The sequence below is a fragment of the Anguilla rostrata genome, chromosome 1, assembly GCF_018555375.3.
Source record: "Anguilla rostrata isolate EN2019 chromosome 1, ASM1855537v3, whole genome shotgun sequence".
In the NCBI taxonomy this organism is placed as follows: domain Eukaryota; kingdom Metazoa; phylum Chordata; class Actinopteri; order Anguilliformes; family Anguillidae; genus Anguilla; species Anguilla rostrata.
In genome coordinates, this window is record NC_057933.1 from 28241382 (window position 1) to 28385560 (window position 144179).

The 144179-nt window shown below is 38.7% G+C and overlaps 1 protein-coding gene across 2 annotated transcripts; it reads right to left on the reverse strand.

The window, feature by feature from the left end:
- Positions 1–12461: 12461 nt before the first annotated feature.
- LOC135253698 (ephrin type-A receptor 7-like) lies at positions 12462–92748 on the reverse strand. 2 transcript variants are annotated; one of them, XM_064333312.1, is made up of 17 exons: positions 92571–92748; positions 90766–90830; positions 88958–89627; positions 62651–62806; positions 54060–54395; positions 32012–32136; positions 28892–28967; positions 27477–27585; positions 25543–25598; positions 22716–22841; positions 21186–21371; positions 20589–20650; positions 19601–19810; positions 19160–19375; positions 15637–15830; positions 13978–14133; positions 12462–13070 (listed from the first exon to the last, which is right to left on the reverse strand). In XM_064333312.1, the coding sequence occupies exons 1-17, from the start codon at positions 92662–92664 to the stop codon at positions 12956–12958; spliced, it is 2952 nt and encodes a 983-aa protein (XP_064189382.1). In that variant the 5' UTR covers positions 92665–92748; the 3' UTR covers positions 12462–12955. The 2 variants fall into 2 exon arrangements, with proteins under 2 accessions (XP_064189382.1, XP_064189372.1); XM_064333302.1 differs by having other exon boundaries at positions 28892–29060.
- Positions 92749–144179: the final 51431 nt, after the last annotated feature.

Here is a 144179-nt window from a genome sequence, read left to right on the forward strand (position 1 = left end):
TGACAAGAATTTTGTCCTAAACTTGATTGCTAGCCAGTGTATTGAGGCTAAGATAGGTGTGATGTGGGACCATCTGTGAATTACAATAGTCCAGAGGAGATTAAATGAATGAGTGAATGATTAATTCCATTTCAGGTTTAGAAAGGACTAGCCTTAGTCTGGCAATATTCCTCTACTGGAAAAATAAAAAACATAAATGGGTCAACATCTTGACATGCCGATCAAAATTCGTTGACTGCTTAAAAATGACACCTAGAGAGTTTATGAGACTGGACCTAACCTTTGGAGAGGGAAGTAATACAATCTTGAACCTTAAAAACCAAACTATCTGGGGCAATAATTATAAATTTTGGTTTTTTTTCTGAGTTGAGCTGCAAGAAATAGTTTGCCATCCAAAATAAAAATACAACTGAATGTCATATGTTTACCAATGACATGAAATACCTTTAAGTTGACTGGAAAAAATAGTTTGAGCCAGGGGGACGGTAGATTAAAATGCAAATGAATGGATTTGACCATCAGCCTTTATCATTTGCAGTTCAAAAGCGGAGAATGACCCAGTACTTACCATGCAACAGTCAAAACAAATTTTCCTTGAGATGTTTTCATCATCCTTGAGATGAAAAGATAATTAAGTACAAAGGACTTATTTGCAATAGAACGGATATTAATCAACGGCATCCTAAGAAGCGTAAGCTTACCAATGTTAGAGGCTCAAGCCAAGGGGGCACAAGTTCACTCTAAAGTTCACTCTATGCTCAAACACCTGTCGAACCAGAGTGAAGACAACTGGCTCACAGGCTATGTCAGGGAGGACAGGTCGAAGGCCGGAGTATCTGACGTTTCCGTCCATGGAACCCGGAGAGACGGGCAGAGACCATTGATTGCAGGGACAGAATAAACAAAAGCAAGCTCCCAGGAGCCGGCCTAAAGTTTTTCAACAATGCCTTGCTTCCAAAGCTGCCTCGTCTTCACCTGCGTCCCAGCTCTTTACCCCCACCTCCTCCAGCGTATGCAGGAGCTTTGATGGTGCAGGACTCCAGGAATATGACAGGCGTCTGTAGCAATCGGCCAAAACAGCGGTGCGTATTCTTTCTATACAACATCCTGAGAATCCCTCCCTTCCTCACCACTTACTCAATCCAACTTTTAGTCCAGGCACTGGTCACCTCTTCTCTAGACTACTGTTAACGCCATCCATGCTGGCCTCCCTGCTTCCTTTGTCAGCACACGTCATCCAGAATGCTGGTACTCATCTGATCTATAAGCTCCCCAGACTCAGCTATGCCCATTTCACTCGTCTTCTCATCTCCATCCACTGGGTACACATATCAGCTTGTATCTAATTCAAATGCTAGCCTATCAGGCTGCTAAACAAACAGCTCCATTAAGTCTTTAAAAGACCATCAGACCCTACACACATACAAAACCTCTCCTCTCTGCTACCTTTCGGGCCCTGATATCACATTTTTGTATTCCTGAGTCCCACACTGATGTTCTCCACTTCTGTGCATCACTCTAGGTAAGAGTGCCTGCAAAATGATTGTGCTGTAATGTAAACGCATTACAGTGACTTCAAAGCAGAGATGTAATACATGTCGCAAACCTGTGCAACAGCAGAATTGAAAACATTCTGAGGTACAAGATTCTGACCATTCACTGATACTAGTTTGCAGAGTGGGGGAAATAAATACTGGGAAAGATCAATTTGAAAATGTTCTTCAGAGAGAGCGGTGGGCACAGAGTCTCGGGACTGGGTGTGTGAAATTAAAAACTGCCCCAACCAACCAAATCCATAATCAGAAATCTGTTAACATCAGTGCAGGAAGCCTTTGCTAGATAAGTTAACTGCATATTACAGATGCTTTATCAGAGATAGAGTATGTGGAATTGAGACTAGTATCTTTTGGAATTGAGACCATGCGTCTTGTGTGTTTGGTAAGGATCAATATTAATTGAATCCAGGATTTTGTCTTGACTAACTACTTTTCTCTGCTTCCTTGGACTTCGAGGCCTTTGCTTTTACTGCAGAAAAGATGTATATATTGTGTTTGTTGGTTTGGTTCTGTACTCAAGCACATTTGAAATAAAACTATTCCTACACAGATTACCCAACATGGATGTAAATGCCTTAAAATTTAAGCTTCTGCTCTTCCATCCATCCATCCATTATCTATATTATGGTCAGGAATATCTACTTATTGCTGGTAAGATTAGGGTTAGGAGGAAAAAATGCATTAGGCCTACTGTCCAAATACTTTTAACTTTTACATTTTTGCACCTCAATTACAGGGCACCACAGTGTCTGGGACTTATTAATGTTATGTAAATGAAAGAAGACATGCTTCATACTTTGCCGCATATCCTTTGCAATGAGTGCTGGAAGTCTGTGACTCACAGACATCCCCAGGTGCTGAGACATCTTTTCTTGTGATGCTCTGCCAGGTCTGTACTGCAGCAATCTTCAGTCTTCTCTTCAGGATATGAAACTCATGTTCAATTGGATTCAGATCAGCTGAATGACTTGGCCAGTCAAGTATTTTCTAGTTTTTGGCTTTGAAAAATGCCTTTATCAGTATGTTTTGGGGTCATCGTCTTGCTGTAGGATGAAGCATCATTCAAGCCGTTTGAGTTTGGAGGCATCCGCTTACAGATTAGATGCTTTTGTACACTTATGAATTCATTAATTCAGTTACCTTATCACTGAAGACAAGTGAGCCAATACCTGTAGCAGCCATACATACCCGTACCATAACACATCCACCACCATGTTTCACAGATGAGGTGGGTGCTTTGGATCTTGGGGAATTCCTTTTGCCCTCCACACTTGCTATCACTCTGATGCAAGTGAATCTTGGTCTCATATGTCCAACAGACCTTTTTTCCAGGACTGTGCAGGCTCTTTTACATATGTACTTCTTAGAAAACTCTAACCCAGTCATCCTGTTTTTGCAGTTAACTAGTGGTTTGCATTTTGCAGTGTAGCGTCTTCAGTTCAGTTCGTAAAGCCTTCTGTGGATAGTAGTCACGGACACATCCACGGTGGATGTGCGTTTCTCATCTGTCAGACAGGTGTTTTGGGGGTTTCTTCATAGTGAGAATTCTTCAGTCATCAACTGTAGAGGTCTAGTGATTACTGAGCGCCCCAGTGCGCTCTTCCTTCTTGATGATGTTCCAAACAGTTGATTTGGTATGCCTAAGCTTTAGCCTATGTCTCTTTTTTCTTATTTCTCAGCCTCATAATAGCTTCCTTGACTTTCATTGGCACAACTCTGGTCCTCACGTTAACAAACACCAATAACAGGTTTAAAAGCCAATCAAAAATCTAGAATCAAGACTAGATACTGAAAACTGTCTTATTGAACAGACCTAACTAATAAGAAACTGTGAAGCTATTTGTCCCAAATATCATGGTGCCCTGAAATGGGGGGACTATATAAAAAGTGCTGTAATTTCTACATGGTGAAACCAAAATGTATAAAAGTACACTTTAGAAAAAAGCTGAAAACCTGTACATTTACCACATGTAAATGGTTTGATTGCAAATCTGAAATTGTGGAATACAAAGCCAAATCAATAAAAAAAAATATGCTTCAAAACCCCAAATGTGTGGCCCAGTGTGCAAACAAAAACATGCCATGCAATGTCACCACCCATGAATCTCCTGTTTATCAACCGTGTTGTTTTAACTCAAAACAACATGGTTGCTTATCAAACATTATGCTCTTTAAAGCTCATACCAACCATAAATACCTGTTTGGACAAACTGCATTGCAGTATTCATGAATCCAGCCCAAAAAGAGAATGAATACTATTCAATCAAAAAGGAATTTCCAAATAAATTCTCCTTGAGTGCATATTGTGATAATGCATCTCAAAAGCAATGTTTATAAAGAGTAACATTAGATATCTTCAGAAAAGCAAATGTTTACATTTAATTAAAAAGAGATTTAAAAATAATAAATGAAGATGGGTGGCCCTCTGCAAAGGACCGTCGTTAGATTTGCATCACAGATGCAGGTGTCTATTATCAAAGGATCAGCCTTGCGCAAACAGCAGTAATCTGAGGAAAATGGGCAGAATGTTTTTTCTTTCAAAGGGAAACTGAAAGCTTTGGTATTTTGAAGCAGAGAGAGATAGAGATAGAGAGAGAGAGAGAGAGAGAGAGAGAGAGAGAGAGAGAGAGAGAGAGAGAGAGACCACAACAGAAAGTCATACATTATTAATGTTATTGATGTTGTTATTATTTTTGTTATTGCAAAATGAACAATAATGGTTGCTGTCAGAAATAATAGTATCCAATTTAGCCGTCCTAGTGAGAGAGGAAGTGAGGGAAAAGTTTAAATCATTGGTCACGTTTGAGCCAATGGAAAGCAGTGTAAGTGACATTTAACCAATAATGATAAGGAATTTTGTCATGCCAGCAGTTACCTCCCTTTGCAGACCTCTAGCTCTTTGCTATCAATCTGGTAGAGGACTATATCCCCAGTGGGTTAGAATTACCCATATTCCAGGAGGGAAATTGCTGATGCAAGAAATTGTAAATGAATCTCATAAGAGAATGTGTGTTTCAAATCAGAAAATAAACTTTATGTTCTTGTAAACCAGGGGTGTCCAATCTTATCTGAATAGGGTCGGTGTGGGTAAGGTTTTGGTTTTAGCCCAGCATTACAACACCTGAGTCAGCTCATTACCTTATCATGGTCTTTAATCAAGACCTTGATAAGTAGAATCCAGGTGTCTTACTGCTGGGATAAAACAAAAACCTGTATCCACACCTGCCCTTTTTGGAAAAAATTGCCCACCTCTGCCTTAAACCATCAATACACTTTTCATAGCCAATTAGTAGAAAACGAATGTCTTGACTTTAAATTTGTCTTTTCAAACTCATTCATTGAATTGATTTCATTGATGAAATGGAATGAATATAATAATAATAATAATAATAATAATAATAATAATATATTATTATATAACATATAATAATGAATAAAACAAATAAATAATAATTGTTTTATTCCTGCTGTTGATTTCCTTGTTTTGCCCATTCAGCCTGCATCGGCCAATCTGTCCAATCAGATTTCAGAGAAAAGCTAAGAAGCTACGTTATTCCACAGAAGCTAAGTTGCATGGATTCCAGACTATAACTGAGACTGTGACTGGAACATCTATTCTATTTGACACAATCAAAAAACGGCCTTCAGAAAGAGGAGAAATGAGAATTAGATAGAGAAAGACAATCTCAGAGGTATTTAGTTAGTATTTAGTTACACTCACCTCAGGTATGCATGACAGGTACTGAAACTCCTCCCTTTTACAGTTTGTTCTGTACAGTTCCAAGAAGGGAAAGAGCAGCATATAAGGATTGTCAGGCAGAAGGCAGATACAGAATAGACTATAAACTCCAGTCATGCTGTCAACAAACAATGCCCCTCCCATACGCATACACAGACATATTCTTTTCCCTTGTACATTCATTAGAGTTCAGTATACATTGTTCATTTAAAGCTAGACCCTGTGGAAGTCTAAATTTGCAAATATTCAAATGCAATTGATAACTGGAAAATGAAAATTCAATAATGTATTTGGTATTTAATTTTAGAATTATGTGTGCATTAATATGTGACAAAAAAGAAAATGCCACAACCCATTTTCATTTTTTTCATTTGGACCATATGATATTGGCGTATGCGTGATTAATGCTAATATAAAAATTTAATTGAAAAGTCCAACTGACATTTACTTTCTGTGTCTGGCCATGCAAATGCAAATGCAAATGCAAATACCCTTTCCAAAATTGAAACGAGTAAGCAATACTGTTCTGATTTTTCTTTTTCACTTTGGCTATACACCACATGTCAATCATTTCCTATGGGTGAGGCTTTCAGACATAGAGGCAAAAATTCTGAAAAAAGACTCAATATAATGTTTTTAAAATGCACACCATTTAATTGATCTGTTTGTGTTCCAAGAAAAAGGAGGTACACCTTTTTCAGGTCAAATCTAATACCCATTACCTGACATTTATGAAAACGAATATAGACACACACACACACACACACAAATTGTGTTCATATTCTGATGGACTCAGGACTGCTGATTTATCTAACCTGAACTTGATGGGACCAGAAGTTTTGTGTCAGCTACAGGTCAGTTCTGGTTTTATTTCATCATGTTTTCAGTAATGGTAGTTAATGCTCTGAACTCACTGCCATGGAAACAAACTGTAAATGATAGTGACTGGAGGCATTCACCTTTGGCCGCCCTATTAATTTTTACAAGCCCAGTATGTTCTAGTTTAGAAACAATTCAGGACATATAACCAGGAGAAAATTATGGGGTACTGTGAAACTGTGTTTTGTAATATAGTCAAGATTTTATTTTGAGGCTAACTTATGATAACAATGTATACCATGTATAACTTTTAAAACATGGTTTAAACATGGTTTGTCATTCATTGTGTCTTCAGTCATGCAAACAGGGAACAAATGAACCTCCGGTTATGTTCAAAGGTGAGGTATTTGAATGAGGTATTTTTAAAGATCCATGCAGGTCCTGGAACAATAGTTGTAAATTACCATTTGGTTAATTTAATAAAAGGCACAGTGTTAACAGTAACACAATGTTGCTTTTGTCTTTTCTTGATGTAAAAATTCAGCAATCTGAATACTCAGAAGCCTCACTGTTCAATCTAACCATAATCTGATGAGATATTGCTTTTTAAGTGAATTCTACTTAATTTCTTGTATATTGGGTCTAGCTGTATATTGTATTCAAACTAAAGGTCAGTTTTCTTGCAATGCACTTTACAGGAGAAATTGGATCATTGCCTTAAAGCAATGTTACGTTCTTTATCCCTGGCTCCTTACCTGTTTGGTTGTCTGAAATTTTAACAGAATGTGTAAGAAAAGAAAAACACCAGTAATGTAACACTCAAGGGGCTAAGTCTCTGTCCTTGGCATTTGCCAATCCAGGGAATGTCAGGTATGTATAAGGAATACAAACCTGGATGTGCTCGGATTAGATCCTCTGGGAAATGGGTTGGGGGCTGACCTGGTCCTGGTCTCAGTATTTCACACCATGTTCCATACAAGGGGCCCAGCGGAAGGGTGGCACATTCAGGTGAGGCGATGTAAAGTGGGTCACTGTTCCACTGTTTCACTTGGGTCAGGACCTTTGTGAGTTGTCGGGAATATGAGAGACCCTGCATTGCTTAGCATCCTTGTGCTCGCATGTTTTACAGCAAAAAAGGAGCTTTGTTTATTAATTCCTGAGATGTTATTAGATTATAATCGTTTGATGACTATTATGAACACCCATCCATCCTTCCCATCTACCGCCCCCCGCCCCCCCCAACCCCCCCAAAACAAAAAAAAGAAAAAAGTTAAATTAAATAAAACTCTGATTCCCTGGCATTGCTGACTAAAATAGCTTAACTAAAGTTATACAATATACTGTAGAAAGGAGTGCTGCAAAGCCTCCATGTATTTCATCTTTTCAGCGTGTGAGAAAAAAAATACACAAAAAGCTTTTATATTTACTTGTATTTTGTAATTAACTTCCACCTTTATAAAAATAGAATAGTTGGCCGGCATGTGCAATACAGATGACTGCTACTTCTGGAAGGTCATATAGCATTGTTTGGCAAGCTGTTTTCAATAAAGGTAAGAACAGAACTGACACTTCCGTGTGCCTGTATATGGCCTGTAACATTGTTAAATGCCCATTTAGGTAGTTTTGTTCTTGTTTGTATAACTTAATTTAATGTTCAATAGGGTAGCTGACAATTTGCCAGTTGAGTCTGCACTCTTTGCGCTTGCCGTATCTTTTGTGACTCTACTTTCTTCCTCTAGGGAATTGCAGCACTTGAATCCCTGATCTTTGCACTTGTGCTTGTATCGTAAGTTGATCTGGATAAGAGTGCCTGCTAAAGGCCACTAAAGTAAGTAAAGTAAGAACTAGACAGCCCTTTTTCAAAACTCTGATTCTCTTATTCAACATGAAGACAGGCCTTATTGTACACTATACCTAACCTTGCCTTACATTTACAACACAGAGAGGCAGCCAACTATTATGTGAAACATAGAAATGCATAGCTGGGCATTGAAATTCCATCTACCACATGCAAAATGCGTTGTTAATATTCTTTCATGGTTAATATAATGAACACCCTCGATAAAGGGATAACCTATATAAATCTGGTTTTTGTTCAGAGCTGGAAGATTTAACTTAATGCAATTTATTTCTGCTCTGCTAGAAGTCTAAAAAATGTTTTCTAATGACATACTTTCCCACTCCAGTACAGCAGCTCGATACTGCAGAGGTGCACCTGAACCCACACATTCAAACTCCCTCTCACACACACACACGTACGTACGCACACACACACACACACGCATACACATACCTGACCTGTGCAGTACATGGTCATTGTATGATCAACCAGAACAATTACTATATTATTATTATTATTATTATTATTATTATTATTATTATTATTAGTAGTAGTAGTAGTAGTATCTGCATTTTTTTGGAAGACTGACAAAACGACCAGTTGAAGCTACAGTGAGGTTATATGATTTAATCTATCAAGTATGTATGTATGTATCACAGAAACTCAGTAGTTGAATGAGAGTTGAATGTGAGCTTCTGAAAAATACCACTTCACAAACATTTCTCTATCTTTACGTCAATAGGATAACAGATTCAATTATAAAACCAGTTTTGCAGAGAATGCATTATATTTCCAAAATATATATTTACAACATATTACAAAGACTGCAGGGCAAATGGATATCTAAGGAACAAGAAATTACATGGCAGAAGTTTTTACAGTGGATGAAAAGAGAAACTACCTGGTGAGATTATTGTACAGAAATATAAATAACTGATACACATTGCTGTACATTGAAAGTACAATTGAAATAGAATAAAAGCACCCTGATGGAAATACTGACCCTAAATGAGAAATAATAAAACTGTGATGGAAATACTCTCCTAAAAGTGGGATAGAAAAATATAGTGCAATTTCAATGTATTACTCAGTACAGAGCAATGTGCTCATAAAAACAAAGCAAAATCAAAAAGCAAATATAAATACAATTTACAAATTTTTACATTTGGGCAAATGTATACAAACATTCCTCCCACAGGTGCTTTAAAACAACTCATGACGCTTAATCCTTTAGATTTGTCTGCAAGTGGCTTGCATCCACAGTTTGTCAACAGCCAGACTTAAACTAACAAACAACAATGTCATTAATTCTATGTTGATTTTAACAAAAGCAAACAAATGTTACTTTGAACTTTTTTGTTTGTCATCCACTTCAGAAATTGAATATATTATATCTAATACCTTTAGGTGTAGGTACAATAGTAAAGAGAACTACAATTTCAATAAATGCAACATTGATGAAAAAGCAACATTCTGGCCTTTTTAGTTGTTCATTACAGACAGTGAACACATAAAGGGTCAGCTTATAGGTTCTGTATTATCTAAGATCACATACGATAAAGAGGAGGCATTCACGTTCAGTATGCACTGCAGACCAGCAACAGATGCCAAACTGCAGTTCATGGTAATATTTTTCACCACAATGTTCCAATTTCCTGGAGCTCGACGTTATTTTTGTATCCAGTGATTACACAGGAACTTGCGTTCTTAACTTCCCATCACAAAAATCATTCATTCTCTTAGTTTTTCTGTGTCTTGAAACATAACCCAGCCTCATGCTCTACCAATTTTCTGGTTTTCCCACTGGGAACCAGCTTGCTCCATGTCATTGTTATGTTACTGCTTTATACAGACAGAGCCAAAAGACCAAGACTGTTTACAGAACTGAATTGATTCTGTCAATGTTTACCTTAACTTTGATTCGCAGCCACAAAAAATTGTTCCTCATTTTATTCGCAAACACAGTTTGGCGAGTACATTTTTGTGACCCAAACTGATGGGGGTTTCTGATTCCATGCCTATATACGTATGTGCTATATTCCACGCCTCTGTATATGCATGTGTTATCAAGTTATGAAAACCCAATTTTAGACCGGTGTTCCTCACAAATCTGTACAGCAGATATCCATACACAGGGCTGGTGACAGAGTAAAGGCATTCAGAGTGATCTACTGCATCTGTAATACAGCTGATTCTGGGATTGACGAATCTTAAGTGAAAAAAAGCATTAATCAGTCAATGGCATCAGTCAATACCCTGACATCCGGCCCCATGCGAGGTGGGAGGCAACAAGCAAAGGTGGCACCATTCCCACTGTGTGCGCTGGTCTGGATACCACTAACTTAGGCTTTCACTTGCACAGCTTGTCGCTGTGGCTCCCAGCCTTTGGCGCTGATGGCCTGCTGTGAGGACTTAGAAGTAGCAGCAGGAGAGCTGGGTGTTTCAGTGCTCACTGATGTAGCTATAAGGGGGCTTGATTTAACAAAAATGATAAAGGTGGTGAAAAATGCAGACGTTTAAATTTTGACAGGCAGATAACATGAAAGCATAAACCGGTATCCTGTACTATTACCACCTAATAGCAAGCCCACTTTCAAAAGAGTTGATTCAAGAAAGAGGTGAAGTGAAAGCCTTCATCCGACTTTATTATTATTATTATTATTATTATTATTAAGAACTACCATTTCAGACACACATTCACTCAATTATCAGTTATAATGTTTCAAAACTACTACATTTTGATAGTATTTTAATACTATTCTTTTCACATCGGAGAGCCTCTGATCACAAACCAGCCATTAAATGCAGAATTACTAATAAACTGAAAACTATTATGTACTTGGAAATATTAATAAACACAGCTAGGAAATAGGTAATAAACTTTCAAATGGATTTCCATGATTTTGTTAAAAAGTTATTTTCCGAACCATGCTTCCGATGTTCAGATTTAATTTTAAGTTTTCGTCATATTAAATTTGTATTTTTATATAATACAGTTTCATACTTTCTGTCCAAAGTGATATTAAAACAACCTTCAGGGAAATTTTATTACCGGTTTACCACCACCAGCGGTAGTCTGTGCCATTTCAGACAAAATATTTAAATAATTGAACCATGCCTTCTCCAATTCCCTTATGAAATTCCCCTTCTTCCTTTGTAAATAATGACTCACTCCCATGTTCAGAAATGAAACTGAATAATATCACTGAAAAATGTGTTATGCACAACTCTGGCATATTTATAATAAAAAATGAATGTTTAAAAAAGATTTATTAAATAATTCACAAGAGTAAATCAGATCAAAATCAGTAACATGGTCTCAAAATAATAAAATAATGAATTATTTGGTCACATCCATTTAACTTGCTTTCTGTGTGTTTACTAACAACGTTCTATTTGGCAATATACACACTTAATATGCATGTTGCAATGTATTCCTCCTTTAAAGTTAAAAACTCCATATTTAAAGTCAGTAATGAACATAAACTGCAAGGAAATATCTTACAATTCTAAAATAATAATAATAATAATAATAATAATAATAATATTCACATTAATCTAAACAGCGATAGCACCAGTGCATTTGATTTAAGAACTGAAGCACTTACATAGAGTAGACTGTTCTTTATTTTTTTCCCCATTATTTTACCCTGGTCGTAGGAAACAGAACTTAGAAAAATAATATGTGGTTCTCTGCTGGATGTTTCAGCCAAGCAATCACCTGGCTAGATCGAGAAGATAAATAAACAATCGCATGCTCTCTCTAGGCAATCTACCACTTGAAAATGCCTTCTCTTTTAAACAGAAGTGACAGGCATTGTCAAAATATATAAACTCCCTAGATAGCACTTTGACAGGAAATTAATTCAGTTTGAACTTATTATTGGTCAGCGGAGTCATGGTTAACTAATTTCCATAGGTATTTGATTTATCATTGGGTTGGTGATGATTATTTATTTACCCAATAATGAAGCAACTGTAGCAGTTCATACAAAAATCCTCATATAAAATAAGAATGGATTTAGTTTTTTCATCTGTGGGGTATCCTTTTTAAATTACATTTGTAATTTGGAAAGCTATTGATGAGGTTATTTGTCAAGAGGGGCTTTCATTCATGTTGCTGTTTTGCATATACATTGGAACATTTCACAATTCAGGTTGCTGAAGTTGACACTTTGTGTGTTCATGTCTGCATACATCACACCTTGCACCTTACACTACCCAGATAATTTTATTTCATGAACCACTCTATTTTGCCGGACGTTGTCTGATCCATGCTGCATCAGTTAGCGAAGAGTTAAACCATGAAACTTCAGATCAGATTGCTAAAACATATAGTAGTCCAACAGAACATGAGCATTGTTGCCTGTTTTTCCATGTTGACTCTGATACTACTTTCCATTATGTAATTTTACCCTGTTTTGCGCACATTAATATATATATACTGTATTTAAAATTGAATAATGAATATGGTTCTGTATAGCATACCACAGAATTGTTATTAAAAAAAAAATTAAAAAAAAACACTACAAAAAGTGCTGAAATCACAACTCCAAGGAAATATGTTTTTTTTTTTCTCCCGACAAGCAATCTGTGTATGAGGAACCCAAATTTATAGGGACAAAAATCAAACCTTACAATATGAAAGGAACAAAGCAAAAACAATTTTAGAGCAATCTTTCCAGATGCCCCATCTTGTTTTTGAATCCCATTTAAGAGTTCCTCTGAGCTTAAGAAATCTCATACGGTGAAGTCTTTTCGTCTTTTTCTTCAGGGAGTCGCAGAAAAATTTGCTCCCATATTCACTCCAGCGAGGACGAACAACCGAACTGTTTTTTTCCCCCGTATATTCGAGAGGGGTAGATGTTGAAAACCAACACATTTGTTTCTTTCATTTGTTCGCTCTTTTGTTTTATTTCGATGTTTATCTGCGGTTGCGCCTCTGTTTTTGTCCAGTCAGTAAGTCTGCTCTTCCTGTTGTGGGCGGGGCTCGGTCGGCAGTCAAACCTGGATGCCAGCATTGTGAAGATGCATCATCTGTGCCCTCATACACTGGATGCTGCACATGATCTTCCTCTGATGGCCCACTAAGGTGATCCCCAAGCTCATAACGTCCCTAGGAGAGACCACAACCTGGTCATTAATCACTGCGCCAGACCACACGGAGCCAAAATGTAATAGATTTATAGGCCGAGTTAAACCTACAGAATAATACCGCTCATTAATTAACCATCTACCCACTCCTATTAACAGTCCACATTTGTTTAGTTAAAGCATGTTGCAAGATAAGATTTAAATGCTTTGGCTTGAAACCCCTGGAATATTGCCAAGCAAAAACAGTTCTGTTTTCACAAATTCATTGCCACGGCTTGTTTTCTCAAAGCTTGGGTTTGAAGAGAGAGGGTATACTGCTATGAATACTTCTTTCTGGAAATAACCAGCTTAAAACTGGTTTTGCACACTGTATGCACACTGTAATACACACTGCAGCAATGCTCAACTATTGTGTACACTGTTTATACATGAGACAAATAATACATACATAAAACATAACTGAAATAAACATGGATGTAAACACAGGAGATATTATTATCGATTGGACCTGACAATACAGCAGTTACTTCAAATGAATAAGAGGCTGCTTAAAGGTCAATGACAGTTATGCCAAATTTTATAAGTTAGCAGTGCATTTCTTCTGCAAAAAATGGCATTTCATTCAAGCTGTAAAACTAACTCTAGTGATGGGAGTGGATCCCAAAATGGATGATACCTAATTCATGAATCCTATGAATCAATCGTGAAGACTTACAAACACACTGATTTGTTCAGATGAGACAGTCACTGATGATAGCTTCACCCACCATGTAGTTTTTAGAACACTGGCGAGACACTGACGCTTGAGACAAGCGACATAGCATGTCCACACAGACTGCTGTTTGAACAATTAAATTAATCAAAGTGTTAGAAGCCTATGCGTTCTGGGTACATATCCGCATGGGTTAGATGACAGACAGGTTGCTTACTCAGCAGTCATCCTCGCCACAGAGTCAAATGAGCTGTACCCTGCTGCCGTGAAGTTCTCTTTGTATCTTTCCATTTTAATGGCTTCCAACCAATCTTCCACAGAATGGAACGTGGCAAAGTCTGGTGTGTTTGGATCTAAAAGGGGGCTAATCGCCCTGGGGACAGAGGGAGGGAAATTCAATCGTTTACATGTTTTTTTTCCATATATATTAAAGTTCACAACAAGCAGAACAAGATTGTTAAAAAAAATAAAATAATTCACAATATTTCATGCCACATACTTCCAAACTGTTTCAAGTTTAGATAGGATTTTTTAAATGTTACAAATAAGTGACAATTGGAAACTACGAGCACTTCTAGAAATAAAAAAATTCCTTTTATTACAGCATTAACTTTGAAACATTTAATTTGGCTATTCGGGCTATTGGGCTACTTCAGAAAATCTTGGCATTATTAGTAAGGAGTTTTGAATCAATGATTTTAATATGATAGCAAATTATTATATATTTTAAAAAAAGCATTTCCAAAAGAAAGTAAAAAAAAAAGTAAGAAAACAAAACAAAAAAACAGCCATTCATTTTTATGAAAATGTTAAAAAGCCTTTGTGTGGCTTCCACCAATGCATTTTGGCACAACTTGCCTTCATCAAGGTGTATGATGAAGGGAAAGTTGTGCTGAAATGTGCTGATGATAAATAAGCCTTGTTTTCATAAAAAGGGGTGCCCTGTTTACCTTTGTTTTATTTCCTTTTGGTCATTCTTTTGAACAGAACCTCGTTTTTGAGACTTTTATAAGGTAGATTTATAAGGTACAAAATAAGCCTTTTAATAAGTTTTACCGCTCACAATAACATACAAAATGTTTTACTGGAAATACTAAACCCAAAGCTTACTTTTTCTTGGATTCTCAGTGTAAGGCAGACAGAAAATAGGTTTTGTTTGAAAATATGTCACTGTGGTTTCCAAGAAACTTTAAAGTCACAGGAACTTATTGCATAAGTTGATTTAAAAGTTCAGTTGACCATAAAACCATAGAGGAAGCTTTAGTTTATTGATTTCCCTGGGATTTATCACTCATCTCTTAACCCTGGATAAATCAACAGGACACAGGCAGCCAGGTTGGTCACCCAGCTAATGTAGTTATGAAAGACAAAACTTTTTTTATTAATGTGCACAACACAACGATTATCTTAGCTCTCCACACCTCAATAATAAATATCTTAGAATTGCAGTTAAATTACTGCTAGCACCCAGGAAACAAAGGAAAATAATTAAATGTGTTGTCAATGCTAGGCAGAGTAGACATCCTCTTTTCCCAAGATATTTCTTCTTTTTGGGACTGAAAATATCTGTCCCATGGAATTCCATTCCAACATTTGAAATGTCTGGTTAGGTTTTGCTCATTCCATAGATCGTACATAAACAAACACATAGCCTATTACTATGTTGATAACACAAGCCCACCCTTGTCCTCTTTTATTGAAATACATGATCCCCCATTCAATGCACATGAAGGCACATGCAATTCTTAAAATTTTAGCTTGGTGATCTCTAGATTGACCAAGCTATATTTGTGAGGAACACGGCAAGCACTAGCATTCAATTGTGAGTCAAGGTTACGGATGAATGTTGATCGGCTCCACACCAAAATTCCCTCACCTTGTGCATGTCCCTACTGGGGTTTTCAATGTGTTGGGATTCCGAATCATTTTATCCAGGACATTAACTATCTGATCAAACTTTGGCCGTTCTGCCCTGTCTTTTTGCCAGCAGTCCAGCATCAGTTGGTGTAGACCAGGGGGACAGTCCATTGGTGCCGGGAGACGGTAGCCTTCTTCGATTGCCTTTATCACCTAAATGAGTTGAGGAAACACACAGTTAGGGGTTGTCATTGCATGTAACAATGTACATTGAACAGTAGGCTCAGTTTCAGCAAACAATTGCTTTTTTTTTCAATAATTAGCATGGGAAAAATAAGTAGACTACCCAATCGTACTGCTCGTTCGCTAGCTTATTAAAAATAATCTCCAGCACAAGGTCAGGTCCATGCACTCAAATTAGGGAAGCCAGAGAAACAGCAGCGGGTAAATATCTTTGCATGAAGACATAATTAGTCCAACGAGCAAATGTCCTTGTCTATAGAAGCAGTGGAGCACTGGTGTAATTAATTAATCTTCCAGGAGGGTTCCCCCCCCAGACAGTGGCATGAGTGTTTATTTTATGTTACTTTATCCCTTGTGATTCAACAGCACAGAAAAATATGGAAAATGGAAAAATGATGAAAGCAAATCACAAGGATAATTGTCTGTGCTATAACTGCAACAAACATGGCGGTATCCCTCAACTCTCAAGCGCAATATTTTATAACTCAGGTTTCTGTTGATGATTGCAATAAATGTCAAACATACATTTTTTCACACATGGACTAATTACACCATGTTAGTGCAGATTAAAATAAATAAATGTTGTCACCTAATTTGACATGCTTGAACACAGGCCTTATGTTCTTGTAATTTCTAAATGTTCTTTTTTCAAGATTAAGACTACTGAAAAAGGATATCTGCAGTTTCCTGAATCCTGTGAATTTTTACATTCCAGTCACTTGCGCCTTTGAGAAAAGTACTTAACCTGAGTTGCTTCAGTAAAGAAGGCCAGTTGCTTAAATGCATAATAAGTACAGTCTGAGCCATTCAAGTCAGTACAGATAAGGGGTCTCTCCTAAGATAGATAACATAACAAAAAGCACATCACACATTTAGTTACTGCACTCATGAAACTTGGACAGGGCCAAACTAGCAGAGTCACTTTCAAATGTCAGTGTAATGGAGGTCATGGAAATGTTAATCTGCCACAGTTTATCTTAAACTAATACAATAGAGCTGCCGCTCTCACTGCAAATTTTACAAGCCACACTGAGTTTGTGAGAATACAGATCTCCACTGAATATTCATTCAATTTACATTGTTAAAACTTGCGGCAAGGTTACATTTTAGTCTCATCGCAATAATTTCTGAGACAATTTCTTAAAATTTCCCATGAAATTGTTAGAATTATATAAAATATTTCACAAATAATTCTTAAAATACAGAAGCACATTATGGTCCATACACAAAGATTGAGACAATCTCATACCATAGACATGACTGGAGTAACTTTTAATAACTCAATGGTGGCCACACTGTAGTTTAAACGGTGCCTTAATTTTCTTCCTAAAATCTGGCAGATTTTATATATATATATATATATATATATATATATATATAACAGATATATATGGTTCTTGAGATTAAGACCAAGACCTCTACTGGGGACAAAAATTAATCTCTGGGAATTAATCTCTGTTTTAGGAAGGTACTGAACAACAACTACTGGAAGAAGCACTGGTTTAGTGGCTGCAAAATGTGTTCACTTTTTTGTGTTAGTTAATAGTTTCATCTGTGTTCCAACTGCATGCTAATTTTTATATAATTGTCATTTATATTAAATATCACAATACCTTACTGCTTCCTAGTTACAGGCCTTTGCTACCATTTAAATAAAATACGGTTGTTTTTCAAGGGAGTTTGTACTTTGTTCCAACTCAGATCTTAGTTACATTGGGGCCACAAGTTTGTCTCTATAACATAACACACTGGGATTTAAACTTGCATTTCAATTGTCATCCTTTAGGGGTCCCTGTAGGGACTTTAACAGCACGGCCAAGTGACTAATAACACAATTTAGCGGCTAATTGTGACACTTATAAAGACAGTTAATTTGCACAATGCTAGGTGAGAGGCAAAGGAATGTGAACAAGGTTGAAATGTAAAATGCAAACACGATGAAAAACATTGTCTTTGAGTGAATGACTGCAGCAGCGTCTGCCTGGTACACTAAACACATACAGATATGATTTATTTTGCACAACTTACAATTCAACAATAAATCACACAAAGAAGATAACAGCAGACAGACAAGTAAAGACAAACACACATCAATTAAGGTTTGAGATCCACACCAAGGGGGAATCATTTGTCAGCACAGGGAAAGACGTCCGGGATGTCTGGACGTCTGGATGTTATTCAAGATTTAACAGATGCATTCCAAAATGCAAATATTCCACTGGAAAAGAGTCAGCAATGCCAATTTACGTGACTTTTCTTTCTTTTTCTATTTTTTAGAAAAAGGAAGGCAAACTGTTTGCTCTCCATTTAAATTATTTCACTTTATTCCTATGCCCAATTACATGCATTTTCTACACAAACGTAATACATTTCAGGGAAACTCTAACAACTAGACAGCCTCGACAGAATTGCTGGCCGCAAACCACCGCCGAAACACAGCAAAGACAAAACAATGAACTACCGAAGCGTGAAAATGCTCATGGACTTTGCAGGGAAACACGCAAAGCAGTACAACCCAGATCAACTCAAATATAAGCCATGTTTTTGTCACCCAGCTCAAAGATTACTTAATGCTTTCAGGATTTTTGATCCCAAGCAAGGATGCAGACTCAACATTATTACTCTCCTACTATTCCAAGTTTTGATGATCTCAGCTGGGTATTTACAAATTATATGCGTAAGAGAACTTCCATTCAGTGTCATCAAGAAAATTCTTGGATACAGCTAAAATAAATATCTCTGAAAAGATACTGAAATAGATAGATACTGAAAGATACTGAAAGCTGTCTTATACCTGCACTAAGGAAGCAACTGAACACACCTGACAGAAACACCTGTGACACCATTTGTCCCAAACATGACGCTGTGATATGGGGAGACTATGCTTAAGGAGTGCTGTAATTTCTACATGGTTAAACCAAAATGTATGAAAATGGCTTTAAATGAAATCTGTGAATGTACGCCCAACATGTGAATTGTTTGATTGCAAATCTAAAATTGTGGAGTAGAGCCAAATAAATAAAAAATATGGCTTTGTCCCAAACATTATGAAACTCCCTGTATATATACTGTATTTACAATGACATAGATATATGAAGCACTTATGAGAAAATGTATAGTGACAAACTGGTGGCCTTGATCACATGCAGTTGGATGAGACGTTCTATCACCTGACATCTAGCCAATCAGCTGCTAGGGCTGTGGATCTTGAAGACTAGGAGTGGATACCTCAGTACAATTACTGCCAACATGAAAATACATTCTAGCAGTCTAGTATATTTGATATTTTAGGAACTCACGTCTTGATTGGCCATGTCCCAGTATGGTCTCTCCCCATAGGACATGACCTCCCACATAACAATACCATAACTCCATGCATCACTCGAAGATGTGAACTTGCGGTGCTGGATGGCTTCAGGTGCCATCCACCTCACTGGTAATTTCCCACCCTGCTCATTGAGTTGGACGTTATTCGACGGAGTGAAGATCAGGCTCATTATGTCTTGAATTTTTCCCTGAAACATCAGTTTTGGAGAATAAAAAACCTTGAATGTAGTGTCAGCAAATTCACAATGAGCTTGCAGCAAATTAACAATGACACACACGCTCTGAATATTAAGGAGGTTTTTGAATATACCCTACTTTACTCATGTTTTGGGCATTTGAATTTGAGTTCTATGTATGCTTCCAAAGTAGGCTTTCAACAGAGATGCCAGCATGGAGAAGACTGATTTACTCACTGTTGTTGCGTAGACAGCATCGGGACCGTCGTCCGTTGGTCTAGACAGCTTGAAGTCAGACACTTTGCACATAAGGTTGCTGTTGACAAGAACGTTACGAGCGGCCAAATCTCCGTGGACGTAGCCCATGTCAGAGAGGTATCTCATCCCTGCCGCGACACCTCTGAGCATTCCTACCAACTGGATGACTGTAAACTGACCGTCATGTTTCTGTGGAGGGAGAGAAAGCAACCATGTACAAGGAATCAACCACATTGGTCTACGTCGTGTTGCATTACACCCAGGAGCAGCAGTGTTCAGGTACTATTTCTTCATTGTGTCAACTTTCCTTTATGTGTTGCGCCTGAAACTAAACCTAAAACTCAAACTTCATATAATTATGGCACTGTACACACCTACCCTAACCACATACTAGTCTTTCAATTGCTTTATGCAGTATTTTATGACTACATTTAAAATATTTGTCCCGAGTGTAGTGACATGCACCACAGCCCAGCCCCCCAGGGGTGGAGCTTAATAGGCCACATCCTCCCCTCGGGTGAGAGGGTTAAAGGTAGCTGGGATGCTCCTATCTTATAAAACAAGATTTACTCTGGTGAGTGGTGCCTGTGGTCTGCCTGCAAACACTACACATACATTGGAAGCAGAGACCATGGCCCTCAGCTGGTGGACAGCAGTGCAAAAGAGGAGAGCTAGCAGCATGTTTTTTTAAGGGCGTGTGCTAGTATTCAACTACCAAATTGGCGAGGGACACTACCGGGTTGACACAGGCTGTTGACACAACGCAAAAACATTGACACAAAAAAATCTGGGATAAAGGACTCTAGTCTCCACATTTAACCTGGCGTGGCGGATATCGAGCTGTGTGGATAAAGTTTTAAAAGGTGAGCTTTTTACTCACCGTGGCTAAAGATGCGCGGCAAGCAAATAAATAATAAGGAATGTGTTTAAAAAATAGTTACTTTGTTTCATTGATGGAAGCACTCACTCTAAGAAATGAATCCAATGCTCCATTCTCCATATATTCTATCACAACCATGACTGGTTTACCTGAAAGAAGAAGAATAATATCTGATGGATTCAAAAAGGTACTGTTGGTCAAGACATCCTTATAAACTGCCAGTGCTACCTGCATCTCTCTACATGAATGTAGTAACCATGTTCAAATAACTTTTGCTACTATGTAGGCATGCAACACACTTACACACATATAGTATATACTCATAAAATACATGAGATGTGTTTATGTATATGCACTGAACTGAAGCAAACATGGAGCTTAATATTTCATCTGGAGTGACAAACAGCATGCCTAAGCAATGAAATATGAGCCAAATACACAACAAATAGATATGTATTTGATATTACTTGTCTTTTACTCAGCCTATTAAAATATCAATTACCTAACATCTTTGGTTTGATCTACTCAGCCCTTGCATGTTCAAAGTAATGAAGATATGGCAGAAGATGTTACAACCAGAACAAGCAGGAAAAGATCAAGGGAAACCTCTAAGGATAATCCTTCTGTCTTGCCGTAGACTGTGTGTGCTCTTGTTTTCTGGAAGGAGATGCACACCATCCTTACCCCGGGTTACGACTCCTTCCAGGCGGAGCACGTTGGGATGATCAAACTGTCCCATGATGCTTGCCTCTGACAGGAAGTCACGTCTCTGCTTCTCCGTGTGACCTACTTTCAAAGTCTTGATGGCCACAGGTGTGTCTCTCTTCCCCGGAAGCTTCAGGCAGCCACTGCACACTTCCCCAAACTCCCCTGCCAGAGGGAGGATCAGGAATACTTTATCCCTGAGAAAACTCAGTCCTTCAGCCAAACTAAGTCCGCACAAACCAGGTTCAAACACATGGCGTACTGTAAAGCTAACTCAAGATATCACTTACGCATAGTTCCAATGTAAAAAATGTTTGAATCATAAATCTAAATTAACAAATACATGAAAAACCCACAGCCACATGAAAATAGTTTTGATGTATGATGCAGCTTTAAAAAGTTAATGATACGGAAAGAAAGATGAGAGCTTTATGCTTGACAAATGGATCAGTGCGACCAAACATTTCATCTTCAATTATAGTGTGTGGGATTTGTCAAAAGCGTTTTGTTTATGGAAGAGAGGGAGCAGTGTTGTCAACTTAGTTAGTCACAAAACCTATTGACATTTGGAGCAAGAATGATTTGCCATTTCTCCTTATCAAATTACCTACAGAAAAATCAATTAAGGGGCTGTTGGGTAGCTAAAATTGTTATGGCACCATTTCAGGTTTCAGTGTGTGGACGGAACCCACGCTCTTGTATCAAATCCGGATTGTGGCAGTGCCAAGCGGGAGCCATTGGCCGATTGACCAGAGGGGTTGTTGGTGCATGATGAGATGTCATCCCGGCCAACTGAACCCACCTATCCCAGGGCAACGCTACAGACCATAGTGCATCACCATAGGACGGAATGGTTTCAGTCGGCCGGTATTACATCGCATCGTGCAACACTGGCCTTTCTGGTCGACTGCTGCCTGCCAGTCTACCAGGTAAGCTGCATGTGAAATGTCTTCATCTGACTGATGTCTGTGCAAGCCAGACTTGCGAGCAGTGTTGTGAGGGTGGCTGACAAGAATATGCTTGTCTGCACTCGACCAAAGCAACAGTGGAGATGTGTTGCAGCTTGAGCATGATTTTGGAAATATATTGAAAATTATTTTTAAAGCATCAACCCAGAGAGAAGGTAACAGGAACATATAATATATCATGTTGTGGTGTTGTGTATGGATTGTTGTACAGACATAAGGAGCAGGAACACATAATAAGTCATTTTGTGGATGTTGTGTACAGACTGTTTTGTACAGATACACATATATATCTTCAATTTATGTGTGGCAGAAATGTGTCAGCAGCATGCCCCCCCCCCCACCTTTCAAAAATGCAGAGCACGTCCTAATATAATTTTGTGTATTGCAAATGTATTTTCCCCCTTTTCTTTGCATTCACTGTAACGTTGAATAGACCGGGAAAATGAATTCCACTCGAGCGGGGCCATATTTTCTGTCAGAGTGATGCATGGGTGTATATTGTAACTTAAACAGGACAAGATTAGAGAAACTGCAAGCTCACCTGTGCCAATTACCCGCTCAATCTTAATGCAGGAAGCATCCAGCTCCCTGGCAAATTGATTGACAGCCGTGTTTGGGTCCTCATAAGTTTCAGGGTCAATGTATGTTTTAGTGGCTGGAAATTTGACTGTAGAATAGGGAAAGAACAATACTGTTAAAATTATGTATGCACATAACACATTATTATTGACAGGTACACAATTACACCAGGATTGAGATTCAGCGGGAATTACTTAATAGTCTTCAAATTAATATCTTTTGTGTCAACAGTATCCATCCGGGCCAAAAAGTATGCTGGGTTCAGGCCGGGTATTGGGTCGTTGTTTAGCTCTGTGACGTGGGGTCAGATTAGGAACCCGCACATTTATTAATACAGTACTACCATACCAGCACTTCTACCAGATGTTAACAATGATTAAGAACAATGGCACAAAGCTCCAGTTTTTGTAGTGTATCGTTATGTTGAATTGCAAATTAAAACAGGCATATTTGACTGCACAGAAGCAACAAACCTAGTAATGACTGTTTAAAAGAAGGGAAAACGACACTAAAGCTAGCTGACTAGTCTTTTCTGATCAATATGAACAGGGAAAAACCTATTTATGTAATATTTAACAGAAGGGAAAATTACACTAAAACTAGCTTGCGAGCCTGTTCAGATCATTAGAAACATTAAACTATGAATTATTGCTCTATTTTGCAAACATACTTTATACAAACACACACTGAAAGATGGACGTCGCTCCTCTGACTTGATGTCAGGTTTAACAGAAGGATATAAATATTTTAGACAATAAACGTGAAAGCTCAAATATGGCTTAATTTTCAAGCTGTGCTTAATGGTACAGTACTAAAACTAGAATTTTTGCCTTGTGACATTGTTGTCAATCATTGTTGACAGCTGGCGATAGCGTAGCCTGTATGGTGTTGTTGGGATGTTATTTCAGCAAGCAAGCTCTATTGAGTTGGGGCTTAAACTATGGCTAGAGTCTGTCGGTCTGGATTGGGTATGGCTGTAAAGATTTCGAGCTTAGGCAGGCTTGGGCCTCAGTTCTGGCCTGATGCACACCTACAGCCAAAATACCTTTTTTTGCCCATCTCAGCACCTCAACAGGAATGATATTGGCATTAATTTTCCTTTAAACCTTTTTTCTATAAAGATAGCTGGAATTTTTATGCTGGCACCACCGACAACACCTGGTGAGGATATTTCAGGCAACCTATCAATGAACAAAACTATATACCCACATTTGTGTTAAAAAAATGTAATTGAATGCAGGAAATTAGCGGTAATATGAACACCTGCAAAAATGGATTGCTCTCACATTTGGATGAGTTTGATGACTCATTATAAATTGCACCCCCCTCCCCCCTCCCATGTTGATAACAGATTCACAGGAGTTTAGTATTTATGGTCATTGTGTTTAATGGACCACCGAAGGCTGTGTGAATCACTTTACAATAGGGCTGCCCAACCCTGTTCTAAGAGAACTACTGTCCTATAGGTAGATTCTACCACACATATGATCATACTAATTAACAGCTCAATGAGATCTCTAGCTGTTGAATGAGATGTGCTTTGTTAGGGTTGGAATGAAAACGTTCAGGATGGTAGATCTCCAGGAACAGGACTGGGCAGCTCTGCTTTAAGGAAAGGTAGCAGGAGACAGAGCCAGGACGCCAACTGATCTGGGTACAGCTACACTGCACATCAGGAAACCGGGGAACAATGAACAACACAACATGCGACTGAACTGGGGGCAGGTAAGCTGTGCTTTCTAAAATGTCTGCTGCTGTTCTCTTTTCTATTTCTTATGTTTGCAAAATGTTTGAAAATACAAAACCGTTCATAAAATGAGATAATAAAGGGAAGGTGCCTCCTTTTGTCCTTTTGTGTCATTTTCATGTGGCCCTTATCTTCCCTTGCACCCTAGACAAGGCATTTTCACTCGGTGCATGTCGACAATGTTGCTGAGGTGTTAATTAACAAAAAAAAAGGGAAGGGAATTCTAGTTTTATTCTTTCTCATTAATATTCATGAAAGGCAGCAAAAGAACACTGTATAAAATAAGACAAATGACTAACATCAATTAATTTCCTTGGTCGAAATTTATAATGCTGGGAAATGCTGCCCAGTTTATAAAACGCATTGGCTAGGATCTGTAAAATCTGAGAGTAATAAGTGGCCAAAAGCTCCCAAAATCAAGCAGGTGTAAAAACGGTCTGGGGAGATACATGCTTTTAGGGACCTCTTCCTTATATCTGAATATATTTGAGTTAGAACACAGCCCTGAGTCAGGGTTCCATGATTTCTTTATAGATCCAATTTTCATCTCGTATTTTTCTGCCTTTCTCCCAGTTCTGAATGGCCAATCGTACTCTATCGCTTTAAAGTTCTCTGTCAGTTCCGGACAGCATATGCCCTGAAGTGCATGCTGTTACCTGGAGTTTATTTTCACTCCACTGGCTGATTGCTTTGGAGGGGCACACTTAATGTGCAGCTGTTACAGACAGACTGCAGGCACCCCGTGAACCAGAAGAGTTGGTCTTGTAATAAAACAGGACAAACCTGCCAAATAAACCCAACCACCCCCGCACCCCCTCTAGGGAATGCCATGGCCAATCATGGCCTGCCCTGCGGGACTGCCAGTCGAAGTGTGCACTGGTGTGGCCAGGATTTGATATCGGACCACAAAGGGTCTCAATACACTGAAAACCAGTTGGAATCGAAAGCTGTGTGTTATTGGACCATTGCAAAAAGTTGATGAGTAGTGGTACTGTGGCACTGGGAAAGCAATATGTTAGCCGGGATGTGAAGCCATACTCACATTGGAAATAGAGCTCGTCATCCCCATCTTGATCAGCTTTGCTGTACCCACAGTGCCTTTAGAAGGAAACACAAGAACCAGGTCATCTGAAAGCTTCGTTATGGCATCTGTTATATTGTTATAGGATGCCACTTTACTATAAGTTTCCAGCGATTATAAATGCTGCTAAATGCAGAATTGTTTATTATTATTATTATTATTATTATTATTATTGTCTAATTTTTTTTTTTTCTAATATTAATTTAGATTTCATCACATTTTTTTAAAATAGAGTACATCAAGACATCAATAAATATGGTAACTGTTGCCTGGCCAGACACTTGGCACCAATTATCACAGAAGAAAATGGTAAAGGGCTAAAATAGCAAAAGAATCAGCAAGAAAACCAGACAAGAAAACAAGGCAATAAACAAAGCATTAAAGGAGAAAATTAATTCAGCAAGAGGAGGGACATTAAATAAGTGGGAACGCACGCACACACAGACATGCACACACACATGCACGCACACACGCACACACACATGCACTCATACATTCACACACACACATACATTATATATTTTAAAGGTCTCAAAGCCAGAAAATGTCTCCCGGTTGTCAAAGGAAGGCCTGGCATATGGGTCCTGAAGGTGTGAAAAACAGCACACCCGAGCCGGAGCTTTCACATCAGTAAGCCAGCGCCGTGCCATTAATGGCCTTGTAGCGCGGTCTCTGCTTAACAGGGGAGCCGGTGAACAGTAAAGAACAGGTGATGTGCGCTTTGCATGCCGCACGCGGGCGGGAATTCGTGCAGCTGACACCTGAAGGTCCTTTAACCGCGAGGAGGAATGCTGTCGGGATTTTAGCGGGCGAAGGACCGAAGCCGTTTTTTTAAGCGGGGTGTCGCGCGACGAAAAGCCGCGTTTTTAAAGTTCACCAGGGGACAGCCGTGACCGAGGCCCAGTAACCTTGCTTGGGCGAAGGACGCTTTAAAAACCGTTTTATTTTTTTTATTTTTTATGAGCGATCCAAGGAGACTGGGCTTTATCAAATCAGAACACCCCAGAATCTTTTGCATGTTAGAGCATGCTTTTGTTTTGCCATGGCTGGAATTTAAACATACATTTAAAAAAAAATAAATAAATAAATAAATTAAAAAAAATAATAATAAAAAAAAAATATATATATATATATATATATATATTTAAAAGCACAATATAAATGCAAGAGTGTGCTTGGTTCTCTTAGTTTGGCAATATTTTACAACTTTGTTTTGGTCATTTTGAATATTTAAGACCTCGTTTTAAAGGCCCTATTCAGCAAAAGCATGATTTTTTTAAACAGGCACAGTATTTGTAGTATGCATTAAGAGCCAAATGCTATAAGTTTAAGCCTATTTTATTCAGTAGAGATTTTTTTTTAAAATAATGTATATCCAGACAGTACAGATATTATACTCCCCACTATGTTTGATATTGGCCATGAACATCTGAACTGGTCTTACACAAGTAGCATGCCAATTTAAACAAACTAGTCACATGCCCATTTAGTGGACTGCCAATCATGAAACTGGCCTTGCAGTGCCAGAATGGACATACAGTGTCAGGCCTCCAGCTTTTGTGTTCAGAAATGACATACTAAACACAAAAAAATAACTGCATACTGAATACTTTGAACTGAATTTAAAGAAGACAGAATCTTTGAAAAATTAATTTCCCCTTTTTTCCCTCCTCAGTTTTGAATCAGAAATTTTCCCTGTCAGGTTACTGTTGTCTCACCTAAACATATTTAATTTATTATGAAGAAGAAGAAGAAGAAGAAGATGAAGAAGGATCTTTACATTACAGCTGACAAAGTGGCAACATGTTACTATTATTTAGTATTAACTTTTTGGAAACCTGCAGAGTCGAGAGCAAAATATAGGGGAGAGCTAGCAAGAATCCTGCAGATCATACCTTCTCCCAATGATGAACCCGAACACCATGAACACCAGGATTATGGTTCCCGCCACAGCCACCACAGCGATGATGATGACCGGGTTCTGTTCGCCAGAGACCGCGGCAGCTGGGGAGAGGTACACAAAACCGAGCAAAATGAGGTCCCTGCGACCACAAGAAGGAAATAACCACCCAAATGTTAATGGCCAAACATCTACAGTCATCTTTCTGGTAGTAAAACACTCTATTCATAAGGGTGTCAAACACCATTATAAATAACACTTAGACAGTAAATAAATCTGGATTCAATCAACATTTGTCCTTTTAAAGGTGCAGTATGCAAGCTTTCTTTCAAGTGGCAACAGATGAACTGCATTAAAACTTTAGAATACAACTGACATGATGGACATATTTGGAAATCACACAGAGTATTATTTGGTAAATTCCCCATGCTGGCCCTGGTAGAGAGAGTGAGTGATACATCTGCAGCAACCTGACAGCCTGTATCTTGTTGTAATCCAGAGGAAGGATTGCAGGCCACAGACTTAAGAGAATGGCAGCATCAACTGCTTAGCAATTCAGGAAAAATGTGAAATCTTACTCCCACAAAATGTTACTAACATGCTCAAAGTTGGTAGAAGTTACTAAATGACATCATACAGTACACTAATTTTCATATTATCGAATCATCACATGCTCATTTGCACATGAAAATGTGCGTCGCACAGGTGGACGGTCGACTGTAGCTTCTCTCTGAACTCACTAACCAGACACTTAATAACCAGTGACATACAGAGCCAAATTAAGCACAGGGAAGACTGCAGACCCATCAAGCAGTGTTGATGACTGTTTTCCAAGAAAGTTAATGCCTACTGAAAAAGTAGCTAAATTTGTTGCTAGGCTTTTTGAAATAAAAAAGTTGGCAAGCGAAAGAGTCACCAGGTTGGCTCACTTCTAGAAATGTCATTCACAATTATGTCACTTTGCTGATAAACATAACAATTTAAAACGTGAACTTGGAGGACATGTACATGCTTTCTCCTAATGTATTTAATCATTTTATAGTTACATATTTGTCATGGTCATTTACTGATCATCTGATTGAAAAGAGTTGCATACTGCATCTTTAACTCAAAATTAAAACAAGTCTTTATAACAAAATCTAAAAACCAATAATTAGTTGCTGAACAGATTAAAAAAGACACAGCAAAAACACTCAGGATTTAACCCTCCAACCCCTGAAAAGGCCACTCCCTGTCCCCTCCTGCTTACTGGGGTAAATCCAGCACAGAAAACATGAATATCCAATCATATGTCACTATGTTGATTACAGAAATGCTGATATGGATGAGTATACCCGTGTTAAATATTCATGGTTGGAGAGGCAACAGACCAATTAACCAATCAGAGAGCACTTTGGGGGGGAGGGGTACCTGTGGCCTCATCCTGAGTGGTGACTTCTAAACTGGGGCCGTACGCGCCGAACCCCGCCGCCGTGACCGCGCGGATCTGAAACACATAAGCCGTGCTTGGCTTAAGGTCGTTCACTGTAGCCAAGGTTGACTCTGATTTCACAGTGGAATAAATGCCATCCTTTTGATCCTTTCCAAAAGAAAAGAGAGTTAGATGCAGTGATATCGTCGCCATGCTACTTTTTTTAAAAAAAAACAACAACAACAACAAACCAATAAAATAAAACAAAAAACTTTTACAGCTTCACAAAATACATGAACATTAGAATGTCTTCACGAAACAGTTCTTCACTAAACAGAACATTCAGGGTGTGGGGTTTATGAAGCAACTCTCTGGCCTTTTCTACTCAGAAATGGGACCATAAAATCAACTAAAATTGCAGACAGAGTGACAGAGAGAAGAATATTATTCAGCTTTCACTTCCCACCCTCTCCTCCCATCAAAAGAAGCCCATCCATAAAATCTGGCACGACATACATAGGATGGAAGCAGCATTGTACTACTCTGAGAATACATTTCATTCTGCAGATGATATGTAGCATGTCTGTAGTATTGATTTTGTTGTTATTTTCCCTTCCAAGCCCAAAAGGAATGCCAGAACTTGTTTACAGTGACACTTTGCATGTTCCCACTGTTACAGCTGGACAGATTACTGCTACGTACAACCCAAAGACTGCTCCTGTGGGACCCTTCAAGGAGATCCACCAGTCTCATTTATCAAGAGTGCATGTGCACACATTTCATTCAGAGCGGTCCAAATACACAGATTCCATTCTAAACTCTGAATGCGAACAAATTCCACTCTGAGCGGTGCAAAATGCGCAAATATCATTCCCAATCATGCACATATGCAAATTTGATTCAAAAAGCATGCCTGCGTGCCAGTTTATAAACCAAAGATGTACATATCATCTGCTAAATTATGTGCGTGCACACATATCATTGGAAAGTCCATACATGCAAATTTCATTCAAAATAATCTTTATGCGGCCATGGAATTCTAAACATTTGAGCGGGCAAGTCTGCAAAGGAAAATGCACAGGAGTCAATGGTAGATGGGGGACCTTAACCAAAGGTGTGGTAGGAAAAATTTGGATAACTTGTACAGCAGTCAACTGAAAATAGGAGGTGTCCATGAGAAATAGTTTAGGGGATGGATTTGAAAGCATCTGGCAATACAATTGTTTCCCCTTTACTTGCTTTCAGAGAAAGGCTTCATTTGCTTTGATTTTTGTTTTAAGCCAATGTGGCAGATAAACCTCATAAATTAATGAACATTTCACTTTTTGCCCCTGGCACAAAGGTGGGTCGCATTACAACTTTCAAAGATAATGAACCAACAAGCAGCTCTTCCACTTGCAAAAAAGAAGTGTTGGAGTAGCACTACTGCTATTTCCCATTCTGAACACAGGTCATTCGTTAGACCGTGTTTGTTGATAAATCCCATAAGATTCAATGAGCCTAATGTTAATCTGATTTGCAATGAAATTCGGATATTTCTGTCTCATCAAAATGATTCAGCCAGTTTCTTTTTGTGAACAAAAAAACACTTGCATTGAATGCTGGGCTATGATTCTGTCATGGTTTGTTTATGAAACTTCTTGTATTAACAACTCACATACAGTACTGTACCTTTGTGATGCAATTTACATCATGTATGGTTTACCCATATATATGCGACTACTAACTGTCTCTTACCAGAAGCGCATGCACACATATGCAGCAGGTTATATAAACTGGGATTAAACATTATGGTCTTAACTCACTGAAGTGGTTCCAATTCTTTAGCCCAAAGAAAGGGCTTAGCTGGTCACAGCTGCATCCCATCTCCACAGTGTATAAAGGTACATTCCTATATTGGGCTCTAATGTTCTTTAAAAATCATTAGGGAAACAGAAATCATTGTAGGTTAAAAATAATTAGACGCCTTCATCTTTGCAGACAGCACCTCACTGTCACTGCTAAGCGTGACAGCTGAGGGGAAGGTTTCTCCCATCATCCTCTTGTGTGCCAGTTTTCAACAACTAACTTCATTACACACGTATGCTGGAATACATTTTTTCAAATGCAAGTGTTTTTTTTCCCCCCGCAAACTAACCAAAGTAATCTCAGAAAACTGTCCTTGTGAAGAAAAAAATGAAAATGAAATGAAAACGTGCATTCATTTTAAAGTCAAAGACTGTTGAGGTCCTGCTGGATTCTCTTTTTTTCAAACACCTGGTTTAAGGGAGAAAAGTTCCTCCCTCATTTCAATGCATTGCAGAATAAAATAAGAGCACTCCAGAATAAAATAAGAGCATGTGCAAGGTTGGTAAATGAGGCCCCCAGAGTACAGGGCATAGTGAAGAAGGCTCTAACAGATTGTGATCCTTGCCTGTATCTAATGGTAAAGTGTCTTGGTTTGTGTTTGTTTGTGAGTGTGATGTTCTTTGGGCTGGTTGCAACAGACAGTAGTCCAATTCACTATTACAAATGTGGATAAAAAAGAAACAGGTTCACAAAAATAAAAACTGACATTTTTATCTTAGAACTGTTGAATGAAAAAAAAACTTCAAGTACTACATGAAAAAAACTAAATATAATGGTTTTAGGAGAAAGGTCAAGGGAAGGTGCTAGTTTTGACGTTTCAAACAGAAAATAAATATTGTGTAGGCCACTGAGATAGTGAATTCTTTTTTATGCCCTATTAAACATTGTCTCTGTGGTTCCTTCTCAGCTGTTGACTTTTATTCTGAAAAGCCAACCGTTAAAAGAAGTGTCCTCCATAACACACACTTCGTTGCACACAAAGAAACCCACATACTCATAAGCACATGCAGTCCCCGAAGCACAGGCTCTATAACACACACACACACACACACACACACACACACAAACGCACACACACAGCCTGTAAAAACTCCATAGCACTTGTACTCCATTACATACGTGTCCTCTAAAACACAGAATCAGTAGCACATGCACACACATACTGTAACACACACACAGTTAGACTATGTAACTCGGATAAACCAAAGGTGTTACACATGCACTTTTAATACTCAAACTCTGTAACACTCCCTGACGTGTCTCACACTCACTTTCTCATAGTACTTGATCTCATATTCGGTGACGATGCCATTTGGGTGTTCTGGCTCCTGCCAGGAGAGCTGGACACTGCGCTGCTGCACCCTCTCCTTGATCAACTCGCTGACCTGTGAGGGAGCTGTTCAAACAAAGATGCCATTCAGCACTGGGACAGATGGTCAAATCACAGGTCAGCACTGGGCAGGACCATCCAATCACAAACCAGGGCCGCGGATTGTTCTATCACATGCGATGCTGGGATGACCACCAAAGCACACATCAGGGCCACGCAGGACATCCAATCACACGTGAGCTCTGGACCGTACAATCACCAGATCCAGTCTCGGCCCCGTACTTTGATGTTTTTCTCTCCACTGACAAAAATAACACATTTCCACTGCTGAATGTTTTCATTTCATGGTGGAGCTTGAAACTGTTCAGCAAAAAAAGAAGATTACTCTCAGAGTAAAGCTGGAATTTATAGGAAATGATGAAAGTATACTTATTTTGTTTGTAACACTACAGCATCAACAATGAAAAACAAAATGATTCTTGTTGGAAAATGAGGTCATACTGACATGAAAATCAAAGCAAAGTTCACCTTAAATAATAGCCACAAGAGCAAATTACATGATGTCTCACTAATTTGCTCTATAGCATAAACATGGTCCAGGGGGTGTTTTACATTCGTACACTAATGAAGGCAGTCTGGCTCTCAACAAGGAGGTCAAGTATGTTTTTTGTAATTTTACCCAGATGTATTAAAGGCCTTTAACTTTTATACAATAGTGCTTTAAATGTTCTTGTATATTTCACTTTTCATGACCAAGCAACAATATTCAGGGTAGACTTTGATTTACATGATTCTAGTATATGAATTGTGAAAACAATCTCTGTTTACATTATTGGTAAGTCTGTTTTTTGCAGTGCAGTAACATGTTTTTGCATTCTGCTGGTGTACACTGGCCTCTGAATGCATCTGTGATGCTTGCTCTGTACAGCACACGTACACTGGAAATACCTTTGACATTTCTTACAGTATGTTGAATGACATCCAATTTGGCCTTTAAGTAATGCACACAATTTGTACATTCGAACAACAGCCACATTTGACCTTTAACCCGAAAACCACACAGGAGCCAGAGGCAGGAACAATCTGTCGCCAGACAGTATTGAGTCATACATATGGCCTTCAGATATCCTGATATTCTTGGAGGTAGGAAACTAAGAAAAAAAAAAAAAAAACTCAGACAATGATAAAGGATCCAATTTTCTAGAATGTTCTGAACATGTATGTCATGTATGTGTTATGCTGGTTGACTTTTGTTTGACCACAGGTGTGGAGGTATTGCAGATCAACCCTAATGCATGAACAACAACCTGATCCTGTTAGTAACATGACTTAATTACCCAATCCAATTGTTAGATAGATGGGCCTTTATCTGTAAGGAAAAGAACTACATTCAAAGAAGAAATATTAAAGAGGAGAGGTATTACTGGACAAGCATTGAAAACCACAATAAATAACGGATCAAAGAAAGCTCTTACAGTGGACTGCCCTCCTGTATGCAGTTCTGAAACAGTAAAAGGGCAGATGTAAGTTAAAATAACAGGCACATGTGCTCTTTAATTCCAATAATGCAAACCTCAACATGGAAAAGCTTGGTCAATTTACCAGCATTCTCTCTTGCTGCATATCTTACTTAATTATTGTTATTATTAAAAGCATATATCTGGACATAAATGTGGATGTGGATGTGAATCAAGTGAATCACGATACAACAGTATTCTGGGTATTCAAAAACCCTTTAGTTTTCTCAAATGCAGCTGTTTCAAGGGCAGACAGATATTTTGAAGGGACTAAGAGATGTACAAGGACATCCGCAGCAAGGCTGGTATTTCCATCTTCGCTTTTCCGACGCTTGTGCCGAGCGAGTGGCAAGGGGGGCCGGTCAGTCATTTAGAGGTGTGGGTTTGAGTAAAAGCACGGCGAGGTGATCTTTTAACACGTCTAAGCGGTCTGAGAATTCTGCCACCTGAAACCAGGTCTTAGGGCAGGCCTTGATAGGGGGTGAATAAAGAAAAAAAAAAACTTCCATCCTTTATGGTACTGAAAAGATTCCGCTGGCCCGACAGTGTTCTCTCACCTGCAGGGACTGAGTTTATGACTGACAAAGGCACCTTCAGAATGTGTTTCTCTGCACTGGAAGGATGTGGAATTATTTCTCGCCTCTGCCAAAGGAGCCAGTTGCCAATCATGCCAGATGATTTCTGCCAACCAGCTCAAGCCAAAACTCATGTCAGGAGATGTTTCATCACTTAAGCAACACAGGATGTAATAAATCACTGGCGTGACACCAGTGCCTCTGTGTAACGTGCTGAAAATTGTAATGATGACGGTAATGAAGTCCTCAGTTCAGTCTTCAGCATCCACAATCTATCTTTCCTCTTCAATATTAGAGCCCTGAATAAGGGCTGTCAAAAATGGTTTGATATTCAAATACTATCTATATACTTATATTTATTACAAAACAATACATTAACAAAAATTCATCACGAAAATTAAAATTTGAATGAGAAAAAAAATGCATAGAGTGTTTATTACAGGTCAAGATGTGTTAAACCCAAAATAAGTCTTGGGTTTTAGCGCCTCCTGTGTTGAAAATGGAAGTCACGGGGCCATACGAGTCCTTGCTATGCGGTTATGTGACTGTCACGGGACTACCATTTCATCCCTGTTTCCTTGGTGTGATCGGAACGAGTATTTTCTTCTGCTAGGAATATAGTGAATAAAAGAGACTGGTACTGGCCTATTTGTGGATTAGTGTTTTTGGCAAATAACCTGCAAGCCTGACATTGACATAAAATAACTAACTAGTTAAATTACTTTTTACCTTTTTGTATAACTATGCTTATACTGCATTATCATTGCATTATATCATCTTGTAAATGTCTCTATAATGCATTATACTGTATGGGATCAATTGTAGTGTGCTCAACTGGAGTTTAAACCTCAAGACCAAAGAACGGCATTACAACTGGAACAGCTAATCCTTATTTCACAGCTTGGGATAGCTGTTCCAGTTGTAATCCAATTCTGCGGTCCAGGGGTTTAAACCTGAAGTTTACACTCCAGCAAAGCACGCCGCAATTGACACATTATAATAATAGTAATGTACAGCAATAGCTTGTCACAATCTTGAAGCACTTTACAGTGAAAGGGGAAAGCTCACTTCAACCACAACCCATATGTAGCCACTCACTTGAGTGATGCCCTGCAGCCTGTTCACACCAAAAACGCCACACATCAGCTGAGGCTTGGGCAGCCTCTCTACATTTATCAGAAGGGATACCAGACACTTTTAGAGAAGCAGAAAAAAGCTCAACACACCTGAAGGACTTACAGAAGGGATCTGTGTTGTTTGGGCCCGACTTCAAAGTGTCTGCTTCGTAACGCATTCGAAAAAAGCCAACCTGAGCGGCGTCCCCCGCAGACCTGAATCTGGTTGAAGCCTGTATCTGAACGCATTACAGACGCGCGCTCCTGCACCTTTGTTCACTCGGCTGGTTAGCGGTGCCGCCGCTGCAGAAGCAGCAGCAGTGTGACAGTTAATTACACAGCCCCATTTGTCTGCTTCTATGCTCGAGCTGCGGCGGACGCAGAGACCGGTATCTTACGGCAACCGGCACTGTAATCGCTCATTACGTCCCCAGAGAGCTCATTTCCAATATCAGGGAACCTATTTCAACTCCACTTATAATGTAGCACCTTTACACGAGACACGAAAAAACCGAAGAGACCTTCTTTGACTGAAATTACAGATATAGCCTCATTAACACAAATCCACAACATGGGCACATTAATAAAAGGGGTAGGCATCCCTGGCACTGGGGTGCCAGAGATGGTACTGATTTGGTGCCATCTGAACTACACTGTACCGTTTGATCGATTATTAAGAGTCTGGAAAGTCAGGAATGAATGAAAAAGTTGGAAAAATGAAACACTGAGCACCCCCAGTGCATGTTCACCTGCCTTAATTGACCCTTTCTTAGCCTTTTGATTGGCTAGTAGGCCACCAATCAGATTGCTCTTTTGCATAACAACTGTTGGTAACTACAATTGACTCCATCAAGCTTTCTCTTCAAAGAATAGCATGCACTGACTTACCAAGCATTAGGTACATCATACATTTGTCAAATAAAAAAAATATTAAATGGTGTATGAGGGGCACTTGAAGAGGGACTCAGGGTGTGGTGGCAGTCAATTCCTAAACCACTGCCTTACTTAGGAAAAGGAAAGCTGATCACACTCTGCAAACAGTCACACCTCAATTTCAACACTGTGACCATTCGTGAGCAACATAAGACTGACACTAGACATAGAGAACTAACCAGGAATAAGAGAAACAACAACAGTAATAATAATATAAAGTGACCTTGATGCACCATAGTTGTCTAATGAAGGTAAAATCTATTCATATTTTTTTAAGTTTAATTTGATTGCTTATATTAAAATACAGGTTGAAATATGCCTTACGGCTTATGCATTGTTTCCAGTAGAAAGCTTCTTGTGGTGAAAGCTCGATGGAGTTAGAAACAGTAACAAAGGTTGAAATAAAAGCATAAAAATCAATCAAAGTGTGTAGTTTGGGGTTTGGAGCAACAGCTGCAAACATTGCTTGTTCTCCAGTAACATGGGCTGTATGGGAACTTGTGAACTAACAAGAAAAGAAAAACACAAAAACATTAAGGCAGAGAACTCCGGGAAGTGTAAAAGTTTCTTTGCCCTGAGCTCCTTCATCATCGCTCGGGGTTTCCCGACTCCGGTGGGCCGGAACGTTCTTCCACGACGATCACCTCCAGAGACGAGGCGCGGAAAGGAAAAGCAAAGGACTGGAAGGAAAAGAAATTCGCTTTCTTTTCTGCCGCTGGTTTCCGAGGACTCAGTGGTTCGGAAAATAAAACCACGGGTGACGGACGGCCCCCCCGACGCTCTGATCGATGCCGGGAGTCGACGTGACGGAAGTTTGATCGATGCCAGGGAGAAACCCCCGGGGTCGGCGCGGCGTAGGTCATCTGCATGTAGGGCGGCGGGGTGTCGAGGTGGTTAAGGAGACGGTAGCCGGAGGGGTTGTAGGTTTAATTCATGCCCTCAGCTGGGAAATGAACCAGCACACTTCTGGGTATAAGACCATTTGCCGCAACATTGTGCCAGACTGGCTTTCCCACTCCGCTTCTCCCTGCCCTTCAAGTCTTCAGTCAGCAATTGTCCTTATCTCTGACTTAAGAACAAATTCTTTTAAGCATTACTTTAATTTTGTGCACAGGCAGCTTGGAGTGTTAACTGAACTGAACAAAACGTTGATTGAATCCAGACATTCCTGGAGTGGGTTCCTAGCTTCAAGGTTCTCTCTGGTTCATCAATGTTTATCAAACACCAGTGTGGCCAATGTAGATCGCATGCTTTGCATAACTGAACTTGTACTGCAAACTGACAGCGACATTCATTCCAACCTGTGGCTGCAACCGTGCCGGGAGCTCAGTCTAACTCTCCAAATGGTGCTCCGTTGTGTAACGGAGACAGAAATCATCGGTCAGCACTGTTGTGTAATTACCCCAGCTGCAGGGTCTCAGTTTTGGCTGTCCCTGTGACCATAATTATGAAAAAGGACCAACAGGCTGTTAATTGTGTCTCAAAAGAGGCATATGATATGTTACGCTGTATGAATGGTAATTCAGTGTGTCCTACTGCCAACAAGCCACAACTTGTGTGTTGGCGGAGGAAAATACTTTATCTATGTATGTTAATGTTTTGAATAATTTCACACAGGGTTTTTTATGGCCCAATAATAATAATAATAATAATATTCACCCTTCCTGATAACGCTGTCGGTGTTTTTATATTAAACTCAAGTTTTATTTTAAAAGCAAGTCAACTCATTAGCAAACTGGTAACATCATTTGACAATTTTAATTGAGAGTCTGAGAGGAAGTTTGAGAAGGTGACACATTCAAAGGAAAGAGCTGAAGGAGTTTTGAAAGAGAATGTAAAGAGAGGAACTTTTTGTTAACTTTTCTCCTGCTTTGCCTTATTAACACTGTAAGTGTTGACAGTCTGGCAAGTTCATTTTGGCGATTGCTGTACTTGGGAAACCATTAGTGGAATGCAAGTTCGTTAAGAACACTTGAACTTAATCATGACTCAGATTTAAGCACGACAGGCAGGAGTAGCCTATGAGACGGAGGCTGTTTATAGAGTTTTGAGAACGACTGACCTTTTATAGTTCTGAGAATGTCTGACTTGTAACAATGTCAGTAGAAAGGAGAAATGTCCACTGCATAAAGGGTGGGTAGATTTTACCAGGTGTAGCAGAGAGCACTGCTTCACTGGCTTCAGCAGCCATATGTCAGAATGAGAATTTTTTTTCACAAACATTTTGGGGAGACCAAATGTGTTTTACATCACCGCAGCAAATGCATGGAACAAGGGTTTGTGTCTCTTGGATCATGTTCCGCAAACAGAACGCTGATGCATGCAGCACAACCTGTTTCCGTTAGCCCGGCACACGATGTCGGCTCCGCCTCGTGCAAATGAAATCACTCGAGTGGGCGAGTCGCACATCTGCAACGACGTGGACACGGTTCGCCGCGGTAAAGCAATCACCAGAGAAGAAAGACAACGACGCAGCTGGATCTACTCAGCGCACGCACGATTACAGCGTTTCGGGCCCAGAAAAAATAAAGAGCGAGGAGGAAAAAAAAAAAAAAAAGCTTGAGCGCTGACAAAAAGAAAAATGAAACAAAGGAAAACACAATTTCCTTTAGAAAAAGAAACAATAATGAAATGACGCGCCGTGTCCCCCGGGCGCTGCGATGCTCTCGGGCTGATCGGCCGCGGTCGCCGCGGTTCGCGCGTTCGCTCTGGAGAGCGCTTGGCAGCACATCCCTGGCGGTCGCAGCTTCAAGTGGACGGTGAATTCCGTTCAACCAAACATTACGCACAGAGTCAATACCACCTCATAACAAATGTTCTCGGACACTAAGGGAAGACGCAAGGTCCAATGCATGCCTCTTCTATTTTTTATTAATCTACAGGGCAGGGCATTTTGCTGAGGCAGTTGTAATGCCTTGTATATCCTACGAGCACTACACATTGTCATTAATGATGCCCCTCTCCCCCTGTTGGCAGGAGATCTCCTGTACTACCATGTGTCCTGTGTGGAAAATAGACACTGGATCATGGACGAGCAGATTGGAAAAAAATGGACACTGGATGTTGTGCTTCAGCTGCACTATTCCTCACCCAGCTGAGTGTGGCTGAGAGATGACTCAGAAAGACAGTTAAAAAAAATGTAAAACATCCAACGGGAACATGCTGTCTGGTGTCACTACTCAGAAGAGAGTTCCTTACAAATGTAGCCAGATTACTAATGAAGTATGAATTTAGCACAACTACCACGGCTGAAAGACATAACACATTTACATAATGGAAAACTGCTCAGGCACCTAACAACCACATCATTCAGCAACCCATTGAACAGACACTGCCCTTAATTACATAACTTAGATAATGAGCATAATTCAATAATTGGCATGGTGATTATTCAGTGTATTACTGTAAGTTGTCAACTTCTATCTTCACTATGAAGTGTATATATATATATATATATATATGAATTAATGTGTGTGTGAACAGTGAGCTCAATATTGTTTGGTAAAAACATTTTTTTTTATTTGGCTCTGTACTCACAATTTTAGATTTTTAATCAAACAATTCACATGTGGTTAAAGTGCATATTCCTCAGCTTTTATTAAAAGGTATTTTTATACATTTTGGTTTCAAAAAAAATTACAGCACTTTTTATACATAGACCCCCAATTTCAGGGCACCATACTGTTTGGGACAAATGGCTTCACATGTGTTTCTGATTTAGGTATGAGAGAGCTTTTTGTACCCAGTCTTGATTCTAGGCAGTTGGAGTCTGATATTGGCACTTGTCAACAAGAGGACCAGAGTTGTACAAATGAAAGCCAATGACGTCATTATGAGGCTGACATATAAGAAAAACACAGTCAGAGACATATGTAAAACCTTAGACAAATCAAAATCAACCATTGGGAACATTATTAAGAAGAAATACAGCACTGGCAAGCTCAGTAATCGCAAAGGGCCTGGTAGGCCATGGAAGACCTCTACAGTTGATGACAGAATAATTCCAACCATAATGAAGAAAAAATCCCAAACACCTGTACAACAGATCAGAAAAAAACTATACTTAAGGCAGACGTGGATGTGCCAGTGACTGCTGTCTGAAGAATACTTCATGAACAGACCTACAGAGGCTACACTGCTAGATGCAACACCAAAAAAAAGAGCTTGCAGAGTTTTGGAAAAAGGTCTTGTGGACAGATGATACCAAGACAATATAAAAGTGTGGAGGTTAAAAGGAACCGCCCACATTCCATAGCACCCCCCTCATCTGTAAAACATTGTGCTTGGGGTGCTATGGTTTGGGAATATATGGCTGCCACAGGTACTGGCTCATTTGTCTCCATTGATAATGTAACTGCTGGTAGAAGAGTGCAGAATGGATTCTGAAATGTACAGAAGCACCTTATCGGCTGAAGTTCAAGCAAGTGCCTCCAAACTCATTGGACGGTGCTTCATCCTACAGGAAGACAATGATCACAAACACACCACTAAAGCAACAAAGGAATTTTTCAAAGACAAAAACGGGAAAATTCTCGATTTGCCAAGTCACCCAGTCTGAATCCAACTGAACATGCGTTTCATATGCTGAAGAGAAAAAAGGCAATTAGACCTCGAAACAAGCAGGAGCTGAAGATGGCTGCAGTACAAGCCTGGCAGAGCATCACCAGAGAAGACATTGGTGATGTCCATGGGTCACATTTCATTTTAATTTACATAACATTAATATGTCCCAAACGTTATGTAGCTTATTGTGTGTGTGTGTGTGTGTGTGTGTGTGTATTATATATATATGTATATATCTTACACAGTTGGCAACTAACATCAAGTGAAGCAGACAGTAACAGGCAGCAGAATGGAAAAGACAACAACATAATACATGCTCCAGCCACTTCACTAGTAAATTAAGCTCACAAAGCTTACAAACAGAGCCATCGGACCCAGTGAACATGCCAATGAGGAACCACTGGAATGTTAACAATTGATTTCGGCAGACACAAACATGTCACATTGTATGCAACTATAATTAACTCAGGACAAAGGCTGCTTAGTCAAAGCTTTTCACCCATCGCCAGCATATTAGATTCTCATTAATTTGTTTGTGTTTAACTCCATGTCTTCTCTGTGCTATAATGTGGTTACTTGGCACAGCTGATATCATTCAGGCTGGCTGACATGGAGGTTAGAAAGCTAGAAAGCAAATGTCAGGAGATTTGCTATGAATATTTAGAATGGGTACATGTATCTAAGCCTAACCCTATGGTATATGACCTCCTGTGTTAATAGTAGAGAGCCATTTTAAAGAGAATATGAACTGGCCATTCATAAAGAATCTGATTGTCTCTATCTTCACAGTACCCACTGTTTATTACAAAAAAGAGAAAAAAATATATATATAAGAAAGAAGTTTGAAAATAATAGTGAAAAGAGGAATAGCATTGCACTTGAGTATTGCAATATAAAACTATTAAATAATGTAGTCCTGTCCTGACCCGGAGTTACCTTTAATATTTAGGGAATATCCTATGCATAAAATAGTCTTATGTATGAATATATGAATATTCAACTGAAAATATGAATATATAATGAATAGGAGAGAAGGAAAACATTGGTAAGTCATATACTTATGCTGTTCAAAGTAAAAGCTATTAGACCCATTAAGAGTAAAATGAACCATTCACATGTTATTGGCTTACAGAAATGCACACAATTATTTAATAACTTTAATTAAGGTATATGGCATTCTGATATGTTGAATGATGCTTTTTTTTAAAATCATACACTACATGTACTATAGCTTAGGCCTGGTTAAAACAGTTAGAGTACCTCTGCTTCCTGAGTATGACATCAGCCAAAAGGCACATTGCACCACAAATTCCTTCACACTGACTAGAGTTCCTTCTGGCTTCTGGTGCCACAAGCATAATTTCATGCCTTAAGTCAATGACCAGCTATCAACTGATTCTTCATAAGTCAGTTTACTTCAGTTTCCATGTTTTATTATTAACACATAGCATAAATAAAACACTGATAGACAAAATTTACAGAGAATCAGCGCTTCACTTGCATGGGTCCAGGTACAGATCAAATACCTTGCTGGAAGCAAATTAAACCTTTTATAAAACAGAGCAATGAAATCCGAATACAAACCTCTGTGTCTTTAAGGCATGGTAGGCTTAAAATATTGGTAATGAATATTTGAAATGAACTCAAGCAGAGTTGACCTTGTCCTTCCAATTTTACACAATCAAATGAAACTAAAGAAACAAAATCAATTCATTAACTCCTTAATTCTTTCAATAGATTACATGGATGGTAGAAAGTCATCTTGAATCTTGAAACAGTCTATTTTCCTATGGATCGAAATTTTCCTGTGCTATGGAGAAACTTTAACTAAACTTAGAATGCTTGAAACCAACCAAAGCCAGGAAGTTCCATTGAAAAGGCACTTTAAGGTATGCATTTTAAAAGCTCTCTCAATCAATGGATCACAACCATGGATCCACAACCATCATTTGATGAAAACTCATGTTCATTGGCAGGAACATTTTACTCCTGATACAGCAAATCAGACTTTATTCCAATACGGTGCCAGATAAATCCAGATGATTTGACTTGCATATGCCCTTAAACTGGCTATGTACATTTGATCAAGGATGGTCTTATTAGGTTAAGCGACATTGTATTTGTACAAACCACAACTATGTTTCCCACTGTGCTTTTTTCATTCAAGGTTGTATGTAAAAGTGCTTTGAGTACACATACTTTGAGTGAACTCTGGAATGGCTCAAACTACAAAGCACTTAACTGAAAAAGCACCGCAGTCTTGCAAGGGACACAAGCTTACCTCATATTCAAATCCAGAGCAAAGACCCCCTCAATCCCATGCAAGAGCAGGGGTGCTATTTTTAGTCCTGCATGGAACACAAGCCTACCACACACTCAAAACCAGGGAAAAGACCCCCTCAATCCCATGCAGTTGGTTGTGCTCTGTATAAGTCAGCCGTGAGACATTCACTGCTCTGCCCTAGCCACAAAACCTAGGTTTCCACAATCGTCTTTAAAGATGTTTTATAAAATAGTCACTCTAATATAACACAGCTGCAAGCACAGCAATAACCAAGGGCCAGGCTCAGAAAGAGCTGCCAAAATACAGCAGTGTAAAGAACAAAATAAGCTGTCCATATGTAGTTCATTTTCCAATAAACATTTTCTAAAATAACTACATTAAAATCTAATAATGCATCTGCATTGCATACATACCGGTAAAAAAAAAACCCAGTAAAAACATATTAAACAAGTTTCACATAATTGGTCAACACAAAAAGAACAACCAGGTTTTCATGACCCTGACAATAATTCTAAAACCAACTGTAAGTGTTTTATAAAAATACGAAATGAGTTAAAAATAAAATGTGAAAATGTGAGTACAATTTTAGAGCGATTAGACTAATTCAGAAGTGAATATTTGGATTCTGATTAAATAAAACACTGATTGAAAAAAGTATATTACTTTTAGTACATGACAACTCAATGAAATCTAAATGGAATGTCTTTTTTTATTCTTTTTTGTCCTGAGCTACCCACCTTTTCTCTCAAGGGCATTAATTATTTGAGACCATCATCCTCGCTTGGCAGACTGCTTTAGTCTTTTTATTAGAGCCACTTTGATAATAATGGCCACAGTGTTTTATCATGCTTTGGTTAAATAGCACCTGATGTATTTCCACTCGGGGTGCGCTGGGTATGTCCTACTAAACGCTTTCCCTGGGTTGAGTGCAAATCTGGACCTGTGCTTCTGCAGGTAAGTCAGAGGTTAAAGAGCAGCCAGCATCAGTCATCACAGCTTCACTGAGAAATGGTTACACCATGCTGCATAAAACTAGCGTCAGAATGTCACAGGCCACAAAACAAACTCACACACAGCACATATACAGAACTTATTAAAAGATTAGAGTGTGGAGCAGCTTGGTGGCTTCCAGTGCGGAAGTGCTCCAGGTATTGAATCTTAAGTCTGATACTGAATTTTGACTATCCATACAATGAGCGTTAAGTTCGCCCATAGAAGTTTTTTGGCAGGTTTAGACAAAAAAAATAAAAAATAATTGGGGTTAAAAATATTTTCAGCTAAATACTAGCTGGATGGACACCAATTGCTTAAGGGTCCATCAGTTAAATCGTCCTAAAGTTAAAACCAGAACAAAATGCTGATAAATATTCCTAAAAATGAGGAGCCAATTGGGACCCACCGAAAGGAAAAAAAAGTGAAGTTGCCCAGAACCAGACGTGCCTCTGCCTGCCCTGCTGGAAACTCCAAATACCACCTCCATGCCTCGCAGGAGCGATGATCATCCCTCCGTTTTCCACGGCAAACCCTCGAAGGAGGCAGGACCAGATGGTGGTCACATGTTCTTCGTGCTTTAATTAAAAGGTATTTGCTCAGATCCGACGGGAGACCGGGAAGGTGGGGCGCGCTTGTGAAACAGGTGCGGGGGATGAGAGCGAGTTTAGGCTGTCAGCTGCAGGGTTTTAAAGGCTACCGAGGGATGCTCGCTGAAAGATCACCATCCGTTTGCCCCGAATGTACCGCTCAACAGATCGCAATCCAGCTTGAACTTAACCCAGAGATTCTGAATGTCACTGATATGACGTTTGTAATTTAAGCTCTCTGCTTCTCCCCGTTACCAATGAATGGCAGCCAAAAACGGAACAACCAATCTCTTGGCTTGCGCTAACTTCTGCATCTCTCCTCCCCATCTCCTCTTAATATTCAAGTTCTCAGTTTGGTGGGTTTTAAAAGAGCTACATGTGCAGTGCATTGAACCTTGCCAAACAGACCGAGTCAAATACAATGAGTCAACCAACTAGCATCTTGACCATCTCCAAATGAACACCATCTATGCAGCTTCTTCATTTCATTATAGTACTTGAATTTTACAATGAATGCATTCTGCCATGGTATGTGCCACATTGAAGTCTATGTGAAAAGGAATACCTGGGAACTTTTGTTTAACAAGATGCACATGATAAAAATCATAATAATGTCCTAGTCAGCTAGAAAACTTTTTTACGTTTTCAACCAACGGTAGTCAGATTTTCACTTAAGCGGCAAGATGGCATTTTGCCGACTTCATCACAAAAATGCTCACCGGACAGCTAAAATGATTTTTTTCATAGATTCATGAGATACAGACATTATAATGTAGACATGCATCCATGTAATAGACACTGCACTGCAGCCTGTAGTGGAGTTTGGATAAAGTGAGCACATTTTAACTTTTAGTTATTTATTTATTTATTTATTGAGGTGGGGTCCTCAGCCACAGGGCAATAATTTTAGGGAGCCTTGAGGTGAAAGTTTTGGAGCCCCAGACATAAACTGACCATAAGCCTTTAAATTCTGTAAAGACTGTTAAAATGTATTTTCATTCACCAGGGTGGGAAAAGAGTCATAAAACACATTCTTATGCTCACTGTCAGTGACACAGCACTGAGAAGTCAGTGACAGGGATGCTGCCAATTCTTCGATTATGCCTTTCTCACCGTTTCAGCAGTTTAAAATAGTTTTGCAGCACAAAAAAAAACATTTTTTTTCTGAGTCAAGCAATGGATTAACTGACATTATTGCTGCCTGCTTTATTGCTGAACAGCATTTCTTTTTAGCTTGCATGGTTTTTCCTTCATCTTCATTTCAAGCCATACTTCATTTCAGATGTTATCCATCCCTGTATAACATTGTGCGTAATTTGTATAATACCAGGTCCTAGTATCTCGCAAGCAGATATCAAGCGCTTTGAACATCTGACTGAATTTTCTGTGTTCTAGGAACTGACAGCTTTTTTTTTAGCCTGACAGCTTGGCAAAATTGTTTCGGGTGGCAGAGTTATGAGAATCCCTTTGCACCTAAAGCACGGCCGAAGAAATATTATTCCCTTTTACGGCACCAGGGAAGGAGACCTTGAGTCCACAGCTGTGTTCAGGAGCGGGGGAGAAATTGCTAAATTCCAGGGTCTGCATCCAGGCCGGGCGTTCAAAGCACACATTAAAGTGGACTGCCATTAAGGTCAGCTATTGACTGTGGTCCCATTTATTTGGCCAGCGAGAAATGAAAAGTCACGTCGTCGTCCCCCCCCTCCCCCCCTCCCCTCCCCCGGGATGTTCCCGCACCGGGAACGCCACACGCCCCTGTGAGTGAGCGGCGTGGCAGATTAAACACAGCGTGTGTGGCAGGAGCACTGGCCATCTTGGAAAGAGCGCCGCACGTCACATTAATGCGCAGTCCGCTTTAATCTGTGCTGAAACGCTGCACTCGCAAGGTGAATCTGCACAAACAAGGATGGAGGATGCATCTGGGGGACACGCAAACAACTGCAAAGGTTATTACAAGGAAAGAGAGCGTGGCAATTCAGTGGTTGTGTCGATTTGTTTCATTTTGAGCGCTTGAGATAGCTGCTCTTGTTATGCCTTTTTTTTTACAGAAAGACAATAAAAAATAGACTCACAGTCCTTATTGCAACAAGGCTGTATTCCTTCTGAAGCATTCTATTATTTGGACACAGACACAACAGTTTGGCAAGCTCCCCAAAGCACTTTTTCTTTATCATTAAGGCTGGTGTGTTTGCAAATTAGTCGTTAGTTCCACTTCTTTCCTTCATAATATTTACAGATATCCTCAGGAAGAGACTGCATTTCAGAGAAAGTTTCACTTGTTGTGCCACAGCAAAATCACTGAATGGCCAGAATGTTAAATAAATAAATAAAACATTCTGCTTCACAGAAATCTAAATAATTAAACGCAGCACCCAACTCTTTCTTTTGAAAGCCAACATGGAGCAAGAGATGAAACTGAATAATCATTTTTAACTTGGGCATATTTTTTGTGTTGTGTTTTTTGTAGTTTGGCCTTTTGAACCCAGGGTCAATACTGCTCAGCCGACAGCCGGAAGTAATATTCAAGTGACCATATTTGTCCCTTGTATCAGACAAGCACTCCAGAATCATATCAGAAATAGGGGTGCAAAACAAGGATAGGATAGATCTGTGTGTCTCTGTTGCTCCCACGCACTCACAAAATACTGTGGACTAGCTTGAGGTCCAGCTTACACCATAGGGCGGTGTTATAATACCTAACATTGAAGTAGCTAGCTAAGTTTTACATTAACCTAGCAGTGTTACAACCTATCAGACCACAAAACAGAATTTATTTCCATCCCCAAACCCCAATGATGTGCCAGCTGCATCGGCCAGACCAGCCACACTCTGTTTTAGCCTCCTGAATTCCAGTCCTACACACATAAAAACTGGACGATCACCCATCACCATGCACCAGCCGAGGAAACCAGCTAGCTAACAGAGTTGTACAGACTGAGAAGTAACGGTTATAATAATGCACAGAATCAGCTTAACCTGAATCAGCCCACATATATATTTTCTGTTAAAAGTTAACTAAAACCATCCATAAATTAAAGAAAAGCACTCTTAGATGTTACCATATTGAAATACATATGCAGGCCTACTGATGCTTGTCCATCGCATGATGTACAGTTTTTCAAAAGTATTTACAGTTACACTCCTACTGGTTTGAAGGTGTCATCATATACACCTAAGGGATGACATAAGCATGCCAACTGATGCAATTTACAATATGTATATACAAAAATTAGATGATATTTCATTCCCCTGGTTACAGTATGAAGTATTTCTCAATAAGAAAATAAAACCAATACAAACTAGAAATACCACCTCGCGGTTGTATGCCTCCACCAACCAGCAGCTAGTTTGGATATAAAATGCCATCACTTCATCATTTTGTCCTATGAGACATTTGTGTAAAACTTTGTCATAATTAGCATATTAATTCTTGAGTTATGGCCAAACACGTGTTTTGTGAGGTCACAGTGACCGTGACCTTTGACCACCAAAATCTAATCAGTTCATCCTTCAGTCCAAGTAGATGTGTGTGCCAAATTTGAAGAAATTCCCTGAAGGCGTTCCTGAGATATCGCATTCATGAGAATGGGACGGATGTGAGCTCACAGTGACCTTGACCTTTGACCACCAAAATCTAATCAGTTGATCCATGAGTCCAAGTGGATGTTTGTGCCAAATTTGAAGAAATTCCCTCAAGGCGTTTCTGAGATATCGTGTTCACGAGAATCAGGATGGACGAACGGAAGGAAGGACGGACGGACAACCCGAAAAACATAATGCCTCCGGCCATGGCTGTGCTGTCGTGGAGGCATAAAAACTATAGAAACTTTTTGTGGCCAACTTATCAGAATTATGTTTCAGAATTAGCCTGTGTATGACGTAAATTAGTGCACTGTCCAAAAATCAGGAACTCAAATGAAAAAAATTAATTAATCCTTGTTTGACGATATCTAAAAATTAATTGCATACAACAAGAGAGGTCCAGTAGTCTGTAAATGTATTACACATTACCTGTTAATGTAAGAGTCGGAGCTTCACTAGGCTGTCAATCTCTATTAGAAATTGATATTAACATTTAAATGAGGCAGTTGGATAATCTGGCAGGTCACTTAAGCAGGGGGAGGTTATGTGGGAGTTTACTGTATATGGAATTTACATTCATTATCTAATTACATATTGGAAAATTGAAAATTAAAAATGTCGGACCAATTCACATTATTAGCGTACATTAAATTGTATCCTGTAATTGTTTTATTATAATACAAGGATTGAGTGGAGAGACAAATTATAGACTAAATTAAGCCGTTCCCATCACATTACAATTTGAAAGTCAGCAGTGAGAAGAAGTGTTTTATGCCCTATAAGAAGAAGAGACTGATGATATATGGTTCTGATCAATAGGTCTATGCAGCAACAAAGCAATCTCACGAGTAACTATCAAGTGCATGTAGTTGCATGTAACAGTAAATGGACCAGGTTAATATTAGCTAGCAAGAAAACACTTTCCACTGGTTTTGTGAGATAGAAGTTAAATATCTTGTAAGCTGACTAGCAATAGCCTCCCTCCAGAAACTATGAACAATGAACATAATACACAAAATTATGATACAACTAGCTAATGCTACTATTGATAGAGCACTTTTCTCATGGCTCTCTGTCTCCCCAGTAGGATCTGATATTGTACTTTTTTTGTCTGTGTGCATTATCTATATAATACCCATCTATTCTGGTATTATATAGAATAGCAAGGAATTATCAGCACTAAACTGAGAGATATTTTTTTTTAAAAGGAGGGTCGAAAATGGGCGGTTCAACTGGTCCCCTGGTCCTCCTGCTTCATGCTTACAGATGTCATATGACTGCTGAGCAATACAATGTTTCAGACAGGGCTGTTATTTTATTAATCAATCTTTTATTTGCCAATGACTAATGAATGACTATAAATAATTAAGTGCTGTTGTTGTCAGTATAATTTATAAATGCCTTGCTCCAACAATGTAATTATGCACTAAGAAAATTTAATTTGAGCAAAGTAGTTCTGACATGTTACTCGTGTCATGTGGTCATGTATTGATCTATTGTCCAAGCAATCAAGGAACATCGGTGAAATACGGTCAAAAGGCCTCACAGCTTAAACCCTGATGACAAATACTCTAAAAACACATTCCAGAATTGTTCTGAAGCATCACAGATTCGGGGAGTGAAATGTGTAAATAATGTACACAATAAAACTTAAGTCATTGCCTTTTACTTGACATGCATTAAAATGCTTTATTAAGAGAGGGCTGAAATCTGTCTTTACTAGGAATATAAAGGCGCCTCAAGCAAAGCTTTTGAGAAGGCGTGATGTGGTTGTTAATAAACGAATGGGGTCGTAGGAGTACAGCACCTAACCTGAACTGTTTCACCTAATGGCCAGGTGTACAACTGATTAATTTAACAGTGACATGCCACTGAATGTGACCAGCAGCCCTGCAGGGCAGCAGAAAATTGGCTATAGCATCACCCAAGGAAGGAGAGTTTCACTTGGCAAGGTTTCATTGTTTCCTCAAGCCAGCAAGAGATCATCGGTCACCACAGCACCTGCAGTCTCAATGAACCAAGTGCTGTGCTTCAACCTGCGGAGCTAGTGTACTGCGGAGGGCAAAGAACCAGCAGAACATGCTTGCCCAATCCATTATTCATTTATGGAGAACATGGCGATAACATTGGCCTACAAATATGAAAGCGCATTCTAAATTTGGACAAAAATAAATAAATAAAATGTAATAATACAACTGGGGAAAACATAAGAAACAATGAGCCATGAAAGTTGACCTTTATAAGTGTGTACCATAAACAAATAGTTCCCTCTTATTATTCCACTCAGGTCTGTCATGAAAAAACTAATTTCAATCTCATGAGTTCCTGGCTAAGGAGAAATAAGAACACCGGTAATGGTGTGAACAGGCCATCAGTCCTCTTGCAAAAAACAAAGAAGAAAAACCCTGTCGCTTGGCTGCGGTTTCGTGCGCTCCCATATAAATGGGCCTGGTACAGGAAGCCTGCGACCCTTGACAGACACCATGTCATGGGGGGGGGGGGGGTTCACTCAACCCAGAAGAAAGAGACCTTCAACCAATTATAAGAAATGCTTAAACAGGAGAGGAATTGGACTTGCGTGTGGTATTACACGTTGTATAAACCAAAATTCACCAGGAAGGGGGTGGGCTTAGGTGATTCCATATCAAGTCATGATGGAAAACATTTATATAGTGCTTCCCATCTCATGATCTCTAAAAAGCTTCACAGTGAAGGGGGAAACTGACCTCAGCTGTCATTAAGGTGCAGCACTGACATTTGCAATGCACAGCATCCATTTTGCGCCATAATGCTCACCACACATTAGCTGAGGTGGAGAGGGAGGAAATTATAGGGCCAAATAAACTAAAGCCACTCCATACAGAAAATAATTAAGTGACCTCACTGCCTTTACTCAGAGTTCTGAACAATATTTTCATTTTGCAGCGTTAACAAGAGTGGTACATATGTTTTTGAAAGGTAATACATTATAGAAAATATGGAAAATTATTATTGTAATGGTCTATCTACATTGAAAGAGCTGCTGGACAGTGAGACAAAGATCACAAAGACTGGATGATTATGGATGATCACCCTCCCCCCACCCTCATATTTATAATTAAATGTGCGAATGTTTGACACATATAACGAGTCTGACAATAGTTGTGATGCAAGAATACAGTTCTGTGGGTCACCGAATGGTATGAACCAGTATGAACAAAGGATTTTGCAATGGATGCTGAGTCAAATCAGTCGGTCATCAGTTGGGTTTCAATAGTGTGTGATAACTCAATTTTCCCATTTCTGCCTCTCTTCTCTCTGATCACTAGAGAATACCATAACAGCTAAGCTTAAGAAAGGATGCATTTTCTCAATTTTTTTCTTTCCCAGAGTAAAACTAGAGACTGAGTGAGGCTTTTCCTTTCAAAGTGAAGTTTTTCATGTTTCTCATTGTGAAGTTCTTTTCTAAAAGGATTCAACAGGCTCATTCTGTCAGTCACATGGAGGGAATGCAAAGACTAAGCTGCTAACTATGGTCTCTACAGAACTGCGGTAAAAATTCTCCCAAGTCTCTAAATGAGACAGTGGATTACTCTGAATTTTTCCTTATTGAAATTTGCATGTCTTATAGAGATCCAAACCCCAAAACAGATAATAGCCATGCTTTTCTCTGTGAGACTTCAACCATAAGCTAGGATAATCAAATCCTAGCTTATGGTTGAAGCTAGGATTCAAATCTGTATACTGGTGACAATGGTCTGACTTATTTTGCCATAATGTTTGAACTGGACAATGGAAAAGGAATATTCAAGAGAAAATATGGTCCCCTTTATTATCCCTTGGAATTACCTTGTGGGTAGGGCATGGTTACATTTCATTGCACGTTTATATACATGCCTCAGGTTTTTCACATGGAACACTGCCGGAAACGTAGCGTGCATACATCTGTATGTAAAATAACATGGTAAAAAAAAATTCAGACAGATAATAGCCACCATAAAGTTTATTTCAATAGCGGTTCTCCTCCTCCCCCTCTGCTTCTCGCATCTGAGCCAGCAGCCAATCGTTCTCTGCATTTCTGCTAGAATTTTCATGCCTACAGCGGAGGTTGCACTGCCAGCCCCCGCAGCCTATTCCAATTCTGTGTTCTCCACGGTCAATTTTCTGCCTCAAAGATATGTATGCTCTCCCGAATAAATATTAATGGCTGCCCTGGAAGTTAATCCTAAACATTAGCATCTGGAAAGAGACGGGGCCATGTTTACAAGCGCTCTGTGACAGCTAAGGGCTACGGAGGCCTTCCAGGCTACCGGATGTGGAGGCTGCTTTCGCGTGAAAATGTGGCCCTGATTGATATTCTCTTTGTGCGGCTTTTCATCTCACTCTTCCATAGCACTGCGAGCTTCACAAAGGCACATTTACACGTCCAAAAGTGAGCGGAAAAAGAGAAATATATGCAGAACAGGAGTTATTAGTGCTCGTTAAACTGCAGAACTGAGATGGAAATTATGTTACGGGGAACAATAACCATCCGACATCATGGAGGGAACTGAAGCAGTTTTTTTTGCACTTTGTTTCACATCACCCTTGCCAACTGCAGTTAGGAAAATTTGGGATTGAGGGGGAGATTTGCTGGATTGCCATCTGCACTGACTCCAGGTATGCTTCCCTTCTCTTTTCTCTGGATAATCAAAGACCCTGCTGCCATAACATAAGAAAAAGTAGTAGAACCTAAGTCCATTTTACCCTTCTTAAGAGCAAGGTTCTACCTTAAGCCAAGGCTAATGAATTCTGGGCAAGCAGGTAAGTTCCGTTAATGATGTGCTTGTTCTAACGAGCACACACGGGGGTCTTATGACAGGCGCATGGCGAAAACCGTACGATGAGAATTCATGATTCTGTGACCTGTTGAGCGATGAAAGATGGTATGGGGGAGGTGGATGACAGGCTGATTATAAAGGGGTGGAGAAAAAAGAGGTGAAGATAGAGAAAGGGAATGAGTGACTGAAGGATTATGGAGGGATCAGAAGAGGCCACACACTCCTAGTCTACTCACATCTATGTATGTATAAAAAAGGCATGTTTCAGTCTCAAAGGATCATTATCAGGATGACCTGTCGGCATGTTATAACAAAGAGGCCACAAGCCGTACAACTCCCGCTTATGGGAGCTTACTGCATACCCATTCATCATCTCAGATTAGACATTCTGATCCGAGGAAAAATAAATCAATCAGGGTTACGGGAGGGGGGGGAAAAAACTAATTACAGACAGGGCTACTCAAACCAGTGTCTGTGTGGCAACTTAGCCGTGGTCCTGGAGGCTCTCAGTACCTGCAGGGCTATTTAACCCAGAATTTGGAAGGGTTTCAGTGACCGCAGGGCTATTCACTTGTATTGGATGGTGGGTACATACAACACTCGTAGTGCCTGCAGGCTTTTGTTCCAGCATGTTTAACACAAGCCAACTGATAACTGATCACTGCTTTGATCAACTAATCACTAATAATAATCACCAATAACCCCACCCCCCACAGACACACACAGTTCTAAGAGTGTGAGCATCTGAAAGAAATCACCACTGAGACATTCAAGGACACACGTGACGCACAGTATTCCCCTGCTGTACCAAATTGCCTGTGTTTCAGCCTGGGCTGGATTCCATCATTGACCACTGTTTTCAGAACAAAATAAAAATATTCACTGTTATCAAGTTTATAAATCAGTTCAGCATGTTAGTTTTGGTGATCGCTGAGCTTGACAAACTGGCTTTATGAAACATTAATGCACTGTATTAATATGGTAAAGTTATGGACAAATACGGATTGAATCCAGACTCCTGACCACATCCCACAGTCTTACCTGCTTGTGTGATGGCCACCCTGACTGCCGCAAAAAGCCGCTGTGTCCGGCTGAGGTCAGAGACGCCGTTGACTGCCTCCACCTCAAAGGTGTAGTTGGTGTTGGCCAGGAGGTCCAGCACCGTCACACTGGTGTCCAGCAGCCCGGCTTGCTGTGGGGCAAAGCTAACCCCACCGCCGCAGGGCAAGCAGTCCTCCTTGGTGCCGCCGCATTGCCGGCAGACCACCCGGTACGTGACATCGCGCCGGCCGCCCATGTCCGCCGGGGGGCCCCATGCCAGGTAGACCGTGGTCTGGTTGACCGTGTAGACCAGGTTCTGAGGAGCAGAAGGCGGTCCTGTTACAAATAAATGGACAGACAAACAAAGTGTTAGTAAGAATCCTTTCAACGATCTACTCAGTAAAGCAAGGCAGGCAGAAAGTAATCTTCTCTAACACCTGCAAGATTCTTTATTTGTTTTTTGTTTTTTGGAACTTTGATGGACAAGCAATTCTTAGGCCAAGGAAAGGGTTGGTCCACAATTACTTGAGCATTTATATTGTCGTTTAGGCTGAAATCAGCAAACAAAACACCAGAAAATGAAGCAAAGCTAGGAGACGCCGCAGCAGACAACTGTGCTCATAAGAGACTGCTGACGATAATGCCTTTTTTACCTTTAGTACTGAGCGAAAATAAAGCCTTAGTCCTCCAAATCCTTTAAACCTTGTGGAAATCCCCCACTAGTATGGGCTCCCTTGTAACATGTGGCTCAGAAAAGTGAGACGTTCTGTTGAATTTTTTTGGTTGCTTTTTTTTTTTTTTACTTTCCTGTATAGCAGTCCCTGTCCCTTTTCTGTCTGCTACCTAAGACAATGCTGTTTTCACCCAACCTTACCTGCAGCTCAGGGAAGCCACTCATTCTGATCTTCTGCAGCCTGCACACTGATCCTGTAAGCTCTGGGGCGAACTATTCTCTCTGCCTCGCTAACATTGACACCCCCCCCCCTCCTTCTCTGTTTCTCTCTCTATCTCTCCTTGTCAGCCTCTCCAACTTCCTTACATGGATCCACATCCTGTCACCCTCGGCAACAAGGTGTCTCCACGGCGTGCAGGAGCCCCAGCCGTTCCTCTGTCATGACAACGCGTTCCGTGCACCCGTGTCCTTTTTGCATGCGGCGGCAAGGCCCCGCTGTCATTCGGGTGCCTCCACGCATTTGGGGTTTGCCTGCAGTTCTGGCAGCGAGGTGCAAACGCGCAAGCGTACCTCTGTCTGGCAGCAAACCTTCTGGTTACATTCTCACTTACTGCAAATAACTCGTTTGGTTCCAGATCTGAAATATTAAGCTGAAATATTAAGATGATGTTGAACCTCATTGTTAAAATTTGCACTTTTGCACACCGAACCTTCGCTGAATGATTCAATAGCTGCCGCTTGATTACAAATACCTTCAGTCAGAGCCCTGGGAATGTCACCTCATTTCAGCTCTGTATAAAGCAGTGCATTTCAGTGCATGAACTGTTCCAAAACGTACATTAGCAAGACTGCAGGCCAGATCAGGGGATTGTGTTAAAAGAAATGGTTTACACTAATCCATTAGCTGTTATGGGGCTGAAGAGGCTTTGTAATGCATATTTAAAGGAATGCCGTACACTCTATCTTTTCTATGTCTTTTTCTAACCTTGCTTGGGTTTCACATTATGGTAGATATACAGTAGATAATAATAGTAGAAAAGTCTGTTGTAAACGGCTGACGCCACCACGATCAATTTACCAGAAACCTGTGGAAAAGGGTCCACTCGCCAGGGCCATCTAAGCAAGGCACCTACAGTTGGTGAGGTAATGAGATAAAGTAGAAGAAGGCAGCCTGTCTATGAACTTGCTGTTTTGTGCTTCAAAAGTGAGATTTGAGATTTTAAATTAGTAGGGATCGTCAGTGAGGGGGATACTGTCCTGAATTCCAGACATTCATTTTTAACATTTATTTTTAACTTTTAACTGAAAACATACACTGTGATATATTTGCAGAGTGGGATTTTTTGTCTTTGCTAGTGGAATGAAGAATAGTTTATTTATTATCTGACTTGAGCTGTAATTTAGTCACATACCACATGATCTACTCATTTTCAATCCATGGAGGGGGACCATGACATGTGATGTCATATTTAATATCAGCTGCATGTCAGAATGCTTAATCAGTTAAACAGCCGTGGCAAAATAACTTGGGGCTCCATCTTGGACTTGGCGCAATGTGGCGGTAACCCAATAGAACTTCTAATAGAAAGTTTGGAGCACTGAAAATTCACTTCAGATGTTTGCATAAGTCAGGTAGAACATTACAATACAGCCATCAAATGGCCTGGATATTCTTTGTGGCTGGTTGTATGTTGCAAAACATTGCCAAAAGTCATGGATGTCTTAGACATAAATGAGGACACATTACCGGAGTAGAAGGCATTACGGTTCATTAAATGGCTGCATGCCCAATTAATGAACTATAATACACCAGCAGCACCACCAAGGAGGCATCAGCTGGCAGAAGAGAATGGTTTATTTGATTAAATAAAGTCCAAAACTTTGTCCAGTGGATATTTTGGATTTAAATCACCTTAGTGCATTCCAATGTTTTTAAAATATGGTCCTGCTTCACTGTGCGTGACAACTTTTTAACATTTAAATACGATTCGAAAACCAAGATTAATTGAAATTTTATCATTATAACACAGCTTTAAACCCTATTCTTCATTCTTCACATTTTTTTAATTAGTGATCAGATTTCTATAATTTAAGCAATTAAAACCCTGCTGATTTCACCTGTTACTCCATAATTGAACTAAAGCTTAGTAGAGTACTAAAAGTCTAATTAAGAAAATTAACCTTTAAAAAAAATCTGAAACAAAAACAAATTTGCACCAAATTACACAATTAATGCATTATAATGGAGAATTTAATGGACTCGAGGAGGTCTTTTTCAGAGGTAAATCTATCTTTTAGAAGTCGTGCTAAATCCGCTGTTATATTAGCATTTCGCCCAGGGGCAAACGCAGGTGGCTTTAGGGTGCTTTCACGCCTACCTTGTTAGGTGCAGATCAATCAAACTTTTGGCTCGTTTTGACAGGTGTCCACCCGACAGGCACACCAAATAAGCGAACAATGGTTTGATGAAAAATGGGGGTCTCTGTACTCTTCCAAGTGAACCCTGGCACGGTTCGTTGCTGGACGGAACACAGTTCTACAATGGTCCGAACCAAAAATGTTATCCGGACCAATTACAGGAAATGTTTGTAGTGAAGGTGAATACTGCAACCAGGAGGAAAACATACAAAGCAACATTTTATCTGTGAAAAACTGGAGCAACGAGCCACGCTAACGGGTGTAACCTACTTGAAAGAATAGGCGATTATGTGCCTTCTAGAAATATGGGCTGATGATCACATTCAGAGAAAGCAAGAGGAGATTCGACAGAACATGGAACCGGCAAACTGCATTAAAACTTCATTAAATTGACACGTGCATCAGAATTACAATGGTGCCCACCCCTTATTGGCTTTTTGGGCGTATCATTGCTAATAAACAAAAGACGTTTAACAGTATGCAAGTGTATGCAATGTCATGAGTGTCACTGGACTGATTGTCTTTGGAACATTCACTTCATTATTCTGAATGAAGGCAACATCAGAGCTTGCCTTCTTAGCAAAGTCTGGACAGACGCTCATATTGTTGGTGTTCTACCAATATGAGCTGCTTGTGACAATGATAGCAGATTAAAAGCAATAAAATAACGATACAACATACTCGAGAGTCCATCATTTTTCCTGCATGACTGAAAACTTGAACCCCCACCAAATTTACAAATTAGAGTGCTTGAATCGTTGCAATGTGAAACTATCTAGATTAAATAAAAATATACAATGTAATAATTAACCGAACTCCGGTGCAGACTTTTGTAAACAAACTAGGTGAAGAAACAACCTTAAAGGGAATGGAAGATGACACTCTGAGTGGTTTATCACATGCTATGCCAAAGACACACATATGAATTCATTAAGCCACTAAGTCCAGCCCTTTTGAACCTTACGTCTCACTCTGGGCTTGAACTATCTGCCGTGAAACTAGAGTGGGTCTGGCCATGTAAATGCACTTGCATGTTTTGCTTTAGACCATGCGCTAATACCATTAAAATAGAGCCCTTATACTTTTAATCCATCCATCCATCATCTATACCCGCTTATCCTGAGCAGGGTCGCGGGGGGTGCTGGAATCTATCCCAGCGTGCATTGGGCATGAGGCAGGAATACACCCTGGACAGGTCACCAATCTATCGCAGGGCACACACACCATTCACTCACCATTCACTCACACCTATGGGCAATTCAGAGTCTCCAATTAGCCTACCTGTCTTTGGACTGTGGGACGAAACAGGAGTACCCGGATGAAACCCATGTGGACATGAGGAGACATGAGGAGACATGTGTCCACATGTGGTCCATGTGGACACAGAAAGGCCCCAAGCCGAGATTCGAACCCACAACCTTCTTGCTGTGAGGCCGTGCCGCCCGCCACTTTTAATTCAGTGAAAATATATTTCTAATGTTTCCAGTGTCCTGTTTCCTGTGATATCTGGCACTCATCAACAAACCCTCACCACTCTCCCTAATATGGAATTCTACAATGGCATTCCTAATCCAAGCTTTTGTGATATGTCTTCAGCTGTCTGAAGCCAAAGGTTTTGAAAGGTCATATTTTGATAAAAGTGCTGATTGGATCTTATGGAAGCATGCACCTTCCAAAATATAAATATAAATTGATTAATACAAGTGTAACGCAAAGTGCAGTGTCTGACATTCTGGAGTATTAGTTCAAGGGTTCTGCCCCTGGTCGTAGTGTTAAAATCCCCCATCTACCATTGACTCCCAGAAACATTTACACTGAAAAAGTCTGATAAGTGAGGGGGGAAAAAAATCCAGCAACTAACCAGCACAAATTTTCATTACCCTTCGAATTGAATTTTGGCAGTGCTGGAGGGGCACCCACGAAAGAAATTAAATTGCTAATCCAAACAGCATTTCCATTTACACTTTTGGAAGCACAGCACTACAAAGGCAAAGAAAACACTTTGTCAAAACGAAGAAAGCGTTTCAATTTGAATATTGGCATAACTTTTGCAGTCACAAGAAGGAATTGCAATTCATATTACCATTTTAATTGGCATTATTAAAGCGTTTTACTTAGACATAAAAAAGAAACGTTAAATGAATTATTGCATTTTCATTTACATTTTGGCACACCTGACATGCACTTAACGAATTGCCTATGAAATCTGAAATTATGTGTTTTCAATAAAATTTTGGCACAATATATGCACACACGGTAAGCAAATTGAATTGCGAATTAGATTAGTCAATTAACATTAACACTTACTGTTAATTGACAAATTACATTAGTCACTTAACATTAACACTTACAACTTGGCAGGTTTGTGTGTCCATAGAATGCAGCCCTCTATTTATAATGCTGTATTTAAAAATAAACATTGCCAATCAGGTTGAGACTAAGCCTTTAGAACAATTGAATTGGAAGTTCTACTCAAGCAAGAAAAAGGAGAAATTTGCTTTTTTCACTTCTTGTAAGAATTCTGTGCATGTATGAAAGAGCATGGTAAAAATGGCTGTGGTGTGGGGATGGCTGGTTTAAGCAGCCACACCTGCCTGGGTCAAGCTAATTAGACCTGGCCAATTGGATAATTGGTTAATAATTAGATAATTGGCCAGGCTAATTGGACCCAGGAACAGGAGTGGCTGCACCTGTGCGTAGTGAGGTAATCACTGCGCACAGGTTAAATCTGCCATCCCCACCCACACAGGGGAGCCTCTCTGTCATGACAGTGTGTTAACATCTGCTCCTCGGCTATAACATCTTGCCGACCCTTGCAAATAAACGTGGACTGTTTTAACATCTTCTCCCTGTGTCTCTGTGCTGGAGGGCCCCAAGAAAAGCCACTTCGGTGGCCTGTGGCAGGCGTGTTTGCCACAATGGCATTACCCCCCTTAACTATTGTACAGAAATGGAAGATAGGGGTATGTAAACTTAATTCTTAAAATTATCAGAACATTTTGTTGTGGGGTACATTTTATTTTGACTTGCCTTGGTAGAAAATGGCCTAATCCAACCAGAATGAAAGGAACTAAATCTCACTTTCTGAAAACTCTTCCTATGCTTGCTCTGCTCATCATATGCTGAGTTATGCATCAAAATAGCTGAAATTTCACTTGTGAATATTCTAAATCAGGGGTGCAAGGATACCAAGTACAATGAATGAAGGATCACTCACAGATCTAATGCACAGTTGGCAACAAAACAAACTGTAGAAACAGATACATTCTTTGCTCAAAGGGTGCAGGTCAAATCCAGTTGTAAAGTTCATGAAGAGATTGTGTGTGTATGCGGACTTAAAGCGAAGTTGCAGATAGCCCAAAAAAGTACAAAAACTCACAAATCTACTTTACACAAGGGTGAATTTGGAGCCAGTGATACAATCTCTAAACCACTCTCCAATCTCACTCTCCAAAACCCTCCCCAATCCCCTTAATCCCTTCACCATCTCTGCCTTTCACACAACACACAACAGCAACACTCCCCAGGAAAAACTGAGACACAGGAAGCTTGCAGGCCACTGTTGACTGTAATCTGTCAGACAGGAAACACCAAATTGATCTGCTTGATCATGAGTTACTAGTGACGGGGGACTGGAAACCACACTGAGTAACACACAGGAAGAATCATGGTTTTTGAAGTGCCTTCTGGGAAATCACAGATGAAAAATCTGGTTTTAAAGTATGTGAATTTCAAGCATAGGTTATTTACGGGCAATGGAAAGAAAAGACCAATCAGGGGTAGGGCTACTAAGAAAGAATACTGACCACAGTTCATGCTGGTCATTGTGCAACACCTGCAATCAGCATCCCCAACCACATTAGCAAAGAATTAACTAAATTATTGAAACAAATTAGGTAGCCATGCCACTACTCCTAAATAGTTAGGGAGCACAGCTCACAAACACAGTAATATGGTGGTCATTTTTTGCTAAGCCTCATCTACTCTGCTACATTAGTTTACAGTTGAGGCTGTGCCTTATTTCTGTTGAGAAAACCTATTACTTTTTAAAATTCAAAAACAGGTGTTGGTGTCACCGAATGTACAAATAAAGTAAAAGGCTTGTTTTTGCCCGCATCTATTTTTGAAGTTGGACAGGTGCTGATAAAATAACATGGATTGGAAACTTGCCTGTCATTTTAAAAGGAATTCATTTTATTTTGCCACACAAATAATGGCACAGAAATGAAAATGTCTTAAAAAGGAAAGACCAGACAAGATCAGCTGTATCGTCAGCAAACATTTCTTGGACTAACCATCCATCCATTATCTATACCTGCTTGTTCAACTAAGGTGCGTGTGTGTGTGTGTGTGTATGTGAAGTAATAACCACATTACTTTAATTAAAATGATTTTAATTCAAGTAATGTGGTTATTGGAGTTGTCTATGTCTTTCTTTGTACAACTAAACAGCCTACTTAAATATAGCAGAAGAAATTACAGTTCCATGTCATCTTTGTCCTCAAACAATTACTGTATGCCTATCACCATAATAATTTCTGTCTGTTAAATAAAAGAGGGATATGCTTGTGTGGAAGATCTGGTCTCTTGCAAACCTTCTGTAACACGTTAGTGTTGTCTTCCTCTTGGCTCTGTCAGCTGCCATGACAATGAACTAGTTTACACATTGCAAGGCTTTTAAATACTGTATGCTGCACAGCATTACTGCCTCATTTCAGGTGGCCTTATAAAATCCATGCTCACCACAAGAGGTAATTTGCAAACATTTCTGAGAATCAAGAATGTTCTCATTGTGGCACTGAAATGTATGTAGATAACAGTTTATATATACGTGACCCAGACACTGCACTGCACAGCTATTTTCCTGGTAGGGCAGTTGTGTGTACTTTCCGCCCACTGTGGGCGCTTTGTGAATTGTGAATAATTTTTTGGTACTTATGCTGGCTTAATGGGTGCTAGTCCTTGAATACATAAGCATTTGAAACTAAATCCAACAGAATGTGCTTAGTTTTTCATTTCATATGGCCAGAGACTGCCCTATAGTGATCAATTTGATACCTTGCTCTTTTACACTAATGTCCAATCAGATGCCTCCTCTATGAAAATGCTAACCTCAATTAAATGAACCACAATTAAATAGTGCAGTTGCAATTTAATACATACATAAATGGAAACATTGTCTATGAAAATACATCATATACAGTGGAATTATACCATACATGTTTTTAAAGTATAAATAAATGTATTACTGGCAACGTGGATGTAACAGTATCATAGATGAGTAAACTAGACTTGTAAAATATTAATTAAAGGGGAAAACAATGCTTTCCATTTCCCCGAGATCTCCCTTGGAACTTCTCCTTTTGACCCAGCTTGGAAACCCCTGAAACAGGCTATAATTGGAATTAATATCAACACAATAGGTCTGTGTAACTTCATGGTGGCTCAGACTGTTCTTCCCTGCCAATTTCCAGGTTTTGGGTGGGTCAGCGGTACTTACTCGTGCAGGCCATGTACGGGGGGTCAGAGGGGGCCCGGTGGTACCCATCCTCGCAGGCACAAGACCAGGAGCCCTCCCTGTCATTGGAGCTGTGGGCGGGGCAGCGGGAGCACTGCAGGTCCTGGGAAGACGACTTGTAGAACCCCCGGCCACAGGCTGTTGAGAAGAGGGAGGAGAATCACGCAAGGGCCCCACTCAGGGAAAACAGCTGATGCTCTGATAAACCCACGGTCAGCCTTCATTTTTTAACATGAAATAAAAGAGCAAGACATGAGCATTACAGTGGAGGCCACTTGATAAGTGAGTGAGTGAGCGAGCAAATGCATGAGTGAGTGAAAGAGTGAATGAGTGAGTGAGAGAGAGAAAGCATTATAAAGAGTGAAATGAATTAATGCATTATGCAGCAGATGATAGAGTGAGTTATCAGTCAGTCAGTGACTTATTGAGTGAGCGAGGCAGTGCAACTTGAGTGAATGATAGAGTGAGAGAATGGGCGATTGAGAGAAAGTCAGTAAATAAGTGTGACAGTTGGTTGAGAGTTGGTGAGTGAGAGAATGAGTCAGTGCACCTCACACTAAAATCTAGATCTCGTGTTTCTGTGTGTTTCTCTCTTCGTCGATGCCTTTGTCAATGCCAATGCCTTTTTGAGCGTAACTTTATTTCATGCCTGAATTCCAATACCGCAGTAGCTGTTCGCTTTGCTCATTTATTCATTTGAATGTAAAATGTTTCAAAAACAGAACAGAAGCACAGTGATCTTCGGAGAAGTGGCTGCAGGTTAAGGGGCAATAATGAGGCCGAATAAGGTTACTGAAATATAAACAGATCATTTTACTATTCACCTTCAAGGGAAAAAAATCAACATGGATTTACTTGGCAGCTGAAGATCAAAGATCAAAGACCATCCGTTATTAATCCCGCAGTCTTCACTGGACTATCCACATGAAATGTCAAACACACACACACAAAATATAACCCATATGTCAGAATTACCAATTATTTCACGTTGAATAAGAACTTGGCAACTCAACACAAGCAAAGGTGTCTGGTGGCCCAGCACATACACACAAGAAATTTGCACATCTAACACACATTTACACTGGGTTTATTATCATTTCACAGAACTAGGTGTTCCAAAGCTGCCTATTGTACTCTTGATACTGTGCAATTTTTGCCCCTAAGGGCTTATTTGTGTACACATTTAGATCACGCATTTTGCACAGATGTTTTCTCAATGCACCTGACAACAGCAGCTGCTTGTCTGGGAAATGAACCAGCAACCTTCCGGTAAGGAGCCCTACTCCTCCACTATCAGTGATAGCTGAGACAGCGAGACGAGAGCATTCGAAAGAAAACAGACTCAGGCAGTCCCCGCACAGACACAGTTTATCCCACGCCTCAGCTATCGACCTTGTCTGCCGACACATCTCTGCCGCTTTGTGCCTTCCCTGAGTGTTCATCTAACCCCCCGGGGTTAAACAAGGACACGCAGGTCCTCCGATCAAACAGTTTCTGAGCCGGGGGCAAGAGGTTGTGGGGACGGTAAACACCTCAAAGCCCTGCTGCTTTCCCCCCTGAAGGCTCCGCTTTGAGGGCCGTGTGTAAACACCTCAGACCAGCCCACACATTCTCATCCAGGCAGCAAGCCACCACAGCCCATAAGCTTTGCTTCATTTTCATTATCATTTTGCCTCATACATTTCACAGACGTCAAGTAATTATACGTTTTGTTCCGTACCCTGTAGTCATAATATGTGATTGCAAGTATTACTACAAATCACATAAAACCCAGGCTCTCATAAGAAATTCAGAAGTACCTAGGGTGGTTCTACAGGGAAATAAAGCATGGTGTTTAACAAATGGACATTTTGTAAGTAGTCAGTTCCATTCATTACCATTACATAACTTGGTACGTGTGTGCCTTCTTTTCAATTTTACAGAAGATCTCAAAATTTAAAGTTTGAAATAGATAAGCACGTTCAGTCATCCTTGCAACTGCTGATACTGGGTCAGGTAGGTGACACATCCTGCTGAAGTATCCCAAGTTCCAAAATCAAACCAGCCTTGCCAGTGCTGACTGGGGCGCTTGATTGGGCAGCCATCTTGAAAATGAGTCAAAACTTCAAAAATGGCATTAGAATTATATGACTCTTGTATGGTGCAAAGGGATAAATCCCACATGAATACATTAACAAAACAAAGGGGAAAAAAACATTTTCAGGACTAACGAAAAATATGAAATTTAGCCAGTGGATTTTTTCCAGTAGATAAAACATTGATGTACGCACTGTGGCTATACCAGAATAGCATTCCAAATGTGACTATCAGAGGTCATGTTGTGCCTTGTCCCTAATCACAGCCAATTGCAAATATGCCTTATTATTGCCATTATGACTATGACCAGAAACTGAACCCTTTAACCAGTACTGCTGAATAGGAGTCAGACACTGTGCACTATATGAGCCTGTTCATAAAACAGAAAAGTATTATCTTGCAGATTCCGACACGCACAAAAGGCTGCTTGTTTTTGTTCTCCTTTCCGGAACCTTAGCATTCTTGATTGGTGTCCAAGTATGTCAAATGCCTGTTGAAAAATGCAAAACTTTGCAAAAAAGCAGAGTGAGAGAAAAAATGTGAAATTCAGCTGACATTATAATATATAATTTCCAAAAGGTTACTCTTCTCGATAAAGATTATTAATGTCTTTCTCTAACACCACAGGGAACCCATTTTGCTTGGTCAATGTGGGATTCCATTACAGTCAGACTGTTTTACCATGAGCCTTGAAGCTACAGATATACCAGTCATGAGATATAACTGTTCGGTTTCTATGAGTCAGTTTAATGAGATGTCCAGCAATCCCCATTGATCCTCAGATTAGTTAAAGGATGCCATTGCTTTTTGCCATGAAGTGCAAGGATCAGCCAGGATTAAAATATTTTTTTTAAATAATATAAAAAATATCATGCACCTTTCTTGACAAGTATAATTTTATAATCTCTATGGCTTTACATGCTATGGGCTTTAAAAAAAAAAAAAAAAAAAAAAAAAATACATTAAATATTTGTTGATGATTCATGTTTATGTATTTATATAGCACACTATATCAACAATTTACAGAAATACCAGATTAGAAAACAGATTTGCTACAAATTTCCACAAATCTCAGTATATGAAATTTCTTTTTTGTTTTCTTTTTACATTGGGCACTGGACTCCAAGTGTGCCTTGCCTGTCACACGGGACATACGGGTGAAGGTACCGGAGCACTGGCCTGTTAAGAGTGATGAGGGTGGTCTTACAGACAGGCAGCTGTCGGGGCCTCCCATACCTCCGGTGAACGATAGCAGCCCGGGTCAAGCAGCCTGAAGGAAACCATTTATCTTGCAGTATATCTAACACTGTATCCATTTGCTGCCCAGGCAATAAAAGCCTTTCAGGGGCTCTCAAGTGGCTCAGTCAGTCACCATGAGTGTAGGCAGGACCTGATTCACAGGTTTCATCCCTGGACCAGATCCACAAGAATTAAACTCCAGCATATTTGATGTCATCCAACAACAATAATAATAATAATAATAATTATTATTATTATTTCCAAATAAAAGAACAAAACCACATGAAGAACAAATTCCGAATAGCAGAATATAAGGGGATATGAATAATCAGGAAGATCCCCCCCACCACCATTTTTGTTGCATATTCATTGTAATGCTATCCCTTTTTTGTATTTGTTTGTTTTTGGAAAATCAATAAACAGTTGTTAACAAAACAAATAATGAGGAAGGTTAATCATTAATAGTAAACAATAATATAAGGCCGCGTTATGAAGAAAGGAATGATGTGGAAATCAAACAGACCCTACTGCATCAGGGTCCCCAGCTCCACCAGCCATGCACACAATAGGTATGCACCATGCAAGCTCTCTCTCTCTCTCTCCACTGCTTTTCTATTATATGTGGGGGGATTTATTATGGAAAATAGTCTCTGACACATTGGCAAGTGTGGGATGACTACATGTGCTACATTATTTAAAAGTATTAATAATTTTGCATGTTTTAATAATTTCACACTATATTAATACTATGCTTCAGTCTGAATTTCAGCCTTGGGTCTACATGAATTGGGAAATTACAAGGGCATTAGGGTGAAAATCTTAACATGATCCTTGTCATTTGATTCTTTCGCCTTTAAAAAGGAACGGTGATCGTTCCAAACACAGAACTGACAGGAAGCGTGGAATCTGCTGGAATGTGCAGTGTGGCATGTGATTGTTTCACATGTCTGGTTCTTCCAAACGAGCTTATTTAAAAACACCCACACTTAGCCTACACGTGGGTGGAACACCATCTGGAATTGGATACGAAATGTCAGCCAAAGAAAAAGACAGAGCAAAATCAAACCTGCTATGGCAAATGGAAACCCATTTAACAACGATTAGTATTGTTTATTAAGCTTTCTGCCTTTTTCCTCCCAAACTGGAATGCCCAATCATATTCACCAATGTTGCTCATTGGTTCCCGCTCCTAAGAATTCAGGTGAAGGCAAAGGAAGCATGCAAGTGATGTCACGCAGCTGCTTCTTTTCACACCGCAGTTCACAAATTGATCTTGCACAGATATGAGCCTTAGGACATAGGGCCTTGTTTGCACAGTCAAGGTGCAAGTGTCAGGGGTTAGCGGTAGGGTTAGGCGGTGGGGAATCTAGAGGCGTCCAATCCAATTTTGGTAATTTTGTGACTGTAGGGCAGCTGAGGGTCAGTTGTCAAAGAGACTCATTACGGCTAATCAGATTGGCTGCATTCTTTCCCTTTAGTGCCATGATATCAACACTGTAAGTGAACTGGAGTTTTGGCTGATGTAGTTGTTCGGGAGATGCAGAGTCTTCAAATGTGCATTTATGGCACCTCAAAAAAACACCTCCTCAGCAAATAATGTTAAGATAGGGCGTGAACTGGGAGGCTTTTTCATCTTAGCTAGATATAAACCTGAAGTATTGATTTATCATTTGTCATCATTTCCATCATTCATCATTTTTCCATCGTAGTCAACTGGTCCTGTAACAAACCTAGTGTAGCTTAGGCAATTATGCCTTATCAATATCAAGCTCATGCAAAAAGTCGATTATTAAACTGATACAAATCATTTCGCATTTGTAAGAAACCAAAGTACTTTAAAATTAGACAAAGGAGCATCAGCACTGCTAAAGAATGCAATTTGGAAAAATGAAGTGCTTGATATAAATGAATTGCTTGATGAAAACTGAGTTGTAGTGCAATACAAGCCATAGCTATATTTAAAAAATGGTTACACTGTAGATGCACTCTAATGTATGCAACAGCAAAATACACAGGAATTAACAATTACCCAGATGCCTATCAACAGATAAAACAGAGCGGAGGTAACACATTTTGACCATTTTTGGTCTTCTGCAACTGGAGCATAGAGAGGAGCATGGGATTGTTTGAGAAAACTGGCAATGGTCAAAACACGTTTCCTCTACCATGTTTTAAGTGTTTCACTTAGCTTGCTATTATTCGTCTGTTAGACACATTAGAGCATGTCACTGTGTAATCCTGCAAGTTAGTGCACCTATAGACTGATAAAAACAAAGAATTCACAAAGGAAACCAAAGATATCCAGCCACTAAAAAGGAGTATGTTAGAGAAAGCATCATGTTGAAAAAACATTTCCAATTACAGCTGGTTTGATTATGTGCTCATTGAAACTAAGGTTTGTGGCTACAAAGTGAGATTACCAATTTAAAGATATGGTAACAGTAATGTAAACAACAATTATAAGGAATCAAATTGTTTAAATTAATTATTAAGTTAACGTATAAACATTCGGGCATTGCTACGACCAATTATTTGTTGCCCAGTTGGACAGGTGGCCACAGTTGTAAATGTCATCATCAGAATTAAATAGCAGACCATAGAGAACATCCACACACTGGAACTGTTCTTAGATAAAACACCCAGCAGCCCCTGGGCAAAAAAATGTAAGATGTTACTTTCTGCCAATAAGTAGACATTTGTAAAATATGCAGAGGTGGATATTTCTATTGAAAATGGATTTCACTCAATTTAAACTCCCTTGAAGTGATAAAGTGATGAGAAGACAAGACTTATTCATAAAGTGCTCTGCATCCTGTACAATTGGTGTGTGGTGCAATATATTATTTTGGGTTTCTTGAAACCCCTCAATAATAAAGATAAGTAAAGAAAAAATAAAAGTAAAATTTTTAAGAAAAAGGAAAACACATTCTGTGCAGCAGAGACAAATAATCTTCAACAGACTGGAATAAATACATTTTATTAAATTATTAATTTAAAAAATGAATTATTAATAAATAAATAAATTTTAAAATATTTAAATACAGTACAGCTCTAGAGTATATGCACATACTTATTTGAGTCTTACAAGTATGCTGTCAGCATACTGTTGGCTGGCACAATTGGCAAAGTAAAACCTTTCTGTCTTAATGCATTAAACTATGTATTTCAAAGGTCTGTCAACTGAAATAAAAGGCAAGCATACATGACATCAATTACTCTGCATTATCCCATCTGCTTGTTTGAGTCAAGCTCCAATGGGACATTGCATGCACCAGCAAAAAGCACATCCTCTTTAAAATGCCTGCCACCAGTCAGCATAGTGTTGACTCCAGCTTTCCCAAACAAATGAATGTCAAACATGTAAAATGGCTGCCAAATCACCTTAGAAACAGGGGAGATGCAGAAGCCACTGCTGAAAAAAGTGGTCACTTTGCAGAGGATAGTGGGACAAACAATAGTAAGTCCTTCCTGACGTCAAACTTAAGAGGGTGTGAGAGTCTTCCAAGAACTCTAGCCTACTGAGGCAAAGCAGCTATGTAGCCAGAACTTTCACAATGCGGTGGAAATTAATCAAAGGTCTGGTATATTGTTTTGTTTTCTGTTTTTCTGAATATCGCATGACTGTATTAGCTGTTTTTCTTCAACCAAAATCATTCCTCAACACGCTTCTGGGCTTGCAGTCTATTCAGAATTCAATGAACAAACATACAGCAGGGGGTATTAAGCTGGGGCCCTGTTTGCATTCAACTGTGTGTGACCTTGCATTTTAACATATGTCTCCGTGAGCAAGTAGGTGTAGGTGTATTTGTGTGCTGGTGAGTGTGCGTGTGCACACGTGACTGAAGGGAGTGTGCATGTGACCACTGCTACGAGGGACTGCAAGGGCACACGCGCGTGTACATCAACGAGTGTGCGTGTGTTTGTGCGTTTTGTGCAGCTTGGAAAGTGCAATTCAACTGCAAAGAAACTGGCCCCTACACAAACTAAGTGATTGCTCCACATGGGATAAGTCAACCAACAGCACACACCAAACTTGGCCGTCTTCCCCTGACAAAGAGCTGCAATATTCAGCTTTTTCATCCATGTGGTCTTCCTGCTGCTGGAACTAACTACCCATATATATGAATTAAGAAGCAGTGGATGCAAAAAAACAAGTTTATGGCTGTGGTGTATACAGGCTCTGTACCACAGACCATTTTAAACAGCACACCATTTAAGCTTAATGGCCTCACAGACAACGGTTGCATATTATGAACCCAGTATTGGTTTTAAAAAACACAGACAGTAATCAAATCAGACCATCAAATAAAGTGTAAACTCAATTTTTTAAAACATAAAAATGCCACCATGCAAACACATAAAGGGAGATATGATTATTAAAAATTACAGGTCATGCACTTGGCCACTGTGCTGTGCACCACCATACAACGGACTGGATTCAATACAATAAACACTTGCATTTAATTGCGCATAAAAATTAAGGACAAAAGTTCATTGAATTCAGACCACTGGCTGTCCAGCTTGCAAAGAAGATGAGCATTTTCACCATTTTCCCCTTTGCATTTTATAGGCGTGGCACTGTGCCCTGCCTAAATTTGCTTATTCAACTGGGATAATTAGCAGCATTAGGGCTCTGGAACTTTGCCACAATATCTGCTGCACTGGCGAAAAAGCAGCAATTTGCCCACCCCTGTGAGATCAGCAGCGTCCCCCCTTTAATTTTCACCTGGCAAACAGGCCGATGCTCACCACTCAGGCTCGCCCCGTCGACGTGGCAACGCGAGGCCGGCGCAAACCGAGTGGACATGATTGATGTTGCCGACCTGGCGCGGCCATCGCCTCGGCCTCTCCCGCCCACATTTTACATTTGCATTAATTCTCTGGGCAGATGCGCTTCTCGAAAGCCACTTAAAAGGACACTGTGACAACAAACGGCCAGTGCAAATAACAAGACAAAAGAACCTCTCCGCACACAACTCCACGAACCACATCTCAATTCCCCCAGGCGTCTCATTCTGGTTCAAATTAGCATGCTTCACTGAGTTAGTGCAAGATAGCTCGCACCTAGAGTTAGCAGCGTCCCCGCCTGATTAAAAGTCTGAGGGGGCAATCCACTAAATGAATTCAATGCCTGCGTGCCTGTTAACCTTCACAAGTACCAGAAAAAAAGAGAAAGAAATCCATACAAAGCACACATAACTGCTCTTCACAACCAGGGAAATGGTGACATGGTGCTGTATAGGTCACGCACAGTCAGTACCAAAAATAACACGTTTTTATGCAAATGGGTTTCAATATAGGGCATGTCCTCTTCACAAACATGGTCATAGATTATCACACAATCGTGGATTTTTTAGACAGCCTGAAACCTAGCAGTAAAATGTGCCTGCCTATTTAATACCCACACAGTAAGCTTTTCAATAGCCATGTCAGCTGTCATATTTGCAGGACTGAGACACCACTACCATGTCAGGCATGCAATAGAGCAGATCTTTCATAGCTTTTTTTGTCATTGCAGGCATACTAGAACTCTTTGGCGGCAAAGATAACGTTGAACCCAATGGAATTGCGCAATAATTTAAATACATAATTTCATTGTATGGACACAAATACTTGCAATAACCAATATCTCCAAAAACAATGTAACTTTCATAAAAATAATTTGTTTAAACTGGTCCAATTCTACTTATTGATAAAGTACGTTGTTTCAATAAATATTTTTTGTCGCCCGGTTGTTCCTTTTTTGTCATCATTATTCCTGCACCAAATTAAAATTATAATTTTTCGATTTTTAAAAACATTTATTGGGTCAGTGCTTGCTCAACTTGCTCAAAAATGGGTGTGAGCAAAACCTGCCTTTTAATCAGATATAGCATGACACACCAAGATTAGCAAAGACTACCAAAAAAAGTTCTCAGACAACTGAGAATGAAATGCATATGTGAACTAATACACTTGAGAAAATGACACTTGGCGTGAGGTGACTATTATTTTACTTGTGAACTATGCGCTCTACTATTTGGGCAGATAGCTTTTGCAGCTGTTGTGCAATAAGTAGCGCAAACGGCAATGCCCCGTACCCCTGAGTAATGGAAATACTTTTGTTTCAGTACTAGGGGGCAAAAAGGCACAACAGAGATCCACAAAAATGTAGGTATTTTCTTTTTTTTTTTTTTAAAGAAGATGGCAAAAATGCAATTGTCCAGGTGAGGTCAGCAAAGCAAAAATGACATCTTGCTGTCACGCTGTGTTTCCTTGACATTTAACAAGGAAACGGTCAGGTGACTGGTGGGCCAGGGAGTGAACACCTTCCTGGGGCTGTCAGAGATGGCCATTTTGGCAGTGTTTCTGACTCCTCAGAGAGCCTCTAAACGGGAGGCTCAACGCCTAAATCTCCTCTGCTGAAGAAATCGATAACCTATTACATAACCTCGCACTCTTTCCCTCACAGCACCCCGAGCAATGAGAGGATTTAAAGGATTTAAAGTGCTTCAATGAGCTCCATGACACAGAATAACTTTGATTTCTTTCGAATCACTTTTTCCCCATCACATTTTGCATAATGTATAAATCTTGAAGAAGCAACGATCACACGTATTGGGTGCGTGCATGTGTGAGTCTGTACATGTAAATCTTCTGAGTTTAAGACAAGCAAAAAACAGTTAAATGAGTCTGGTACATACAATTCTAAGTACAGGCCTGTGGTTGTCAAGATTAGTTCACCATAAACTACATTTTTACCCTCTGGAGTTAAAAAAAAAACCTCTGCACAGTTCCTGATCACCAGATGCCGAAAATAAAAGCATTCACCGGAAACATAAAACAACAAGGAGTCAAAAATATAACAAGAATTGTTTCCATGGCTTGTGTGCATTGTGATGGCGCATACAGACTCAGTATAATCCCCAAGCCATGCTTCCTGCATTCGACAGTGACAGACAGTAGCCTGATCCGTAACTAAGCCATTTAAATTTTGAAACAATTCTTATCTGGATAATAATGCTGGTGCAATTCTTCTTCCATATTTAGACCACATAAATAATAGGAGTAGCACTAGCACCATGCAAACACACTCCTTAAACCACACCAGCAGGATACAGATGCAAACCAAAACTAACAGTAATGGGGCAGCAACCAAGCCTAGAAACTGATAATGTTTCTTTGGGGTGGCAACGTAAGATTTTTGGGTTGGCACTGAGGCCTGTGCATGGTACTAAGCCAGGTCCGCTAAGTCCTTAGGGAGGCCACAGCCAAGACCTTATCCCACCTCCCACAAGAGCTGTGACAGGCACTGGCAGCACCTGCATAGCAGAAAATAACCATATATAATATTTGTTATTATATTTCATAACCAGCGATATCAGCACGCAAACACATACTTTAATGAACACTAATTGTACATAAACACACACCAAATTAACACTAATGGGACACAAACACGCAGCACATTAACACTAATGGGACACAAGCACACGCTGTAATTAACACTAATGAGACACAACCTGCACCACAGCAACACTAATGGGACACGAGCATACGCTTGCCATGTAGGCGATTGCGAGGACTGTATTTGAAATGTGAAGCGCTGCTTTTGATAGACCTGACAGTCTACTGTTTTTGACATCCTTTGTTGAACCGTGGTGAGCCTCGATCATTACACGCAAGCACCCACAAAATCAGCCCATACTCTTGCCCATAAATTTCCAAAGAGAAGATTTATGGTGTTATTTTATTGTCAATTGTCGAGAGCAGACTAATTAAATGTCAGTGCATGATTCCTTCAGCTCTCACAAAGATTTACGTATCTTCCATGCAAAACATAAGACAAATTGCACAAATAAATTAAAATAAATAAATAAAAATGTAATATTCCCGTTTTATTTTCTTATTATATTTTTATTCATTTACACATCTGTTGGCAAAAGCCTTCAGACATATGTAATACCATAGTGTGTAAAAACTTGGCTAGTTTAGCACCATTAATATTCATTATTAATCTCTCACTCATTTACTGTTACTCACTGTGTTACATCTGTGGATTTACAATCGTATGTTACAAATACTGCATGCATGTGCTAAAAACAGACAGGCTGCACATAAACTCATCATCTGCAATGGTCCATATTTATTATTATTATCTCAATATAAGCAAGACTGATATTTTTACAGAAGATGTTCATTGATACTCACCAACCAGATCTTTTTATGAAATGAAAAAAGGTATCTGATTTTAAATATCCAGGTGCCATGTTAGATTCTAGTCTTTAAAAAATGTCTACCTTTTTGAGCATATAATAGAGGACTAGTTCATTGCATATGTTTCTTATTTTATACAGCCTTTTGCCAGTGTTCAACAAAGAGTGTCAATAGTTTTAGATAATAAAAAAACTAATAAAAGGTAACTAATAGTGTTCAATTTTATTTCAGGCTTATTACACCATGCCTAACCACTGAGTCAGCCAGACTTAATACGCATGCAATGATATTTTCACATGCCATTTTTACATAGTTTTTATATTGCTTTACAGATTGATCACAAACAAGCACAAGCACATTAACCCCACATGCAAACATCTACAAAAGAAGGACAAGGAGGCAGTTTCCAGCATTGCCATCTCCAACAAAATTGAATTCACTTACCTTAGTTTTAACCTACATACTTGCCCTTACAAAAAGAGATTCCACATGGCTTTGCCCCAGCCAAAATGTTTCAGGTCATATTGCAAATAGAAAATATCACATTAACAGCTATCAAAGTTGATTGTTTAGTGCCATTCAGATGTACAGTAGCAATATATATATATATGAGCTCCATAATGTCTGGGACAAAGACATATAATTCTTGATTTAGCTCTGTACTCCACAATTTTGTAATTGTAGAATTGTATTTTTATGCATTTTCATTTCACCTTGTAGAAATTACAGCACTTTTTATACACAGCCCCCCTTCCCATTGTAGGGCACCATAGTGTTTGGGACAAACGGCTTCAGAAGTATTTTTGATTAGTTAGGTGCGTTCTGTTGCTTCTTTGCTGCATGTATATGAGAGCTTCCAGTCTTGATTCTAGGCTTACGATTGGCTTTGGAATCTGTTATTGGAGTTTGTCAGGAGCATGGAGTATTACTAGGCTGAGAAACATGGAAACAAGACCAGGTCAAAACCTAGTATATGGCTGGACCTAACACACTTCATCCGGCCGACCAATGGTGTAACTTCATAACTCGGCCGACCAATGGTGTAACTTCATCACTCAGTCAGTCACAGACATTCACGTTTATACGGCTGGCCCCGCTGTTGCGGTCCAGCCAAAAAGTCAGAGACAAAGGCCACTCAAGATATATCACCACCAATATTTCCACATGAATTAATTGCTAGACTAGCCAGAATGCTTGTGGGACTTAATATTTGACGATGCGAGAGTAGGTGGTCCAGCAGTATGCCTCCCCCAAAGTTAAAAAGAAACCTACACCATCTACGTAACGTGCACGCTGTCAATGGTTTATACACATTTGTAAACATGCTGACACCTACAGTTAGCACTGCCAGACTATGGTGCTCACTCATGCACCGAAAGCTGCACGCTTACCAAGTGACCTACCCAGCAGCCCCAGGACGGCAAACTTTAGAATAAGAGTTACTTTCCACAGGATGGGACTTTAGGATGATGGACATTTTCTAAAACAGGAGTCTGGAACTGCAACTTTGGTCCCCGATGGCCACCAGGTCTTCCGGCTTTTGTTGTTCAGCATAATCGGTCAATTAAAGCAGTTCATTACAGAGCCAACTCACCATGCCTCATTGCCTGTGCCTAAATTGGTTGCTGATTTTTAAGTAAAAAGAGAATACGCCTCTCATGTAGATAATGCATAATTTTAAACCTTTGTGTTACGGCCAATGAACACGATCACTCCTGAGAGATGATGCAGGCAGTGACATTTTAAAAAATTTGAAATAGTAAGTTGTTTCCTCAAAATTTTATTTGTTGTTTTTTGTTCTGATAAGCTGAGGATATACTACTTTGGTAAGATAAGATGGCTCACTATCCATCCGTCTTTTTACCACAACAACCCTAGTTAATATTAAGCATGGTGTGTGTCTCTCTTATCTGGAGATAAGAGAGAGACAACAAATGTTTAGCTGTTTTCAGAAGACTCTACCTTTCACTTTTGTACCATTTGTTAAGATATCTTTCAATTATTAACCCTGTCGCAAAGGGATAATCGTGTGTTGTTAAATTGCATTACACATTCTTTGGAAGACAGAGAATGTCGGCTTACACGGTTGCTCTTTCAGAAAGATTCAGGGAGAAATGAAAATAAGAATAAATGAATTTTAATTAAGAAGATGTTTTATTCTGATGTTTTATTATTTATTATGTTATTTTTTTCATTCCCACAATTATAGATGATAATTTAGCAAACATTTAAATTTAATTTAAGTCATATGCTTAACACTCATGTCCTTAACACATTTAAGTTAAGGACGCGAGTGTTGTAAAACCATATGACCCTTAAAATGACAAAATTGGCTATTGAATGGATGTGATGCTCTAACAGCATCACTGAAAATATAGGAATTGTACTACATGAAGAAGCTTCACTTGATCTCAATGTTGTTATTTCAGCAGAAACTCTTTATCAGCCTCTTCCCCCAAAGAATCAATGCCTAACATTAAACACTGATTAATTTTGCACAGAAATAAAAATAAATTGATTAATTTAAAATAGCAAGACATCTTCATTGTGAGGTATATCTTGGTAAGCCCACGCAAACTCCTTTCAAAGTAACATGAGAGACAGCCAATCTCACCGCTGCTACTCCCCACCCCCCCTGGCTGCGACCTACTTTATGTTTCACATACAATATACACGCCACTTCACACCTGTTTTCTGTGTGCTCTGCAAAGGGGAAAATACCGCAGCTGTCTAAAAAATGTGTTTTTTTTTTGTTTTGTTTTTTAAGGGGGGGAGGGGGGTGGTTGAAAGGTAAATTGCCCGTGGAAAGCACTAGAGCCTGGCCATCTGGATTATGCCCACACCACTCACGCCCTGTAACAGAAAATCATACCATGCAGATTTATCTCCTTTGGGCAATGACAACAAAAAGTAAACAAAAATCTTCTTAGAGTTTGCAAGTGCTGTTCCACATTACTCTCTAGAGTACACAATTATAATTGTTTTTATGAGATAGATACCTGCAGTTGTGGCACTTTTTGATGGAGAATTGCTAGTTCTGGCTCATTAAATACTTCTGTTTTAGGATGCTGAGAGCAGCCACAGGGAAAAATTCAGATTGAGCTATTTCAAATCTTGGCAATCTCTAAGAGATACTGAATGACACCAAAACATAATAAAATGGTGTAACATTTTTGATTGATTAAGCTCACAATTCTGCTTCTAATGTAATAACTGAAGGCTAGAAAACAAGTCAGAAGTATAAAAAATGTAAAGAATCTTAAGGGAAACTTAAAGACACAGCCTCTCTGTTGACTAAAGTGACTTCACTCAAGACAAGTAGATCACCTTGTTTTGATCTGTTGGATGTGCGGTAACTGAATTTAACAGTGTCCTCATTTGTGTTTTGGTACATCTGACAGACAGAGACAGATATAGTGCCATACGTAGCATTTGTAATAACAGAGCAAAAACCCATAGCTCTCTCTTATGATGACTACACTGCAGTGCTTTTGTGAATAGCTATTTTATATATCTCTGGCACATGAAAGCGAACACGGTCCAGGTAGCCTATTAGCATTTCAGAGCACACAATACATTCCTGAAGTAGCTTCGGGAAAGCTGTTAGTACCGCTAATTTGGTCTAAAAGATGTTGTTCAGTCACGTCTGGCTCCACACTTCATATGCTGCTTGGTTGGAGGCCAGTAATTCTTTATATACAAAAGACTTGCTGACAATATTGGCCAACTAGACCCCTGCTGCTTCGTGATATTTTTTTCCACCACAATTTTTAAAATGTTCGCCCCATGTGAAAAATAGTACCGCATTGTTACAAACACCAAACGCATTTCTAACTGCTGAGGGGAGGCCCATTTGCAATTAGGCTACGTCCAAAACAATGCAAACAGCATAGCCTGCATCTTCTATAATTGCATTTAGTTTTTCTGGTCCTTGGCGGATATGCTTGAGCCCTGAATATCGCAAAATAGCGCCTGTTTGTTTTCCTTTTATCTGTCGGGGTCATTTTTGAGGGGCTGAAGTGTGCAGAAAGGGACGCTGTTCTCGGTACAGACCTGCATATTCAGCGACTGAGTGCCTTGGACAACTGCCAGAATAGCGAAGCGTGCTTACACCGGATAGCAGAGCACAGCCAGAGGACTCGTTACCGTTTAATCCCAGAGCCAGTATAAACCACAGTTATAAATGAAGAGCCTGCTAATTAACCAATTAAAAAGAATTCCAATAGCCTAATGATATTGAGGATTTTTAATTTCGCCTCCTTGATTTACCCTCCGTTAGAAGCCTGCAACTGCAAAAACAGGAACAACCAATTGTGGTCACATTTTCTAATCAAATGCAATCTTCAAAAAATTTAGTGAAGTCAATGGTACCAGATGGGTGATTTTAGAAGGAGGTATGGGGGACTAAGTCCTAAAATTAGTTTGGAAGTGTATTGAAGATGTGGGTTTACAGAAATATTTTGGGGGAGAAAATCACAACCATATGGCAACACTGTCCAGGGATATTCAATTTCCCTCATTTTGGAATTGATGGGCTTCCTTTTGTAAAATGTCTACAACCATCAATCTGTGACTGCTGTATAAGTAGCAACAAAGACATCTTTTTCTTGAAATCATAATTTCTTGAATTAACTCATCTTTATTATTATTTATTTAAAATATAACACTCTAACCATTTTTGCCAGTCTAGTGATTTGCACACCATTTTTACATCTACATTGATAATTCATAAAGTTATTTTAGGGCTGAACATGAACAAAAATTTAAAGGCGACTATTGTATTCCCCCAAAATAAGAGTTTGGATTATAGTTGTGTACTATGTATTATGTCATACAGTATGTACTGCACAATCTGCTGAATTACTGCATTGCAACAAATGACAGTATATGATAATGTAGGCACTTCTTGTAATGTTTGTTATGTCCAGGCAACCCTAAATTTAACCGTAGATGCAGCACAAGAATTCCTTCTACACATTTATTCCTACAAGTATTCCTTCAACAGGTTTTGAAGTTTTGAATGTCATTATTAATACATGCGTATTAGTCTTCTCTGTTAGGGAATAGTCTAAACACACATAAATGTTTATGTTCACACCATGTCAGTAAACCACCTCTAGCAAGGATTTCCAAGACATTATGAACAAAAAATACACTCAGCTGCGACTTTATTAGGTACAAATGCTCTTTAACGGAAATGGCCTGCTCGTCCAAACAACAAATCATGTGGCTGCAATTCAAAGCATGCTGTTTAGTTGTTCTTCGAGGCTACAGTGAGCATGTGATCACCAAAACTGGGTAACTGAAAGTTGGAAAAACACTGCCTTGTCTGTCAAGTCTTGATTTCTTCTGCAACTGGTATTTTCAGAATTTGGCATAAACAGCATGATATCCATGGATCCATCCTGCCTTGGGTCAATGGTGCAGGCTGGTGGTGGTGGTGTAATAGTGTGGGGAATGCTTTCTTGGCACAGATTAGGATCCTCAATACCAATGGAGCATCATTGGAATGCCACGGCATACCTAAGAATTGTTGCTGATCATGCACATTTATTTATGGCCACAGCCTACCCTTTTTCAAACAGATACTTCCAGCAGAATAATGCACCATATCACAAAGCACGCATCATCTCAGTCTGGTTCCACAAATATGACAGTGACGTCAGTTTGCTCCAGTTTACCTGCATAGTCCCCAGATCTCAATCCAACAGGATGCTTTCAGGATGAGGAGGCATGGGAGGTTTGCAGCATGAATGTGTCTGCAGGAAGTATCTGATGCTATTGAGTCAGCATTGATAAAATTCCCCAAGGAATAGCATCGTGTTGAATCCATGCCCCAAAAAATTCTGGCTGTTTTGAAGTCAAAAGGGGGTCCTACCCGGTACGAGACAGGTTAACCTAATAAATTAGCCACTGAGTTTTTGACGAGCCTATAGAAAATATGTACCACTCTACTAGAAATACATCTGAACCTAAATAACCTACTTGTAAATGCACAGATGTGTCATAAACAAATATTTCATAAGTTTACCAATAATCACTGGGAGATTTGTCATTCATTGGCGTTTATTTTATTTCACGTTTGTGTGGGTGCACTCTCGCTCTCTCTCCATGCAACAACCAACGATGTTCCCCGGCATTGCGGCATCTCCTTCCCAGGGGTGTCATATTGGCGTGTGACACCAAGCTACCTATCTCCGCTAAAATAAATTAAAAAACAGCTAGACTTAGTCTACTTGCTCCTATTGAATCTAAAATTGGAAAAATATGCAATTATAAAAGAATAATGCTACAATTGGAAAAATATTTCTACAATTATAGAAAGAAGTCTAGCTACCTAAATCTAAACAATGATCGAACAATAAAATACTAACATTACTATTAGCTACCAACGACCAAATTAACTGCTAAAATGCCAAATATAGTACTAAAGAACAATATATAAAATAGAACTGGAACGGTACAAGATAAGACTTAAAAGTATTTCCTGCTAAACTAATCAAGAGAACTAAAAATAAAATTAAAAAATCACTATGCAGGCTGTCTCAACTGAAACCTTTTGAAATGAGCTGGATAACTTGTGCAGTCGGATTAGATTGGTTTAAATACAAGCTACTTACCCATCCATACATAAGAGAGGTGAAGATGGGACCTGCTTACGGTTTTTACTAAAAATAAAAAGCAGATTACCCTGACAAAAAAATTTAGCATCGTAGCATCCCTCATTTCCAAAGCCAATTATCCTCCTATGTGAACAGCAAATGGTAACTTGCTCCATTGCTCCATCATTTTTTGACTTGTCTTTCCTGACAAAAAGAAGGTATGCATGATGAAACCACTAGTAATAACAATATCCTCAATACTATTTCAGTGAAAAGAATGCAGTGGAAGCTATAATGTGCTTATCTAAGTTATCCCTATACTATATAGCTGAACATCATCAGCCCACATTTGCTTCTAGGCCTGTATTGTGTGACCGTGTGGTCGACAGACTATATTTAATCAAATTTTGTCATAATAATATTGAACAGGGGCAGAAAACTTTCCTGTTCATTCTCTTGATCATTGCATTTTCATTAATGTTTTCATTCATTTTCTTTGATTAACAAGTGTTCCAACAATCTGAATAATCAACTGGCAGGTAAACCAGTATAGTATAAATAATTTTGAATAATATAAACAAGGATAATTAAATAATTAAAACACAGACACAAACACACACACACACACCATGGTCAGAAAATTATGAAAATTACAATAAAAAAATGATAAATAAAGTTTGTTTAAATCACTAAGAACACTTTACAAAAAAGGATACACCACTCTGTTAGCTACCACAATAGCTGTCAGTACAACCTGCAATAAAGGTTGTGAATTGCACGTTTGCCAAGAATATTACTGTGTATTGCATATCCTTGCCAAGAATATTTTCCAAGTGCGAAGCCAAATAGTACATGTATGCACACTTTTAAATGATGATAGAATGTGCACAATTTCGTGAAGCAAATAAAAATATTTTATTAATTGCCTACTAGTTTAATTGAGGAGATCTGCCTATATCTAATGGCATTGAGTATTTCATGCCAGTAATCAGATTAAGGGGAAGTTTCCACCCCTTCAATATTCAGCTCAGCAGCCGACACTGCTCATTTTGGCCCGAGGCTAGCAGTCACATGTATAAATAAATGAATACATGAACTTCTCCTGGTATTGAGAAGAATATTCCAGTAAGCCACAGTGAGGTAATGGCTATTTTCAGAGATATGCAACATACATGTTATTACATTACTATTATCACTTTTATTTATTATATATATTACATGTTTAATGTTTATTTAATGTCCATTCTTTGAAAAAGGTTCAATATATTGAAGACTAAGGTTTCTATGTGAATTAAATTCTAGTGAGCATGTTCCGGGGGGTCTACGGTGAAATGCTATTTTAGGAGACGGTATTTCGTGCATGCACAGGTTTGTGCTCTTTTTTTCAGGAAGAGGCCAAAAAAATGTACCCTGGTGTCCCTTATCTCCAGATCTATCCAAAATGTAAATTGTGCATTGCTGTAAATCACAACATAATTATATATTTCACTAAATAACAACTGTACTGACTCATGAAACTCACTTTTTCAAATGTGAATTAACATATTTTAATCAGTATAGGGGTCCACGATATCTAGGGGGCCAAAAAATTATCCAAAACCTCTCCAGAAATGAATACAATTATTTTCGCTCATTCTAATGCACATATAGTTGTCCCTTATGATGATTTAAGATGAAATATTGGTATATTAAAATTTCATGTTCATCTTGCGCATATCAGCACACAGTAAATTTGAATTCATATTTTTCATTCAACTGACAGACATAGCCCAGGCAGATACTAATACCTCACATCATGTACAATAAGATTACAATAAAATAATATTCCACTGTCAGAAATATGGAAATATGTTCTAGCTTCATGGTAAACTGTTGCATCAAACATAACACATGACTGAGCCCCCTATGAATGTTTACGCTACAGTACGTGAAATTCCTGCATTAGAGAATAGTGTAAACCTCTTGAAAAACACTCAATTTCATTTGTGAATGGTTTGAATTCTAACAAAGCAGGCCGCTATGAGCCACTAAGCTAACACTGCCCAGGGTAGGCTAACAATACCACTATACTAACAGATAGGCCTATTATTAGTTAGCCCCCAAAACATGCTGAGCATTATTGGCAAATGTCAATGCGAATAATACAATAACAAAAATATGACAGAGCGTAATTAACAGAAATATTGCAAGCAGACCTGTGTCAAATACAAATACGTATAAGTATTTGAAAATGTACGTAAATACATATTTGAAGTATTTTCAAATACATTTACACATGAAATACATTGTATTTGATTTATTTTGAAGTTATTTAATGGAAAACCAAATATTTTCAGAAATAGTATTTAAAAAATGCATTCCTTTAAATAAATACTTTCATGGGAAACCAAATACTTAAAAAAAAATATACATTAAAATACTAATACAATATTCAAATATTTTGAGATATTTCAGTGATAGACAACAGAAATGACCAAGTCAGCAGCATTCTGAAGGGGTTATCCCAGATCTTTGTACGATCTTTGTGACCCTTGATGTGATGTCAGTGAGCTATAATACTAAGGGCACTCCAGGGGATGTACTAGGGGCTAGAGGTTGAATTTATATTATGGGCAAGGGTAGCCTACGTAGGCAATTTTAAACAACCCATGCGCTGCCTCTAACAGGCAGTAGCCTAAATGCCCATACATGTCTTTGCATGGGGGGGGACTCAGACTTCTTGAGAAGCTACGTGCCAGTTTATTTGTACCCATACAATTTTTTTTAAAGTTAAGGCCTTTTACAGTATTTTCTGTTGTCAGCGCGTTCAACAGCAATATGTGCAGTGCCATTACATTTTGTAAGGTTAGACACTGATAAAACTGAATTCACCCGTGCATATTCACTACCAATTAACAATGGAAATCGGTACAATTGGACCGTGGTTATCGGTGGTCACCTAACGCGCTCTCATCAAAATACTGTCCTCTAATTAGACAAAATAATCAACCTTCAGAGGTGATAGGTTCTCACATATCCGGTGCTTTTCAGGTCTTTCAACAGCTTGGTGCAATTACACATGTTGCACCACCTTACGTAGTGAAAGTATTTTCTAATTATGAAAATACACTTTGTATTTTAAAATTCTGTATTTTAAATGCTTTTTGAAGACATATAAATTGTAAAAGTAATTGCAAATACATGCAAATGTATTTTCCTTACATTTTGTCATTTAAATACTCACATTTGTAAATTATCAAATAATTTTTAAAATTTTTTTAAAATTAATTAAAATAATTTAAATACAACGAGAACCGCAGACTCAAAAAGAAAAAAAGGAGACTTGTATTGTTTAATTGTAAATCTAGTGAGGATACAAATGATGTGTTTTGCTCTCAAGTATCAGTCCTATACATACTAAGTTTTTAGATCCAACATCCAAGCTATAATGTCACTGTGAGCAAAAAAAAAAAAAGAGTAGGTGACTGCAGTGGCGTAACCACCTCTGCTCAAATGAGCTGGCCACTAATGTTGCCAACCTGGTGACTTTGCCGCCAGATTTAGGAAGTTTTCAGACCCCTTTAGCATGTGTATTTCAAAACAAGAGCCTGGCGACAAATCTAGAGACATTTTGAGCAGACATGAGCAGTTTTCCTTGGAAAACTTGCCAAAAGGGCTAGGTGGTTTTGCAGTCTTTCCTGCACCTGCTATTGCTCTAGCTCACAAAACAGCGGCTTTTTAGTGAGAGCCCTCAATAGTTTGGAAGAACCCTAGCTGCAGCGAAATTAATGGGCAGAATGGCAGATCCATTCAAGTAATAGTTGTTAGTTGTTAATAGCCCAGCTATTCGCATATTGAGCTTTAATAACATGCACTGAATGGAATAAACAGTGTGACAATGAACAGAGAAATGCTTATGGTGGACAAATCAGATACCCACATAGCTTCCCATTTCATGTAAGCATTTTGAAAATGTGTTAAAATTTTCATTTGTAACTGTTCTCTATAATGTATTCATGAACAGTAATGTTACTGGAGTATCATATGTGCATTATTCCTTCATATATACCCTGCATATTTGGCCAATGCAAACAGACAGCAAATCGTCCAACCCTAGTTGCAGCAGTAATACGAACATCTCTGTTTGTATGTACCCAAGCTAGACTTCATGCTTCCTCTGCCTCTCCTGACCCACATAAAAGCTTTAGCAATGCTTACAATATGGCAAAATTAGTAAAATCTTGCAAAAGCTTAAGGACAAAAAAAAGTGCACATATATTACTGTGAAATATACTATGAAACAATGCTGTGCTATATCAACAGTTCAAGCTGTTGCGCGTGCCTGTCCATCACTGTCATAATGTCAAATGAGGCATGCCATGCACCACTGGAAATCTTATACTGTGCCCTACTGGATAAAACAGTCCAAACCAGAACAAGCTGAAAATAGTTACTATGTCGTAAAACGCAAGTGGGGTTTTGCGCATGGCCAATGTAAATGCATGCCAACACTTTATTTGCATGTTTATTTCTCAAATGGAAAGTTCAAAACAATAAATTATCACTCAGTGCGTTTACATGCACAGTTGAAATCGATTTATATTAATAGCTTGATTTTGCCAAAGATGAGATTTAATTGGATTATGGTCATTGTTCCAATATACATGACTCGGAAATAATGGATTTATTGACCAAGGTGTGTCTGACGAAGGCTTCTTATAAATCCTGCTTCCTCCAATTATGTCGCAACTTTGCTTAATAGTTTGCCATTTCGCGTTTTTCTTCCATCCATGTATTTTAGGATATTTAACTCCTTTAGTTGCGATAGCATGAAGTTGGCCTCCTCCTCTGTCCAGAAATGTGTTTTTTCACCATGATACTAGGGAGGGCAAAACAGCTTTAGAATGTTGCCAGCAGTGTATGCACGAGCTCGACAATGCATTTGCATTTCTCACAGAAAGGTCATTTGTCGCCTTTTTTTTAAGTTCATTTAGTGGTGATAGAAGTGACAATAATTAAGTGGTACTGTGCTGTTAGCCTTTATTTATTGCCGTACAAGGTTATTGTGAAGTAGCTAGCACAAACGGACAGCACTAACCCATTTTAATGGTATTTGCTCAATCGAACAGTATATGAGAAAAACATTTGATTATAGTCAGCGGCACCAAAATATTCTGTCAATAAACGGCAAAAGTCCCAGTAGAAGATTGAATTACATTTTTTAAAGTAATATATTTTCTGAAATGTTATCGATTCTACTTGGCATAGTTGCTATGTAAATTACGTAACATGCGCTGAACACCTAGGCCAATTTTTGGCCTATTGAAGCGTATATATGCCGTAGTAAATCGACCCCCAACCGCATTATCTAGGTATATTAGTCCGACTCTGAAAAAATTGACTTTGTACGATTTCAGTGAGACTACAATGTTTACATGATTTTTAAAAGTCTAGTTTTAGCCGGACTAAAAACAATAAATCGACTTTTTCAAACATCATGTAAACCCATTGACTGAATCTTGAAATGGACATTTTTACATTCACAACCATTGGTAAGATAGTAAATCTATTCCATATTTAGTTGCAATATTGTTAGTACAATAATGTGGTATAATCACACAAGAATTCATTTTGTTTATTTCACTATTCTGTGAGCAGTGTTTTTCATCTGCTGTATTGGCATTCTGTCACGCTATTGTTGGCTTTACTGTATCTTGTTGCTATAATCGAATACAAATTTTTGGTGGTGAAATAATATTTTAATGAAATCCCAGATAGATGCTGCTGTCCCTTTCCCATGGTTGGGGGGTATAGTTGCAGATGATACTGCAGTGAGGGGATGCTTGTTAAATGGACAAACTACATGATAATGGTTGCACTTAGAAACTGTATTTGGCACAGTTGTTGTGTATTGTCTTCTAATAAAGCTAGAACAAAGAGTGTGTTGTTTCCAGTCATAGTTTTGTTTCCATTCAACAGCTTGTAAAAATTATTGGATTGCAATTGTGGTTGGAATGAAAACCATCATACACAGGGGTCCCCAGGACCGAGTTTTGGAACCACTGGGCTAGAGTAATGCAAGCAACCATTACAATGTGAACGTTTTTCAAATGAAAATGTTAATAATTCCACTTCACTTTCAAAGTTAGGAGTTTTGAACAACCCCCATTCCCAATGGTTTTGCATTGAGCTTCTACAGAAGTTGGGAGCAAAGTGGGCAGGTTTTTCCAGGGATTAGCAACTATACAGTCTGTTTTTCTGTCCACTTTGAGTTATCTGTACTCTTGTCTTGAAACATCAGCAACCAGCACGAGCATAATATGTGGGAGGGAACATATGTGAGAGAGACTAATAATAGCTGGCTTGCTTAGCTATCCAGCCAACAGTGACCTGGCAGCTAGCTTGCAACAGCCCAGTATTTCTTTCTGAATGTAACACAGACTCAGACGATTAAATAGTTAAGTTTGACAGGATTTTGACGGGGCTGCCTGCACCCACAGCACCTGCAGGGTGAGGCAAGAGCTAGCATCAGTGTTGTTCAAAGTATGATAAAATGTAATTGTATATATAATGGCTTGTCAATCAGATAGGTCCATGCTCTTTATACAATACAGCTTTTAAAAGATATAATCTGCTATTATTACAATGACTAATGATATGCCAGTGTGTTTGGTGCTTTGAAAGCACAACAATTATAATAACAATGTACAGTCGGCAAGAAAATCAGCCATTTTATCTCATTTAGACAACTTCTTATACAAGCCATTCCCACATCAGGGTTTCTATCCGAATAAAGACCATGTTGAGCAGATATGGATACAGATACTGTCATCTCTGCATACCTCTAATATGTACTAATGTCACCACTGTTATCAATGCAACTTTATATGTCTGTAAGTGTTGCACTGTACTTGCAGAACATTAAGTTGTGCATAAAAAACATCAGCGAATAGAAACATTAAATAGGTCAACAATCACATGACTAGAGTGCAAAGAGCCCTGAGGCCTAGTAATCCCCTAATTTGCGCATGTGTTTTTTCTTTTTATCTGACTAAGCTTAAAAGCCAGCATCTATCAAACTGGAATACCCAGGCACACGAACATGGACATTGAATTTCAGCCCTCGAAACATCTAAACCATCAGGGACTAATCAATAGGCTTCTGGCCTTCATTTACATTTGGGTCATTACGTAATGACTTCATGCTCATAATGTCATGTTCATGTGTGCAGAGAACTTTTCTCACTCGCTAGACTCGAGGCTGCTTAATTCACTGATAAGGTGTTCGACAATTGCACAGGTGCAACCACAGTCACTGTCTTTCTTTTCTGTGCAAAACATAACATGCCCACATTATCGTAATTGTATAGTATAGTAATTATTATCTTCACACTGATTCAGTCATTCAAATGAAGACATGAACTCAATTTCAGATTTTGTTGTTTGACAATAATATTAATTAGTATCACTAATAATATCAATGATTCATATTTTATTCCCAAAACAATAATTAGGTTTGTGCGATTAGGCATCAAGATTAAAATATCTAAAAACAAAATTAAAATAATCAACTTCCATCTATAGATACACAGTATTTCGGTGCATGATATACTGCATGCAGAATGAAATCAATGATAATAAGTTAGTCACTAATAGTTATGATCACATTAGCCCACAAGGTCTTCCTGAACTACACTTCCGACTTTTTGTGGTAGAATTTACCAAAGGCCATACTATGTCATGCATGACATATTAGGAGGAGGTGTCTTGGTCACATCCGATGTATTTTGTGCATTAAAATGGTTGAGCGATAAAAATTGTATTTTAATGCTACCATTGAGTAGAAGAAATTGTGTATGGATAACATGATATGCCAGGTGTTAATCAGCTTCTGTTTAGGAAACCTCTCTGAAAGCATAATCTTTCTGACATTTAGCAGATACTTATCCAGAGCGACTGATTGCCCTTTTTACATACAATCCATTTGTGCAGGTGAATATTTTTTACTGAAGAAATTCTGATTGATTACCTTGATCAAGTGTACAACAGCAATGCCATAGCTGGAAAATCAAACCTACACCTTTGAGTTCCAATCCAAATTGCATAACAATTACTCTGCTGTCGGGGTTGGTATTGATATAAACATGTTTAACGTCAACAAACAGTCAGGAGCAAATGGCACCATGGACATACTTACGCTCACACGAGTCACCTTTCTGGTGAAATCCTGCTTTGCAGATACATTTTCCAATGGGCACAAGCCACTCCCCCTCAGTGCTGCAGTGCATCTTGGGAGAGGTTTTTGCCTCCCCCTCTGCACCACTAACGCATGTTCCTTCCACCTCCACCAAGGAAGAGAAATCCGATCCCGTGACCGTGTCTGGAAAAATGGCCAGATTCTCGATGATTGACCAGCACTTCTTGTAATAGACCTTGACAGATACTAGGGCGATGCAGGCCCCAACATCCTGAAAGGCCAGATAAAACCCGCGCCTGGACAGGGGACCAATAACACGCAGCTCTGTGTTCAGCTTCATTTTCCTTTCTCCCAAGTCTCCCTGGGTGAAGCTTTCATCAGCAGCAATGGTGTCAATTTTCACATATTGGGTCTCCCCTATTTCCCTGCCCACCTCGGATTCTGTTTCCCGGTAATACAGGTTGAATGTCTCCTTGCATGTCCCCACAACACCTGGTAAGCTGTTGCAATCCCTCAAGGTGAATTTCAATTCCACAAATATCCTTTGGGCGGCTCCCTTTGCGATCCAGCTAGTCCGAAGCCAGTTGTTCTGATTGGGCTCCATAACTTGGCAGACCTGGTAAGTCCGGATCGGGGTGTAGTTTTCATCCAGCCCGCTTATCTCCTCCCACTGAAAAGCAAAGGTGATAGTTTGCCTCCGAACTACACAATCTCAGCATTTCATTTCAGCCAATAGGAACCACCCAACACAAGGTCAACGTGAAAGACATTTTCCACAAAATAGTTATCTAAATGGATGGTCTTCGTCAATTTAGATCTTATTGCCCTCCAAACCAGACATACAAACAAGTGTTGTATACGGTTTTGAATTATTTTACCTTGGAGCCACTAAGCATTTATTTAGAAAGAAACACAACAGAAGTGGCTTCTCGCTGACATGGAGTCAGGGAGTCAGCAAAACTTTGAAAGAATGTCTGGTTGTGTGGTCAAACACTTCTTGACCTGTAGCAGACCTGATATCTCAGTGAGTTAGGAGACACTTCCTATTTTGTGGATACTGACAGCTAACTCACCAAATAAATCAATGTAAAAATACCAGACCCAGGTGAAGTTCATATTTGAAATACTTTTTCATGTTCTAGATCTCAAATATTTTAAAGCACTCTTGTAGACCCCTGAAACCTTTTGACAAAATATGTAATCAACCAAAGTGTACAACCATATGAAATCAAAATTTTGCTCTCTATTTTTGTGAAAAAATATTTATATTTTACAATTGTCAGTCATCGGCTAGACTTTTACTTGTGTGTAATGACTTTGAGTATTTCAGTTAATTATTTAACCCAGGTATATTTAAAATGCATGTACATCCACAATTAATTCTTAATAAGTTAATGCAAACATCCAGTCAAATAAGTTGACTGACATATCATCAAATATGGCTGACATCTGCCGCAAGTGTGCAATAAAAGACGTGCCTGTCAGACTGAAAAGAAGTAATTGCTCTCTCCTTTGCCTGTCATTATTACTTGTATCCAGAGTGGAAAATTAAGCGAAGAATAAAAACAGCATCCCCTTGGAAGGCTATAGACCAGGGATACTGAAATCTGGCGGTCAAGGTCAGTAGTACTGCTGTTTTTCTCTTCTGCCTGATAGTTCATAGTCCACTGATTGGCCAGAGATTACACTCACCTGGTGCGTCAGGTTTAAATCAGTCCCTGATTAGAGGGGAGGAATGAAAACGAGCAGTACTACTGGCCCCAAGGGTCAGATTTGAGTGGCCCTGCTATAGACATTAGAGAACTTACCCCACTTGGAGGAGATGAAATCCACTCCAGGTCTGTCTGTTGGGCTTTAGAGTCCAAAAGGATTACTGTCATTAAAAAAAAGAAGTGAATAGCTTATTAATGTATTATGTCAATAAAACACACAAACAGATGCTTGCGCGCGCGCGCACACACACACACACACACACACACACACAGTATGAGTCAATTTCAACATACCCAAGACCTCAATGATATTGTAAATTCATGTAACTTATGTGTTGCCCCATATTGTTTAGCAAAATGAAAACTAACCTGCAATGCACAGTTGATAAGGACAGGACATGGTTATAGCTATATTTGCTTCTATTGATATATATGCTAGTAGCTTCTGTTGATATTTTGTGTGTAGGGTTCTATTGTCAGACCTCACAAAATTCAGACACAGCAATTCAGGATGTTAGAAAGCTGTATGTATACATTTGTTTATGCACTGCTGTTTACCTTACATGTCCTGAGAAATAGAAACTACACAGGCTCTTACATCAGAAGAAAGATAATGGTTCATCCATGGTTCACTCTATGGATACTTCAGTACCTCGACCAGGAGAAAAGGAAACCAACGCCGTTTTTAGCACAAATGTAACTTTTTTTGTATTGAGGTGCAGTGTCTGATAGATGATGCTAGTCACTAATACCAAGAGCCAAGCACGCGCGCAGGCTTTCAATACATGCATCCTGTCTGCATTTTATCGTTATTGCTCCCATCCGAAAACATGGAATCTGGGGAAAGCATGTCTAAACCTGATAAATTCGTTACCGATATAGCGATTCTTACGGATAGGAAATAGCCTACATGGCTTTTACGCACAATCTGACAAAAAAAAGCGTACAATGTCATGAACTGCATGCACAGGCAACTATTACACTTCGGCGTGCCAGTCTTTGCCAGGCAAGTTGTTCCATGGATAGCCTACCATTGAGAACTACATTTCACTACATTCTCTACATTAACTGGACCTAAAATGTGTCTACCCTTAACTTGCAGAACTTTTCCATTATTGGTCCTCACGGGAAACGGTGTTTTTTTTTTCTTTTCTTAATAGCCTAAAAGTCCAAATGTCTAATGACTTTAATTGAGTCAGCACTGTTTATTAAATATTTTGATTTCAAAAAAATTATATGAATTTTGACGTTGCAATTACTGCATGTGATATTACAACAGCGAGCCTTTCATCGTAAACGAACGCATCAAAATAACTGCAAGCGAAATTGCAATAATTCATTGTTAGATGTTACTTTTCTAGACAGTGTGTATCTATTCCAACAATGAACGCCTAATAAAATGTAGCTCCGAATTCACAGGACAAATAGCAGTTATAACATCCTAGTAAACTTTGTTTGACATGATTTCCTTTGCATGCCAAAGATTTGGCCAGATGGGTAGTATGCTTTACCAAGTGCCTAAGCTCGATGGGTCATGTAGCCTAAGTTACTTATTTTGCATAGCCTACTTGTTTTAACAGTGACTCTTTACAAGCGTTCCGCATATACCGGAAAGCCGGGCTACATTGTGCTGCGTTAGGAAATACTTGTCTCTATTAAAAATAAATAGATAAATAAATAGTTGTAGCGCAATAATAATAATAATAATAATAATAATAATAATAATAATAATAATCATCATCATCATAATAATAATAATAATAGTAATTTAGGTAAACGCCCCAAACAATGCATAAAGTAGCACAAATATGTGGCTTTTGTGTCACTTCATCACACCGCAGTCAAATTTCTGCATGACCGTGGGAAAGGACGCGGGAGAAGGGAACAAGTTTATCCCTTACCTTCTTTCGTGTTTTGTGCTATCCCCATGCTCGCCTGATGACATACATAAAGACAAAATACAATCCACAGATTGGGAATCGGTGTCGAAACCATGGCGCAACTGGATATTGGCTATACGTGCTTTGTCCACAGCGCTTGCTTGCCATTGACGGCGCTGTAGCAGGACTGGATTTGCGCGTCTCCTCCTCTCTCTCAAATAGCATCGACAGCTGCGGGGCGGAGACTGTAACATCGGCGATGTCAGTCAACAGGAATGATGAGTGGAAGGGCTTCCACGCCACGCTCTCGCATTATCTTGGTGCGCTCAATGCAAAGCAGAGGTGGATCTCGGTGTTATGAAAGAGAGAATGGATCTATTAAGGTAGCCCAGTACTGGCAGCGTCTTCGCAAACCCATACAGCGAAACAAAGAAATAACAATTAACTCACTTTAAGTATTCTAAAACATTAAAGCTGATTTACACATCCCGTGAAAACACTGAAAAATATAAACGTAAATGAGTGGGCTAATGTCCACTCATTGACCTTGTTAAAATAATTTACACTGTTTAAGGTTATTTCACGGTCAAAACAATTAGTGAGGTATTATGGTAAAAATGATAAGGGAAGGTAGCCTATATGTAGCCTATTTTAATTTACACCAGTTTAGTCTAATCGGTGCTGGTACCTTTCAGAAATGAAATCCTGATTTCTAAATGCCAATATCCAACTCCATCGTATCTTTGGATTATTTATTTATATTTTCTTCTTGTGAATATGGTTTCATATTCAGATTTCAGCTGTAAAACACAACCGACCTACGCTTATGCGTTATATCATCTTTTATTGCAGAAACCAATCACAATAAAATAATTAGATTTTTTTTCATATAAATTATGTATCAAATATTCTGCTACATACTTAAATTATCCATGCAATATTTGATTAAGAAAAATAGTTATTCCATGTATTTCTAACTGCTATAATGACCGAACATGCTGAAAAAACAGATTCAATTTTTTTATTAAGTTTTATTTAAAAGTAAATGCAACTCTTTTTTCCTCACGGAGTTTTGTGAGGTAGTTTTGGTTATTTATTACCTTGCTAAACTGTTTGTAAAAGAATAGACAAGCTCATGTATTTAATTGTGTGACAGATTGAAGCACATCTGAATAACAAAAATCCCGTTTATAACTAAATTACTTTGTTACCAAGGTGCCAATGTGTGCATTTATATATAGAATAACATGCCAGTTTTTATTATTATTTTATGTTGGTTTATGACTGGAAAACGCAATGTTGCAATCAATAGTGTCCCTCTCACACCTGGAAACTAACTCTCTACCTCTGTCTTTGTTGAAATCAGTGACAAGCTCATTGCCTGTGTCCCTCTCCAACTCAGTCACTGTCTCACTGCCTTTGTTCTTCTCTAAATCATTGTTTTCTCATATGATTCATTTGCTCAAGGCCAAACCGGTGTACATTTATCATTAGAGTTTTTTTTTATCACTTGCCAGGTTTCATGCTAGACAAATTCTTCTGAACCATGACAGAACTGCAAACAGTTTTCTATGGCATGTAACTAATGACATAGTCCAGACTTATTGCTTGGATTCATCGTTGTGTCCACCATCTTATTTATTGGAATTAAGGCGGAGTGGTGCAGAGTACTTTGTCAGCTGTGAAGCAGACCACAGTTCTTTAACCTATGACCAGCTTGTAGAAATGAACTCCAGCATGTTTTATATGTTAATTTATTTTTCAAATATATTTTAAAAATTGTTTTATTTTTTATTGGCGTTCTATTGGGTTTGGAAAAAGCATTCTGATCTGTCAAATAAACTCACTTTAGAGTGCAAATGTGGCTGTAAAAGCCACCTCAGTAACTGACTCTGTCGGTGTCCCTGTGTAGCTTAATGACTAACTGGCTGCTTGTATCTGCACTGAACTCCGTCACAGATTGACTACTTAATGGAGCCGCAGCTCTGGAAATGCCAGCCTCCGACCTCTAGGGGCAATAGAAAAAGCTTGAAAAGTAGTTTAATTTAATTCATGGGTGCATGAATATACATGGCACCTCCTGATCAGTTCTCATAAGTTTCTCCTCCAGGAATAAAAGGTCTGTGCTTCTAGATTAATTTATAAGAATGTAATTAATGAACAGGTGTTCTTCATCTCCAAATACCTCACAGCAATATTACTGAATCTCATATATTTAAATTTAAGATTTAAGACAAGATGCTACAAATCATGGGGTTCCCATGTACCGCATCCAATTAAATTACTGACTCTCAGTGCAGTGATGTACTGTATGGTCTCCAGCTGACCATTCCAGATTCCATTGTACAACATACAGTGGCCTGGTACTCTAAAGGGAACAGTTTAATTGATATCAGCAGAGAAACCCTCATACACTAATTGAATACATAATTTTATGAATTATTCTTTGAGAAGCCCCCACATGGAAAAGACATGCATTTCAAAATATGTTTTCCATATGGAAAGGAAATACATTTAGAAATACTGGGAATCAATGCATTTAAAAACATGGTAAACATGTATTGGAAATGTTATAAATTGAAACAAAAATGTTTTAATGGATATATTTACAAATTACATTTTTATGTGCAACATGTATTTCATACATGTCTATTGGTATATTTTTAATATAGTTTCAATACATTTCAATATATTTACATGTGTGTAAAATATATTTCTTAAAAAGTATTCTGATATATTCACAAATATATGCACATATTTTTCAAACAATTTAAGTAATTGGTACTAACACTATGGAAAATTTAAATAAATATTAAATGTTGGAATTGAAATTATATTATTATTATTTTTGGTATATCCATGAAAATATGCTTATTTGTCCTCGATTATAACTTGTGTGCACTCATTAAATACACAAAATAGCTACATAAAAACCATGAAATATTTAGCTGAATATGTATGTGCAAGACTATAGATGTATTGCAATGCACTTGACAAACATTTTGTTCGAACTGTAATACATTGCAGTATATTTAGTCAGGACTGAAAATGTATTGCAGTCCATTTGGAATGCATTCTGTTTAAACTGAAATAAATAGCATGCATATTTTCCATATGGGCCAATGCAACCAGGCTGTGAAGAGGATGGGAAAGTAGAAATACTTTTAAGACAAAATTTGGGAATCTGGGGAGCGATGAAAATGTGGATAAGTGGCATTATATAAGTTGCATATGGTGCCACTCTGAAAGTAGCTGGCCACGTAATGACTCAGTCAATGTCATAAGTCCCTGGAAGGAACAACATTATGGGGTTTTAATAGTGACTCAGCTCTTCCATACGGCAAGGTGTGTGTTCAGATGTGGAAATCCAGATCTTTTAACAGATCGGTGATATAGAATGCAAGCCCCCACAGGAACTCTTCACCGCTAGAACTCACAGTTTTTTTTATTTTTCTGCTGCAGGGAAACTCCAGCACCGTTCGCAAAAAGTTTCCAGCCGGTTTATTGATATAATCATGCACTCATGCACTTGGCTGCATCTGTCACAGCCAGATGGAGTTTGGAAGGCAAGAAGCTTTGCAGTTAAAAGAGCAATCCCCCCCCAACAGCCCCCCCCCTCCAACCCCCCCCCCCCCCCCAACCCACTCCCTTGCTATGGCTGGGGGCAGAGGAGAGGACCCATTCATATTCATGACTTGGGTTAATTTCAGTTAATTTGGTTTAAAAATGTGGGCATGATGTATGCCATGAAGGTAATCATTCATAGGGGGCGCTCTGATCGGGAAGTTCGAACACAGTATCTGAGGTTTTGTGAGCATTCTAAAGCTTAATTAAAATACCTTGCCAATCTAACTTGTACAGTATCTGACTTCTTGGATTTTGGAAAGAAGTGAGGCTTTTCATTGTGTCAAAGACTCTAAGTCTGTTGTATATTATTATATATTCAGTACAGCTCAATTCATTTTAGGAATGATGTTTAAGATTATTAAGGATAAAATATAACATGAAAAACTTTTTTTGCTTTAAAAGCAAAATCTGTTCTGGGGCGTACTTTGGTGACAACAGTAATGTAGATGCTCCTGGCTACTAGCGGAACTGCTGGAATGTTATCCTGCAAAAACAGATTATTTATTTATTTTCAGCCTACTCATTGTTTGGTAGTTTTGTGACCTGCAATAAACCTGTTTGGGTCAACGTGGTTTTGGTGGTGGTGCAATAGGGAATATAGTTAGGATTGCTACTTTTGGCTCATGGAATGGCAAAATGGAATATACACCATATTTTACAAAAAAAGAAAATACTAATAAATATGTTGGCCATAAATCAAAATACTCTTCCTACTTACTATGAAGCCTACAGACCTGTCCACATTAAATATGCGTTTAAAATTCTTATCAGGATTGCTGTGGGAAGAAAAAAAAACTCTTTAGCTAAAATTGTTTCAATTGTACGGGCTGTTGAATCTGTTCAAATGTTGAATACGACACGATGAAGGTATTGCATGATTTTGCACTAAACGATATTGCAATATCTACAAAAATGGGAACATTTGGCATCATGGAGTATACAATACATTTTCAGGGACAGACAGTCAAAAAGAAGGACATTCACAGAAATGGGTTTGGATGGGTGGTCAATAAAACTATGTGGTTCTGTTAAAGTTTGATGTTGAATATTTTGTATTTTGACCCACCCAGACCATCCTTTAACAGGAACACTAGTGCAAAGTGCTGTTTTGATGCTCGTAGACATGTGAACATTTGATGTTGATCATATGGAGTAGACAATCACACAAGACTATAATTGTCAAAGATATGTATTTAATAAATAAATAAAGTATGTGCAGTTGAACCTTTAAGATAAAAAACACAGGGAATTAAGGTTATTTGCAATTTAATTTGAATCTTTTCACTTGAACTGTTACTTACATTACTGTTAATTTATTATTGAATAGGCTTGTCTCACTTTGTAGCCATAGCCAGTTTAAATCAATCAACAATTATAATTAGGATATGATTAGAACTGTTTTTTTCAACATCTGCTTTCTGAACCTAATATTTCCTTCTCAGTGACCCATTCTCTTTGGTATCCTTGTCATTTTATTCTGATCTTTCATTATCTCAGAAAGCAGTGTGGAGTTTATTAGTCAGAACAGTGTGAAGGTAGGCTACCATAATAGGATTACACAGTGTCATGCCCAAATTTTCGCAAAGAAAAAAATAATCATTCAAGTAAGCAGATAAACATGTAGTTGACAATAGAGGCAAATCCAGCTGTTGTAGGTCTTCTTTGGATAAACCTATCCTCCTCACTGAAGTCCAGCTCACATGACCTACGGTGGTCAAAATGGGTCTTACAGTATATTCTCTGTTTTATGTGTTTATAAGCAGCTGGGTAATTTATATATATATTTTTTTTTTCTGTTGCATACATTTGTGTACATACTACTGAGTAATTGTGGGTGTTGCTAATAAACTATGCCCTGATTTTACAATAACCCAGTGTAATCATATTATGCCATTTCAATATATGGATTTTTTGGCTACATATGGCACTACTACTATTTAGTTTTCCAAATAGCATTTTTTTGTAATAGTGCTGAGATATGTCAATTTGCCTAATTATGATCATGAAAAATGATTAGTTTCATTTTTATGCAAGCCTTTTTTGCATCAGAGCTTGATATTGATAAGGCATAATTGCATATGCTGCTTTAGGTTGGCTGCAGAGCATCACAAATGCATCAATGAAACCTAATTGATCGGTACATTATACTATGTCGCTCAAATAGTCAGGTAAAAAACAGTCTATAAACAGTTTTGGTACTATAAATTACCATAAAAAGAAAATAATGACAAATAGTAAATCAATGAGAAATAATAAATCAAGGCTTATATCCAGCATGAAAATTCACAAAATGAACAATGAATGCACACTGTATTATCCACTTCTTGACAATGTCAGTTGCTTGAGGAGGCCTTTTTGGGAGTGACTGCATTTCCTGGTATATCAAAAGTGACAAAGCTGCCAGTTTTGGTCTTGATGCAGTGATTCTAAAGAGTAAAAAAGTGGCAGATCTGATTGGTCATCATGAATCCAAATATCCATAATAGACAATGGTAATTTATTCCTCTTAAGCCAAACTCTTTTGCATTGGCATTCCAGGTGCACTACAGTCTGTAGTAACAAAATCTGACTATGAAAATAGGGCCCTGAGTATATGGCTCTGTTTTGAAATTATTTAGTATAATTCTCCTTTTTGTGGAGTACATATCCCATTTTTTAAAGTTAGCAATGTATATAAAACACATTGGTTTCTTATCCTTGATTCTGTAATTATACACTCCCACAAGCACACCCACAAAAATTTCTGTCAAGAAAAGGCTTGAATTCGATGTATCACACTGTGACTCACCATTTGCTTGAACTGCAAGTTTAAGCAACCATTTTTCATATAATTGTATTGGTGTTCCAGTTAAATTTCCATGAAATTAATTTATAAAAATGCTGTGCATAAATAGTCAGTCGCTAAAGAATGGAATATGAAATGTGTCCTAGTGATACTCTGGATTTTTAAGTGCAGAATAAATGGTTTCCTGATAAAGTGATTATGACAATGATAAAGTGTCATAATCAAGTTATGAGGCATTCCCCGATGCTGTGAATTCTATCAATACCACTCACTCCAGGCTCAGCAGAGTCCTGTAACTCATAGATAATTGAGTTGGGAAGATCCTGCAATCGTTAAGCATCAACTTTAGTTTCCAGTTATTTCTCTCTGTTCCCGCAATATGCCTTATAGAAACCTCGGCCCAGATTCAGTCTAATCCCAGCAAGCTTCATATTTAACTCCTGAGTAGCAATTCTAAATAAATGTTTGATTTTTCAGTTCTTCTGCAACATTTCTTTCCCCCATAAACAGCAGTAACCACCGACGTCATGTTGCATAAACCTTAAAAAACAACAGATGCTGGAAAGGTTCATGTAAAGGTAAAAAGGATTCAGTATATTTTTTTCTACACAACAGACTGTGTTTGATTTATAACTAGAAACGGTTTTGAAATACAAATTTCAGAAAATTCAATAACATACTCATAATATATGCATAAGGTCAAAGTTCATGCATGGCGATGCCAACAAAGTGCAAATTCAATCCTTTTTTTCATATGGTGCTCTTGAATACATGGTACTGTGTACTCACCGGTATGCTTGGCAGCAGTAGTGGACCCAGGATTTCAATGTTGATGGGCCAAAGTAATTCTGGCTGGGCCCTTTAATTGAATAAATTAGGCCAACTGTTTGCACACCCCATGTCCTTCATTTCATTAACTTACAGTGGGTTATATGGCTCTGTCATGCCAAATATGCAACGTTTGCCATTGAGCTGTTTATGTCGTGAACGGCTGATCAGCGTTCTAAACTGTTATTGACACCTGCATTCTACACAGCTGGAAGCCGACGTGTTGCTAAATGCAATATAGAACCCTGGGTGAAATTGACTGGTTTCTGTACACACACAACCCTGAGTAGTATATTCAATCTGAAGAAAACGACATTCTCAGCGTACAAAAATGCCTAGTTACTCACACGTACAAAGCAGGGTCTAAAAGTCATTTATTCAAACTCGCAAAATCTAGGCCTGCCATTGGAGGTATTGATATCAAAATTAGGTCCAGTGACAAAATATATTGGCCATCATAGCTCACACAAATTAAACAAGCTGTATTTAAAAACAATGCTACCCAATGTTTCCTAAATTATTTAAAGTAGCTTGGCCCTTATAGAGAGTGCTTTATATGTATAAGTAATTTGGCATTTTGTGGCTGTGTTTGTTATAAGTAACTGATAATAGTAATGTGAATAAATATAGGCTACGAGAGAGTCATGCATAAGCTTACACATAAATACATTCAAACACACATACATTCTAGCTAAAAGAAACACATAAGCATGGATTTCGTAATTTTCCCTTTACCACGAATGACAAATGAATGAAAGTGTTTGTCATATTTTTAAATGGCAGTGTTTTTAATGGGGTATTGTGTATGTAACAGACAGTAATTGTTTGTATGCCAGTAGAACATATATTACATTACATTACATTTATAGGACTAACATTAATTTAGAAACGTGCCATTGCAGGGTAGCTACAGTAGCCTAGTTAAAGAGTCATTGTCTTGTGCCTGTCAAGTTGTTAGCAAGGTAGGTAACTTTAAACTTGATAAAAATTCTGAAAGCGAAATGTCCAAATTTGTGTGTATTTTGTTAGGACTTCAGTCCTAACAAAGGAAGTATAAATCAGTTTTCTGCACAGTTACAAAACAATAGTTTCATTTTTCTAGGAAACTATTATTTATCAAGCAAGCATAATGATTTAGAGATCTCCCTGAGGACAAGGGGGATTTGCATCTGTGCCTGCCACTCTTCCAATGGTCTCACAAGCAAAGGTGCTACCCAGTGCGCTACTGGTAAAGTAGCCACCGGGGCCACAAATTTTAAAAGTACAAAATGTGTACACTTACATGCCTGTGTATTCAATGTTTTTATTGGCTGATGTAGCTAAATGTGAAATGGGAAGATGTATTCTTTGTGTGCCTGGACCATGTGTGATTGGCAGGAAAAGGTAGAAGGAACAAATGCAAAATCCCCTAAGTTTGGGGCTTTATTTTGTGGACGTGTGATGTTGTTTGTGAATTCTGTCTGTTGACATGAGGACAGGAGGTACGGAAATTAATGTTTGTAAAGCCTGAGAGTCTGTGGTCATTTCTATTTCTGTAGGAAACCCTGTAAAGTGCCAGACTCTCTGTGCTGTATAGGTATGGGGCATACCTGCCATCCTAATATTTTGAAAGAAAAAATCAATATCAATTTGGGTTGCAGAAGCTGAAATGGATTTCTAATTTTTTTTTTAGAAAGGGGGAGGACATTTTTTCATTTCAATTCTTTATTTAGCATTAATGTCAATTTAAATAATTGGAAATAAAAGTTTAAAAATCCAGACTCTCATTTTAGGATGGGCCAGTAGTAAAAATGGGTGGGCCCAGATCTATTATCTCCACCCACAGTCCCGCACCTGCTAATCCAGTGCATACAGCCATGTCAACATGTGCATTGAATGCAATTATGTTTTTTTGGAACACAACTGTTATGAGGGGGGCCTTGGGACAGTGTGTCCAGTCAAACACGTACTCTGGAATTAAACAGCTAGGGTCTTATTACACATTTCATACCATACTTTATAGATGTTAATGAAGATTGTTAAATAAACTCTAGATAACATTTTCATTTTACAGAAAAGAACTGATTGTGGGACCTTGGCCAACATGTTGACACAACCATTGATTTTCCCCACACAGGCACTCAGTCATTAAAAATGTACAGAAATTGTACCTACGGGCGTACACTGCTTATCACTGGGACATTACCCTCAGAGGTACATTCATTGTAACCTTTACCTTTTCAGGTAAGTATTCTAAGATACAAATTTTACCCAGTGAGGGAACATTGTGCTTTAGAGAATAAAAACAGACCCCAAACATACCCCTTTTTCTGTCAAGACATACATTCCCTGCAGTGCAATGTAAAGAAAGATATGGCAATAGAAATAATGTAATCAATAAAAGTGTGGAAATGTTTGTATTATGCGTGTCTCTGATCGGTTGTGTGGCGTTCACTCTGACATTCCATTCTGTAATTAACATTATTTTATTAATAAAATAATGGAAATTATGCTTTTTTGGGAGTTATAATATTTGTTGCGCATTGGAACAAAGCAGAACCTTACATAATGAAAGACTGATTTAGCATAAATCCTGGCAAAATCAAGAGCTGTAAAGGTTGCATTTCCATATCATAAGAACAGAAGCTTTGCCCTCATGTGGTCCTGGCTCCCAACCTGGAAGGTGGTCCAGCTCTCTTTGAATGTTGAATAATTCCCGAACCAAAATTAGGCTGCACCACTAGCTTGGTTCAGTTAAGGTAGCTATAGTAGTGAAGGCAGATCAAGGCTTTATGACCCTGAACATGTGTGGATTTTTGGAAAATATGAAGGGTACTACGTTGCCTAGTGAATGCACGAACGTTGGCAATTCCCCTGCTACAGATTAAGCATGTCTAAGCATGGGGTAAGCATGCAGATTCTAGCACTAACTTTTTAATAGTCTGTCAAAATGCAAGAATGCAGGAACAGCTACATTAAGCTAATGAAGATCGGTGTATTAACGGGAGAGTGGTGCCTTGTGAACATTGGCCGAAGCCCCCATAATTTTATGTGCCACTGGCTGATTTGAACCAACCATAGTGGCTTTGCAGTGGGAAATCAGTGATTGACACATGGTGGCTTCACCCTCAAGGGAGTTCATGAAACCTTATACTCAGTCGCAGTGGGCCACGTTCAGACTTTGTAGGGTAGATTTATGCACCTCTTCTTTGCTAAGTCAAAGTTATGTGTGTTTTCTAAGGGGGTCTTCAGGGGCATATTGCAATGTTCTAATCTTTGATATTGGGAGGCGTTTCCTTGTGCACTGGAAAATGTACATTTTCTCTGGTTAAGCACATGCCTGTGGGTGGACAAAAATACTGGTACTGAAATTCTACTTGCACCGTTCAGTAATTTTGAATAAAATTTTAAATCAAAGCTCTCCTGAGAGGTGGTTTCAGTGCATTTGTGATATAATATTGATGTGAGTCATCAGCTTAAATTGGAAAAAAATAGAAAAGAATAAAAGAGGCTTTCCATTGTAACAAAGGTAAATACTACTTCCTGTGTTTCTGTATTTCAGATTGTTTTCAGCAGCCCCACTTGAAATAGTAGCCTATTAAACAAGAAATAGTCCCTCACTGTGTTAAAAACACTCAGTTTATCTATTGAATTGCAGCCCACATTTTGTTTCTATTTGACCAGCCAGACGAGAGTGCATTGTGACTCTCCCTGTGGAAAGCTTGTGTTGAAAACAGAAGTGAATTGATCATTTAAATAATGAAACTGCAATTCACCTCAGAGATGGTGTTTATCTCTTTCAGCTATATTCTGAATGCACAAATGGGCGAAATAGGCTGCATACGGATATTATTCAGGTGTAAATCAACAACATTTCAATCCAATAATTTGACATGTCATGATAGCAGTCTAACGATTTTCCTTTGCTAGTGCCGGCACCAGCAGCAGACACCAGTTTAAATATACAGACGAGATGGAGATGGTAGAGGCTCAAAACACAAGCTGCAGCACAGTGGCCAATCACCACTCCATGCTGCATAGTACATGCCTTTTGTATGGAACATGTCCACCAACGCGAGATGGGCTGCGATGGGATCAATGGAGCCGTGCAAGTAGGATGTCAATGGCTTGAAACATAAATGGAGGGACCTGAAAATTACTGAAAACTGGCCAGCTGCAAGACAGCCAGTAGTGAGCCAAACAGGTGGCGGAGCCATACATTACAGTACTAAATATGCACTTCTCATATTGTGGTTTATAATTTTGGGTGAATGCAATATTTCTTGTTGTAATTTGTTGATCATCAATGAAATAAAACTTTGTAATTGAGATATAAGACGGTATAAATTAATAAATTAATAAATATAAATTTTTTAAAATTTTTGTCTCATTCAAGGGTGACACACTCTGGTGCAGTGGGTAGCACTGTGGCCTTACAGAAAGAAGGTTGTGGGTTTGAATCTCATCTTGGGGACTTTCTGTGTTGAGTGTGCATGTTCTCCCTGTGTCTGATGTCTTTCAAAAGCAATGCAGAGGGCTTTTTGATGTTGCACAACTACAAGTTAGTTCAATTAAATGTTTTTATTTAATGAAGAGTCCATCATGTGGAATGCATTTACTGTATGAATTTAAAATTTAATTTATCAGCCATGAACGGGTTTGTAATTAAACATATTAAACATAATAAACATAACATGTTAAACATAATTTTACCTTTATTGGAATAGAATAGAACAGAATAGAATAGAATAGAATAGAATAGAATTGTATTATCTGAACAAGGTTGTAAAATTGTCTTTGCCTCATCTCAACAGATCACATATCACAAAACACAGACACATTTCACCTGACATTACATAAAATATGGCTGCTGAGAAAAATATATACTATACAATGTTACCAGTCCCAACATGATCATCCTGTCCTATTGAATAGGTCCGCTGGATTGGGTGCAAATGTCCTTTTGTACAGGCTATGTTTAACCAATGGTGTTTTAAAACAATGTCCAGAAGGAAGAATCTCAAAGTCAGAATGGAGATGGTGGTTAGGGTCATTTACTATAATCTGAGCTTTTCTGCATAGCTGCTTCAGCTGCCTGCCTGCCAACCTGCTTGCCGTTTTGACAATTCTGTTCAGGTTATTCCGGCATTTAGTGCCAAGATTTCCAAACCATACAGTAAATATTAAAAACAAGAATGCTTTCAGCAAGGTTAGCATAAATTGCCCCAAGAATATCCTGAATTACTCCAAAACTCTTCAGTTTCTTGATTAAAAACAAACCCTGGTTGGCTATCTTAAAAACTGTCAGTGTTGCGTGCAGAACTCAGGCTGTCATCTATATAAGTCCAGAAATACTTGAAACATTCTACTGTTTTAGCAGATTTATCACAAAGGGTAAGTGATGGGAAGGGGTCACGGCTGTGAAGAATCAGTTCCTTGGTTCTGTCCACATTCATCAACAAATAGCCGGACCTGCACCATTCCTGAAATCTGGAAATCTGCTCACAGTATTTCTGTCCATCACAATCTCTGCTTTGAGAACATAAACCATCCAAAGCCATATCAACCACATATTAAAATAATTGTAAACTGCTGTCCTGCAGTCTAATCACATTGGCATAAATAAAAACCAACAAAGGAAATAAAACACAGCCTTGCGGGGCACCTGCGCATAAGAAAATCTCATCAGAGAAGACATCCATATGACAAACCCTCAGACGGCCTTTGATGTTGCTCACTTTGTGTTCACTGTTTCTTAAAATATTGGGTTTTGATACCATCGCAATGTAAGCATCACACCACAGAGTCATCATTTACACTGGTAACTAATTAACAAACCTACAGTATTACATGTGTGGGTAGGCAAATGTACAGTATATAAGTTGCTGTCTATTCCTTCAAAACAATTATCAATTAAATTATTTCCCCCTTCATACTCTTTGTTGTTACTGAGATGGAGAGATAGGCAGAGAGAGAGAGAGAGAGAAAAAGAGAGAGAGGCACTTCTGAGTAGTGGCATGTGAACCTTAAAGAGCAAACGGAGAAGAAATGTCAGCCAAGGATAAACACCACAGGCCTTACAGATGCTAAATTCATGCAGTGCTTATGGCTTAATAAAGATGCTGTGCACAAACTCTGCCATTGATTGAGGGACTGCAGAGCCACATCTACCTGCACCCATGCAATTCCAGTCCTGGTTAAAGTAGCCAGCATTCTGGGAACTGGTTCCTACCAGTGGGTGTCAGGAGATTTGACGGGTATATCACAGTCGTCAGTGTCCCGGTGCTTGTCCCAGTTCCTCACTGGGATGACCTACGAACAACTTAAATTTCCCTGACAACCCAAATGAGAAGGGATGTGTAAAAGCAGGGTATTACCAGATTGCCTTTCCGAATGTGACCGGAGCCATCGACTGTATACTTGTTACCAAGAGCAAGTGTACACAACCTGAAATAGTATACAGATTATGAACATTCAAGTTGTGTGTAATGCACACATGAAAGTCCATAGCACGTGTGCATAATTTCTAGGTTCAGTGCACAAGTACTTATGGGCAATGCAGTTAATCTCCAGCAGCATTGTTGAAAGAACCTTTGGACGGCCGGTTCAGGTGCCTCAATGCTTCAGGCGTCTCCTAGTAAGGCAAGCAGGATTTTTCTGGTGTGATACATGCTACAGAATATGGCAGCAAACAGATACACCCACTACCGTGGCTGCAGAAAGGAAGATGAGACAGAATCTCGCCAATGATCACTCCTTGAGTGTATACCAACCCACCTTTCTCCCAGGGTGGTCAAACTTAGTTACAGAAGAACCAATAAACAGGCATTATTTTGATCAACATTTTTTGACGCACCTGTGCTCATAGTGGAAAGCCACTGGGGACTAGCTTGGCTCAGGATAAGACCAGAGAACCCCCTTACCAATTCTCCCACACTACGATGTGGCATTTAGATCTTTGAGACTATAATTGCGTTGCCCTCTTTCTCCCACTTCCTGAATGCTGAGAATGCAATGGTAACTGAAGTCATCGTTCATCCCCAGGGGTTGGGGCATCTCCTCAGGCTTGCAGCTTCATTACTTGAATGATCAATTTGCCCCTTGTCTCAACACACAGGCCTCCTGCAGAGAGAGCCAGAAGAATGCATTATCATTACGTTGGTCAAATAGAAACAAAATATGTGCTGTAAATCAATGCATAACTGAGTATTTTTAACACAACAAGGGGCTACTTTTTTAACAGCCTATTGGTTCAAATGGACCACACAGGAATGTTTACCTACCATTGACTTATTGTAAAGTCCTTTATTATTTGTTCGGATGAAGTTGATGACTTTGTTTTGATACTTCACTGGAAATGTACACAAAGTGCCTCCTGGTTTTAAAAGTGCTTTCATTTAGTAATTTTTTGTAATTTAAGTATTTAATTACGAAATCTTAATCTGTGTTTAGAGGAATGCATGCAGTGCAAGTGGAATTCAAGTGCCAGTGGTTTTGTCCAGCTGTAGGTGTGTACGTAATAAAAGTAAATTAACATTGTCCAGTCTTCACATGGAGGTGCCTTCCAATATCTAAGAAATGCTGATTATTATGAGCAGAAAGTGTAATGTTGCTTGATTCCAACTTTTCAAAAAAAACTGGCACTGGGTGTTGTTTCTTTTCTTTCTTTTTTTTTGTTAGCTATTTTCCCTAAATAGAAATTATATTGATCAACTGCAGTAAACTCCAATAAATGAATATGAAGGGATTTCATGTAAAAATTATGATCAAGTTCATGAGCGCATGTGCTACCACTGAAACAATGTGAGGCAAGGGAATAGCAAGTTCCAAACATGAAGCTTTGCTTTTATGTGTAAGTGTGAAATGTTCCAAAAACTGAGGTGGAGAGTAATCGCATTATGCTGATATTAACTTGCACATTGCATTTTCAGTGAAACAAGCCACAGAGTAACTGCTGTCCCAGTAGTGTCAGTCTGAAAAGGGTCCAGCAAGAAATATATATCACTCTTTAAGTAGTCTACTTTAAATTAAACGGTTTATTGAACCCACTTGTCCTTATACATCATTCCCTGAAAGGGCGCAGAATTCCACCTTTTGTGAGTTTCATCATTTGCAAAAATAATTGCATTTAAGTCAGGGTCTGAATGTTCTTATCTTGGTCTAACATGAAACATTCTCTAAAACTCTGCTCCACTCGCATATCTAACTTTCTTAAACTTGCGCACCCTTTAATCACCCAACTCTGGATTCACTTAAACTGCCTAGATGGGCAATTTTAGAATTAGGTTACAAGCGCATATCTCAAGTCGGAATAGGCCCCAGTGTGATTGTTTGTATCAGGTGCTTAATTGCTTGGCTGGAAAAAATCCCTGCAGGACTGCAGCACTTTCATGTTGCAGCATTGTACAACCCTGCAGATATTTAAACTAAAGACCTGAGAATGGATCAAATGAAATATATATGCAGCCAGTAGTATCACAAAATATCTATTTATATAATAAGCATTGTATGTACATTTGGAGTGTATCCAAGCCAAATATCCTTGTCAGAAATTCTCAGATAATATTTTCTATATAGACATGTTTTTTCTTCCCAAAGTTGACCACTGATATTCAAAAGATTTTCTATTCATTCATTAGTCAGTAAACTGTGTGCATCCCATCTTTCCTCAGAAAATTATGTTAAGATGAAAAGAGGAGTTTCTCAAGTAACAATTCCAATAAATTTATTTAAAAAAATACAATTAGTGTAACTTGACTTTCAATGTTATGCACATTTTAGAGTTCCAAAAACTGACCCTTCCTGATGGGTTTGTGTCTCTTAGGCTCCATAATAACTGCTTGCAATTTGGCAGCACCTGGAGTATCTGGTGTAGCTACAGCTAGCTGTAAGATTGTCCAGACTGAGATTATTATAAAATGTAGTTGTATATAATGGCTAATCATTTAGAACATCTTAGTGTTATATGTAAAATACAGCTTAACACTTTTATGATACTTAACTCTAAATGATATATTCATGTTAGACCATAAGTTTGGCACTATGCAAGAAGAACAATTAAAAAAAAAATCATTTTCTCTTGCTTATAAAAGTTCCAAACACCCACTTCTGATGTTCTACCTGAATTCATGTTCAGATACAGATAATTTTGTTGGGAGAACAGATGTAGATAGTGTCATCTCTGACCAGCCCTAGTGAATTTTCCTGCGTGAAGTGTCAAATTAAAGGTAATCTTCATAAATCATATCTGAATTTATGATGTGCAGTAGAATAATTTCTCCCTCAGGTTTTCCTCAGTGCTTTCACCATTACTGTATCCAACTTAAATTAAAATTAAAATTAATTAATTAATTAATTTATAGCAGGTATAGCTGCCTGTCTCTGACAACCTTATTGTGTTTGGTTTGGGCAGGCATAAGGCCAGCTGAACTGAGTGTCTGAGCATCAGTTCTTTTTGCTTGTCTGTTTGGAGGATAGACAACATTGTTGAAGAGAAGGGAATGGGAAGAGCCTGCCAAAAATGATCTGGACTCAGCCCTGTCCTACAGACAATGGCTGTCATCCAAACCACTCTCTTGCTTTCTTTGCATCCATTCACCTTCCATCCCTGACATCCCTTCCTCCTCTGGCTATTTCTCAAAGACAAGGCCAGATCTCCTGCATTTGATTTCCTGTTTGCGTTAAGCTGTTTCTTTTTTTCCCTGAGTCTTGCAATCTGGCCACAGAATCATTCCTCCTTTCCACAGTTGATTAGTTATGCGATCCCTTACATTATCCTACCCACCTAGTTTCCCCAGGTTTTTCTTTTCTGAAAGAAAGTGTATTCGAAAATTGTGAGAAATGTGTTATACCCTGGCTTTCTCTGTGGGTAACACACATTGCTTTGCGCTGGTTGCTGCAGGTAGACCCACTTCTCAAAGTTTGTTTTAATTATCGTAAGGTGTTCCTAAGCAAGAAACTAATGGAGGAATTGGCCATGTTTGGTAACATTAAGCGCAATGGGACATACTTAGCTGTCATTTGAACCAGCTTTGCATAATGATGTTCCCATGGTATCACTCTTCTTAATTACTCCTACATTAATGTTCACTGGGTATTAAGCAAAGTCTCAGTTAAATGTGGATACCAAATGTCTGTTCCTGATTGGTGTCCTCTCTTTTCATTCTTTACTCAAGGTCAAGAGCATTTAAATTCACATTTGGTGTGTTTTCACATATTCTTTTGTGTGTGTCAGTTAACAGAAAGAGCAGAAAATCAGATGGAAATCCATTTAGGAGAAAAAAAAAATCAAATTGAAGCCAAGTGGAGAGCAGATTTGCCAATGGCAAAGTCTACTCTCTTCTGGGTAGGGCTGATGCTAAAGAGCTGGAACGGGGCAAAAAGTTAAAGCAGCTGGCAGTTCATGAAATGTGCAGTGCTGGATGGCCACACTGCTCCAAAACATCTACATCATAAGATAATTCAAAATGGTGGAATCATCTATTTTTTTTTTTTTGCATTGGCACAAGTGTTTGTTCAGATTTCTATTTTTTCTAGTGGGAAACTTTTTTAGCTATTTGTGACAATATCAACAGTAAAAAATGCTTGAAAAATGATTTGATTGACTGCTTCATTGACTTTAAAAAAATGTATTTATTTAATTGATTTATTTATGTATTTTTAAATTAAGTAGGCATATGGCCATTGTCTCAACAGAAACAAAGCCTTTTGTCATTCATTTATCTTGCCATTGTATTTCCTTTTTGAAAGGAAAGATTCTAAAAAAAGTATAATCAGGCCTCTGAATTTGTAGAGCTGTTGATTTCTGATGACAATTGGAGGGGTGTGTGATCAGGGTCCAGCCTTTAACCTCCTCCAAAATACGGAGGCCACCAGGGGATAATATGGCCTCTCTGGGTGTGGGATGAGTTATCCCATCACATTACAAGGCTCACAGTAATTATATTGATGCCGTCTGGGTTGAATCCAAAGAAATTGTTTGTAGAAAATTCTCTTTTATGCTTTTAAAGGAACAGTTATTGTGCACGATTCATCTGTTGCAATAAGATGTTCATTCACACTCAAAGGCATCAGTGTGACCTCTGCAAAAACAGTTTAGAATGATGTCATAACACCAGTAGTTGCCTGGATATCAGGTTTTAGGATATAGTGCTTTGGCATGCCTTTTCCTTTTAAAGCAATGTTTCCCAAACTGTGGGGGGTCGAGACCGACTGGTGGGTGGTGGGAAGGTTTCAGGTGGGTCAGGAGATGACTCATAAAAAACAACAGGCCAAAGACATTCACACAAGTGAAAATAAACACTTTCTGCTACATGAACCGCACTAGTTACAGGGTGCATGCTGCTGTTTTGATGTGTCTACATTGTTTAAATTCAATATATGGACACATATCAAACTACATTTACAGGAGGGGTAGTTAACAGAAAACATATTCTCTGATTAAGTTGGTCGTGAGAAACCACGGCTTTGCGGAATCATTTCAAACTTATATGACAGCTATCGATGACGTCAGTCAGTCAGCAAGGAACGAGTAAATATCCCAGAGACATAAAAACATAAATTGAGTTTGAAAGGCAAAAAGAAACCTCTCATCAAGTAGCACCGGTGCCAGGCTTTACAAGGAACTCTGCAGTCAATTAAGCTGTTGATACTTTAGTTCCAATGCATTATTTATGCACATAGCAGAACGGCTTTATCTGGACTGACTGTCATACCTTGCATTTTAAATATCCAATTACACAGCTGGATACTAACTGCAAAAGTGGATAATAGGAACAGTGTAAGCCATATTAATGGATAAAGACCTTGGTGAAGGTTACAACAGAAGAACCACAGGGCTGCAGGGAGGCTTATCCTGTTAAGGCTCTGGGTTTCGGGACATAGTTTTGTCCCATGGTCAGGTATTAAATCCAGGCCAATGGTGGTGCCTACTGTGAGTGTGGTACACATTTGGCTGTAGCATCATCCGCTGTGGGCGGGTATGAGTTGGTTGATCTGTCCTTTTCTCACTGACTCAACAGCCCCCTCCTTTTTGCATTCAGATGCCTGGAGCCTACCTGCGACATATGAAGTGTGCTCTGTGAAAAGAAGCAGAGGCGGGTAGCCTGCACCTTGGAAGAGAAAGAAGACAAGCATGTGTCAGTCTGAGTTAGCAGAGGACAAAGGGCTCCAATACGAAGGCCCAATGAATACAAATGGTGATTCCAAACTGTGAGGGAAAGAAAAAAATGGTTTAAAAAAAGACCGGATCAGATGTGGAATTCAAATACCCTCCATATTCTAATATTCTGACTGGATATTCAGCTCTGGCAGCCCTTAAAATAGGGTTAAGACAGGCTGTGATGCATTCACTTATTTGAGCCAAACTAATTTCCCTACATGGATTGATATGTGGATATGTAACAGTATGTTTAACATAACAGTATAATCCCTGTTATTCAGAATATTTGTATTACTCACTAACTCAGTTACGATCACCACATCTTCTGAATCTGAACCTATGTGCAGTATGCACTGCATTAAATGTGCTTGTATTTCATTATACACTTCACATTTTTATAAGTGCACACTTCATTAAAGGCATCTTTGCCAAATCCCCATGGTTTTCTAGAAAAAGTGGTGGCAATTTACCCTCTGAATTTCCTTTTATCTTTTACAGTCCTATCTAACCAAGTGGCATCTCATTGCTTTAAATCCCCTGATAAGGGCCTGCTGATTAATGACACTGAAATGTATGCAACTCAATTAGTGAAAGCTGTGACAGTTTAACATTTAAGGACCGTGCTGTTTGGTGAATAAACGTTAAAGATTCCACTGTTTGCAGAATGGATTTAAAGGCCCCCACAGAGCCATTCCCTTAGATTTATCAACAATTTATCTCATGCTAACATTTAACATGCACATATTAACTGAATCTGAAAACTTTTTTCCCAGTAAATAAGTAACGGAATGTAAGAAGTACAGAATAATGCATCATGTTCTTTGGCGTTTCCACTAAACAGAGCCTAGACTAGCTGTTTGAAAATGTAAACTCAGCAAGAGTTCTTGGTTGGATGTACCAGGTCATCGGCACGTGATTGATTTGCTTTAAATAAGGCTTCTCATTGGTTTACATTTACAAATGTCTGGTTTTGGGACCTTCAAAGACCTTGTGCAAAAGTTCTATGAAGTGCATGTTGCTGTTTACTTTCTGAAGCACCTAAGCATGCCATCACAAGCCAGTCCACTCATCCTTACTTTCAAAAAACTACATTGTGTATAAAATTTTCAGTGCCTGTCCAGAGTGTGGTTGTCCTCTGAGTTGCTCTTGATAAAGCAGAAGATTAGCCCTGCAGCAGTGGGTGGTAGACTGCTTGGCAGAGGATGAAAAGTTATTCTGCTCCCCCTGCAGAAAGGGCATAATTAAAATTCACGCTAGCTGAGCCTGTTTCTCTTCATAATTTATCAATAACTTCAGACACTAAATACGGTCACACTATAAAGGGCTTTAACTTTGAAATATTCATGGTGGATTAATTAACTGTGCATTCTCATGTTGGTTTCCAAGCCCTGGGCACTGCTGTGCACTTTGGTCAGATCGACTATATTCTTTAAGTAGATTTTGATGATGAGGATATGTCATGAGTTATCAGTGTGGGTGGCTGCGTGTTCTAGTTTTGCACCAATATAATAATACAAGCATTTTATAAACATAAGGTTATTGGCTAATATCTTTAAAAAATGGATGTATCTCCTGGAGTGTTGACTGTGCATCTGCCAGGGGCTGACACATTTAACCCCTTATGTCTCAACAGCCTGTATTCAGCCCGGAGTGGATTTATTTTTATTCTTTCCTTTCTTTTATGGTGACATTTTTATTAGATTTGGTCACCCAATATACCATTTGAAAGTGTTAAAACTCATGGTTTTATCTCTACAAACTACTTTACAATGCCAATGTTTTAGCAACGGTTTCTTATTTTGTAATGTGGGGTGAAAACAAGCATGGTGGGTCCTGACTTTCTATGTGTTTTAGAAATCCACAGATGACCAGATTCACAGTAAAGTTGGTATGCTTATCATGGAAAGGATCCAGAGAACAAAATACACATAATCTTTAGTCCCGAAACATCGATAGATAGATGCTTAGCATTTCTTTGGAGGAATTATCATTGTTTCGCTGGTACATAAACAACAAAAGTATTGTATCCATCCGAATATTATTATCTCCGGTTTGTATAGACTCTTTGAAACAAGATGAACCCATCTACAATATTCTCTGATGGGTACTGGCTTTGTCCCTCAGTATAGCTAATGGGACTGTGCAAAAGCAAGGACTCACCCTGCACAGCATAAGTTCTGCCCAGTACACAGACAGCCAATGGCAAGTTATTATAGTGATGACTAAGTAGCATTTTAGCCAATGAAATTACATTTCTAACAGTGAATAGCTTGTCAGGCTTGCATAAAAGGAAACATATTGTTTCTCCTGCATAAACAAACCATAACTTTTCCAGTACACGTGCTGAAAACTTTAGGCAACAACAAAAAAGTTATTGAGTTCTTCATGCCTAAAATGGTTGTTGTATACAACAAAAAAATAATTTTTCAATACAGAGTCAATATAGAACACTCGAAATTTGGAGGCCTTGGAAGAAATCACACATCTGAGTGAATATTTCTGGTGAGGACAGTGAAAGCAGCTTTGATTCCACAGCAGAGGGCATGTTCAACAAAGGACTTAATCCCATTTTATATTGGTGACCATATAAATCCATTCTCAAAATGTATTTATTCACATTCAGAATGCTTATAAATAAGGAGTAGGCCTGATTTTATATATCAAATGTGGCATATGAAGTTGTGGGATGTGTTTGACATGTTGATGGGGGTTCAACAAAAACTTCAGAGAGAGAGGGAAAGGGAGGGGGTGGGTGACAGGCAGGGGGAAAGCAAGCTAATTTAAACCAGTTTTCCACTAACATATAGTATACAATATATTGTATTTTACACCTCAACTCCTTATATTAACTATAGAGTAGACATACGCCCACTCACCGCTTTGAAACTCAAGTTTATTCAGTTATAATAGTGGCACTTTCTCATTATTTATGCTTCTTCTGATTTATTTTCATTTCAATTATTACTAAGAGCAGCGTGCCAAGTATCTGTGCACTTAATATTGGATTTTACAGGGTTCAGCTGGGTTAGTATCTGTGATGTAACTATTTCCTCTGTTTTGCTGCTTGTAATTGGTTATCTGCCCTTGGTTTTTTAGTCATAATAGCCTTCTAAAGCATCCGCAAAATGAATAAATGTAATGAAATGTTAATACTTGACATCTTTGGCCTAACTCATTAAAATAAACATTAACAAAATGTAAATATATAATCATAAAGGGTGGACAATACATGTTCAAGCTTCAAAGTAAATGAAAGATGGAAGTTAAGAATGCATTCTGCATGCTAATCATTATCATCAGTTATTGCTTAGTAAAAACAAAAAAAAAATGCTTAATTACGATACAAGGATGGCTATCAACAAGCAGCATACCTTCTTGATAAATCTTTCATTTTAGCAACCTGGGCACATGTATTTTTAGCATTTAGCACGTAAATGCACTACCGACAGATGCTACCCCATTTTTTACCGAATATCTGTGACCTCTCTTCCCTCAGAGTTTTGAAGTCACTCCAATTACTACCACAACAATGGCAGCTAAATAAAGGCAAGGTCTCTTCTGTCACTTTGGGAGTGGTGACAGAAGTATTTGATTTCACTGCGATAAGAAGCCTGCTGATATTTAACTTGATATGCTGGAGAAAACTTAGACCGAGGTGAAGGCCTGCAACAATGAGGGCAATTAAATTCCAGAAGGCAAGACCATTCCAACCTGGCCAGCAATTCATCTTCGCCCTATTAAAAGTGACAGTTTACAGGAGTAGATGTTTGGAATTATATTTCCTCCTTTTCATTTTGTGGATATACTAGTATCTGTTTACTGTCGCTCTTTGTTTTTTCTGAATTTTGAACTCCTCAGACCCATTTCCTTCCAAAAAAAAACAAGATATCAGTGAGCTTTTTATGAGTTTGCGTTTGGGTTGGGCATTGTCTTTTTCTACATGCTATTTGCAAATATGACTAATACCACCAATTTATTTATCATATTTTTGCTGTCACATCCATATGTTTCTTTAGATGAAAACAAACAAATTTTTCTCTCCAGGTTGTTTGCAGGGCTTCCCGGGTCGCGAACCCACCCTACCCCTCTTTTTCTCCATGACATACATACACCCAGAGGAAGTAAGAACCTTTGTTTCGGTGCTGGTCCGCGTGCCTCTTGGAACGACGTGTGAGCTGCGGGAACGTACCATCAGGCGCGACTGAGGAAGACGGATACCCAGACCCCGGCGCCACCCGTTAAGGAGGCCATGCGGCGATGGCGTGTTTTGGTAACAGAGGTGAATGCTCATCAAGGGGCCATATGAGGGAGTCTGTCAGGAAGAGGAAGCCCATAGTGCAGACAGATGGCATCCTCTGTAAGTATTAGGTGTTAGCGCTGGGAAAGGTTTGTGGGGCGGGGCTGCAGGTCACTGGAATGGAACAACACCAAGGGGGTGCGCTGAAGGCACGAAGGGGACAGACTGTGAAGAAATGAACGCAATCACAGTCTTGAATGACAATCCTTGTAAAGGGGTTTCCATTGTATTTTTACAGCACATTTATTTAAGTACATTTTGGGGTAGTAAATTGTGAATGTGTTGCCTGTGCCTTTTCTTCTCACAGAAACCAATGTTATTTTCAAGTATTGGCACTCGTGGGGTATGACTGGGTCAGCATATAAAAGGTAGGTAAAGATTGTGCATGGAGAATATGGGTAGGCCATATACTATTCCCATTCACAACCAATTGTCATAGCACTCGAGTAGATAGAGTGCCCTCCAAAAGTATGGGAATGGTAGAATGTAATTTGTTATTTTTGCCATATACTTCAAGCATTTGGATTCGAGATCAAAGGATGAATACGAGAAAACACAAGGGAGACTCAACATAAAAACAGCTGTTTTTGTAAAATGGTAAAATGTATATGCATGTAAATACCATGACATAAAAGCTGATTATCTGTACTTCTGTCTCATATTCATCTTTTGATCTTAAATCCAAATGCCTTAAGTATATAGCAAAAAGAACAAAGTTCACTCTACTGTTCCTGTAAATTTGGAGGGCACTATATTTTGAGGCAACAACCTTTGGTCTGCAGAACAATCAACAAAAGCAAGAAACAACAGAGTAAGAGCACTTCTGTTGTTTATCAACAAATAAAAAGGAGGGAGATATCATGCACGGCAATGGATGACTCAGTCTTTGGTCCAGAGCTTGAGGAAGGTATTTCCACACCTGCCCATCAGAATGAGGGTGTTGACCTTTCCTGAAGGTATCAGGGCAGATAAGGCCAGAGAGAAGAGAGGGCTACAGGAAATACCTGACACATGAGAGAACAAGTATGTGGGTTTGTTTTTCCTTTTTACAATTTGGAACAACTGGTTTGTCTGGTCTGAAGTAACGTGAAAGATTGTACAAAATCTCTCCTCTAAATGCACCAAACATAATATAATATAGTTTATAAAACGGGTAGCTAAAATCAAGCAATCTGATTGGTTCATAGCCGTGGTATATTAACCATATAGCACGGCTATGACGTCTAATTCCTTTGCAGAATTCAGTATCACTCCGCGTCTGAGAAAAAAAAAACGTTAGTGTGTATGTTGCATAGCAACCGCCTCACAGGCGGCCAGGAGGGCCTATTTTATTTTATTATTATTTATTAATAAAAAATATTTCAATTGGAGTGTGTCTATTACTTTCATATTGCCATTCTTGGTGATCGTTTTATAAAAGCAATAGCTCACTTCAGGCCGATATATGATATATGGTTATTATATCACAGCCATTACAGCTATTATATCTCCGCTTCGCGTCGGGCCAAACAACGCCCCTTATCTGTGATATTATAACCCTATACCACGGCCTCTCGTGAGCTATTGCTTAAATATACTGTTATATAGTGTAATAAATATACATGCATGGAATAGGTTGTTGATATTTCTCTCAAAAAATCAGATAGCAAATTACATATTTATAATGACCAACAAAAATGACTGTAAAATAATACAAGTACTGGGCTATATAATTGTTAAACATCAGAAATAGTCAACCAAATGAATCAACCAAATATATATATATATATATATATATCCAAAACAAATAAGTGTCACTAGTATTCACAGTTACAGCACAGTAGCATGTCATGCCATTCTCTTTCTACCATTGCTTAAAATACAAATACTACTACAGAGGTGGTGTATTAATCCTCATCATTCCTGACTGTCATTTAAACAGTTACATAATTGTACCAAATACAGTGAAAAAGCAAACAGTTTCCCAGGGATTTTACTTGCTTGTCTACATGCTGAAAAGTGCCCTAGGAGGCCTGGTACTTTTAGAGTATATAGCATTGAACTCACTCTAAATTGCATCTATGATATTTCTGTTAAGAAACAGGAAAGAAAGCTGAGCTGGAAAAGCTCTAATTTGCTAATTTGGCGCTGTTTTCATTCCTTGATTTACTTCGATTAAGCCCCCTGAATTACACCACTTAATTATTGTCACTTCTATCACCACTGTAATAAATTAAAAAAAAAGGTGACAGAGTACCTTTTCTGTGAGAAATGTATTGTCGAGCTCACGCACATACACTTCTGGCGACATTCTAAAACCACGTTTTGCCATCCCTACAGTCAGTCAGATTGCGGTGATAGCTCATTCTAAATGGATAACTCGTGACCCATCGCTGGCTTACAGGCAAGATAATGCAAATATTGGCCTAACATTAGGTTCACTTATTAGAGTGCCTTTTAAGGACTATTAGACAATCTCTGGTTGGTCATATTCATTTATAGCTAGCTAGCTAACATTAGCTAGCTATGTAGTTTGCTCTCATAATGTAATGTTATCGATAACGTTAGCTAGCTAGTTTGCTTTCATAAGGATATTATAGTTGTGGTTTTATCTTAATTTGGCTGGCTAGCTAGCAAGCAAAAATTATTATTGGATATAAGTCAACGTCCTTAGCTGTGGATACTTTATATACTAAGTTAGCTAGCTTGTGAAAATTCAGTGTCCCAAGATAAGCGCGTATCATGGAGGCAGCTATGGTAACTGGGCACGGTCTGTCAATCATAGCTAACTGACAGTTCTCATTACCACGCCCAGACAGTTCGGGTGAACTTTTATAGTGGGGAATTTAAACTTAGAAAAATACGTTTTAAAATACATTTAAATGACTGAATAATAAAAAAAAAATTATGCACATTTGTTTTGTTGTTGCCCAAAGACAACTGGCAAGTGTCACATTCAACCACCATGTTACTCCTTTAATAGAGGAAAGAAAGAAAAAAAAAGAATATATATATATATATATATATATATATATATATGAATACAGCAACTCCACTTTAGTGGTGTCCTCCAAAAGCCAAAACCACTTTCCTTAATGAGAATCTATGATGATGAAAGACGAGTCATTCAAACAACACACCTCATATTTCTATTCAGATAGAGCAAGTACATCATTCAACGACTTCAGTCTAGCTTTACACAAAATAACAGTACATACTTTAAATGTAGACAACGTGGAGACAACAGCAAGGAATGAGATTCAAATCAACAGTTTCTAATCCCCCTCTTGCTCTGCAGCATTTTGTGTGGCAAGCCTAGGCTTAGTGGTGGGCTTGCCGTGACCTTGAGGTTATGAAACCCTGCGCAGTCTTAATAAGAAATGCATTTTATGGCTTTGAAACTTTTTCCATATGAGTTTCTGCCAGGTAAATAAATTAATACGGCATAAATAAAGCCCCAGGATAAAGTTCTGCTTTCAGACAATTTTATTATGGAACACTGAATTTTCTCTGGGTCTTTGTGTCTGGAGTTCTGAGAAACTGTCTGGTTGATAAGAGGTGAACGTTACAGAGAGGAATTCAACCAAGGCCGTGGTTTCTGAGGTCACTGTTATTCATAAAGGAGAGGTGTTTATTTAAAAATAAACGCTTAGTTATGAGTCTCATTTTTTTCTCAGAAAGTTCCCCAAGGTAATTTCGCTGATTGTTGAACCTGCTACCACTGAACTAACACATTCATTTAAGGTTCTGAAATAATGATGAATTGGCCTTAATTGTTCTTCATTCAGAGTTAAGGACAAATGTTATTTGACCTCAGGCCAAAATTCTTCTTGGCTGATTACTGATGTTCAACAAGATGCCCAGCTGCAATTTGTCAAGACCATTTTTTTTCTCTGTAGCTGTAGCCAAGTTTGAAGACGCCTTTGCTATTGCAGCACTACACAACTGTATGACATTGTGATTCATATTTGATAATGGGGCTGCCTCTCAATAGTCTTTCCTTGTCCCGTTGTTTCATTCCTTAGTAGAGAATTGCTAGCCTCTTCAACTTCTAGTTTATGGCACAGCATTTCAGAAGTTGAAGAGTAGACAAACCAAGCAGTACATGATGAGAGAAATTGGAAATGGGTTATAATTAAATTAAAATTTAGGTTATAATTATCCAGTAATGAAGCATATTATAAAAACAAACGCAACTACAAATTGTAGTATCCCTGGTGCTAGAGTTAAAAAAAAACATTCTATCCATCTTTTTTGCATTAGCATAGATTGTACATGTGAATTGCATTCGAATTGTAGCCATAAATATGACTTAGAAAGGAACAGAATAGTTATGTAGTGAAGGAGTTTGTGACAAAGCAGTACAGCAGGTACAGAACAAAGCATGAATCTTGAAAGGCCTGTTTTCTTGATGCGATTTATTTACTTTACTAAATACCCACCTGCATACCTATATTGCATGCAAACATAAATAAAAAATGAAAAACATGTAGGCTAAGTTGTGGATAAGAGTATCTGATAAATGCTATGAATGTACTGTAATGGAATGCAATGTAATGCAATGTATGTGCATGTACTGCTGCATCACCTGATTGTATGTCATGTATGTTAGCAGGGAAAGCAGTTATTTGGAAATGGGCTGTCCTGCCTAATGTGGCTGAAAACATGGCAGGCATGTGCAGTGTTGAGCAAGACTGTAAGCTTTGCATGTCTTCCATATGAGAAACAGGTTAAAAATGGCAACGCTAATTTCAGAAAAAATAGTTCAATATCACAGTTGCAATAGACTACTATAATATGTCTTTGGACACTGAAAAAATCACTTGCAGATGTGTTAAATTACATTAAAAAATATACAGATATGGAATTAATTTGTCTTTGTTCAGTTGGGTCAGTGGCTTGGATAATTATTCAGTCTGAACGGCATGCTCAGCCCTTGCCCGTTTTGCCACCGCTTAATTGGCCTTGCCCAGATCATGTGAACTGATTTGCCATGCTCTGTCATGTGACCTGGTCAAGGTGAATCAAGCATACCCAGTGTGCAAGTCATATCCAGAGCATGGTGGTCCATGATGTCAGTTAATGTTGAGAAACCTTACAGAAGTGTCATTAGCAGACGTTTTTCGGGATTGTTTGATGTCATGGACCACAATGCTTTAACATTTGCGCACTGTCTGCCATTAGCTTGTCCAGGCCTTGAGGGGCAAAACCGGTCAGGGGAAATAGAGAAATAATATGAACTACCAGTTTGCATCAACATCAAAGGAACATGGTGAATATCTAAATATAAAACTATTTAACATGTCAAATATTCTTCTTATTCTGAGAATAAATACAAAAAAAAAAAAAACTTTTAGTTCAAGAAAATGGCAGTCGGTCATTGGCTATGAGCTTTCCGTTTGTTCTCCCGCCTCACCCCACAGGGCAATTTAATTACTGCTAACCTAGTGGAATGGTAGGATACGCCAGGGCATAAAGGGAGCTCACTCAACTCTAGAATGTGTCAGGTGATACAGAGGAGCAAACATTTACATTACATTGCGTCACATTCAGCAGGCAGTTTTATCCGAAAGTGATTTACACAGCCTACATTTTAGCATACAAGCTATCCATACAGCTGGATATTCAGAGAAGTATGTAAATAAATATCCATGTTTCATTTTTACATACAGTCAATTCACGGCTGTATATTTACTGAAGTAAATGAATAAACAGTTGGTGACTTAATCAAGAGCTTAACAGAGGTTTCTAGAGCTGTTCCCTAACCATTAGAAGTTATTCTGCATCAAATAGCTGTTATTACTGTCACGGTACGGGTAGGGGGGACCCAAACGCAGAGGAACAAAAGACAAACTCAAAAAGGGAAAATTAACAAAGATTTTACTAACAAACAGGCAAACAAACAGGGAACGGACAAGGCCACAATGGGAAAAAACAAACTAAAAAAAAATCGAAATAAAACAGAAAACAAAAGGAACTCACAAACACGGGCAGGGCAGAACACGGGCAGGCAGAGCATAAGGGCAGGTCAGACAAAACACAGTCAGGAACAAAATACAGGCAGGTACATACGGTCTGAAACATCGGAAACAAACACAAGCAGGGCAGAACACGGGAAGGCAGAGCACAAGGGAAGGTCAAACAAAACACAGTCAGGAACAAAATACAGGCAGGTACATACGGTCTGAAACATCGGAAACAAACACAAGCAGGGCAGAACACAGGAAGGCAGAGCACAAGGGAAGGTCAAACAAAACACAGTCAGGAACAAAATACAGGCAGGTACATACGGTCTGAAACATCGGAAACAAACACAAGGAACCAGCACCCGAGTCAAGGGGACAGAGAACTAAAATAGACAAGGGGTAACAAGACACAGGTGAACTCAAAAAACAATCAAACCAAAAAAGGAGGGGATAACAAGACACAGGTGGGAACAATGATGGAATAATGAGACAAACAATAATACAATTAACAGGGGGGAACAGGACACAAAACAGAAGTGCCGCCATCTGGCGGCCTAACAGGGAAAACGCAGACAGGAACACCGGAACATGACAATTACTCTTTCCAGGAAATATTCATTTAATTTCATATATTTGTTTATAGAGCTCTTTCGTAAAGATATGTCATGGAAACATGTAACATATGAAAGTACAATTTAAAATGAATTAACATTTACAGTCCATGCTAACCAATGTAAAAACAGACATGGCAGCACAAGAAATGGGTAGATATAAGGTTTTTGAACGCTTCATTTATGTTCCATGTTGTTCCAGGATCATGGAGAACTATAAATAAAGGTTTCCCATTGTTCTCACCCTTTACCATTTGGCTCATCTATGCTTTGAGTCTTGATATTTCATGGAGTGAACTATTGCAGAAGCAGAGGAGGCCAGGGATTCCCTACTAGCGAATGAGAACAAGTAAACAAAGAAACAAGGAGACAAGGAAAGAGGCAATAGGAATGCAGCAATGGAGTGAAATCACAACACTGAGCCTGAAAGTTGTCTACCCAACTTCCGTAGCAAAGAAATAAAATTATTGCAAAATTTTCCACATTGTAGTACAGTTGTGTACCTTAGTTGTGAATAACAACACGGAAGTAATAGTTGTCCAATGTTTGTTTTATGTAATTTTTCTTTTTTTATTTAAAAACGTTGATCACAGTTTCTTCTTTAGGAAAATGAGAAAATTACTATCCATAAGAAAATCAACATGCACACAATTTTTGGCTGATTGCTGCTCTTGTTGTGCTAGGATGAAATTACAAAAGAAGGTCCTTCTCATTAGTGCCATCTATTGGTAAAATATCAATATTCTTGTCACTTTGGGGTAGCTGTTTTTCACTAAAAAGTGGGACCATTGTCTCAAGTCTTGTCCTGTTACAGTAAGCAATTCTGATCTTTGTAGTCTGTGCAATGTTTTGTACAACTGTAAAATGACTTCATGAATACCACAGTGGACTCATGTGAGAATTAAATATTTGAGAATGATCTATTTAAAATAAGATAGCAGTTGATGCTGACTCAATCAAGAAAAGAATATTCTAAAAAGGTTCTTTTACATAGTATGTACTTCAGAGCACATGCTATGTAAAAATTTACAGTACCAGTGAGAAGTTCCATTAATTTACCACAGTTTCTTTGATGGCTTAGCCCACAGTATTCAGTGAGGCTCATTGTGAGAAATGATTTCTGCACAACACCTTAAATGAAAGGTTAATGTAAATCAGCACTTGTCAGTACATCAGCACTTATTCACAATGACAAACAGAAAAGAAAAAAAGACACATAAGATGGTTTAGTCCACGGTAATCAATGAGGCCCACTGTGAAAAATTATTTCTGCACAACACCTTAAATGAACGGTAAATGTAAATCAGCACTTATCAGTAAATCAGCACTTATTCACAATGACAAACAGAAAAGAAAAAAAAAAACACATAAGAGGGGAAGCCATCTGTAATTATGACAAGGCGGAGACTGATGCAGAGCAAATGTCAAAAATAAAGAAGTGAGCACGCTGCTTTTTCCATGCATTGTAACTTGTCAGCATACTGCGTGTCATCTTAAGCCTGAAAAAATTACATTCCCTTTCAATCTGAACCATCAGTAATGCCTATATCCACGGGAAGACAGCAGAAAAATGTAAATCAATCAGTTGGCTTACCCCAATCATCGCGATCTGGCGGTGTATTATCTTGTCTGGATCAACAGATTTATCATCCGTGGTATGGTACAAACGGCATTTACTTCCATTGTCTCTGTGCTCCACTTAATCCTTCTTTGAACCTGGCTTCTGCTCAGAGAACTGTATTTCTTTTATTTTCCTGCTGTGCTAGGCAACCTGTTTGAGATTTCTGCCCACACAAGCCCTCGAAGGAGGCCGCACGTGCTGGAGGAGCAGGGCGTCAAGTCAGCAGTCTTCCCCACCTCCTGTCCGGCCCCCCTCCCTCTAGTGCAGGTGGGCTAGCGCTCCTTGGCTTATTTTAACAAGCCCTGTGAAGACAAAAATCATGAGCGTAGATGAGGCTATTATCTCCCGCCGCTGTCTAACAGCACACTACTAGCAGAGATCACTTCACAAAAACAATGGCACTCAGCCACTCAGTCCCCCTATACAGAAGTGAATAGTTCTGAGGTATTTTGGAACTAAAAAGGACTGAGCTGTGCTGCAGCGTCCGAGAAAAGCGCAGGACTGGCTTGCTTACGTACCGCATGCTAAAACTATTACCAATTCGACAAACCTCCTTTGACTCGTAATTGAATTGAAGAGCTCATTTTGTCCTCACTATTTGGTCACGCAATCACCAAAATCAATTTGCCAAAATGTGTTTGTGCAGAAAGTAGCACTTACATTTATTAGTAACTATGAAGGACGAATGTCAATTGAATCCAGGTTCAAACTGAACATCACACTATTGTAAAGCTAGAAATTGCTGGTAGATGATGACATATTTTTCCAGCGTTATCATTCTGGGGAGTCCCCACTACAGTCTGCAAACCACCCCAATGTCCACCCCCTGTTACTGCTGAGTGCAGAAGACCAGTAACAAATATTTGGATTTTACTTAATCTTATTTCATATACTGTATGTGCTTCACTATGTCTGGCTGATGCCAGTACATAGGACTAATGAATAACTGACGACTCTCTTGCAAGTCATCTCTTAAATTCACAGCCTATGTGAATACTTACCCCTCACATACTTAAATCCTTCCCACTGCACACAGGCAATACATGTCAGTATTACTTTTTTCAATGCAAACTGTATTTTTTTTCAGCATTGATATCAGTGATCACTGAGTTCACCAATCGTCATCGAATATAGTTCACAGGCATGTAGTCAGACAGACAGGCAGCCACACACATGCACGCACGCAAGCACACACTCACATGCGTGCCACACACACAGCATAATTCATCTCTATTATGGAGTTGTCAGACACACACAAGTCCTCAGTGTTGAGTGATAGACTCTAGCTTTGCGACAGCAGCAGAACTTCTGACAGAGCTGAAATGATAGAGGGGGGCAGAAAGGTTACACTTGAAGCAAAATAGCTTTTTGTCCTCATTTCTGAGGAAGAATTTTTCTCATTTCCATTGTAAATTACTTCATTTCCTTTGCTCCACAAAAAGAAAAAAAGAAAATCTCTGAACTGTCACAAGCTGCTTCAGCACGCGATTGTTGGCCTCGATCAATGGAGATGGCAATAAAACTGTACTGAAAACTTCCATAAAACAACCCTCTTCATTTTTCCCACATACATTTGAACTGCAAAGGACAGGGACGAGGTGGAGACAATAAAACATTGTTTGACTGTACTGGCATAAAGTCTTTGATGCCAGCCAAGTAACTTAGGCCATAAACACAAAAATCAGCTGTAAGCTTTGTCGTTTAAAACTGTAAGCTTTGTAGTTTAAAACTGAATCTTTTTCTGATCATTCTTTAATGTCTAAATTAATAAATGTAATTGTATTTTATGTTTAATTGGATAGGGACAGACGCAAATGCAAATGAACCCACTTAAGGGAATTCAGAAATGAGATGCGATGTATCATGGTGTTTCTAGCCTGTGCTAATTAACACCCGTCCCCAGAAAATAAGAAAATCCAGAACAGAAAAAATAAGTTTTGAATTAAAGCACAAGATAATGTGCTGTCAAAATATTCTGATTTAAAAAGTCATGATTACAGTTTTTTGACAAGATTTAGACATGACTGAATAAAGGATGTCAGTGAACCGATATAGTTTCTAGCAGTGTAATCTTGTATAGCTAACTAACTCTAGTACACCCATGCTTCAATACACCCATGGCAATGGACAGACCTCTTGCCTTTCAGAAATACTGCAAGAATTTTGGTTCTCCCTGGCTCTTCCCAGTGGCAGTAATGTTCACTGTGTTGTTTACTGGTCATTGGCATCTTGTGCCTGTATTTCTTCCCCTGAATAAACTCTTACTGTGAGGCTCACTGCAACAACTGACCTGCCACTATTCCTCTGTCGCTACCTGCAGCTGCAAGTTTGAGCAGTAACTGTTTACTGCCAAACACATGATCCTTTCATATTCGGCTCTCAGTTTACTCATGATGCTTTGTCAAGTAGCCCTTGACCACTCATTCCACAGGTCACTGCTGTGGGTCAGTCAAAAAGCCCTTCCACAAGAAAACACGTTGAGCAAAGCAAGCAAAATAACGACCAATGCTCAACTGACTTTGTCTCCCCTCAAAACAAGGTTGCTGGAAAGTTCACATACAGTATATATCAATCTGCGGGCTGTGTGGTCCATTATCACTATTAGGGTAACAATATGGTATCATACCTAAACATGCTCAATGCATTATTTATCATTAAATAAGAATACATAATCTAATTAATTAACCTTCGTTAACGTTTTCTTAATCTTGACAATACAGTTTACCATTTGTTGTCCTTCATAAAAATGAATAGCCTCAGTGCAGATGCTGTGTAAAAAGGCAGCACAGCCTGAGCTGTGTGCATCATGATCAATAAAAGTGTCTCCGTTTAAAAATCAAAATCACTTTCATGAAAAAGGGAGCCTCACTTTCAATTCTGAAACCAGACCTTTTAATAAATAAAGGAAAGGAGAACTCAGATAAAGGTTTTATGGCCAATTAATGAAACCAATGATAAGGGATGGGGAAATTTAATTGCAGGTGATTCAATGTAGATGATCTAATTAAGCAATGCAGTTCTCTTTCACCTGATTCATGACATGGGTCTCCCTTTCAAAGCAGGGCTCAAACAACACATTTCAAACACTGAATGCGCAGCACTGAAAGTAGTGGCTACAAAAGATCCTGCTGATACAGGAAAGGAAACTCAGCAGATCCAGACAAATTGCCCACCTACATTTTCCTTGTCCACCAGGGAAAGTAATTTTAACGGAAATGATAATCTATAAATCATACATTTTTATAGTTTCTGCACCAGAGAATGTTTTGTCATTGTACACACCTGTCAATCATATCCACTCCTCCCACGGGTATAGAATGTGCACAGCAGTGATTAGTTAGGCAAGATTTATTATTGGAGATGTGCTATAAAATATAGCTGTGAGAGTGATTGAAAAGATGTCTATTGTTATCATTCTAGCTTTGTAGTATTATGTGTTGTAGTGCAGACACTTCTATCTATTTGAATTTGAATTGTATCATTTAATAGAGTTATCACCAGTGGAAATGGGCCATAGCCTAATTCAGGGCTTAAAGAATGCAGCATTTCACAAAATGAAATAAAAATTTCAAACCGCAATACAATTTTTTTCAAAACACAATAACAAATCGGAAATTGCTATGTAATTTCGCAAAACCCAATTACAACACAGAAAATACAACGACATTTCACAAAACAAAAAAGTCACGAAACATATGAACTCCCTAATGGTGCACTGGCTCATATTCAGGCCGGAGTCTTCCCAATAACGGTTCCTTATTTTGTAACATGTGAGATGGCAGTACAAGCTTAGGGGGTCCTCACCTTCTTTGCGTTTTGTAAATCCACAGATGACACAAATCACAATAACATTCTTTTCACGGCAAGCATACAGTGAACAAAATCCAGTCATTTTTAGAATCCTAAAACGTGCTAACTCGATAGAATGTCCATTGTTTAAATCTAAACAGAAGACACAACATTTAGAGGCCTTGGAACAAATCACTCATCTTAGTGAATATTTCTGAGGAGGACAATGGCTCCACAGCAGAGTGACAGACTTGATCCCATTTTATCCCATCAGTGAGCATCTAAATTTCTTAAAATATGTTTATTATTAATCAATATTCTTATAAATAAGGAGTAGGTACACTGATTAATAATTAAAATATTTAGAAAATATTAAGAATTGATGGTTCACCATTATAATCACTGGCGCTGCTGTTCTGATATTAAAGTATTAAAGTCATGGTTTTACAATGACATCAGTAATAATCCAGTTTAGCAACAGGCAATTTGTTTTTTAAAGTTGTATTTAACAAACAATTATCTATATATTATATAGCCTCAACAGGCTTTTTTAAAGCAAACAGTCAAATCAAGTTTCAAACATAGACAAAATATTTTTAAAAATTAAAAAATAGTTACTCATTCTTACTCAGAATTGCATAGTATGAACTGCATGAACCCCACCACCACCTCATAGTTCCTCATATTCATTATGAACTACTGTATGCTATGAACTCCTAATGAAATAAAACATTTTAAAAAACTACAGAATGTGAGGCTTACATGTTTTGTTGTTTTTTGTTTGTTAGTTCTCCATTTGTATTGCAAAATGATTTCCTTGAAATAAACACAACTCAATCAATTTGAGTAGTAAAACCTGCAGTGGACATTTTTTTTAAGATGAGTCTGAAATAAAAATCTGAAAAAAAACTCAGTGTTTGTATTTCTAAATTATTGCGGTTCTGTTACATATATGCTAATGGAAAATGTATTGAGGAATGTAACAGGAACTCTGAAAACATTTTTTATTTCTTTGGTCATAATTAATTCAGCACATTTGTCCCTCCTTTCAACTTGGAGTGGACTTTTACATAGCCTATGCACTGTTGTTCTCCTCTTATCAACTCCACAGACAATGCACAGCTTTGGTGGTTTGCTGGGACCACACTCACACAAGTCACAAGTTACATTTCACCTGTTTCTGAGTTTTCTGATTTGCATCTTGCATCAAGATGCTGATTTGATAATTTTTCTTGCGTTTCACAACCACCATATATAAGGACTTGACCCGAAAATACATTTGAAGCAAGCAACAGCAAATACTTTTTAAACATTTTATTGCCAAAGAAACCATGAAGGGAGGACAGGCTAAACTTTCATGAGGGAATGCAATATTTATTTCAAGTAAATGCAAAACCTTTTGAGAGGAAATGCAATACTATCTGAAAAAATCTCCATGTGTCACCTTTGGGGCTCAATAGTCTGTGTAGAATACAAAATGAAGGAATTCAAAAAAAATCCAGGTTGTGCAATGAAACAAACAGGTGTTGTTCCCGAATTAGCTTTTTAAGACAGTATATTCACATTTATATTGGAATCTCATCAATTTTTGGGGAGGAAAATATGTATTGTTGGATGTGCTATCTTGAAGATACTTATTGTGCCATTGCTGATTTCTTTCCCCCAGACCATTATAAATGCACAATGATTCATAACTGGTTCCGCAATGCAGAATAATTACTTTGACATTTGGGACACTAAGCACCAAAGGAATTACAAAAATTAGTTTTGACAGTTTCAAGAAGGAAGCCATCACTTCACCGTCAGTGCTGTTCACACATGTCCATAATAATTGCTATCAATATTATAAGACGAAAGACCTGATATAAACAGCAGACATCACAAAATGCATGCATCTAAAGCAGAGCCTCCCAACCCTGTTCCTGGAGATCTACTGTCGCAGGTCGGTTTTCATTTTAATCCCAATTCAACACACCTGAATCTAATATTAGCAGGTCAACAAGATATCTAGCTGTTCAATGAGGTGTGCTTTGTTGGGGCTGGAATGAAAACCTACAGGACAGTAGACCTCCAGGAAAAGGGTTGCACATCCCTGAATTAAAGTGTTTTGGCTTTTCCACCTGTAATTTATACCACCTTTCAAAGGTTTATATAATTCATATTTGTGGTGAGATTATGACAATTATTCACATCTGGTGGTCACATAAAGGTCAAAAATTTTAATATATGAATAGGCATCAAGCAAGCAAACGCACAAGATGTAAATTTCATCATTCAAACCATTTATCTCTTCATTTGCAGAAAGGGTACAGTGTTTAAATGTGCTTGCAAGCAAATTCACACTATTTCACAGTTATCACCTGCTTAACAGAAGACAAAATGTGACAAAACCATTGAGTGTGTGATTTACAAAGTGGGAGTTTTAAAAAAGTATTTTGTACATGAGGCGTACAATCTTACTGAGATGGAAATAATTACACATCTGAAGTGACCTTAGCCCCGAATAGATCCTGCAATTACTTTTGGACATTTAAACCAAGGGAATGTGTTTGGGTGGACATGATAATAGCTCTCGTAGAGCATAGACTTGAAAAATGGAGAACACATATATGCAGCAGTGTAGCCAGGGGTGGGGCCACAGGGGCACTGGCCCCAGCAGAAATCTGATTGGCCACCTCAGTGCTCCTTTTTTCTCACCACTCAAATGTGTTAAATCATTGGCTAAATAAATAAATAAAAAACCCATTAAAAAAAAGAAGAAAACTGTGCAACTTATTCTCTGTTTGTGACTCCTCTCTCAGTTTATTTAATGCTGCTGCCCGACTCATCTTCAACCTTCCCAAGTTCTCCCACGTCACTCCTCTGCTAAGGTCACTCCACTGGCTACCGGCCGCTGCCAGGATCAGGTTCAAAGTCCTGACAGTCACCTACACTGTAGCTAACAGTATGGCCCCTGTCTACTTACAGGACATGATTTAACTCTATACATCTTTTTGACCTCTTCAGTCTGCAGCAGCAGGGCGCATCGCACCCCCTCCCATTCGAGTAAAGGGATCACAGAGCTTCTCCACCCTAGCTCCACAGTGGTGGAACAAACTCCCTGTCCCTCTTCGAACCTCTCCCTCACTACCCATCTTCCGCCGTGGTCTGAAGACGCATCTCTTCAGACTATACCTGGACTAACTGCCACCACTCTGTGAATCATTTCACTTTAAATCCCCCTTTCATGGCACTCATGTTAAATGTACCCCCATTCCAACACTCTTTGTAACTTGTATTTTCGTCCTAATATTGTAGCTTGATCTTCCCCCTATTTTGATTTGGCATAAGTTCACTACGTGAACTGAACTGTGTTCTTGTCTATGAATAGTTGTACGAAATAAGTATTGTACCTTATCGAACCTGTGTTTTGTCGTTGTTCCAATGACCATGATATGCACTTTTGTACGTCGCTTTGGATAAATAAATGTAATGTCATTTAACATTGATAAAAGTGAAGATACGTTTGTCGTAAGTTGACCTGCTTGAATACATTAGCTAGTCGTGTTGAGCACATCCTTTTGTTATTTATTTACTTTGTGAAAACTATTTTAATGGTAGCTAACTACATTAGCATAGGCGCTAATTACTTAGCTAACTCTGCTAACATGAGTAAAGCCTGTCAGAACTGGAAGATAACCCAGATAACTAGCATGTTACTATCATATCTGAGTAAGAAATTGATGGAATGAATTAATTATGAATTAAATGTAATTGGTTACATTAGTTCTTATTGCAGCTCTTGGGATAATTTCTAGTTAAATTTTGCTAGAGTCATGCAAGTTAAAACAACTTTATTGGCTCAAGATGTTAGGTTATTTATAATGTTAATCTCATTATTTACTTTTAATGTTAGGCGGCTGATTAGCAAACATGAAAAGACAGAGACAAGGTGATAGCCAAGAAAGCCAAGCCAGCCAGTCAGTGAGTGTTATCAGAACCAGTCTGAAGGCACCCCTGAAATTGGGTAATTTTCAGGTTTTTTGTATGTACTGCACCCTGTACTGCATACTGAAATGAATTTCTTCAATTGCAAATTACTATTGTGTAGTGTCATTGGCTTATGTTTATCTATAGTTTTTTTTTTTTTGCCTTTCTCTGTGTTTTGTTTGGCCCTTTTTTGTTGTGGGCCCCTAGGAACTTGCCCATTTGGCCTGCGCATTGAATGTCTGAGCTGTATGGGTGAAAATGTATGTCAACCAGATCTATGGCTCTTAAGAAGATTTTTAAGCATTTCACTTCCTTTGTTGAAAGATTCAATTTGTTCTATTGTCTATGTAAGGAGGTGAACTAATTAGAGTAGCTGCTAGAGGGTGCTCTTATATTTTCGCTGTCTCTGTTATTGTGGAGCTTTTGTGTTTGCACTTTTTGGTTAGTTGCGGCCATTTTAGGTCACAACTCTGTTCTCATTCTACAAGGTAGGAAGTGAAATCCACCCTCTCTTTTTAATCCCTCTAATAATAACTAGTTTCATTAGCCATCCATGTAATTTGTTAGACAAATATGAATGCTGAGATGTTTATTAGTGTGTCACTGTAGTTATTTGTAAGCAGATGTTTTTTTTTTTTTTTTGAAGTTTATTGCCAATGTTGTGCCCATGTGGTGACTAGCTGGCTAAAATGGTTGATATGAGTGAAGCAAGTTAGCTATTCCTCTATCTATCCTCTTTATGTTGCGAATACGTATGAATGTATTTTTATTTTATTTGGAAATTACTATTTACTTACCTGGAGTAGTCCTGTAAAATAACCGCTTTTTAGGTTAAAGACTGTTGGCCCTGTGAATTCCTCTAACAGTGTAGTACAGTTTAATTATTTCAAATTGTAAAAAAGACAAAACTCTGTTCTCATTCTGCAAGGTGACAAGAGCTGCAATAAAGAGAGACACTAACACTAACATCTCCTATGCCAGTTCTTTACTCCATCTCCAGTCCACAAAAAATAACACAACGCAGAGACTGGTTAAGGAGTCTGAGAGTGGGACTTTTAGTAGAAGCAAGGCTAAGGAGACACAACCCAGGGTTATATCTACATTTTCTACATACACAAGTATCAGTACCATTCATTTTTGTAAATGTGCCATACTGTTCAAAACACTTACAGTACAGTAAGCCAAGGCCAAGTCTTGTTGTGATTTGTATTGTCTCATCAAAATAAATCAATTGGATTGCCTAGATGTTGAACAATATTTTGAACAAAGCAACTTTTCTTTAGGTCGGAATTTGTTTAGTGAGGGATTGGTCTGACCAAAAACCAACATAAATTGATATGATTTTTAATAAATGAATGATGAAAAACCAGAACAAAACATGTTTGTCTAGTGGACTGAAAAGTGCAATTAAAACATTTTCTGTTATAGTCATGTTCTGCATTTCTTGTTCAAATGAAAGGTTTTGATGGGTATAAGTCAATAAAGCCTGCAATTGCATGATTGTTACAATGATGGGGTGTGATAAGGTGACAACAATAGTACAAAACATAACCCCAGCTGAATTGTCACAGACCACATTCCATTTAAAAAGATATTTCATCTTAAAACACAGTTACATGCCATTGCAAGGGGGAACGGAACAAGTGTCCCTCCAAAGGCTGTGACAAGAGTGACAATTTGACCGCAGACGTGGAGAGGGGTTTTTCTGACTGACCAAAAAGCACAAAAGCCAGCGAATGCGCAGCTGAAAAGGATCTCGATAGAAGGCCACCATGGCTAACATTATTATCTGTCTGTCGGAAACAAGTGGCAGTCCCGTTTGGAGAAACTCTTGAGGGGTTTAGTCACGCCAGAATTGCCGTTGGACCGCGTCCCAGAAACCAGGGTTAATAGCTCTTTCTGTCCACTGAAGAACGTGCTGAATTTTTAATGTGGCTCCCATGCAGGACCATGGAAAAAAATGTGCATTTGAAAGGCAATTCCTTCTGTGAGTTTGGACCACACTATTGCCTTTATTGAGGTAGGATGCTGGTCCTCTGGTTGAGTGCAGCCTAGCAGGCTTAAGCCCCAATGTGAGATCGACATCCAGGTTAATTAAGAGTAAATACCCCATATAAAGCTTCCTTTTTAGTAACCGCCATTACTGTTTCCCAGTCCCTCCTATCCTATCCCTTGAAGACAGAGTCAAATCACTGCAACTCCTAAATTACATCGTCTACAGTGTAATTTACTTCCTAGAGATTTTATCCATATATTTGAGCCTATTTTCAGCTTGATGGACAATTACTGTTTCTGGTTGTTCTGTAACTATTTTTACTTGTTGGTCCTGTCATATGCATTTTGGATATACATGTGTATATATAAGCCACTAGGCATATGCATATGTACTTGGGACAAGTGATAGTTAAGGGTGTGTGTGTGTGAGAGAGAGAGAGCTGTCAAAAAAAAATCTGACATGGATGTTCAAACAGGCATGCAACAACATACACAGTCTAACATACATACACACTCAGATCCAGACATAAGTCTCAGTGCTGTCATGAACACTACCTCTGATTGACAGGAGGGTACAACACACAGTCAGGTTACACTGGTGAATTATGCATGCCTTGAGACCACTCTATTCAGCTTCTCTCCAGAATGCCTGATATCAAGACATTTCAGTTCTGGCTTTTGTTGTTCTCACAGTTCGAGGTGAGGTGAGTGTATTTATAGATGACAGTATTTGGCAGATATGCATGCCTTTTCATTACATTTTATTCAGCCTATAACAATACTTTGCATGGTGAATCCATGTTTGAGAACAAACAATAAACAAGACATGAATATTAAGGCAAACTATTTTATTTGAAATGTGCCTATGATACACTTGAAAGGTATTTTCAAATTTACCAACCAAATACTAGCCTACCTAGCTGCTAGCTGCTAAAGTTTTAAAAGATCATCAGACACACCAGCCAGACCCCTCTCTCCTGCAACTTTGGGAGGTCTTTTCTTCTTTTAGCCTGTACTTCCTGTCATGACGGTTTTGTCTGGCCCTTCACCTGTGGAATGAACTTCCCACAGAAGTCAGAACAACAGATATGTTGCCTATTTTCTGACACACAATGAATACCCGCCTCTTCAGACAGAGTTTCCACTTCTTGCTGTAGCTTGGGACTATACTTTCCCCCTGAGGGAATTCATCTCTGATCTTTGCACTTGTGTTTGCATTGTAAGCTAACGAGATGCTTGAGAAAAGCAATTGATAAATGGCAGTAATGTAATGTAAAACAAAGTGATCTTTCAGACAGCACATGTGCAGCCTATGCTGAAAATAAACTTTGGCAAGCAGGTGTCAATCCAGTGCCATGCAGTACTCAATTTAAACTGACCAAGGGAAGCGTTGATACTATAATGTGTCTTGACTTTCAAATAAAAATTCTGGACTTCATATTTTGGCGATCAGTAGTTGTCAGCCACAGGGCACATGGTGATTAGTGTTTGGCCCGGTGGGCATGCATTAATCATCATAAGTACTATTACAATCTTAATAATAATATACTCCATAAATCATGTTATTACCCTGACATCTGACAATGTGACTTGAATCAGATGCTGCTGATTTCTAGAGAATAAGAGGGCGTGTGTGTATGTGTTGTGTGTGTGTGCGTGTGTGTGTGTGTATGCATGTTTGCATGTGTGTGTTTGTGTGTGTCTGTTGTGTGTATGTCGGTGTACTTCACTAATGGGAGGAATGGGCTTGGCAGCTCCTACACAACTTGTCAATACAGCGTTTCTCAAAATGATCAAGTGAATGAGAAACTTCTCATTCAATGTTTCTAAATTTTTCCAAGAAAAGCCTGTCCCCTCATGGACCCCCAGGGGTCCCGAGTTTGGTGCCATAGTTGCAAGAGCTGCACTAACAAGGCCTGCAAGAGAGCAAATCTTCTGAAAATTATTTGTTGTCACAAGCATACTAGAATTGCTTGATGGCAAAGATGACTGTGGACCTGTTTCTGCTATAATGAAAGTGGTCAATTTCATTATATGGTGACACATATTTGCAACAACCGTGATTTAAAGTGGTTCATCTCTACAAATTGAGATAGTAAATTTTATCAAGAAATATAGAAGAGGTCTGTTGTCTGGCCATACAACCAATCATGTCTATACCCCAGTTTCAGCCATTGTTATCCCTGCACCATTATTTGTGCACCAAATTAAAAGGAATCCCCTATAAAATGACAGGCAAGATTCCAAATAATGTTATTGAATCGGCACTGACCAAACTTCAAAAACATACGCGTGAGCGAAAACCAGCCTTTGACTTGATTCGTGCATTTGACTATAACATGACTCCAAGACCTGTTTTTAAGTAAAAATCATCAATCAATCAATCAAATTTTATTTGTATAGCGTATTTTACAGCAGTTGTCACAATACGCTTTACAGACAACCCTGGCCTAAACCCCCACAGGAGCAAGCCTAAGGCAACAGTGGCAAGGAAAAACTCCCTGTGGCAGATGGGAAGAAACCTCGGAAGGAACCAGGCTCAAGGGGGAAACCCATCCTCCTCTGGTCGGCTCAGGGTGCCGACTGGTGACCAACATGTCAGTCAGTTTTATAGGGTTCATGATGTGGCTCAGATGATGGGTGGGGCTGGGTGGCGGTGATGGGGAGCAACAGGTGGCGACAGATGTGGGCAGGGTGGAGGCAATGACGAAAGAGGGGTTGGAGCGCAGAGCTGGGGGAGACCAGACAAGAGGAGGTGTAACCTCAAGTGTTATATAGAGGAGATTAAACCAAAGTCAAAAAATAGGTTAAGATATGATGGCTGAAATGTTTCCCAGCTAAAAATGTTGTATTGCACTTGCTATCTATTTAGGCATTGTTGCCCATTTTTACGGTTACTTTCAGTGGATCTACCCCTCAGTGTTGCACAGTGTAATAGTTAATAATAGTTAATAATTTATGTCTCAGAATATACACTGAACACAAATATAAATGCTTATCAATTTCGAAGATTTTATTGAGTTCAAAGGTAATAAATGTAAATCAGTCAACTGAAATAGATTCATTAAGCACTTATCTATTGATTTCATGTGGTTGGGGATACAGATATGCATTTGTTAGTCACAGATTACCCAAAAAAGAAGATACGATGAAATTAACAGAATACCGATCAGTATCTTGTGTGACCACCATTTGCACACATCTCCTTCACAATAAATTGATCAAATTGTTGATTGTAGCCTATGTAATATTGTACCACTCCTCTTCAATAGCTGTACAACGTTGTTGGATATTGGTGGGAACTGGAACATGCTGTTGTATGTGCCGGTCCAGAGCATCCCAAACATGCTCAATGGGTGACATGTCTGGTGAGTATGCAGGCCATGGAAGAACTGGGACGTTTTCAGCTTCAAGGAATTGTGTACAGATCCTTGCAACATGGGGCCATGCATTGTCATGCTGAAACATGAGGTGATGGCGGTAGATGAATGGCACAGCAATGGGCCTCAGGATCTCATCACGATATCTCTGTGCATTCAAATTTCCATGGATAAAATGCACTTGAGTTCTCTGCCCATAGGATATTCCTGCCGATACCAACACCCCACCACAACCATGGGCCACTCTGTTCACAACGTTGACATCAGCATACCTCTCACCTACCTGACGCCATACACGCTGCCTGCCATCTGCCCTGTACAGCTGAAACCGTGATTCATCAGTGAAGAGGATGGTTCTCCAGCATGCCTATTGCATGATTTCTTAATTCTAGACGCATCTGTGACACGGTGTTGAACAACAAAAACTCAACATTTTATTGATCCCATCATAAGGAACACCTGTGTAGTGATCGTGGCTTTTAATAAGCATCTTGATATGCCACACCTGTGCAGGAGATGGAACATCTTGACAAAGGATAAATGCACAGTGATTTAAACAAATTTGTGGGCACAATTTGAGAGAAATACGATCTTTGTGCACATAGAACAAATCTATGAAGTATTATTTAAACGCATTAAAAATGGCTGCAAAAATAAAAGTGTTTATATTTTGGTTGAGTATAGAAACTGACTCACTGGAAAAGGAATGCAGGGAATAGTTGACACCAATAGTTAAAAGTCTCTATTACTCATACATACACATCTCTTAGCTAATAGGGATAATGTTAGCTAGGTCATATTTGCTATAAGCCATAAGAAATATTATTTAGGTCATTTTAGTTTAGTTTGTTATGTTTTATTTCTTAAAGGATCTAAAATTTAACTTGAACTACCTTTAGTGTTCCAATAATATTAAGACATGTTTTATCTTTTTTGTATCCTTAAAAATTTACAGAAAATGTAGACACCTGTTTGGAACAAGGCGCAGAAGGCTCCTGTTACAGTATCCTCATGTGGCCATTTGCTGTAATATTTTGCACTTACATTCAATGTGTACAAACTACAAATGTAGATGCATATACAATTTTGTGATCAATGACCATCAGTTCTCTAAGGATTTTGTATAATGCAGAGCAATACAGCATATCAATTGGTTCGTGGTGGACATATCATTTGACCTACATAGTGTACTTTCAGCACTGTGATGGGAACTCAAGGAAAAGTTGCACATTCCAATTCTTTTCATGGGTATAATATAGACCAGGTACACTGTATTACATTACAACCACTTAGCAGACATTCTTATCCACAGTCATTTCTGAAAGTAGAAAGCATCAGTGTTAGTCTCAGAAATACAAAAGTGTGATATCACTAAGAAGACACAGACACATTTATAATCAATGGGCCTCATTCATGAAACATGCGTACTATCACATTTGTTTGCAAAGTGTGTGTAACATTTCCAAGAACATTTTGGTATTCATCTTTTTTTTCTTATTTGTATTTGTTCATGGCTGTTTCCTTATGCTAATCACATGAATAGGATTGCACATAAGATTAACAAGGTCAGCATTCATCATCTCATACACCTGGGATATGCACAAAAACAAATGTCTGCACGTGTCATGAATCCCATGTTCGTTTTTCGTTGGAACATTTTTAAGAACAAAAGTAAGAAAAATTTAAGAAAAGTTATGTGAATGAGGCCCCATACGTGTAAAGCTGACCAAACAAATCAACAATTCGTTTATGGAAGAAAATGCCACAAAACTGCTAACCTTTACACTGGTATACCTATATCATTACTGTCACAAAAAGAAACCCTAGAAGAAATAAATGGGATGGATTATGGTGCAGTCTGTTGAGGCGAGTCTTCAGTCAGTGTTCAAAGATGGGCAGGGATTCCTCTGTTCTGACCACTGTAGGAAGCTCGATCCACCACTGATGACCCAGAACAGACAGGAGACATTACTGAGATGTGCAGACATGCAAGGGGGAGGGGAAGGGTGTCCGGAGGTCACAGAGCAGAGGGGTCTGACTGGTTTGTAAGGTCTGATGAACCTTTGAACATCTAACAGAGCACATCCAAAACCGCTGACCAATTCAATATGGTACTGACCCAAATGAAACAACATTTTACATACCTAATTAGAAGATTAATGTCCTCTTTTTCTTCCTTATACTTCATTTGTAAAAAGAGTGATATGAGTTTTAAATATTTGGATATTTTATACTCTGTAGCTGTGCCTTGAATTTTTATGGGATCAGTTCTGCAATCCTGGAGTCTTGACGGAACTGAATGGATTGTTCACACATAAAAGAGCAGTGCGTGTCTAGGTTTTAGCCTTTGTTTTCATCTGTGGAGATTGCATTTAGAGTCAGAGGCATACGCCATCATGAAGACGAGAGAACTATGGCTGAAAAACAAGCTGAGAGAACAGAGTCATTAAGGAGGGTAGCACAGAGACTGTGTATATCAAGCAGGAAAGACTTGAAAAAGAAAGAACCACTGGTGCACCCAAAAATAAACACTGTGCAGGTCAGCCAAGGAAGAGAACTGCAGCTGATGACAGACAAAACCCTAAAAAAAAAGGTCAGTGACATCACCAGCAGTCTTCAGAGGGCAGGGTGAAAATATCACAAGCCACCATACGCAGAAGACTTTGAGATCAGAATTATAGAGGCTACATGGTGTGACACAAACCTCTCATTAGTTGCAAGAATCAAAGGGCCAGATTCAATTCAAATTTGGCAACTAAAAAAAAAAAAAAGTTGTATGGACAGATGATACCAATGAGCATTTTCAAAGTGATGGAAAGCCAAAAGAGTGGGGAAAGGAGGAAACAGCCCATGATCTAAAGCACCCCCACGTTTGTGAAATATGAAGTAGGTACGTAGTGTTATGTATGGCTACTTCTGGAACAGGCTTACTCATCTTTAATGGTAATGTAATGGAGGATGGTGCCTCATCCTGCCACAAGACAATAGCCCCAAATACACTGCCTATGCAACCAACGCATTCATGAATGGGAAAAAAAACTGGTCAAATCAGACACCTGTTTTAAATCCAATGGAGCATGCATTTCACTTGCTGAATTGGAGACTGAAAACAAGAAACCCCCAAAACAAAGATCCACTGAAAGCAGCTGCAGTAAAGGCGTGGAAGGGCGTTGCCAAAGAAGATGCTGAACAATGGGTCGTAGCCTTGATGCAGTTCCTGCATTTAAAGGCTATGCAGCCACATATTAGAGTTCATTGATTTGATTAAATTTTAAGTGCATCCGGTAACTTACTTTTGCACACCTGAAAATGGGGACTCAACACAAAAACAGCTTTTTATGCAAAATGTTGCAAATATATGCACATGTAAATACCCTGAAATAAAAGCTCATCTTCTGATCTCAAATCCAAATGCCTTCAGTATAAGACAAAAATAGCAAATTTCACTCTACTGTTCCCATATGTATGGACGGTACTGTAAATATATATTTAAGAAAATAATAATAAATAAAATAATAATAATAATAATAATAATAATAATAATAATAATAAAACAACCACTAACAGAACTGGGTGCCTATGTACCTTTGGCACTTTGCCCCCTAATAAAGCCAGACAGTGCAGTAGAGGGCCTCTTACTTTTGTTACTTGGCCCTATAAAAAAATAAAAAGCCCTGGTCTGAAGTCATTTTGATTCATCTTGGTGCAGATGACTTCATTGCGGAGGAAGAGCTTCTGGAGTCATCTGGGACTCTGTGATGGAGGAAGGCAATACAGTGTTGGGTTTCCTGCCCGATACATTTCATACCATCATCCGTTTTCATTAGAGGTGTGAGGAGGCATGGGGCCCTTGCTCTGCTGGAAGTGCACAATCAGAATTGAAAGGATATGACCGTGACTGACAGGCTAGTGACAAAAAAGCAAACCTTTTCAGAGAAAAAAATACACAGGTGAATTTTACCGTGCGTCAAAATTACGAGCTACTGTTCTTCTGAATCCATCTTATACATTTTTACAGTTTTTTTCTTTACAAGCATCAGTCTGTCAAGCAAAAAGTTATTTTTCCAGTTGCTGAACTGTCCACACCATGGCTTGGATTTAATCAACTGTTCATAACTTTGACAGATACAGACAAATTTTTCACCCTCAAAGACAGCTTGCTGAGATAATTTCGGTGGTAATTCACTAAACAATGTTTATGAAAAAAAAAAAAAAACTTTAATTCAACTATAAATTAAAGTTAAGGACAAATGATTTTTGTCACTATGTTAATGTAGCTCACTTACAGTACGCTATCAAAAACAATAAGGCACAGCGTACTGTATAACATTAACTGTCGTCAATTACAAGTATTTCTAAACAAATGGCAAATAATTGAGATTGCTTGAGAGAGAGTTTCATTACTTTTGTTACAATGCATATTACGGAGCCACAAATTGTGCTGTATCTGGTGCAATATGTAAAGGTGTATAACATAAAGGTGCTTGGACAGGCCTCCCGGGGACATTCTCTTTGCAGGTACGTTATTCCCTAGGCCTTGTCATTCGGTAGATCTCTAGTTTTTTCCTGATTATGTAATTTAGCCAGCTAAACTGAATGAGTCATTATTACTAAAGCCAGATAGTGAGAAAAATTATTCAACACTTCAAATCAATTTTTTTCATCGAATCACAATAGGTGATGCAATTATAATATGAATGATTAATACTCTTTAGCCTGTATTATTCTTTTGGACCATATGTTGGGTTGAAATTTGATTTTTTTCCCTCTTTGTTTTGTAGAGCTGTTCCTCATTTCCGTTTATATCCTCAACAAATAAATGCTGTAATTACTTCTGTTGACGGAGATTAACAGATTGAAAGCGTTGATTTAGTTTGGCCTGATTGCCTGCAGGGACATCAATGTATGGAACAAGACAGGATTTATTGCCAGCCGTGCTACATCACAAATTCACTGTAATAGTTATTCAATAGAAAACTCCATCACAAATTCACAACCAATGTCATCTAAATGCAATTAGCAGTTTGGATGACAGTGTCTTATGTGTAAGATATGCTTCAGTTCAGTAGCCTTAATGTGACCTTCCAAAATTAATGTTTTAATGTTTGTTGTTATACCTCACTCCTCAAATACACATGTGACTGCCCGCACACACACATACACGCAAATATGCGCGTGCGCACACAAATGCACATGCATGCACACACACACGCATACACATGCAGGCACAGACACATGCACACAAAGGAGTCCAACAGGATGTTATTACATGTACTCTTCTCATGTGGGTAAATTAAGCTGGGGGAACTAGTGTGCATGGCGGTTTTTGCCCCATTCTTGGATTTTAATTGCTTCATTAACCTAATGATTTCTCTAAAATTATATTTCTTCCCTCTTATCAAGAAATATTTTACTGTGATATACTTTTGGGACATGCACAGGAGTAGATGTAGCTAATATTCTACCTGGACCAGTTCTAGGAAATTGGTTTTAACTAAACTAAAAAAAGGTTGACACTGCTATTCTGTTTTGCATATTATTACTTTATCTAGATGCCTGTTGGGAAGAAAGAGCTCTTCAAAAGCAGATAAGCATTGGCCTGATTGCACAATGCAGCTTTTGATAAAATTGCTATTCAAAGTAAATATGTGACAAACATATCTGTCAACGGCTTCTGCTGATCTATGAATCACAGTCACACCAATAATAATGTGCCAAGATCTCCCCAATCAATGCCCCCTTGAAATGTGTTCTTATAAATGCTTGGAACATTATGTGAAGCCAAACCCTGGAACTCATTTGCATGTATAGAACCATTCAAAGGACCATCAAAATGAGGAAACAAATTTGATGTCTTGATTTTCAAGAAGTTCTCCGAATATGGAGGTCCCTGTTGAACAGGCTGTGAATTCCAATAGGATTGCTGAGTCCTCAGAAACATCCCAGGGCATCAGAAATGCAGAGGCAGAGAAATCGCACAATTACAGAGCCTGCAGTAAATCTAGGTCAGGCTGGCCCAATATCAGTCGTAGGCTGAATAGGTTTAATCAAACCTATTTAATTTGTGTATCAGGGACCGAAGAAGCTGTGAGATTGTAATTTAAATGTCTGTGAGCATTGTCGCTTGACTATAAAAGACAATCTGCATACTTTGTACTGGATAAATATGGTTGTGAAGAGAGAAGAGATTGTGAGGAGGAAGGTTCATTCTTAAAGCTTTCCGGGCAGTTCAGAGCTTGGCAAAGTACATTTAAAAACAATTTCAGTTTTCATATTTGCAGAGAAGTCTAGTTTCAGCGCTGAATTCAAGAATAGATTTTTTTTTTTTTCAGATTATTGTGTCCGTCTGCGGTACTGATTCATGAAAAAGAAGCCTTTCGTTTGGAACACTATAAAACCTTTCAGAATAATTTCAGTGTTTTCAGTGTTCATCACAAGCCGACAGTTATACTCAAAATGAAATCAATTTTATTTTTAACCAATGTGTATCTAAGACATTTTAAATAATCAAATGACGTTGATCAATTAATTATTTAAACACTTTAAATATACTTGGGTGGCCGTTAATAAAAATACACTACAATAAATACACTTGCATTGCCCGCCAAAGTAAAGCCTATGTGTGGGAAACACTGGTCATAACA

Bases quoted from the DNA above. Each gene is read 5' to 3' on its own strand.
- LOC135253698 (XM_064333302.1), bottom strand. From the start codon at position 92,664: ATGGTTTCGACACCGATTCCCAATCTGTGGATTGTATTTTGTCTTTAT. The intron at 22,842-25,542 runs GTGAGTATGGCT...CCTATTCTACAG, and splicing joins TGACGAGCTCTATTTCCAAT to TCAAATTTCCAGCCACTAAA. The intron at 19,811-20,588 runs GTGAGTGCTTCC...CTCCCTCCACAG, and splicing joins CATTGGATTCATTTCTTAGA to AAACATGACGGTCAGTTTAC.